General features: G+C 54.5%; 5 protein-coding genes, 2 long non-coding RNA genes and 1 pseudogene across 27 annotated transcripts; 3 read left to right on the forward strand and 5 right to left on the reverse strand.

Annotated features, from left to right (window-relative positions):
- The first annotated feature begins 1005 nt into the window (after positions 1–1005).
- Positions 1006–53633, forward strand: EPN2 (epsin 2). 9 transcript variants are annotated; one of them, XM_006048828.4, is made up of 10 exons: positions 1007–1187; positions 28076–28837; positions 30442–30609; positions 41106–41218; positions 42522–42614; positions 43279–43456; positions 47176–47349; positions 47591–47677; positions 49706–49918; positions 51137–53633. In XM_006048828.4, the coding sequence occupies exons 2-10, from the start codon at positions 28243–28245 to the stop codon at positions 51433–51435; spliced, it is 1920 nt and encodes a 639-aa protein (XP_006048890.4). In that variant the 5' UTR covers positions 1007–1187; positions 28076–28242; the 3' UTR covers positions 51436–53633. The 9 variants fall into 9 exon arrangements, with proteins under 9 accessions (XP_025136253.2, XP_006048890.4, XP_025136252.3 ...); XM_025280467.3 differs by having other exon boundaries at positions 43282–43471; XM_006048831.4 differs by having other exon boundaries at positions 43282–43456.
- A 937-nt stretch (positions 53634–54570) lies between these two features.
- B9D1 (B9 domain containing 1) lies at positions 54571–62963 on the reverse strand. Of its 9 annotated transcripts, none has more exons than XM_025280473.3 (9): positions 62806–62963; positions 61395–61463; positions 60559–60670; positions 60252–60435; positions 57763–57859; positions 57467–57530; positions 56884–56946; positions 55036–55103; positions 54571–54767 (listed from the first exon to the last, which is right to left on the reverse strand). In XM_025280473.3, exons 1-9 carry the CDS (start codon positions 62866–62868, stop codon positions 54765–54767), a joined length of 723 nt encoding a protein of 240 aa, XP_025136258.2. In that variant the 5' UTR covers positions 62869–62963; the 3' UTR covers positions 54571–54764. The 9 variants fall into 9 exon arrangements, 7 of the variants coding, with proteins under 7 accessions (XP_025136258.2, XP_025136257.3, XP_006048900.2 ...); XR_003107872.3 differs by having other exon boundaries at positions 54696–54767; positions 57763–57897; XM_025280472.3 differs by lacking the exon at positions 55036–55103.
- Positions 62964–71269: 8306 nt separating this feature from the next.
- On the reverse strand, positions 71270–74048 carry LOC112583709. The gene is made up of 2 exons (XR_003107874.3): positions 71724–74048; positions 71270–71497 (listed from the first exon to the last, which is right to left on the reverse strand). It is a non-coding gene; the product is annotated as an uncharacterized LOC112583709 (long non-coding RNA).
- Positions 74049–78403: 4355 nt separating this feature from the next.
- On the reverse strand, positions 78404–79306 carry LOC102400820. Its single transcript, XR_326694.3, has 2 exons — positions 79170–79306; positions 78404–78891 (listed from the first exon to the last, which is right to left on the reverse strand). It is a non-coding gene; the product is annotated as an uncharacterized LOC102400820 (long non-coding RNA).
- Positions 79246–84544, forward strand: MAPK7 (mitogen-activated protein kinase 7). Of its 3 annotated transcripts, XM_006048827.4 has the most exons (7): positions 79248–79385; positions 79875–80111; positions 80715–80880; positions 81739–82817; positions 82899–83479; positions 83805–83938; positions 84083–84544. In XM_006048827.4, the coding sequence occupies exons 2-7, from the start codon at positions 79880–79882 to the stop codon at positions 84234–84236; spliced, it is 2346 nt and encodes a 781-aa protein (XP_006048889.1). In that variant the 5' UTR covers positions 79248–79385; positions 79875–79879; the 3' UTR covers positions 84237–84544. The 3 variants fall into 3 exon arrangements, with proteins under 3 accessions (XP_044795097.1, XP_006048889.1, XP_006048888.1); XM_044939162.2 differs by lacking the exon at positions 79875–80111 and having other exon boundaries at positions 79246–79385; XM_006048826.4 differs by lacking the exon at positions 79248–79385 and having other exon boundaries at positions 79414–80111.
- A 95-nt stretch (positions 84545–84639) lies between these two features.
- MFAP4 (microfibril associated protein 4) lies at positions 84640–87250 on the reverse strand. Its single transcript, XM_006048825.4, has 6 exons — positions 87126–87250; positions 86836–86914; positions 86479–86633; positions 85972–86068; positions 85712–85894; positions 84640–85568 (listed from the first exon to the last, which is right to left on the reverse strand). The coding sequence occupies exons 1-6, from the start codon at positions 87129–87131 to the stop codon at positions 85321–85323; spliced, it is 768 nt and encodes a 255-aa protein (XP_006048887.1). The 5' UTR covers positions 87132–87250; the 3' UTR covers positions 84640–85320.
- Positions 87251–99287: 12037 nt separating this feature from the next.
- On the forward strand, positions 99288–109903 carry RNF112 (ring finger protein 112). 3 transcript variants are annotated; one of them, XM_044939163.2, is made up of 17 exons: positions 99289–100558; positions 100673–100823; positions 101006–101046; positions 101552–101840; positions 102042–102248; positions 102360–102488; positions 102659–102763; positions 103166–103216; positions 103463–103519; positions 103596–103670; positions 103746–103863; positions 103993–104153; positions 104227–104280; positions 104404–104478; positions 104612–107172; positions 108286–108822; positions 109651–109903. In XM_044939163.2, exons 1-15 carry the CDS (start codon positions 100164–100166, stop codon positions 105080–105082), a joined length of 2379 nt encoding a protein of 792 aa, XP_044795098.1. In that variant the 5' UTR covers positions 99289–100163; the 3' UTR covers positions 105083–107172; positions 108286–108822; positions 109651–109903. The 3 variants fall into 3 exon arrangements, with proteins under 3 accessions (XP_044795099.1, XP_044795098.1, XP_025136263.1); XM_025280478.3 differs by having other exon boundaries at positions 99292–100558; positions 103987–104153; XM_044939164.2 differs by lacking the exon at positions 104404–104478 and having other exon boundaries at positions 99288–100558; positions 103987–104153.
- Positions 109904–126670: 16767 nt separating this feature from the next.
- Positions 126671–127215, reverse strand: LOC102414178 (annotated as a pseudogene).
- Between the last annotated feature and the right edge of the window lie 9915 nt (positions 127216–137130).

Raw genomic sequence — 137130 nt, forward strand, 5'->3', positions numbered from 1 at the left:
TCATAATGTCATTAGCAGTCTAGCAAAGCATCTGCACCATCCTCAGAATAATTTTCAGGTGTGTTTTACTGAAGTAGAATGCATACATTAAAGTGACACATCTGTAGCATACATCAGTGAATTTTCACCAAGAGTAACACTCGTACCCCAGCACCCAGCGCCCCTGCACAACCACCCACCCCCACCATCCTGTTCCACCTCCCGGACTTGGTAATGTTTACAAGCGCACACTGCGAGGGAAAGCGTGTTTGAGCTTTGGCTGGGGGCTCTGGGAGTGTGTGTGTGAAGGAGGAGAGGGTGTGTGGACCTGTGGGACATGCCTGAGATATGGGGGGATTTGTGGGGTCTGAGTGAAGGTTGCCGGAGAAGGCAATGGCACCCCACTCCAGTGCTCTTGCCTGGAAAATCCCACGGACTGAGGAGCCTGATGGGCTGCAGTCCATGGGGTCGCTAAGAGTCGGACACCGACTGAGCGACTTCACTTTCACGTTTCACTTTCATGCATTGGAGAAGGCAATGGCAACCCACTCCAGTGTTCTTGCCTGGAGAATCCCAGGGACGGGGGAGCCTGGTGGGCTGCCGTCTATGGGGTTGCCCAGAGTCGGACACGACTGAAGCGACTTAGCAGTAGCAGCAGCAGCAGTGAAGGTTGCCCTGTGCGTGGGTTCAGGGTGAATTTGCCACTGTTTGTGCAGTGGTGTGGGGTCGTTGGCACGCGTGCGTAGGTTTTGGGTGTTGTTTAGAGTATTGGGGCGTGGGCTGTGGGGTGTGGTGGGAAGTCTGGGTAGTCTGCGTGGGGTCGTGGGTATCCGAGGGAGGTCGCGGGGTCAGAGAAAGTGAAGCCTGGGTTGGCTGGGACCCTGGCCCGCGGGCGCGGGGCGGGGCCAGACGGTAGGGGGCGGGGCCGTGCGGGACTTGGGCCGTGCGGAAGGGCGGGCCCTCGGGGCACGGGGCGGGGCCAGACGGCAGGGGGCGGAGCCTTTCGGGACCTGGGCCGGGCAGAGGGGAGGGGCCGGCGGGCGCGCGCACGCAGCCGGCGCGCCCCCTCCCGGCCGCCATGTTGGCTGGTGTGTGGGTGTCAAACCGAGCTGGAAGCGGCTGTGACTCTTCGGGCTCCAGTCGCTCCCGCCTCCTCAGCTCTACTGGCGGCCGCAGCCGCGCACCCGGGTCGGCCCGGAGGAGCGCAGGTGAGCCGGGGCCTCGGGGCTCGGGGGCCGGAGCGGACCGAGGGCGCGGACCCTGCCCCTCCCCAGAGCGCCCCCAGACCGCAGCTCCCCCCACCACCTCCCGGAGTATACACCCCTCAGTCCCAGCCGGGTCTCCACCTCAGGCGGGATCCCCTCTTACCCAACAGGCCCCGCCCCACGGGCTGGAGCACGGCCCCTCCCCGTCTGGGTCCTCATTCCTCTGCAGGGACCCCCCCCCCGCCCCACCGCCTTCCCCTCAGGGAGCTCTTCCTTTGGTATCCTCAGAGCCCCGGGCTTCCCGCGCCCTCCGCAGCTCCGGGAGCCCGTCCAGGCCTCGCCGTCCACCTTTCCGCTGGATCCACCCTGCCCCTCCTCCCCGGGCCGGGCGCCCCCGCCCTCGTCCAGGTGCCGGCCGCCCCCCTCTGGGCTGCCGCGGGCCCCCTCCCCTCCGCAGGGACCGGGCTCGCCCTCCCTACCCCACGGCACAGCGGGGACGGGGGCGGCGGAGCCAGGCTCCAGCTGCCTTTTGTTCCGCGTGGGATGGAGAGACCCCGCCCCGCGGTCCTGCCGGGCTGGTCGAGGTGGGTGAAGGGATGCGTGGAGCCGCCTCTTCCAGAGGACCCTTCGTCTCTCTCCCCGTGGGGCGGCTCCCGGGAGCCTAGCGCCTTGGGAGAGGCCAGCCCTTCCGAGAGGAGTCCGTGCCAACAGGTTTTTGTTTGCAACCTGGAGTTGGCCCGGTGGCTTTGCCGGGGGGAGAGGGGAGGACAGCTCGCTCTCCCCAGAAATCCCGGCAGGGGCCTGTGGAAACCCATTCCTCCGCCCCTGGGCTCCGTCTGGGGCCCTTCGCCCTTTAGCTGCCCTGGGGACGCGTCGGAGCCTGTGCTGGAAGGAGGATGGGTTTATCCACCTTGAGGGTTCAGATGGGGAAACTGAGGCCCAGGGAGAGGCACTGGGTCATGCGGTGATGCAGCGTCGGTGCCGGAACTAGAAGCTTGGGCTCGGGGGCCTCTCTGGGATATTTTAGAATTTTTTTTTAGAGAGATGTTCAGGGTTATCCCTCTTCTCTTTTTAACATTCACTAAGAACTTGAACAGAAAAAGGTGAGAAGTAGTTGTTCCTTTCCACCTCCAGGAGGAGCTTAAAATGATTGAAAAAGGTGAATTTTAATTTTTAATTGTCTTTGTCCTCTTCCAATTATGTAAGATAATGAAGATTTGGCAGAAAACTTGTGCATCTTGTAGCTCTATCTACGGATGTTAGGTGCTAACAGATCGTATGCTGAATCCTGCTCAGCAGGGATTGAATTTGCACTGATAATTAAGTTTTCATCTGTATTTAAATTAACATCCAAAGGGCCTACAGGTTGTTCCTGAGTGGTGCTCATTCCAGCAATTGTGTTTGCTGGACAGGTGATTGTGTCAGAGTCTGCGAAGATCTCATTTCTTATTTATCTGCATTAAAAAAAAAAATCTGTACTGTATTTTTACATTTTTAAAGCTTTTTTGCTTCTTTAGTTTTAATATTGCGTCAGTCATCCTTATCAGTCTTGCTAAGTTTTTCTTTTGGAAGCACTGGATGAGTTGCATGCGTGCTCAGTTGCTCACTTGTTTCCAGCCCTTTGTGACCCCATGGACCCCTTTGCTCCTCTGTCCATGGGGTTTTCCAAGCAAGAATACTGGACTGGGTTGCCATGTCCTTCTCCAGGGGATTTTCCCGACCCAGTGATTGAACCTGGGTCTCCTGCATTGGCAGGCAGATTCTTTAACACTGTGCCACCAGGGAAGCCCACTGGATGAGTTGTTGTTCAGTTGCTAAGTCGTGTCCTAAGTTTTTCGACCCCATGGACTACAGCAGGCCAGGCTGTACTCCACTGCCCTGGATGAGTTACTGGCTGTTGAAGAGTTTGGTAAAGTGCTGATTAGAGTGAGGCACGATCCAGGACTGCATCCCACCAGCCCCCTGGCCAGGAGCGTGTTTGGGTTGTGCTGTGGGGTGTACTGATCTCGGTTTACACAGGCTTCTTGCCTCCCTGTGCCTGGCGAATGGGGTGCTCTGGGGAGACCTCTCTTCCAGCAGGGTGTGTGACTCCAAGCATGTGCCTGAGGTGTGAAGAAATGTAAGACTCGCATGATGAAACCTAGCATGGTGTGTACAGTCTTGAAAACTGCCCCATCCTCTATGGAAATCCTCTCTAGAAACGCAGGTGACTCTGTGTAACTGTCTTCCATGACAAGACATGGGTTTCCTGAGTGTTTGGATTCTGATAAGAGCCCTGCAAAAGTAGTTGAGAATTGCTTGTGTCGCTGATTTATTTTATTTTTTTAATATTTATTTGGCTACACCAGGTGTTAGTTATGGCATGCGGGATCTAGTTCCCTGACCAGGGATCGAACCCAGGCTCCCTGCATTGGGAGTGTGGAGTCTTAGCAACTGGACCACTAGGGAAGTCTCTGATTTATTTCAGTGGCTTGACTTTTCCCGAACCTAAGGAGTGGGCATTTATAATAATAATAATTGTTTCAATTTTATTAGGAAGAGTAGCAGCATTCACTTCTTTGTGGCCTGAAGTGCTGAAGGATTTTCACGCATAGGGCTGCTGTTTTCACTTTCTAGGGAAGCGCCTTTTAAGTTTTCAAAGCTCTCTGGCAGCTGTTCTCCCCCTTCCCCAGAACCTTCCTGGTGAATTGGTGGGTGTGGAGGACTGTGGCTGTTGTTTCATGGCTGAGGATCTATTGACTCTGAGCCTTGGAGAAATCAAAGGGCTTGGATTTGGGAGATTGAGGTTGGGGAGGATGTGAGGAATTACCTAGTCCTACCCTGCTTTTGTCTGCTGGGCTCTCAGTTCAAGCGTTCTACTTAAACAGGTCTTCGGGATTTCCCTGGTGCTCTTGTGGTTGAGAACCCGCTTTGCAAGGCAGAGGATGTGGGTTTGATCCCTGGTGGGTGAACTAAGGTCCCACGTGCTGCAGAGCAACTAAGCCCATGAGCCACAACTGAGACCCGATGCAGCCAAATAATATATTTAAAAAAAGAACAAAGATTTTCGTTCAGTGTAGCATGAAATGTGAATAAGGAGTCCTGGGCGGTGGGCAGCAGGGAACAAGCTTATCTATCCCCACTGCAGGATCCACGGTTCTGTCTTGCTCTTGCCAGAACTGCTGCTGTTGGTCCAGTAGTCCTGTGCCAGTCAAGTGGGTGTTATCCCCCTTCTACAGATGAGGAAACTGAGGCCCAAGAGCGTAAGTCTTGTGCTCAAGGTCATGCAGCCAGTAGGTGATGGGGCTGAATTTAGACAGGTGTGTTGACTCCCCAGATGTTCTGATGCCTTAATATCATCTGAGAAACTGAGTCCTGGGGTGAAGAGACTTGTTCTAAACTCAGTTGTGAGTTGGTGGAGGACCGAATACCACGGGGTGACCTGATTATCAGGATTGCTGAGGTGGGAGAGAGTACATTTGGCTTTGCCAGATGCATTGTGAAATGTCTGTTTGTCTCCATCTGTTGAGTTTTTGAAAATTGACAAGCTTTCTGATAAGTTCCTCAATGGAATTTTCTTTGGTCTTAATTAAGTTTGTTCAAGGTGTCTAAAAATAGACGCTTGAAAAGCAAACACAGTGAAGTAAGTGTCCATGCGGCTGAGAGGGTGTGTGGAGTAGCCTCTGTCCACAGGCTTGTTTGACCGCACCTACCTTTCAGATTCTTGATGGCTTGAAATGCAAAGTTGTTCCAGCAGACTCTTGTTGAACACAATTCCCCTCTGTCTTCACATCCACATACAACACAGGGGTTGCCACCCATCGCAAGTGGAAAAACAGGCCCAGAGAGATTAAGTAACTTTTGAGGAGCTGACCCAGCCAAGAGTCAAACCCAGGCCTGTGTGGTTCCCAAAGCTGGGTGCTTCCTACTCCACCAGCCCCTGCAGAACACCCCACATGATGAGCGCTCATTTCTGTTATAGGACACACTTGTAACCTGAAAGCCACCACGTTTATTTAGAGGGCTGGGAATTGTGAGCAAGGAGATGTGTGTCTTTTTCCTGACTTTAGTGTCTGTGAAGAAATTGAGGTTTGAATGGACCGTTTGAACTGATAGAGGCTGAATTTCAGCTTCGGATTTAGAGAATGGCCTGGCTCTTTTGAGCAGATCCTCAGCACTGTGACAATACCCTGCGTGCATGGGATTCCTTCTGGTGATTCAGCCCGGCGCACCCAGGTGCTGGGGCTGCGTTGTGCCTTCCTGTGGGCCCTGATCTGGGTGGAGCGTGCCAGCCCTCTGGAGACAGAGCAGGCAGCCGTGTCCCTTACCTGGTTGAAATGGTGGTTGGAACTGTGCACAGAGGCTGTCAGGGAAGGGACCCCGTCCGCTTCCTGGCACATGGATCGTGAATGGAGCCAGGAGAATCAGGCTCGGCTTGAGTGGTGACTGCCCATTCAGGCTCAAGCATGATATGGGTTTAAAAGCATCTATAATTCATCACTTCTGAGTGCAGGCTTCATCCTTCCTGTCACTCCCCCTTCTTAAGGAAGAGTAAGCTTCACAGAACAGGGCTCCGTAGCTGAGGACACCAAATGGCACAGGCAGTTTGGCTACAGAGGCCATGCAACAGCTTTGGAATCAGGTGTGGGTACAGATCGGCCTCCTGGCTGGATGGATTTGGGCACTTTAATCACTGAGCTTTGCTTTCCTTGTCTCTGAAGAGGCCAGTAATAACCACTGCAGATAGAGGAGCGGTCTTCCTCAGCCACTCGTGCATATTAGCATCGCTCAGAGGGCGGGGCGGGTCCTGCCTCCAGAGTTTCTGACCCAGTAGATTTGGAGTGAGGCCTGAAAATGGGCTTTTTCAGCCAGTTACTAGGTGTTCTCTGATGCTGCCGGTTCTGGGGCCAGATTGGAAATGCAGGCCCACAGGACAGACAGGAAGGCCAGTGAGGAGTCTGCCCTGGCTGGCTGTGCCGGAGAGTCACCAGCAGCAGGTCCTTGCTGCCTCCCAAGTGCTCTGAGTGAGATGGTGGCATGACGCTTGGGAAGGGAATTTGGTTTCTCAAAGTGATGTTTTCATTTGTTCTTACGTGATTGTAATTTGACCTGTGGTCACAGCACGATGACTCTGTGGGTTAGTCAGGATGTTGTCCTTAAACGAAGGGAACGTAAACGTCAGTGCTGTTTGAAGAGGCAGTTTAAGTCCAGAATCCTGTTTAAAAAGCTGGTTCTTCATTCCACACGTCAAGCAAGATGTTCGCTGTCAAGGCTCTTGAGAAATGCAGCTGAGAAAGGGCAGGGGGCGTGGCATTGGACAGGAGCAAACTCCCACCGGGCTGTTGGGGGTGGCCTCTGGTGTTAATGGAAGTTGCTCCTCCCTCCAGCAGTTCAGAGTGATTTCATAGTCTTTGGTGTTTACAGTTGGGAAGGAAAATTTTTTTGTCTCCAGTAGTAATGATCAGCTTGTCCGTCAAAACCAGACACGTGGGTGTGTGTGAGCCCTGCCGATCTTTGAGTGTCTTGTTTGTGCCTGGCCCCATGCGACTCCTTCAGGAGTCCCTCCACAGGGCGCAGGGATCCTCCAAGACCCGTCACTACTTCTCCTTTCGCCTGTGCAGAAACTAAGTCTCAGAGGGGCTCAGCAGCTGACCTCAGGCCACACAGCCAGTCATTGCCCAGCTGAAGACTGCCGCCACCGTGTCAGATTGAAAACCACAGTGTCTCCGTGGCCTTGCCCTGCAGCCGTCGCAGGTGTGCCCACTGCCTCAGCGTGCCTCACAGCAGCCCGGGGGCAGGCGCTTGACAGGGGAGCAGAGCTGGGGCTCGGAGGGGTTGGGCTTGCTCACGGGCACCCACCCGCTGCTGGCAGGACCTGAGTCCTCCCCTCCCTGCCAAGAGGTGCAGAAGTCAATTCTGAGACCCAGAGCTGCCTGGGTGTGTAGAGCAGGAACCTGGGGGGAGCCTGGCTGGAGCGGTGGGAGGAAGTCTGTGTGGCTGGTAATTGGTTTTGTGTTCATAAAGCTGTGCTAAAGTAATCGCCCAAATTGCTCTTGGAGAGAAGGGGCTTTTTTTTTTTGACTCTGTGATCCTGAAACTGCACATTCGTTCTGTAAACATAGCACATGGGAGTTGAGGACTTAAAAATGGTCTGGTAATGCATACTGAAAAACTTGGTAGTTTTAAAATGTTGCATATAAATAAAAATATGATGCTTCACCTTCCTCAGTAGGCAGTTCACATATGCCTTCTAGCACACAGGTCATTTTTCTGGTCCTACCTCCCATGGGTAAGGAGGCTGGGGTGTGATCACTTTCCCAAGGTTTGAAAACTGCCTGCAGCTCCCAAGCCAAGGGGTGATAAACAGCTATGTGTCAGTACCTGCCCTGTGCTCTTGGGAGGCCCTGGAGGTTTGGACTCCAGTTGGTTGTTTTGTAAACTCTCTAAGACTCTGGGGTGAATACATCCTGAGAGCTAAAGGTTGCTAGCTAGAGTCGGTCCCCTTCTCTGTGTCTGCCTCCCCCAAGGTCGTGGCAATCAAGGAATGATGATGGGCTGAAAAGTTCACATTTTTACTTGAAAGTATGTCCTCCCTCAGTGCCTGTTTGATACCCAGAGCTGTCATGGGGGGTATACTGGGAAATGAATGATCAGAGAAATAGCTTTTAGGCCACTTTCTGAGAGGCAGTCGGTTGAGGCAGAAATATGGGTGTCAAGTCAGGGTGGTTCCATGACCATAGGGCCAATATCTGAGGGCAGCCTGCCGGAGTGCAGCACAGGGTCTCTGAGGTCAGAGCTGGGTGTTTGTGAGAAGCCATGGCTCCCGCCACCACTAAAGAAAACTGTTAGTGAGGCAGAAGCTGGTTTGTTGAGTTGTGATTTTGATTCTCGGTCAGGAAATGAAGAGTGGAGAAAAATCTGGAAGAGTCAGGGAGAGGACAGGATCACAGCTGGACCTGGCTGGACAGGGAGCCAGAAGGCAGAAGGGGGGCGGGTGCCTGGCAGGGGTGTGGCGGAGGCTATGGAAGCAGCCCTGCCGGGCAGATGCCTCCTGAGAGCAGGGAGCACTGGGTGGCCACTGGCTCCAGTGGGGCTGCGGCCTTGGGGTGCCAGTATTGGGGGCGCCCTCTGGCAGGGCCTGCAGTGTGGCTTAGTTCCTGTGGGTGAGGGCCTGGCCAGGCTGCCTTCACCGGACTGGATGGGTCCCAGTTCCAGAGCCAGCCCCAGGGTGTGTGTCAGGATGAAGAGGCCAGAGTCCTGCTCTGTGGAGGGGGCTCCTTGGGGCCTTCTTGCTGCCTAGGAAGGTGGCTGTCAATGCCCTTGGAGCCCGCAGTTTGTATTGTTGGCTGCACCTGCAGGTCACGTGGCCTGAAAGCTTTTCAGAATGCCTGTGATGGGGCTGCACCCCAGACCGTGGTGAGGGAGCCAGTCATGTTTTCAGAAGTGCTCTAGAGCACTCTGATGGTGTGTGTGGGCTGCGAAGCTGAACTGTGTGCTCAGGGAGCTCCCGGGAGTGTCGGATTGGGGTGGGGGGTGTCGTCAAGGCTGGAGCCAGTGGGAGCCGGAAGCCTTTGCAGTCACGAGGTGTGGGGTGCTGGGACCCTGAGCTCCTGTCAGCTGCTGTGGATGGTCTGGGAGGGAGAGAGGGGAGGGGGCAGGTTAGGGGAGTTGTGCCAGAGGAGGACGGTTGGGTGACCACCTGGCTGCAGAGGTTTGCCTTTCAGTCACCCGGGGAAAGCGGGCTGGGTTAGCAGAGTCAGCAAGGTGAGAGCAGGAGAAGAGACTCTAGTGCAGCAGAAGAGACTCCGGCCCAGCTGTTTGGTGACCTCCTTCAGCCTGGCTCTCAGCCACGTCAGTGCAACTGACACCGCCGGGCCAGCCTGGAAGCCAGGTTCCTTCCTGCATCCCTAACTGTGATGACCACAGCAGACACTGCTTATAAAATGTAGAACTACACTTCTGAAAAGTAATTATAGTAGCCTGGGGAATCCCAGGGACGGGGGAGCCGGTGGGCTGCCATCTATGGGGTCGCACAGAGTTGGACACGACTGAAGCGACTTAGCAGCAGCAGCAGCAGCTGTAATTTAGAACTCCTTATTTAGGTAGATGCACTTTATTGATTAAAGGTCAGAAATAAGGTTTTACCTGGTGTATTTAACACATACCACAATATCATCATTTATGGTATTTCCAGAAAAAAGTAGTTTCAGTCCAGTTTATTCAGTTTTTAATGTTTACTGAACACACATGTGTTACACACTGTAGGTTAGGAATACATACCTGATAAGATGTAAGTTCCTAGGAGGGAAAGATTAGGAGGTTGTGGTTAATATATACACACCACTATATATAAAATAGGGCTTCCCAGGTGGCACAGTGGTAAAGAATATGCCATCAATGCAGGAGATGCAAGAGATGTGGGTTTAATCCTTGGGTCCGGAAGATCCCCTGGAGAAGGAGATGGCAACCTGCTCTAGTATTCTCGCTTGGAATATTCCATGGACAGAGGAACCTGGCAGGCTACAGTACAGTCCGTGGTGTTGCAAAGAATTAGACACAACTGATCATGCACACACACACAAATATATATATATATATGCACATACATAAAATAGATAGCCAGCAAGGACCTACTGTACAGAACAGGGAACAATACTCAGTATTTTGTAGTAACCTATAAGGGAGAATAATCTTCAAAAGTATACACACACACTACTGAGTCACTGTGCTGTGTATCTGAAATTAACACTGTGTTGTGAATCAGTGTTGTAAATATTCTAGTTTAAAAACAAAGGATGTAAATTCCTGTCTTTAAGCAGCTGATGATCTGCAGAGAGCGGCTCCTGACGTGGGACAGGTAGTGTCAACTCCAAGAGAGAGACGTTAGAAAGTGTGGGCAGATGCTGAGAACGAACTTGGGTGTCAGAGAGGAGATGGTACGTAAGCAGAATCTTGAAGGAAAAGTGGGAGTTCTGGGGGGCAGAGGACCCCAAGCAGCAGGAACAGGCCACGAGGAGCCGTGGGTGAGATGTCAGGCTCCCTGAGCTGGGAGGGTGTGGAGGAGGCAGGCCGGGGCATGCGCGGAGGCCCCCATCAGCCTGGAGTCCACCCTGGTTCTCATATGGCTTTGGTGGCAGGGGGCACCCGGTGCTCCTCCTGACCTCTGATCTGAGCAGCTCTGGTCCCTCCAAGCGTGGGGAGCTGGAAACCTGTGAGAAGAGGTCCTCTGCTGTTTGAGACAGACTGAAGTGATGTCACTGCTGTGGTGTGTGGACATACCCCGGGGTGACTGGGAGCGGGTGCTGGAGGCTTCCCTGGGAACCTGGAATGCCCACACTCGTTTCTTTTGTCACAGAAGATGGGGCTGGAGGGGGCTCTCGGCTGCCCCTCCTCTCTGGGAAGCTGGTTCCTTGGGTCCGGGCCAGGCGGGGTAGTGCTTCTGCCTAGTGAGCAGGTCCCTAGGGAGAGGACTCCTGACAGCCAAGTGGCTGTGTTCTCTAGAACCCCTGGAGCCCTGTGTGACGACATTGTCGGGGCAAGGGGTCAAGCCCTTAGCTCAGGGCATGTGTGAGCAGCTGCCGTGTGCCAGACTTGGAGCTGGGCAACCCCCACGTGCACCAGGCTGAAGTGGTCCGTGGGCCCCATCCAGCCCGCCGGTACTTTTCGTTTGGGTTGTTGGTGCCTCGTTTTCAAGATTGAACTTGGTTGCTGTATTGGTTTCCTATGGCTGCTGTAACAAATTACCACCCACGCATGGCTTAAAGCAACAGGGTTCTGCAAGTCTAGTCCATGTGGCTCTTTGGGTGTAGGCAGGGCTGGCTCTTCTGGAGGCTCTGGGGAGCTCTGTCCCCTGCCTTCTCCAGTGCCTTGCCTTGAGGTCCCTCCTCTTCAGAGCCAGCAGCTATAGTCCCGTCCCTCTCCCACTGTGCCCTCTGATATGGCTTGCCTGCCCCCACTTGTACTTTAAGGTCCTTTGTGGTTACATGGAGCCCCCTGGATAATCCAGGGTCCTCTTCCCTATTTTAAGGTCATCTGATTAGAGACCTTAATCGCATCTGCTGCTGTAATTCCCCTTTGCCATCCATCCAGGATTAGGATGAGGGCATCTTTGGGAGGCCATTATTCGGTCTACCCCAGATGCCAACATGAAAATCAGGAGATCTTACATAGCAATCCAGACTTGTGGCTTCATTGACAAATCAGAACACTTGGCAGCCAGGGCCTGCCCCGTTGCCTGGCAACCCTGGGTCAGCGCCAGGGTCGGCGCCATCTCTGGGTGAGGTTGCGTGCTCCAGCTCCTCACAGCCCCCACCCCTCCCGTGGTGTCCACTCACCTCCCTTTGTGGCCTGGGCCCTACTCTGGGGACTCACGGCCTTCCACGGAGTCCTGTGGTGGCGGGTGCCTGCTCAGGATGGTGGAGCTTCCTGCCTCCGTCTTCTGTGTCCCTATGAGACCCCCCTCCCCCACCTCCAGACCTCTGTCCTCTCCATGCCTCCCTGCTGACCCAGGCTCCATGCTCCAGAGCCTCTCTGGTGCTCTTCTTGGTGGTGGTGGTTTTTTTTTTTTTTTTTTTTTTAAACCATAACTCCTCGTCTCCTGTCCCTTCTTTCCATCCTGGTACCTTCCATCTTACATCTTGCATTGGCGTCTGTGAGAAGCAAGTCTTTCTAGTGCACCGTTAGAGCAGTGCCCATTGAGTCAGGACCACACAGCAGCGTTTCATTGAACACCTGCTGTGTGCTACGTGCTCCCCTAAACTCTGGGAATGCGACAGGGGTAGGTGGAGGGAGATACCTGCCTTGCCTCCCCTGCACACCTAGTTCTGGAAGAGGGAGCAGGGACAGGTGAGCTGGCAGTTAGTTGCAGCATCAGCTCCTCCTGCCTCTTGGGAGGGAGGCTCTGGCAGCGTCCTGTTCCTGGACCCTGGCCCAGAGGTGAGCTCCGTCTGGTGTGCTGGGGCTCTGGAAGAGGCACTTGGGTGACTGATCCCTGTATTTGCAGACATTGCTGGGACTCCAGCTGATGGCTGAATTTGGGACAGGCATTTTGGAGGGCCCTTAGTTAGCAGTGTGAGAGACCAGGCCAGACACCTCTGTGCGCTGCTGCCCGGTGGCCTGGCTTGGGACTCTGGTTATTTTCGAGGAGCCCTTTGTATGGCTGCTTGTGGCCAGGTCTGCCTCCAGGTGACCCTGTGCTCTGGGGCTCAGGTGGAGGACACCTGGTTGAGCCCCTGGAATTTGACAGCTTAGAGGCATCTAGTTCTTTTATCTACACAGAATACTATCCAGCAGGTCAGAGATCTTTGGAAACTTGCTTGAAAACAGAGTAAGACTTATCATTATGGAGGGTTTCCAGCTTATAAAAATAGAATAGTTCAGCTTGACTGTTTTAATCTAGGCTCTTCTCCCTCCCCCGCCAGATTATTTCAAACCAAATCCGAGACTTGACTTTGTTGATAAGTGCTTCAATGTGTATTGCTCACAGATGTGGACTCTAAAGAAACTTATTTTTAAATAAGGACTGACCAGCGGTCCTAATTCTGAAGTTCGTACTCTCTGGGTTCAAAGCTGGGTTTTTTCAGTGGTAGCATAACAGTCATCTTTATACAAAATCTTGATGTGGGTTAAATTTTATTAGCACTTCTATTAAGGCAAAACAATGCGAGTTCAGCTGTCTTAATTATTACTATTTTTTTTTATAAAATGACATAAAATTTACCATGGACCTGAGTTTGAGCAAACTCTGGGAGATAGTGAAGGACAGGGAAGCCTGGCATGCTGCAGTCCATGGAATCACAAAGAGCTGGACACAACTGAACAACTGCTGCTGCTGCTGCTAAGTCACTTCAGTCGTGTCCGACTCTGTGCGACCCCATAGACAGCAGCCTACTAGGCTCCCCCGTCCCTGGGATTCTCCAGGCAAGAACACTGGAGTGGGTTGCCATTTCCTTCTTCAGTGCATGAAAGTGAAAAGTGAAAGTGAAGTCGCTCAGTCGTCCGACTCTCAGCGATCCCATGGACTGCAGCCTACCAGGCTCCTCCGTCCATGGGATTCTCCAGGCAAGAGTACTGGAGTGGGGTGCCATTGCCTTCTCCGAACTGAACAACAGCAGCAACCATTTTAAAGTGTAAGTACTCAGCGGCATTAATCACATTCACGGTGTTGTACAGTCTCACCTCTGTCTGGTTCCCAAGCTGGTCTCATCACACCCTGAGGAGACCTGCACCCATCAGCAGCCGCTGCTCCCCTCCCCACCCCGGCATCCATGGATTTGCCTGTGCTGGGCAGTTGACATGAATGGAACCATGTGGCCCGTGGCCTTCTGTGACTGGTTTCTTCCCGATGGCATCCTGTCTTCCAGAGTCACCCCCATGGTCGAGTGTCAGTGCTTCATGCCTTTTATGGCTGAATGATATTCCGTCATGTGGACAGACCACAATTTGTTCATCTGTTGATGGACACTTGGTTTGTTTCCACTTTGGCAGCTGTGAGTAGTTGCCGCTTTAACTTGTCAATGCTTAATTTGAAATGTGGTGATATGGTGTGTGGATCAAAAAGAAAATGTCACCTGTGAGGGAGCAGGAAGGTGCCTTACCCTTGGCTCCATTGGTTTTCACACACACGTTTAAAGATGCTCGCTGCTGAGTGGGACACACGTACTGCAGAAGCGCACTGTGCAGAGCATCCCCCTTGGGGCACCCAGGCCCACATGGCTGCTGTCTGCCTCTGGGGGCCATGAGGCCCGCCCAGCAGGCTGCTGACCAAGGACAGGCCCTGCCCTTCCCAACCTGAACAGCCACAGCCATGGGTCTGGGGGTGGATGGTGGCGAGGGGATGATCTCTCATGTTCTCTTGGAGCCATCAGTACACGGGTGGATGCCTTTCCTTGCTTTCCCCAGTGAGACGGTCAGAGTCAGTTCCCTTGTGGCTTCATGACTGCATGCTGAGTTCAGGATGGCTGGTTAGATACACGGCTGTCAGCTGGACCATGAAATGATTCGGGAGCATGGCGTAGATGTGGGCGTTGATTTCTGGTAGGAGTTTATTTCCAGTGAAGAGTCAGTGGCAGCCCAACTGCTGACTATAGGTCAGGGGCTGCCATGGGGATGCAGAGCGGCCCTTGTCCACTTCATAGGGGTCTGGTCCTGGTGTTGGGAGCACGTTTCATCTATGTCACGCTGTGTGTCCCCTTATGAGGGCATGAGGGTGGGGTTCATCTCAGGCCCCAGGACAAGGAGAAGCTTCTTCTGTGACTCTGTTCTGTTTTGTCTGTAGACAGTGTGAGTCATCTTTGCTTTGGCCACCAGGAAGCTCAGCTCAGAGCCAGTCTCTTGTCCTAACTCTAGTGTGGTCTGCACTTGGGTTCTAACCTTGCTTTCTGGCCCTGCTTTTTTTTCCTCCCCCTTCCGTTTCGCTGTTGCCTGGGTTTCTTCATTCACTCGCTATTCGCCGTGTCTCCTGGCTTCCTCTGAGCCAGTGATTCTCAAATGCTGTGCCCCCATCACCTTTGGTTCTAATTTTTCTGGGTGGGGCTTGAGCATAAGTAAGTTCCTGAAGCTTGCCGGAGATCCCAACACAGATCCCCTCACAGGCGGGGGTTGCGAGCCACTGCTCTTGGCCATTTCCCTTCTTTTTAGCAACAAGGTAGGAAACATAGGCCTCCATAGGAAGGATGGAGTTGGGGAGGACAGCCGATGCAAAGGTGGCCTGAGCTCAGAGAAGTAGCAGGTGGATCATGTAGCTCCTGCTGGCCTTCTTGCTGGTGGAACCAGCGGGAGCTCTCCTTGGCCAGCCTGCAGAGGCCTCACCTCCTGGACAGGCTGGGGATGAGCAGCTGTAGAGTTTGCTCTGAGGGCTTTGGGCCTGCCTGATGGGAGCGCGGCTGTGTGACAACGTCCCCGGGCCGTCCAGGACCCGAGCCTGTGTGTGGGGCCCAGTCAGGCTGCCATTTGCTATGGAATGCAGTTCTAGAGAAGACCAGTGGATAAGAAGGCATTCATAACCGGGTCTTTGCAACTCATCTGACCCTGCCTGTGTGTTAAAGGAGCACTCTCCCTGCTCTAATTGAGAGAAGGAATAAATTATGACTGAAAATATGTTCCTTCTTGATTTAAAAAAGTATTATTTATTGGCAGGAGAGTAAAGTAAGTAGTGTAAGAAATCATCGTGTAACCTGACTGTAAGGTGTTAGGTAGATATTAATATTTGATGAAAGAGAAACAAATGTTTTCTTTAAACAACAAAACCAAACCCTTTATTATTTCTTCCCTCTCTCTCCCTCTTCCCAGGTTTTTTTCATTAGGTTCTTTTGACTTTGAGCAAGAATCTTGGTAACTTTTTTCCCTCTTCACCATCTGATTATCCATAGTTTTTCCAAAGACTAAAGCCAGCTCTGATAAAACATACACGCTGACCGAGCGTCTTCAGGCTGGTTCTTCTCCGTGCTTCGTCTCTGGGGAATGTTGATGATGCCTGTCTTAATGGTAATGAAAGAAAATGTGGGAAGTTCATGAAAGTAGGAAGGGCCAAGCTGGAACTAGCCTTGTCACTGTCACTGCGGTTAATGTTTTGATGTATTTTCTCTTAAGTTGTTTGTTTAGTGCCCAGGGGTCTTTGTGGCCTGTATGGCCGTCACGGGCTGGCAGAGAGCTCTCCCTCGGTGGCTGAGCTGGGAAGAGCTCAGCTGCCTCCTGTGGTTTGTCCCCCGCTTCCTTGCTGTGGGTGTGGGGTCTTGTGGCTGAGAGCACTGCTAGGGGCAAGGCTGCGGAGTGAGGGGCTTATTCAGCAGTTGGATGTGGAGGGGGAGGAGGAGACCCTGACAGGGAGGCTGTAGAGGGTGCTGGGATGGGGCATGTAGGCAGGGTGGCCTGCAGGGAGGCAGACTTTGGGGCTGAACAGTGGAGTGGAAGACTGCTGGCTCTGGAGCCTCAGAGACTGTGGAGCGGGCGGCGCCCCCTGGGCAGAGTCAGCTGTGGCTTTCGGGGCTCAGGTTGCTCTTTACCATGTAGTACAGGGAGTGGCATTCTCCCAGGGCCAGGTGCCTGGGTGCTGGATCTTCGAAACCTTCCCTTCTGGGCTGGAGTGGCGTCCGGCTTGTCATCCTGGGTTTCTGAAGAAACCTCCTCCCTCACTGAGGTCAGGTTGGTTTATGATGAGGTGGTCGTGGGTGGTTTATGCCTCTCCTTTCTGGAGGCTCTAGAAGAGAAAGCAGGCCCGTTCTTCAGGAACATCTTTGCTTGGGGTTAACCAGCTCCCTCTGTTCTAGTCCAGGCTGTGGGTTCACAGGTCACTTTGGGGTGACCCACGACACGTCAGTGCTGAGTGAGTTCCCTCTGGGGCCCTTGGTGTGGATGTGCTTGTGCCTAGCCTGGGCCTCTGTGAGCAGCTGTCATGCTGGGGAGGGGTCCCCACTTCCCTGCCTGCCTGGCTGGTTATAGGCACCTCCGGGAAGGAGGTGCTGGCCTCCCCTGAGACTCCGCGTCCTGTGATGGCGGTGGGCCTGGTGTGTGTGTGGGGGTTCAGGGGTCTGCATCAGTGACTTGTGGCGTTGCTCTGCTAGCCAGTGGATGGTGAAGAAATCCATGTGGTAGACCACTAAAGGCCATTGGGAGAAAAGAAAAAGAAATTGGGTTAAAACTAGGAGGAGGGGAACAAATATTGTCTTCTTTAAAAGGAAGAAGCTTCATTGGCACACTGCTTCTGAATCAAGCTCTCAGAAATAAAAGATGTTTAAAAACCTGTGCCATGAGGCTCACAGAATGTAACCTGGAATCCATCCCCCAAGGCCTCCCACCTCGCAGGTGGTGATGTGGAAGGGGCCAAGCACAGTGCCCGATGAACTGGCGACTTCTGAGTATCCAGTCACTTGAGAGAGAAAGTCCCAGGCCAGTGGAGCTGGCCTCTGAGGGCCTGTCCGTCTCCCCGCAGCTCCACGTCTCTCTGTGTCTCACTGAGGCCAGGGGAGGGCCCGGCAGGAGGGTCCAGTTTTGTTGCTGGCCTGCAGGGCCGGCCCCAAGTGGCCCTCTCTGTGCCTGCAGTTCCTTCTTGTTAAGGCTGTATGGGTATACCGCATTTTGTTAATCTGTGAAGGGAAGCTCTTCTCACTGGCTGGCTTTTAGGAGCGATGTTGCTGTGAACTCCAGGGCCACGTGCGTGCTTGGGCACCTCATCCTTTCTCTTTGGCGGAGACACAGGCCTCCACCGCCCCCCCCCCCCACACACACACATGCTGCGGGGAACGGGCCTCTGAGGTGCTGGACGCAGAACGTCACACCTCCCTTCTGCCAGTTTTACCGGCTAGGGCCATGGCTGATCCCTGAGGAGCGGGGAACACAGTTCTGTTACAGGCCCAGGAGGCAGTGGACTGGAAGTCCTTGGTGCATAGAAATGATGACCACAGAGGGGGAGTGGGCATCCTGGGCCCAGGGGAGGGGTCACTGCAAGGTGGGGCTCCCAGGTGCAAATTACCTGCCACTGGTAGGCCCGCCTTGGAAGCTGGTTGGTGGAGAGACTATGAGTCCTCCAGGGAGCAGCTTAGAACATGTGGTGGTCTTCAAGGAAGGACCTGGGAGCCTCGCGTAAGTTATGTTCAGGTCCTGAGGCTGAGGAGCTGGCACTGCGCCTCCTCGGCGGGCACTGCCTCACTCACCCTCTCTCCTCTCCTGTGAAGTGCTTCCCTTGCAGGCTGGGGCACACAGTAAGCCATCAGTAAATTCAGCGGCCACCTCGGTGAGTTTGGCCAGCAGCAGCCGAGCCTGCGGCCAGTGAGTGAGCGGGCCGGCCTCTCCAGGTTTGGCTGTCTTCCTGTGAAGCACAGGTGTGCCGAAGGATCCGGTCCTCCCCCTGGTCATCCCTGGGCTGACCGAGGGAGCAGGAGGCTGGTGGCCAGTGAGGCAAGGAAACACTTCTTTCTCTAAAGTGGAGTGTTTACTGGGCAGATCTGCGCGTGCACTGTCATCCGCGCTGGAAACTCACTCCTATATTATTATTTTCCTCAGCAAAGTAGGACAAAGGCAATGTAAACGTTGTTTGAAGAGAAGTATTTGGCTAATGGAGATAAAGCTAAAAGGAAAATAACAACTTTAACTTCTTTTTGGTTTTTGTGTTTTGACATTCAGCAGCATACTTCTAATCTTTTAAGAATTAAAAAAATTACATGGTATGCCAGCCGCGGTTTGTTTCTGCTTGTTAACTTTAGTGTGAAATTGACTCAGTGCCGCCTTGCCAGACGAGGGCCTCTCCAGTCCTGCTTTTCTCCTGGGTGGGGGAGGTGCTCAGCGGGACTGAAGAGGGTGTGGCAGAGGCCTGCGAGCAGCCGTGGGCCCCGCAGGAGTGAAGGGTCTCCCCTCCATCCACTCAGATCCTTCATGGGGTCATCTGTAGGCTTCCAAGGCTGTTGCTGCCATTTTCCTGAGGAGGAAACAGATTAGTGAGCTGACGAAAACGTGGTGTGGGGGCAGCTCTCTCTCCACTCCAACTCATGGTAATTTTTACCCCCAGCAGCATCACAGCCCATGTTTCCACACCCCGTGAGACGTTGGGGGCCCTGGACTCGGGCATCGGGTGAGGGTGTGGGGAGCAGCCGAGGCTGGGGCAGTGTGGGAGCAGGTGGGGTTGAGTCACTCCTTCCTGCGGCAGCTGTGTGCCCGGCTCAGCGCCAGGCCCTGTGAGGCAGCCCCAGTGTGCAGACAGTCGGGGCCTCTGTCCAGAGGCCGTGGGAGGAAGCGGGGAGAGAAGGGGGAGGCCGGAAGCGCAGGTGGCCTGCAGGGCAGCCGCAGCAGGTGGGGGGTGCTCTGCAAGACTGGCTGGAGGTGGGGGGGCAGCGATGGGCTTGGTGCTGTGCCACAGAGGCCGGCCCCGTGCAGCAGGTCTGGAGGGCCGAGGGCCCCACACTGGGTGTTGGAGCTGTTTGTTGGCATAACCAGGCAGAGAAGTCACAGCCCTCCCAGCCTGAGGCTTGGCTCCTGCTGCCTCCTCTGGACTCTGCATCCCTGTTGGTTGGCATCATGCCCTGACTCCCCTCAGCTCCTCTCTCCTGCACCACAGGACGGTTCTCCTGTGTCTCCACCCCTCTCCTGGCCCTTCTTGGACGTCACTGATGGCCACTCACCCCCTCCTGACTTGCGCTCCATGCCCACTCTCCTGGGCTCCCCCAACGCCCGCCCCGGCCCTTGGCACAGCTGCCTCGGCTGTCTCTGCTCTCTGTGCTGGTCGTGCCAGCACCTCCAGCTTCATTGTCTTCATAGTTGTACGGCCTCCTTCCTTCTCCTGAAGCAGGCACACTCTCCCCACCTTGACATCCTGTGTCCCTGCCATTCCGCCGGCAGCTAGGCGCTGTGGTATGGGCGTCTGCCTGCTTCCTGCCCTCCCCCCTGCCCCCCCCCCCCCCAAGTCCGCCTGCTGTGACTCCATCAGGACTGCAGAAGCCCCGCCTCCACTGCACTGCTTCTCTGTCCCCAGACTTGCAAACCCACTCCAGTAGCTTCGGCTGCGGCAGTGTTTCTTAAAATAATGTTAAGTGGAAGCCGTTGAATGTTACTCATCTTAGAGAGTTTTTTTATCGTCAGAATGCCATGGTACCTTTGGTGGTTCCTTTGAAAGTGAAGCTGAGAGCTGCCAGGTGACCCAGCAGCCCTCTTCCTCGGTACCTGCCCAGGCGAGCTGAGCACACACATCCACATAAAAACTCATACGCAGAGTTCACAGCAGCATTGTGCATAAAGGCCAATACATGGAAACAATCCAGGTGTCTGGTTGATCAATGGGTACATAAATGTGGCCTGTCCATACGAGAGAAAATTACCACAAAAAGGAGTGAAGTACTGATAAACGCAGTATAAGCGAACCTTTAGAATACTCTGAGTGAAAGGAGCTGGACATAAAAGGCACATACTGCGTGGTTTTGCGTGAAGTGTCCAGAGTAGGTGAGTTCACAGAGACAGAAGGCAGCGTGCTAGGGGCTGGTGAGCGGAGGAGTGGGTAGTGATGGCCGATGAACAGGGTCTCCCGGGGATGCAAACGTCCACTGCAGTGACTGTCACCCAACACTGTGCCTGTATGCTAAGTCACTCAGTTGTGTCTGACTCGCTTGCAACCCCAAGGACTGTAGCCCGCCAGGCTCCTCTGTCCACGGGATTCTCCAGGCAGGAATACTGGAGGGGGTTGCCATGCCCTCCTCCAGGGGGTCTTCCCAACTCAGGGATCGAGCCCATGTCTCTTACGTGTCCTGCATTGGCAGGCAGGTTCTTTACCACTAGTGCACCTGGGAAGCCCATCCAACACTGTGAGGATCCTAAGCTGTGAGTGTGAATTGCCTACTTTAAAATGGTGAATTTCGTCTTAATAAAAACAAATAGAAAGACCTCCTCTGCCCAAATGCCATAGCATGATACCTGATTTCATGTATGTGATTACTTAATGCAGGTATTTGAATTTAGAAGTAAATTGATTTAGGGACTTCCCTGGTGGTCTAGCGGAGAAGGCGATGGCACCCCACTCCAGTACTCTTGCCTGGAAAATCTCATGGATGGAGGAGCCTGGTGGGCTGCAGTCCATGGGGTCGCGAAGAGTCGGACATGACTGAGCGACTTCACTTTCACTTTTCACTTTCACACATTGGAGAAGGAAATGGCAACTCACTCCAGTCTTCTTGCCTGGAGAATCCCAGGGACGGGGGAGCCTGGTGGGCTGCCGTCTATGGGGTTGCATAGAGTCGGTCACGACTGAAGCGACTTAGCAGCAGCAGCAGCAGCAGCTGGTGGTCTAGTGGTTAGGACTCTGTGCTTCCACTGCCATGGCCCTGGCTCAGTCCCTGGTTAGGAATGAAGATCCCACAAGCTGAGTGTGGCCAAAAACAAAGTAGATCGATTTGAAGAAAAATATTAAGCATACAATAACGCAGCTTATATTAAGAATTAAAGAGGAGGATTCCTAACACAGCGCTTGGCACGTCAGAAGTGCCCTATGAGTGTTAACCATATGACTCTTACTTGGAGGGTTTGACAGAGATCTGGAAGGGGAGTAACGAATCGGCAGATCCAGATTCCTCAGTGCATAAGGCCCCCAAACCCGCCCCCCACCTCACCACCTCTTCCCCTCATGCTCATGGCTCCCTTGTGCCCCCATCCTCCTGCAGCCCTGCCCCAGGGGCACAGGTTTCCCACCAGCTGTCCCGACCTAGGTAGGGGCGGGGGCTGCGTCCTGGGCTTCCCCATGGGCATCATTCCTTGTATGTCCAACGTGTGAAAAGTATTGGCTAAACCCTCTGTCTGTCTGCGCTGTGACAAGGAAATGATGTTACAAGAGAGAACAGCAAGAACATTTGTAAAATGCCATGCAGACGTCGCTGTGTGCCTTGCAGAGCAGCAGCTCTGCTCCCGGAACAGGGTCTAGAAGCCTCAGTGCACGAGTCTCGGGGGCTCATGCACACACCAGCACTGTTCACGATGGCAAGAAGGTGAAGTGGGCTCAGGTGTCCCCGGACAGACGAGGGGGTGGGTGTCGGTCAGCACAGGCGCTGTCACATGGCAGGGACACGCAGCAGCGCGGACGGGTCTCAGAGCCTCAGTATCGACGCCAGCAGATTGTGGTGGTTGGATGATGTCAATGGTAAGACCTTCTTCTTTCTTAAAAACCGGGGGATCATGGAGCTCAGAACCCAAGCTGTTTGCGGGGTGGGGTGGGGCAGGGGTCTGGGTGACAGGGGCGCGTCATCTGTGCCCACATGGGGCTGGTGTGTACTCTTGTGTGTGCCCAGCAGCACATACATCATAAAAATGTAAGAGGACAGAGTGGTGGCTGGAAGACCTTCTCTGGGCTGACGCTGACATTTGAGAGTCCAGTCAGCGGTGCAGAGTAAATAAAATCCTGGGAACATATCCAGCAGAGGAGGAAGGAGGGAAGTCGTATTTTTATTCTGAACCAAAAGAGGAAGTTTACCTTTCGGCTCTGAGACTGGTTTTTTTCCTGGTGGTACTTCAGACGACGGCTGTTCTTAAAGGAGTAATCAGAGCTCTCGGGTTGTTCTAGCCCGTGTGGCTGCTTCAGCAGAAGACGCAGCAGTCACCGAAGAGGTCCGGTCTCTTAAGGTGTGAGTTCTGATGGGCTGCTGTTTACGTCGTCTTGGAGTCTCTGATGTGCAGGCTTCCACCTGCCAGCTTTCCTCCTGTTGCCGTCTGTGGGGCCTGAGGCTTTCCAGGGCAACGCTTTCTGGGAAGAACCTTAAAGGCCCCTCCTTGGTGGGCCACGTTGGAAGGCGCTGGGAATGCCAGGGGCCTATCCCAGGACAGCACCACAGCGCCTGGGCCTCACGTCCGCACGTGGGCAGGGGCTGGCCCTTTAGCTCCAGCGTCTGGGCTCCTGCCTGCTTGGCTTGCAGAGCTGGAGATGGGCTGAGCAGGGGCAGGAGGGTGGTTATTTCTGTCCCGTCTCACTGCCTGTTTAGCACCTGACAGGAGGGCCCTTCAAAGCCTCTGGATTCAGGGAGGAAGGATTCACTATTCTGATGGTGGGGTTTGTCTGAAGCCAAACAGACGAGATGAAGAGGATAGGACCAGAAGCCAGAGGTCTGGGAGCAAGTCCTGGTCCTACCACGTGCTGGCATGTGGCTCAGGCCAGTTTTCTTACCCTCTCTGTGCCCAACTTCCTCACCTGCGAATTCTTACTGAGGTTCAGTGAGCAGACGCTCTGGCGTGCAGTCAGGGCTGTTAGGATTCTCCAGCGTCTGTTGAGAGAGCCTGTGCTATTTTCAGTTTCTATTCTGAGCCTGTTCTTTCGGGTGACTGCTGGCATCAGAGAGTTAGCACATTTGAGGCCTTGTTGGAAATGCCAGCCACACAGGAGAGGACTGGGCCCGGGTGTGACGGTCAGGAAGGGGCTTGGGGACAATGCCACCTGCCTGACCAGGAGGGGCCTTCTGCCCAGCGTGTTCTGCCTGGGCCCTGCTGCTTCTGTAGGCGTGTCCCCTGCCCTGGACTGTGTCCCCAGGCTGCCGTCGGGGTGCTCCTGAGAAACATCCTCAGAGACACACTCTGGGAGGACGCAGGTGTCTGAACCTGTGTTACTCAGTGCTGAGCAGCGGCTATCCCCACCTCATCACCTGGTCTGCTCCTGAGCCCAGGCTGGTGGGGTGGCAGGGCTCCGCTGCCCGTGGGACTGCCTGGGTACTGTTGGCTGACATGGCTCATCCACCCCTGCCCAGGTTCTTTGTTGTGAACTCTTACGTGGAGTGGTTTTATATGTTCACTGAGCAGGGTGGCTGCTCTGACTCCAGCGACAGCCCTGAGGGAGACTGCTGGGGGGCTGGCCCGGTGAGCCTCGTGTCTGAGGGGGAGGGGCTGGGGTGCTGTCTGCCTTGTTCAGTTTCCCTCTGTTCCCGCTCGCTCAGCCCGTGTCAGAGGAGCCTGTGCTGAGGACACGTGGTGGAGATGGGCAAGCAGCAACTGGGATGAGCAGGAAGGTGTCCCACATGGAGAGGTTCTGCCCACAGTGGGAGTTGGTGACTTGAGAGAGTGATCGTGGTCCCCAGATCTCAACTCACAGGAAAGAGCCAGTGGGGCAGTGCCGGGGGAGGCCGCGGGCAGGGGAGCAGGCCGTGCCTGGGACCGGGAGGGTGCCAGGGGGCGAGGGTGCACCCGTGCTGGCCCCCGGAGGAGCTCACCTTCCGGGTGTGCCGTCTTCTGGGCTCTGGTGCCCCCCGCACCGCCTGGGGTGGGCTGCAAGGACCTCAGCCACACTCCCCAAAGTCCATGGGAGACCTTTGTGCCAGGCTGGTCTGCATTTACACTGCCCGGAGGTGCCTGTCCTCACCTGCGGGCTTCCTCTGGGCAGCATCTTGAGCTCCTGAGAGAGCAGCTACGGATGGCTGCTGTGCCTGAACCCAGGCCTGTGTGGTCCACAGCTCCCCCTCCCCCGGCTTCCCCTCTCCTGCTGGCTCCTCAGGACGTGGCCACAGCCCAGCACTCAGCGCCACCACAGTGACCAGCCAGGTCTAAATTAAGCATGAATCCCTGGGAATTCTGCCTTTTCCCATGTAGCTCTGTTCTTTTCCCAAAATGCCTCAAGCTGGAAACTTCTGCTGATCAAACCCATTGCGGGCCTGCCCTGTGTGCAGGTGGGTGGGTGTGAAGCCATCGAATGTCCCCTACTGTGTCCCAGTCTCTGGGTGGCGTGGCCACTGGCCATCGGGGGTCTCTCTCTGGTGGTAGAGTCACTCAGCGTGTTGGAATGGAGACTCTGGCCCAGGGGTCACAAGCTCCTTTCTTGGAGGGGGGCTGAGTTCCAGGGGCTCACTCCACAGACCCGGGAAGCCCCACAGGCCAAGAGAAACATCCACCACTAGGCTTGTCGCCAGAACTCTAGCCTCATGGTGACTGACCTGGAGCTGGCCTGAGGTGGGGGCTCCTGTGACACCCTGGGGCTGGCAGGAGTTGAGCCCTTGTCAGAAAGGGGCCTTGGGACAGGAGGCTGGGTGTCCGGTCTGCCCTGCCATCCAGGAGCAGGAGGCTGGGCCTGGCCCAGCCCGAGCCCTGCTTTCCAGGCCCCTGGTTCTGTGTGCTGTCTGGTTTCTGGCAGGGTTGTTTAAGAATGTTGTCCCTGGTTGGCCATTAGCAAAACTACGTGGAGGAGTGGTGGAGGGGAGCAGTGAGGAATTCTCTGTCCTCTGCTCACGCATCCACTGGCCCAGGCGCCAGCGTTCGGTGCTCGCGCCTCTCCAGGAGGTGCTGCTCGTCACGCCACCGTTTCTAAGCGCCTGTGTTGTCGGGTGGCCAGACCACGTCTCCTGAGCCTGGTCCTTGTTTCACACCACCTTTCAGAGTGACTGCATTTCAACACCCGTGTAACCTGCAGCCCGGCTGCTCTTCCTAGAGACCGAACGATCCGCCGCACTGCTAAAGAAAAGAGGAAGTCCTCACGTGTGTTTTCAGTGCTTGATTTCTGCTTTTAGAAAAATCACTAACATGGTCATTGGAGGCTATCTGACATCGAATTTGAATTTTCCTGTGCTTGTTCCAAGACTGTCATGTCTTGGGAGAAGCCCCCAGGTGGCTCTTTCTTTTTAAGGGGACAGGGGTCATCCAGCGTTGGGGGGACGGTCAGTCCCCTTGCAGCCAGTTAACTGGCACTTGGGGCTCTCCCTATACTGTGGGTGCTGCCACTGTATCTGCTTTATCATTCTTGGAGTTAAGAGGCTCAGATGTTTGTTTTTGAAATTCTTCATATATATGAATGCAGGGTTTTCTTGAAGCCCGCTTTTGGGATAGAGATGTAAGATTTGATTTCTCTGCCCACTGAGGAGTCCTGGGACACGGATGCTGCATTCGGTGAGTGAGGCGGACGGCCCTCAGCTTCCCTGTGGGTGTTGCCTGCCTGGAGAAAGTCACAGGAGGCTACCAGACGCAGATCAGGAGCTGCCATCTGCGGATCCTGTTAGGTTTGGGGAGGGGAGAGATGTTTGCTGCCGTTCCCTCATAGCTGGTCTGGGTCCCTGATAATGATCCCCGATCCCTGAAAAGCCCCCCAGATGGGGGTTTGGTGGAGACCCCAACCATCATCATCTTCTTGACACCTGGCCAGTTATGTCCCTGTCACAGAAGGGATGGCCAGGACTCACGTGGGCTTTGACCAGGGCCCACCTGGGGTCTGGAGCCATGAGGGCTGCTTCCTCCCGCGTCTGGGACTCTGGATTGGGAAGGAATTTCCCCACCCAACTCTGCAGGCTCTTGAACACATTTTTATGGAATTCTTCTTGCCTCCAGGGGCATCACTCTAGCCTTGGAATTTTTTGTTTGTTTTTTTAGTGTTGCTCTATTTGCTGTTTTATTCAGTCTACTTGTAGTCTCCACTGTCAGGCGAATTCTGGTTGTATTTTCAAATATGCCAGAATTTGTCTGCCCCAGCTTGTCTTTGGCAAATGTGGACCAGCTGTTACTTTATGGTCACCATTATAGGCTGCTCTTGAGATCAAGAGTCCTGATCCCAGACTCTGGCTGGGTTGCCTGCATGTTGAGGGCCAAGGGACGCAGCTCCTCGGTGGTACTGGGCCATGGCTCATCTGTGGCTAGGGGCCCGTCCTTCAGGCTTTGTGTGTGTAGGTGGGCTGTCGCCTGGGACAGGACATGCGAGCTGCAGGTTACATGTGGCCGCGATGGCTCCTGCAACTGCGAAGTGCAGGGTGGGGGAGCCTGCCGAGCCCCAGGTGGGTGACAGACAAAGTGCTGGGCGGCCCTGGGGCTTCGGGACCTCGAGTGTGACCAGTGATGCTGGAGCATTTGCTCTGGGAGCCGGAGCTGCTCGGGAGGCCCCCTCTGCGGCCCATCCTGTCTGGTGGCCATGGATGACCAGCCTTGTCACGTCACACGTGCAGGTCCCCACAGAGCACCTGGCCCTGCTCCTCAGACACACTGTGGAAGGTTTTTAAGAGCCGACCGTGCAGTGGAATTCACTCTGCCCACCTTCAGCTGAAGTCCCATTCTGCTGAAGCCCTGCATCTGCAGATGAAGACAGAATTCTTGGCCTGTCTGAGGGTGGAGAGGCCTTGCTCACCAAGCCGATGACTAATGCCACCAGGATGACGGTTATGAGCTTCTCCTATTTGGCTGAATGTGAGGAGTGGGCATTTCCTTTGGCTTCCCCACTCCTGACACTTGCTGGTTACTTATTTCTGAGGCTGGGATGAAGCTGGTAGAGGCCGCCCACCTATTGTTCCTGTGGCAGAAGCAGCAGAGTGAGAGCCCCTGTGGGAGGAGGGAGAGAGTCCTCACCAGGGGGCCTTGGTCAGCTGACTTCATGACCCAGAAGGAAGGCTCTCCATCTGCACCAGGGGAGGGGTGATCCTTACCCGGAAGGAAGGCTTTTTGTGAGCATATAGTGAGACAGCCTGGCCCAAGGCCACCCAGCTCTTTCCCAGGCCAGAAGCCCAGTGGCAGCTGGGGGTGGGGTGGGGGTGGGGAGCTGCAGGTCCTGGGCCCCCTCCTCATTCTGTAGGAGAGGAGTCACCTGGCACCGCTTCCCTTCCAGTCCCCGCCTGCCCTGTCTCCTCCTCTGAAGAGCCCCCCTGAGGGCTAGCTCTGAAGGGAGTGCTTTCCTCGCCTCTGTCGGTGGCCCACCGCCACAGTCGAGTTGCCCTCCACTTGTATCCTCAGGTCCCCGCGCTCACCTCTGTCCCTTGTCAGATGCCTTCCTGGGGGAAGGGGCGCTGCTTTTAACTTGTGGCAGCAGCATTTATGTCGCAGTGCTGGGTGCCCACTGGCAACCAAACCAGGTGGTGTCCCCCACACTCTGGACCAGGCCTGTGGCCAGAGGCATAGCCTTCACTCCAGCTCCGCAGGTGTTCCTTCCCTGGAGAGATGTGTTTGTGGCAAAGGACTGGGTGGACCTGTTAATGTGGAGTCCTCAGTTCTCTTTTCTCTGAGATGAGGAAACTGGGCCAGAAGCAGTTTATTTGTAAGGTTGTATCAGTGCTACATAGCTTGTGCCAGATGCTGGAGGCTCTGAAAGCCCAGTGGGGCCTCAGCCCTGGTCTCGAAGGGGTTGGGAGTCTCTGTAAGAAGTCAGGAGAAGAGGGTCAGAGAGAGTCTCTGGAGCCAGTGTAGATGGCGTGAGATTCTTCTAGCGGGCGTCTGCCAGGTGTGGCAGAGCAGATCCAGCAGAAGTGGTTTGAAAATAGACCAGGAGTTACAGTGTTACTGCTTTCCTTCCAGAGGCTTAAACTTGAGTTTAAATTGTATTGGTTATTAATGTGTAGTATTGTTCTTAACTTAGTTTTGAAGGGAAGGTGGCATCCTTTTTGTCCTCGGGGGCTGGAGGACGTCCTCTCACCACCCCGGCTGGCCGACCCCTGCCTGCCATTTGCAGAGAGCCTGCTGTCTCAGGGGAACTCACACACAGTAACGTTTGTTACTTCTTTCTCTAGGTCATGGCTTCCGGCTTCTCAGACCTGAGGCTCCAATAGAGGAAATGACCGTCAGGGACCCTGCTCCAGACCTGTTACGGAGACTGAACCTCTGTGGAGCACGAACCTGCCGGAGACGGGGAAGCTTCTCTCCCTGAAAGGATCTGCACTTGTCACAGAACGTAAAGATGACGACCTCGTCCATCAGACGGCAGATGAAAAACATTGTCAACAACTACTCGGAAGCTGAGATAAAAGTGCGGGAAGCCACCTCCAATGACCCATGGGGCCCGTCCAGCTCCCTGATGACAGAGATTGCAGACCTGACCTACAACGTGGTGGCCTTCTCGGAGATCATGAGCATGGTGTGGAAGCGGCTCAACGACCACGGCAAGAACTGGCGGCACGTGTACAAGGCGCTGACGCTGCTTGACTACCTCATCAAGACGGGCTCCGAGCGCGTGGCCCAGCAGTGCCGCGAGAACATCTTTGCCATCCAGACCCTGAAGGACTTCCAGTACGTTGACCGTGACGGCAAGGACCAGGGGGTCAACGTGCGTGAGAAGGCCAAGCAGCTGGTGGCCCTGCTGAAGGACGAGGAGCGGCTTAAGGCCGAGCGGGCCCAGGCTCTCAAGACCAAGGAGCGCATGGCCCAGGTGGCCACTGGCATGGGCAGCAACCAGATCACCTTTGGCCGGGGCTCCAGCCAGCCCAACCTGTCCACCAGCTACTCGGAGCAGGAGTACGGCAAGGCTGGGGGGTCGCCGGCTTCCTACCATGGCTGTGAGTAGTAACCCCCGTGCTGGGCACCGGGCTCAGCCAGAGCTCATGGCCCCTACCTTTCTGCTGCTGGCACCTGGCAGCAGCCCCTCAGTCCGCCTGGAGTTACTGTTACAGAGGGGCTTCCGGCCTGGGGTCCCAAGACCCTCTGCTGCTCTGGGGTTTGACTCTGTGCATGTGGGCAGGGCTGGCCCTGGGGGCAAGGCAGGCGCAGAGGTTGGATTACCTGCTTCCTCCTCAGGGCAGGGCTGAAGCGAAGGGCCTGGCTGCCCACAGCAGCAGGGGATTGGCTGTCCTGGAGAATCTACTCTCTTTTATCTCATATTCAGTCTCTTTCTGAAACTGGGCTTCGGGTCTCCTGACTAGCTCAGCGTCTGTTCTGCTTGAGCGTCACTGGGTGAGGCAGTGCATGTTCGCCTCTCTTGCAGAGGGAGAGACCAGGCTTCCTTCCCGCTTCTGGGTGGGAGTCCTTGGTGATTCGGTCACACGGCTGGGTCCGTGCTTTCTGGGCTGCTCTGTTTTCTCGCTTTGCATGTTGAAGATGTTAGGTCTTTGCCTAGCGTTCAGGAGAGATGTCAGAGAGCAGAAGTGGCATTCAGGGCCTGACGGAGGCTGGCCAGGGAGCCATGTTGGCATCCTAGCTGTTCATGGACGTGGGCCCTGAAATGGTGCCCCTCTGCCTTCTCAGTGAGGTGGCAAGCAGGCAGCCCTGGTAGCCTGCAGGGTGAGGGACACAGAAATTGTGCCTCTGGCTGTGAAAACAGAAATCCAGGTACCCCTACCCTTTGCTTTTGGAATAAGTAACACTGTTAGCATAAAAAAAATTTTAAGGCAGTTGTTTGCAGTTTGACCCCCTGTTGACCTTGCTTATTGGCAGGTTTCGGTTTGTCGTCGCCCTGCCACTTGGAGCATCTGTGTTGAGCAGGTGTGCACAGTGGGGTTGGACTCCCACCTCTGGGATTCTCAGCGATTGTCAAGCTCAGAGGCCAGCATTCCTTGTCCCACTTGTAGTTCCTGTCGTTTCCCCACCTAGTTTGGATGACTCTGCTCAGGCAAATGCTGGGACCTTGGTGAAGCTGCTTAAAAGAATTGGAGCATGCAATCTGGGGCTCCAGGGGCTCCCCTACGCTAGGTTGATAGAAAAGGAAGGTTGACCTTAAGAAGTGAAGTCGTATGTGTCCCTCAGGGAGCCCCTCTCCGCCAAGAAAGGCCGCTGCAGGTAGGCTGGGCTCCGGGCTGGCCTCTTCTTTGGAAGTGGTCACGTAAGGGCCCTGGGGGCTGCTTTTCTCCTGCCTGCCTTTTGAGGTCATTGCCCCTGAGTCCCGAGGACTGAGTGTAGGAGCTGAAGCTACGTCCCATACATCGAATGAAGACTGTTCCGGGGCTGGGAGGAGGTGGTGGGGCCTCGTGTCTGGTCCCGTGGCCTCAGCCTTCGCCTCCCTGCCCAGCGGCCCTGAGTTGGCCCACCTCTGAGAGCCCGAGCTTGAGCTGCATGTTCAGAGTCTGTTTGCGGGGTCCGGCCTTGCCTGTCCCTCTAACGGCCTGTCTCTGTATGTGTGTGTGTGTGTGTGTGTGTGTGTGTGTGTGTGTGTGTCCCTGCCCCACAGCACCCGAGGCCTCGCTGTGTCCCCAGCACCGCACTGGGCCCCTGCGGGGTCAGAGCGAGGAGCCACCGCCGAGCCAGCGCCCGCCCTTCCTGCTGCGCCCGGGGCCACCCTCCTGCCCAGCCAGTGACCCGGCCCAGCCCTGCCTCTCTTGGGACCGTGCAGCCCAAGGTGGGAAACGCGGGCAGCCTGCTGGATGTGCTTCTGGTCGCCCAGTAGAGCCAGCTTTCTCCCTGCCTCCCGGGCCTCAGGGCGGCTCCCTCTGCAGCCCAGCGCTGGTCCTCCCCTCTCCCGGGAGCCCTGGCTACCCTGTGCCCCTCTTCATACCCCTCACCCAGAGGCCTCAGGGGAGCCGCTGTTTGCTTTGCATGAGGCCTGGGTAGCTATCAGGCTCTCCCAGTCCCGCACCCTGTGGGATTGGAGGTGTGCTGGCGGCAGCCCCGAACGCGGGGAGGACCAGGCCCCTGGGCTGGGCCTGTGGTTTGGTCCTTGTCCCACCAGCACACCCAGCCGGGAGCCATCCTCCATGTTGCAGTGATGTGGGCGGGTGAGCAGAGGACCAAATGGGGTGGATCTTGCTTCTCAGTTCCCCGCCATCCTTCCTGAAATCCACGGGACCCGGGACCTTGGCAAGCAGAGAGTTGGCTGCCCAGTCAGTTGTAGGTTGCAGTGTTTGGAGGTCTCTGACTCAATGGGGATGGAAGTGAGGCTTGCTTTGGTGGTGATTGCTAGCTCTCCTGTACAATCTTCAGCTGGTGCGGGCTACGCTGAAAACAGATTTCGCCGCAGCCTACGAAGAAGTGCACTCAGTCCACTGCCTTGGCACCTGGGCCCACCACAGAGAACGCCTCTCCTCTCTGCCTGGGTGGCTCTGACCGGGGCGGCTGGCGGCCGCCGTCCCCCTCACCTGGGCTTTGTGCACCTTGTGGCCACCCTGCCAGTGCTCGTGGGATCACTGTTGAGCTCCGGGCCCATTTTCCCCTCACCCTCTGTCCTGAGGGAGTACTGGCTTTGGTGCAGGGAGGCAGTCATAGTGTTTCAGAGCGACACTCCCGCTGGTCCCCAGGGCCCCTGAGCCTGCCTGTCGAGTACCCGGGGCCCCCAGCTCTCCTGGGACGCTTGCATTCAAAGCCCCCGAGCCAAGGCCCACAGGTCCCCCCTCAACTCGGTGCCTCCACACACCGCCAACAAGTTGGTCGACCCACAGCCCACACTGCCTCAGATCTGGGGTTAGAGGTAGAAATTAAGGGTAAAATGAGTGAGTGAGTTTGTTTTCCCAGAGTTTCTCAAATGCTGGATGAGGTTTGGGCAAACCAGTGATACGTGGTGTCACCGTTCTGGGTGCCTTCCTCTCTGTGTCTCAACCCTCACCGTCACAGGTGATCCTTTCTGAGCGCCCGCCTGATGCCCAGTGTGAGGTGAGGGCTTCCCCTGGGCCCTGGGGATCTGCCTTGAACACGCTGGCTTGGAATGCAGCACGGAGGGATCATCCTGACCGGCCTTGTGAGACACAGCGGAGATCTAGACTGGGCCGTCAGCTTGGCTCGTGTGGTGTGCTGTCTCCATCGGTGGTTGTATCAGGCTGGGGAACTAGCCCTCTTTTCCTTTTCTTGACACTTAGCCTTTGGAACTACATTTTGTGGGCTTTTCCAGAAATGTGGAAATGTGCCATATCTTGAGGCTTTGAGTCTAGAACATCTGATTCTTAGAGGTTAGATTTTGTTGGTAGTGAAGGCTGTTTCCAACTTTGTAGCTGCCCTTTCTCTGCTCCCTGAGCCGCTGGCTGCCCAGAGCCCAGGCACATGTCTGACAGGCTGGAGTCTCGGGGTGGGCGCGGGCATCGTGGTCTTGGTGCTGAATTTTCTCGGAGGCTGTGGCCTGTCCAGTTCAGGTTCTTCCTCCCGTCCCTCTGGCTGATGACCGGCAGCCGTGCCCTTTCAGAAAGTCAGAGTCAGCAGGCGGTGCGCCCATGGGCCTCCTCCTGCAGCCTGCTGGCAACTCAGTGACCAGCCCGTCAGGCCAGTGCCCCTGTGGCCCGCTTCTCCACGTCTAGGTGGTGAGCTCAGCATGGGTGGCACAAAAGAAACTCTGCTGGTTTTCTCATTGTAAGGTAATGCCTGTGTACTCCTGATCATGTAGAAAGTGCAAAAGGAAGACGGACATACTCCATGATCTCCTTAGACTGCTGTTGTTCCTGTGTGGGTGTGTCCTTCTGAATGCTTTCTCTAAGCATGTGCTTTTCTAGGCCTGCAGGTTTGTTTGGATCCCTGCCCTTTCTATCACGACGTCATCCCAGCTCCCAGGCCTCTGGGCACAGGCAGTGGTGGGGCCTCGTCATGGCCATCTGTCTGGGGAGAGCCAGAGAGTTCTTCCTCTGAGGAGGAAGCGAGGACCAGATCAATACCCATATCCCCCACAGCCAGCTGTATGGGCAGACCTGGATCTGGGTCTGAAGTGTGTTTTGTGGGAGCAGAAGGAATCTAATGTTTTATATTGTATACATGGTACAACAGTGTTACACATGTGTTGTTTGTAACAAAGCACACATCTCAGAAGGTTACAGCATTCATTTGCCCAGGGCTGGTGCTGGGCAGTGAGGGCTCGTGGTTCACAGATGAGGCCTGGCCCTCTGTGGGCCTCCAGTTTGGGAGAGGGTGGGCACCTTGACCGTGTGCCACATGGAGTGCCCGGAGGGGGCCGGGCAGGCGAGTCAGAGGCTGTTCTCACCCTCTTTGCAGTGGGCCGGATGCAGTGGCTCAGAGGACCCCTCAGCTGACTCAGATAACTTGCTGTGCATTTTCCACGTTGCTGCACAGTTACACTTAACTGCACAGGTTAGAGCTCGGGTGGGTGAGAGGTCCGTACAGCAGGTGGGGATGGTGCTCTCTCCCGGTTTTGCCTGTCCCCTGTGCTGTCACAGGCTCTCACACAGCGCCCTGCCTGAGGGACACGCTCTGAGAAGGGACCGCGTGGATCACAGTCTCCACCCTGTCTGAATTGTGTCCAGGTTCTCACAGTGTGGTAACAACGTGGTGAATACCTTTGGGCAGAAAGCTGCTTTTCTGAGGGGTCTTGATGTAGAATTGTCTTGTCTTCAAAGTAGAATTCCAGGAAGTGAGGTTAGTGGACAAGTGTGTTAGCATCATTCTATGTCTTGAACTTGGCAGATGTTTTCCCAGCAGACCCAGCCCAGGTGCAGCGCCCCCAGCTGGGGTGCAAGAGGGGTGACCATGCTTGGTGGATAGCCCTGAGCCCAAAATGGGTACTGAGATTTTTCTGAAAGATAATTTCTAGTTTCAGTTAAGTTCAGTCGCTCAGTCGTGCCTGACTCTTTGTGACCCCATGGACTGCAGCATGCCAGGCCTCCCTGTCCATCACCAACTCCCGGAGCTTTCTCAAACTCATGTCGGTTGAGTCAGTGATGCCATCCAACCATCTCATCCTCTGTCGTCCCCTTCCCCTCCCACCTTCGATCTTTCCCAGCATCTGGGTCTTTGCAGAAGAGTCAGTTCTTTGCAACAGGTGGCCAAAGGATTGGAGTTTCAGCTTCAGCATCAGTCCTTCCAGGAATATTCAGGACTGATTTCCTCTAGGATGGGCTGGTTGGATCTCCTTGCCGTCCAAGGGACTCTCAAGAGTCTTCTCCAACACCACAGTTCAAAGGCATAAATTCTTCGGTGCTCAGCTTTCTTTATAGTCCAACTCTCAGTCCATACATGACTACTGGAAAAACCATAGCCTTGACTAGATGGACATTTGTTGGCAAAGTAATGTCTCTGCTTTTGAATATGCTGTCTAGGTTGGTCATAACTTTTCTTCCAAGGAGCAAGCATCTTTTAATTTCATGGCTGCAGTCACCATCTGCGGTGATTTTGGAGCCCCCAAAAATAAGGTCTGTCATTGTTTCCACTGTTTCTCCATCTGTTTGCCATGAAGTGATGGGACTGGATGCCATAATCTTAGTTTTCTGAATGTTGAGTTTTAAGCCAACTTTTTCATTCTCCTCTTTCACTTTCATCAAGAGGCTCTTTAGTTCTGCTTTGCTTTCTGCCATAAGAGTGGTGTCATCTGCATATCTGAGGTTATTGATATTTCTCCGGGCAATCTTGATTCTAGCTTGTGCTTCATCCAGTCCAGCATTTCTCATGATGTACTCTGCATATAAGTTAAATAAACAGGGTGACAATATATACCCTTGATGTACTCCTTTCCCGATTTGGAACCAGTCTGTTGTTCCATGTCCAGTTCTAACCGTTGCTTCTTAACCTACATACGGATTTCTCAGGAGGCAGGTCAGGTGGTCTGGTATTCCCATCTTTTGAAGAATTTTCCACAGTTGCTGTGATCCACACAGTCAAAGGCTTTGGCATAGTCAATAAAGCAGAAGTAGATGTGTTTCTGGAACTCTCTTGCTTTTTTGATGATCCAACAGATGTGGGCAATTTGATGTCTGGCTCCTCTGCCTTTTCTAAATCCAGCTTGAATGTCTGGAAGCACTGTTTGCATATTGTTGAAGCCTGTCTTGGAGAATTTTGAGCATTACTTTGCTAGTTTAGTAGATGAAAATTTCCATCAGGATATTCATTTTAAAAGTGAGTTTCCTGTTTGTAAGTGTTGCTCTATAAGAAAGTGCTATAGGCATGCAATCTCAGTTTACGACTGAATTAAGAAAGAGAGCCTTCTGTCTCTGTTAAAGTTCTGGTGACCACAGCACCCCCCCAACCCCAGTTCCTCCCGAGTGCCTGCCTGGGGAGCTGTGGGTGTGGCCCTAGCCCTGGTGCTCCCCCACCCCCTCCAGAGTGTGACTTCCCAAAGCACCAGGAACCATGGAACCCCTGGGAAAGAGCAAGGAGAAAAAATGGCTTCCCATTCTGGACATGCTCCTAGCTCCCACCTTGCAAGTTGATGGCCTTGTAACGGACAGGATTTACTCTGCAGCCCAAGGAGAGCAGCACAGATAGGACGGGCTCTGAGTCCTGCCAGCCAGCCCTAGGGCAGCCTTTGTCTCTGCCCGGCCGCCCATCCCCACAATCGTCCGTGCTGCCTCCTTTCTTCTGGGCTTCGGCTTTCATGCACCTCAGGGTGGTTGGGACCAGTGTGTGAGGTGTGCCCTTGGGAGTCACAGCTTCTGCTCACTGGAAACTAGACTAGAAAATGAACACACAGGTGCATGGAAAGAGGCAGATTGCGGAGATGGCCCAGCTGCAGGCAGGTCTGGAGCGCAGGTGAGGCCTCCGGTCTGCGGGCTCTAGGTGCCCGGTGCAGGGGTGTCTGCACTGAGCCAGGTTTGAGAAGAACCCCTGCCCGTGGAGCACCCCAGTGGGGAGGACGTGCCAGGGGGGTGGCTCCAGAGCCGACCCTGGAGGGGAAGCCGAGGTGCTGTTGCCCGCCCGAGAGCCAGAAGGAGCTGGGGGATTCTAGGGCCTGTGCGGGGGTGACAGAGCAGGGGCCAGGGGTGGGTGGTGAGCAGTAGAGAGTCGAGGGGCAGCTCCTCCCCGTGGCGAGAGTGTGCGGGAGGTGGGGCCCCGATGTGTGTGCTGGGAGGGCCCGGGGCCTGGGGCTGCAGCAGCACTGACAGGGTCTCGTCCCCTGTGGAGGCCGGAAGCCCTGGATCAGGGCGTGCGCAGGCCTGTGCCTCTGGGGCCCGCACGCGCAGGGAGCGTCCTGCCTTATGCTCCCCCTGCTTCTGCTGCTGGAGGCCTCCTTGATGTCCCCGGGCCATGGCTGCTGCCCTCCCCTCATGTCTTCGCCCCCATCTCTTCCCTACCTGTAAGGACACAGGTCACGTTGGATGTGGGGCCCACCTACTTCATTATGACCTCAGCTAAACCATTCACTAAGGACTCTGCCACAGCCATTTCCAAATCTGCCTGTGTTCTGAGGCGCTGGGGGTCAGGACCTCACACCTTTGGGCCCGCTCTGCCTTGGCCCCTCGGCAGGGCAAGGCTCTTGACCCTGGTGAAGCCCCACCTGCTCTCTGCTTGGCAACCTTGCTGCCTGCCCCCAGGCCATGCTCCAGTGTCCCCACCCCCTCCCCTGTGTGCGTGCGTCTTGTCCCTCCTTACTGGACACAGGCCCTGGGAGAGCATGGGCTGCCCTCTGGCCTGGAGAAGCGCCAGGCATGGTGTGTGCAAATGTTAGGACCGAGGGCTCCGAGCAGCTCAGGGCATGGGGACAGCATGGCATTGGCTCTTGAGTTCTGCTGGCTCTGAGTGGCCTTGTGACCTCCCTGGGCCCCGGTTCCCTCCTCTGTGGGAAGCAGTGATGGTGAAGAGCAAGGCCTTAGGTCGGCCTTTGTCCCTTGTGGCTGTGGGACCCTGGCGAGCCACCTCATCTCTGGGCCTCAGCCCCGGCTTTGGGGGTGGGTTGGAAGGCAGGGCCCCATCTGGGCTGAGGGCTGGGCAAGACGCCAGGTGTGGTACCACTGTCACACGCCAGGCACTGGGCCAGGTGCCCCCCGTAGGAACTCGTCTGGTCCTCACAGCAGCCCAAGCCGCAGGAACCCTGTTTCCCATCCTGTGGGTGAGGAAGCCAAAGTGAGGGGTTGAGCAGCGGCAAGCCCAGGTCTGGGCTCAGGCTTCCAGACGCACCCTCCACCAGGGCTGCCTCTTTGAGGCTGAGACCGTCAGCCTGGGTGGGGATGCGGTGAGGTGGAGCCCACACATGGCAGGAATTGAGGGGGCCTGTGGGCGAGAGTCAGGAAAGCACGCCAATGAGCAGGGCGTGCGAGTATGTCTTCTGGGTGGAATCATGAGAAAATGTCAACAGCTGTTTCCTCTGGGAAGAGGGGTAGAGGCAGGAAGAGTGGGGCGGCCCTCACTTCCTCTTATGCTGAAGTATTTAACACAGGCTCTGGCATCTCCCCTCCCCCATAGCCTGACAGTGGATGGAGTGGACAGCAGCCATTGGGCCGCCTCGTCCCTGCCCGCGTGCCCATCTGCCCACTGTTCTGACTGTGACGTGCAGCCAACTGTTTGTACGGAGACTGCCCGGGATCTTGTCCCTTCAGTCTGACTGTGCTCATGACCCTCCTGTGCTGGGATGCTGGGCTGGCTGTCCTGCAAAGCGGCCCTTGGTCTGGGTTTGTCTGCCTCAGTCCTTTTCCTGTGCTTCTGTGAGCTGGAATCAGATGTAGAGTCTGCGATGGGATCTGGACAGGGTTTTGCCAGGACTGTGGAGTGGTGGGCAAAGGGCAGAGCATGGTCATGGTCCAGCCCCCCTTGTCCTGAAGGTCCCCCGGCTGTGGTGGTACTTCCGTCTCCTCACATCTTGCACCTTTTTGGCTTTTCCACAACATTGTTGTTCAGTTGCTCTGTCGTGTCTGACTCTGCAACCCCATGGACTGCAGCACAGCAGCCTTCCCGGGCCTCCACCATTTCCCAGAGTTTGCTCAAACTCAAGTCCGTTGAGTCAGTGGACATGTTATTTCCACAACATATTTATGTATTTTCTCTCTTTCAATGTTACCTGGGGTAATCTGAGCTTATTTTCTCATAATTCATCTCACTTGACTAAAAACAGTCTTTCCTGCTGTCGCCTGTGAGCTGGGAGAGGGCAGGCCTGGAAGGTCTCCCAGGGGACAGGGTCAGAAGCCTCTGCTCTCCGTGGGAGTGTCCTTGGTGGCCGAGGTCATTGCTGACTCAGGAAACAGCCTGTGGAGCACAGGAAGATGTCGGCATGCTGAGGAAGGCCCAGTAAGCACTTCATTGCAGTTCAGTGATGAGGAAGGAACTTAGCTGAACGGGGACCTGGTCACCAGGGGCAGAAAGTGGCCCTGGGCTCAGCGCCAGCTCCACAGCCCCTCCCTCGGTGGCCATCAGAAAAGGGAGGGGGAGGCCACGGCCTCCAGAACCACAGTCCTCAGCCCACGTGGGCCTTGGGCCACCACGGTGTCCATCTGGTTTCTGCCCCGTAAGACGGGGTGTCTTGTGACTGTGGGTGGAGTGGAGAGCAGTGACCTGGGCAGGGCCAACCCCCAGGGTGGGGGCAGCTTGTTTCAGGCCTTCCCGCCCCTCCCGCCCCTCCCATCGCTCACCTCACAGACTTGGAAGCAGAAGCCTGGAGGGGTGGCATCCGGGTGCAGCTCCCTGCTGCAGTGGGTAGGGACAGGCCAGGTGCCTGGTGTCCCTGTCTGCTGGCAGGCATGGGGTAGTGGCAGTGCTCAGACCCAGGTGGGGTCTCCTTGGAGCCGCATGGCCAGGCCCTTGCCTTCTTGCCAGCCCATGTGCCTGGCTTTCCGTGAAGTCCCTGTGCAGAGTCGCCTGTGGGAGGGGGCCTGCAGTCTGCGCCCTTCAACCAGCGGCTGTGACTGCAGACGCTGCTGAAGAGCGCTCTAGGAAAACTGCAGAACGTTGCCAATGAGAAGAGGCAGTTTCCTGTTTTTCTGTTACCTTGAGTGCTTTACTTTATTTTTTCGCAATTCCCCAACCGTGCACACCTGAAGTGCCTTGTAGGGGGCATTCGGGGCCTGGAGCAGGCGAGCAGGGTCAAGGAGGGTGGCCCTGCAGGAGGTACCAGGTTGGGGGGTGGGTTTCTGGTTCTCCTCCTAGCCTGAAGTTTGAGAAAATGTGATCCTGTGTGGGCTCCCTGTCCAGCCTCCCCCTGTGCTTCCTCAGCCAGGGTGGTGGACCAGGCAGGACAAAAGGGAGCCTGCCACAGGGGTGCCAGCTTTGCGCTCCTCCCCACGGGTCAGGCTCAACTGCAGGGGAAGGGCAGGGGCATGCTCGTGCTCCCAGGGTGATGAGCCTGTGTGAACAGGGCCTGCCTTCCCGGGAGAGCATGGCTGGGGCAGAAAGCAGCAGAGACCCGAGGGGACTTGCTTCTCCTACTGCCCCGTGAGTGTTGGACCCTCAGAGTGGGGCCCGGCCGAGCTCTGGTGGCCGGAGGGCCCTTTCAGGCTCTGTGCTCACTGTCCTGTTCTCTGGCACAAGAGGCCCTTTGTGGGGCCGAGATGCTGTCACTAAGGCAGGAGCATCTCCACCGGACGCCGCCCTCGCAGCTGAGACCCGTGTGCACTCAGCTGACGCTCCGGGCTGGTGGCTGTGAATTCTGCCATCTGCGCGACCTAGAGCCGTGCATCCGCTTATAAAAACCACAGCATTTAGGGGAATACCCTTTGTCTGATTTCCACATTGATGTGGTGAGCTATTTCCGTGTGTGCCGGCCACACATTATTCCAGCAGCGTCAGCTGAGGGGACACAGACGTGCACATTTGCATTTGAAGCTGGGCCGGCCGCGCAGCTGTGCAGAGAGGCACCAAGGACAGGGCGCCTCACTTCTCCGGCCAGCCCTGCAGAGCCCCGGCCCATTCATCCTGTCCCGGGCAAGTCAGGCTCTGTGGCTGCACAGCCAAGTTCAGCTTTCCCTGCCAACATGGGGCCCTCTGTTCAGAGCCCTTTGCGGGTATAGGGTGGAGCCTGGGGGCCTGGTTTCCCCTTTGGGAGTAAGTGGAGGATGGTAGATATCCAGGGTTTGTTATAAACTGAGAGTTTCGTGAGGCAGCCTCAGAGAATGTTCATCAGGAGCCGGCGGGGAGCGGGCGACCCACGGGGCCGTGACCTGGATGAGATAGCCACTCTGGTCCTGGGAGAGCCTCCTCCTGCCCCCACAACTGACCCCAGCCGTCCCGCTTCCCTTGTTCTCGCCAGTCTGGGTGGTGGCTTTGCTTCTAGAGCACAGGGACGCCAGAATCTGCCATCTGTGATGGGCAGAGGTGAATTTTGGGGACCAGACATGCTTTTGTTTGGGGATGTTGTTAAGAAATAGAATTGTTAAGATAGATTTGAGGACATTTTGTTACCATCCAGCTTTATTTCTAAAGGAATGCTTTGGAAAATTGGGGTGATGGACTGGGATTGGACTTGATTTTATTTAGAAAAGCATCTTTGTGCTTTTTCCTAACTGCAGTGTTTTTTACTCTTTGACCTCTTCATTAGCTTAGAGTACACATGAGGCAGTTGGCCTTTTTTTTTTTTTTTAAACCATTTCTCTTGGTTGACTGTGAATCATAGTGAACACACTGTGCTCCAGGCCTGGTTGCTCCAGATGCAGTCTCCTTGCTGTGTTTACGTGTCTTTCCCCTTTACAGGCTGCCCCAAACTGCCCCACAGCCTTGCCTGTTGCACTGCTCAGGGACCCCAGTTCAGTCTTGCCTCTCCCACCTTACTCACTGCAGCCAGAGCACAGCCATCTAGAAACTTCAGTATCCGAGCTCTTCCCCACCAGTTAATTTCTCCCAAAGAAGCAGATCCTGAGAGGCAGGCTTAAGTGGGAGATTTAGGCTGAAGCAGCGTTTGGAGTCAGGAGGTCTTGAGAGGACCTGTGAGTCCACACAGGCTTTGGGCTTCTTTGAATGATGACCCAGCTTTTCCAGAACTGTGCCCCCCCAATCTTGTAAAAACTCAGCTCCCCTTCTTGATGCCGTGCAGCTCTGCCATGGGGGCGGGTCTGATCCTTGAGAGGTCGGAGCTGGCCGTGCCTGTGCCCCAGGATATTTTTCCTGGTGGGTGCTGGGTGGCTGATGTGCTTATGATGTTCCTCAGCTGTGACCTTGGGATGGTCGCAGACACCCCTTCTCCCCGCCCAGGGGGACCCGTGGGTGTGAGGCGGGAGCGGGTGGCTGACCTGGGAACATGGGTCCTTCACAGTGACTTTGCCTCCCCTACAGCCACTTCCCCACGGGTGTCCTCGGAGCTGGAGCAGGCGAGGCCGCAGACGAGCGGGGAGGAGGAGCTGCAGCTGCAGCTGGCGCTGGCCATGAGCAGAGAGGTGGCTGAGCAGGTGGGTGCTGGCAGGGACACGCCCCCTGCGGGGAGGGCCCAGGCACAGCCACACGCAGGAAAGGCTTTTCAGGACATTGGTCCTGGGGACGCACCTGTCAGAGGTGCTTTGCAAGATGCTCCCTCTGTATTCTGCACACCCTGTGTGCAGAATACGATCCACAAGGTGGCTGGAGAGCATCTGGACCTGGAAAAGGACAAGACAGAGGCTGGAGGGAGGGCCCAGGAGAGAGGAGAGTGCTAACGTCCAGAGAGGGGCATGTGTTTGGTCTCCCTGTTATGAGCACGTGTCACGTGAAGATGGCGAAGGAGGGGAAGGAGTGGCCCAGAGGACCTTCAGAGGGGTTGGCCCTCTGCTGCTGCTTTCAGCCCTGACTTGCTGTCCTGTGGTTAAAAAGGGCAAAGCAGTGTGGCATGGCTGTGTCACCCTCTTGCTTAGAAGTGCCGTGAGGGACAGGCAGGGGGTCACATGGAGGCAGCCGTCGGTCCCAGAGTGGCTGGTCCCCCTGTGACTGGAGTATCCTGTAAGGTCCACAGTAGCGGACTGCCCCCAGGGCGGCACCTCGGTCCACACGACCTCCCTATGGGTCCCGCCTCACCTCTGGCGGCCCAAGGGAGGTACAGAGAGCTCACAGGGAAAACGGGGCAGATGGACATGCCCATCCAGTGTGGTTCCTTATCCCATCTTAGAGTAAATAAGACACAATGAGTGTATTCACTTACATTTAATCATTATATTATCCATTTGTAAAAGCTCGAGTGGCCCAGTCTTATATATGGTGACTGTGCTTTGAATAAATATAAAATACAATGGACCATTTCTGTTAGAATTCAAAAATAGGAACACACTTGTTTTCTGGAAGCACGGTGGGGGTCAGGGTGGAACGGCCTGTGACGTGTCCCCCTTCCAGTTCCTTTTTGGATTGTTTGTGTTTGTTTTTTTTTTCCCCTCCCGGTTATTTGTGTTTTATGAAGAGACATATTGCCTCCATAATTAGAAAGAAATTTTAAAGTCATTTTCACTTTGAGAAAGAGCATTTTAGAAGTATTCCTCTTCTCCTCTCTGTCTGTGGTGTCTGTGCCCTGGGCTCCCTGGTGGGACTGGAAGTAGGTGGGAGTCACACAGGCGGGAGGGGACCCCGGGCGCATAGAGGGGATGGGAGATACTCGCTGTCCACCTTGTCCTCAGACCCTCTTCTGAAGTGACTGGCGATCCAGCTTTAGTTTCCGGCTGTGGCGGGAAGGCCTAGTTGGGTGGCGATGTTGTGGCCATAACCAGCTTCGAGGTCCATTGTGCTCCACAGGAAGAGCGCCTTAGGCGGGGCGATGACCTCAGGCTGCAGATGGCCCTGGAGGAGAGCCGCCGAGACACGGTTAAAGTTCCAAAAAAGAAAGAGGTGAGTGCTTCACGGGGCTGGGGGGTCACTGTGTGAGACCCTTCCAAGCCCGCCCCCGTGGTGTGACAGCAGGAGCGAGGAGAGGGCGAAGTGCACACTTCTGCCTGGGTGGTGGGCCCCCATGACCCCTCCCCGGCCCCCCACCCCCCAGCCACATGGCTCCAGCCACTGCTTCCTAAGCTGCGCATCACGTGCTCTGAGATCTAAAGGTGACTACTCTGCCCCCGACAACCATCCTGTAGGAAGGCAGAGTCCCCCCAGGGCCAGGGGCTCCATTGGGGCCCCTACCCTGTTACAGTGCTGTGGGCCCTGATGGCAGCCAGGATGGCCATGAGAGTGGGAGGGTGAGCCAGCCCCCGGGAGAGAGGGCCTTGGGTGATGCTGGCCACTGCAGGGCCAGGTATGTCAGCGGACAGCACCTGGAAGGAGGCAAAGCCTGCGTTTTCCCAGGAAACCCTGAGGACCGGTTGACAGAGGGCACGTGGCATGTAGGGTGGAGCCGGGTCTTCACTGGGAAGTGGTGATGTGGGGCAGTGGGAGTCCTGTGGTCCTCTGGGCCCCCGAAGGTCTTCTCTCTGGGAGAACCCTGGGCAGGTGCAGGTGATGGGTGAACATGTGCTGCCAGGCACCAGAGCTCACTTGTCCCCTACCCTGCTCATCTCAGCAGCACGGCTCCCACCCGCAGCAGACCACGCTGTTGGACCTGATGGACGCCCTGCCCAGCGCAGGCCCTGCTGCCCAGAAGGCGGAGCCCTGGGGCCCGTCCACCTCCGCCAGCCAGACCAACCCCTGGGGTGCTCCGGCAGCCCCGGCCAGCACTGCGGACCCCTGGCCGTCGTTCGGTAAAGACCCCTCTGGTACATCTCCCCTGCGTACTTGCTGGATGAGGGAGGGGCTACGGGCACTCTGCTCACCTGGCAGCAGTGGGCTTGGGTCCAGGTGATGGGGTGGGTGTCCAGGCCTCCACACCCGCTGTAACGCCCTCCTGAGGGCGGTGGTTCAGAGCTCCATTTCGTCCTGTTGTGAGGAACTTTGCTTGGGCACATTTCTCTTCTGCTTCCCACGTGCACTGGAAACGGCTTGTCCCTCCCCTGGAACACACATCAACCCTCAGCCTCAGGATCGCACCCGGGTTAAGAAACTGTATTATATGGCATGAAATGTCTGAGTCGAGTTGCTGTGATTAGCTAGAAATTATGACATGCTTAAATGACCGTATTAAAGTAATTCTTCTTACTTGCTATTTAAAGCAATAGCAAATCTGTTTAATAGGCTAAATGAACATTTTAGAGTTCTGTTTAATGCCAGCGTAAAGTGAACTTGTGACAGGTGATTCAGACATGAGTGTGGCACCATCGGTTTCATCTGGGGAGTAACCTTGGGCACATGGGCTTCCTGATCCCTGGGCAGGGCTTGGCTACAGGCTCTGGGACGGTTTCGCAGCCAGCCCGCCACTCTGGGAGCCCCCCCAGGTATACTCAATCCTGCTGCCATGGCTGATCTATGGACATCCTGTCTTGCAACTTTGGATGTATCTTTTGTGCCCATGTCTCTTGGGGCCTTTGTCTCTGCAAACCAGAACCCCATCTTTTGTATTCAGCTCAGTTCCCTAGCAGTTTGCTGAAGTGTACCAAATGCCAGGTTCCGTTCTCCCATGTGGGGCCCAGACAGGCGCAGGGAATGGCCCTGCCCTGGGGTCACACAGCACGTGGCCCTGGTGCTTCTCACTTGGTATGTTTTCAGAGTTCATCCACATGGTAGCACACATTCCTACCTCAGCCCTTTTTAATGGCTGAATAATACTCCATTTTATAGATTAAATCATATTTTGTATAACTATTGAGCAGTAAGAGATGATTGAAACCTAGAAAAATTTTTTTTTTAACAAAGAATGGTTATCTCTGGCTGTGCTGGGTCTTCGTTGCTGTGCACAGGCTCTCAAGTTGGAGCTCGTGGGCTCTGGAGCGCAGGCTCAGTAGTTGTGGTGCTCCGGGCTTAGCTGCTCCATGGCATGTAGGATCTTCCCGGAGCAGGGATCAAACCCAGGTACCTTGCATTCACAGGCGGATTCTTAATCACTGGACCACCAAGAAAGTCCATAACCTTAAATTTTCAAATCAAACCTTAAATGTTGACAGTGAATTTAAAAGATTAAGAGCATGTTTGGAGCTCATCAGAATACAGCTGGGTTGGCCTCATGTGGTTTGTGGCCTCATGTGGTTTGTGGCCTGCCGCTTTGTTCCCTGCTGCTCCTTGCCTGACCCAGGGCCAGCTCCTTGGTTCTCATGCACTTTACTCTGGGCTGTGTGAGGAGGTGGCATGGGGACTGCAGGGCAGGACTGCACCCCGAGTACGTCAAGGAGACAGTCTGATGGGCAGGACACCAGTCATATATGGCCCAGTGCAGACAGGTGGCTCTACGCTTGGGCCAGCTTCATCCAGCAGTGGAGCCAGCGTCCTCGAGAGAGATCCTGCCAAGACTCAGCAGAGAGTGAGAAGACTTTACCAACTCTGTGTTGGCAAACCTGAGGACTTGGATAAAGTGGATAAAGTCACACTCAGCCACACTGGTGGAAGGACACCTGTGAACAGGATAGTCCTAGAGTCACTAAAGGACCTGAGTCAGCCATGCACCTCCCCCTCACCCCCTGATCACCCCACAAGCTTTGCTGGGAGGTCTGACACCCCGCAGGAAACACCTCCCCTTCACACAAACTCCTGTGGACTAGCACAACCTTAATACCAGAACCAGACAGAAGACGCCCAGTGTGAGAACAGACATGTCAGGCCAGGCTCACTTAGGAATATAGATGCAAAAACCCTCAGCAAAGAAGCAATTGCAAAATCAAAATGAGAAAAGCATAAAAATGGTATAGTGCATTATGAAAAGCCTTGTTTGCCAGGACCAAGTCAGGAAATGCACGGTTGTTGTGTAGTTGCTAAGTTATGTGTGACTCTTTGCGACCCCCATGGACTGTAGCCCGCCAGGCTTCTCTGTTTATGGAATTTTCCAGCCAGAATACTGGAATGGGTTGCCATTTCTTTCTCCAGGGAATCTTCCCAACCCAGGGATTGAACTTGCATCTCCTGCAGTGGCAGGCAGATTCCTTACTACTGAGCCACCTGGGAATCCCCAGAAAATGTATTAATGTACCATATTAATAAACCCAAAGAGAAAAATCATGCAGTCATCTTTGTAAAGGCAGAAACAGGTTGACAAAATTTACCAGCTGTTTATTGCAAAAGTCTTAGCAAACTTGAAATAATGCAGAGCTTCTGTAACCTGATCAGCTTCTGAAAGGAGAAAGCCTGTCATGGTAAATGGTGCCATTTAATGGTAAATGTTTAAGAGCAAGACATGGATGCAGCGTGCACCCCTGCCGTGTGTTGGGACGGGTGGTCCTGGCCAGTGCAGCAAGATAGAAAGAAAAGGAACTCGAAGAGCTCCGCCGCCATCCTTTATGAGAGATGGGAGAGAGTACGTAGCTTCCAGGGAGGGGGTTATTGGAATTGAGAGTTATTATTAGAATTACTGTGAGAATAAATAGGATGAATTTGAGTGATTAGAATTGAGTTTAGTAAGATTGCTGGATATGAAAATTACTATGTGAACTTCAGTTGTTTCTCTGCATAACAAAAAGGTAATTAGAAAATGAAGTTTTAGAAACATACCAGTCCCTAGGACTAACTTTTACAAAAGTTGTATAAATCCCTTATGGAAATAAAAACTATAGTAAAAAGTATTACTGAGGCCGCGTGTGGGGATGGAGCTCCTGCATGTCCCGGAAAGCACAAATCAGAGGAAAATCCCGGGGGTCCTGCCCCATCCCTGTTGAGAACTTCTCCATTCTTCAAGTGACTCCTTAAGGAGGGTGAAGGGAAAGTCCGCAAGTGAGAAGATGTTTGTAACTCATGAAGAGAATCAGCAGCCAGATGTGGAAAGAACCCCACCGATGAGCATGATAGGGAAAAGCAACCCCTCAGGAGGCGAACAGAGTCAGCACCTCATGGGGGGCAAGGGGAGTTGTGAGGGGCTCCTGGGGAGCGGCGGCCACACAAGCACACCCGCCTCGCCTTCTCTGTCTCAGAGCGGAACATCGCACAGCAGGAAAGCAGCACAGCTGAGCCTCCCAAATAAAACACGTGAACACAGCCTTGTGGCGTGTCTGCTGGGCACCTGATTCAGGGGCCCCGCACCGCTCGCCTAGGGGAGGTGCTGGCCACTGGGACGGGGCACAGGGGCATGGTGTGGGCACCTGTAATGCTCCGAGGAGGGAGAGCCAGCACATGGGTGCTCTTGGAGTCAGCCCCCTCCCCAAGGACAGTTTCAGGGCATAGAAGTCTGTCTGTCCTTCAGGGAAGGGCCTGTCCAGACCCGCCGAGTGGCTGTGGTGGTGCCCAGGTGTGTGCCCTGTGCTCTCTGAAGCACACGGGTCTGCCAGCAGGCTCTGCGGCCCTCTCCCCCCGGGTGCTCCTACCACCCAGGCTGGCCCTCCCCCTCTCACTCCGGCTGCCCAGCCATTTCACTGGGCATCTTCGAGCCAACCCTACCTCTCCACAGGTGCCAAGCCAGCCGCCTCCGTCGACCCGTGGGGGGCACCCACAGGAGCCGGCACACACTCTGCTCCCAAGGGCTCGGACCCCTGGGCTGCCCCACAGCAGCCAGCCCCCAGCGCTGGGAAAGCCGCTGACCCCTGGGCTGCAGCCTCGGCTGCCAAGCCTGTGTCTTCCTCTGGTGAGACCCCCTTCCTGGCTCCTCTGCTTCAGTCTGAGCACCCCACTCTGCATGGGGAGTCCCTCTCCTGGTCCCCGCCCTGCCCACCTGGTAACCCAAGCCTGTGCTTCACCTCCCTTTCCTCAGCTGGCTCTCCGGTTCTCCCCACAAGGGGCAGAGATGCCTGCCCACCCCGGCCCAGGTGGGCAGTGGAAGGCAGGGAGTGGAGGCCCCCTGCAGTCACCACCACTCTTTCCCCCAGGGTCCTTCGATCTCTTCAGTAATCTGAATGGTACAATTAAAGATGACTTCTCTGAATTTGACAACCTCCGAACTTCAAAAACAGCAGGTACATGAGGTGGTGGTGGTTTCCGCACGGTCCTATGCCCTTGGCCAACCCCGTCTCTGCAGGGATGACAGTCGTGAGCCCAGTGACTCCACACGCTTCCCTCTTGTCTGACTCAGAGCTGGAGTGACTCGGGGCAGCAGTGGATGCCCTTGAGCTTTCTGTCCTGTCGCTGGGCCGCCTCAGCCTCATGCCCTGGGGCTGCCTGCAGAGGCTACTGCCCTGGCTTCCAGCCCCGCATGGCTCCTGCCCCACCTCCATCTGCGTCTTTCCTCCCAGCTCCCCAGAGGTGCCCCCTTTTCTAGACCACTCAGGTCTCTGTATAGGCAGGCATCTTTGACACAGACACACACACACACAGGTATATGCACGCACAGAGACACATGCTCACACACACAAACATATACACATGCATATACATGCGTACATGTGCGCACACACAGACATGCACACACACACAGACATGTACACACACACACAAGTGCGTGTGCAGATGTACACACAGATATATGCACACGCAGACATATATCCACATACATACAAACATGCACACACATACATACACACTTGTGCGCATGCACACTCAGAGATATATGCACACACAAACACACACAAGCAGCTCCTGAACTGCCCACCAGCCGCTGTGCAGGAGGCCTGATACCTCCTCGTGTGCCCCTAGGCTGGGAGGGGTCAGGGTGGCGGGCCGAGGAAGGGGCCGGATGCCCTCTTTACACACGGCACAGGGCTGGGGACAGAGCATCCCCAGAGCCACCCCTCTTGCCAGAGCAACTTTTCTCCTTGCTCTCTCCTCTCGGCTCCCCCTCCCCATTTCCCACTGCCTCCTGTGCCTCCCCCAGCAGCCAGGCTGGGCTGGTTGAAGGTACGGGCAGCCTGGCACCCTGCACCACCCCCAGGCCTTGCACATCGAGGGGCCGGAAGCGCCTTAGAACTGCTGCTTCCTGGGCTCTTTGTCTTGCCACATGAAGAAAGCAGCAAGCTTCCATGTGTCCTCCACAGCCAAAGCACAACCTAATTGTCCATACCTGCTCCCTGCGCCTAGTGAGAAGTCTGAACACGCTTCCCTGGGCCTGCGAAGTGTTTACCCCGACTCCAGAGGAGTTCCACTGTATGAATAGAAAGTTTGGAAACGCTTACGGAAGAAAATGAGAATCATTTCCAATTCTTCCATGTGCTCGTGGCCACCGAGCTTCATTCCAGTACTTTTCCTGAGCTATTACGTACGGCCTTTGTCGTTGGAACTCACAGTGGCGTGAGAGAGTCCAATCCTGCCCCCGTGACTTTTTGGAAAAACAGATTGAAAACATTTTCTCTGAGCATTACAAATCCTTTAGAAATAGCTCTGTAGAATCTCAGCGATGTTACTGAATTTTTCACTTAGGGGAGGACGTTTCAGGCTGACTTCCAGGTTGTGTGTCTCTGTGTGGTATTTCTCGAGACCAGGCTCTTGGACGTGAAGCTGCAGGAACAAGGAGCAAAGGCACCACCATTTCTAGGAACCCACATCCACATTACCTTTTCACATCTTGGCAGAACATCCATGTCCTGCTGGCCTATCTCAGCACACCCTCTATTGGCTGAATTTTTAAAAATCATTTGCTTTCTTATTGTTGAGAGATTCATGTCCTTTGTAAAAACTTAAAAAAATGAAAACATCCAAGAGGTGTAATTTACTCACGCGTAGCCACCAACCCACAATGCTGTTGTCGTGTGTGGAGATGGTGCCGTGCTGTTGGTCCCTGCTTCTCTTGGTTGGTCTCTCTCTCCTCACACCTTCTGTCCCTGGATTCGGGTCTGATGGTGCGAGCCCTGCCCTGTGGCTGCTGGCAGCTCCAGTTTGGGGCTGTTGGGAAAGCTCTGCCATGAACGTCCTATCCTCTGGAGCAGCCGTGCACGTCCCCAGCGAGGCAGCATCTGAGGACATCTGGGTTCTGGATACTGCAGGGTGGGATGCACCTGTCCTGGGCCCCCGCCCTCCAAGCTCACTGGTCCATGTGTGTCCTTATCTTGCAGCCAAGGCAGCCTCTCCGCCGACCCAGAACAGTGGAACCTCCAGCCCTGATCCCTTTGAGTCTCAGCCCCTGACTGTCGCCTCGAGCAAGCCCAGTAGTGCCCGGAAAACCCCAGAGTCCTTCCTGGGCCCCAACGCGGCCCTGGTCAACCTGGACTCACTGGTGACCAGGCCAGCCCCGCCAGCACAGGCCCTCAACCCCTTCCTGGCACCAGGTATGTGGCTTCCTGGGTTCCCCCAGCCGTCCACCCTTTTTGAGAGTGGCCCTGGGGCAGGCCTGTGGGCGCTGACCTCCCCTCCAGCCCTGGATGGACTTTTCCCACAGGCCGTAGGCAGGTGGGGAGCACGCCCTGGAGCACCCGCATCCTGGGCCAGCACTGGTGCCTCTCGGGGCCCTTGTGAGGGCTGGAAAACAGCCCCTCCTCTCAGTTGAGACCACAGAGCAGAAGCTGCCCCTGGCTTGGTGCCCCCAGCCAGGGAGATCCTCTAGCAAGCACGAGTTTGGGACAGTGCTGGGGGCCAGGGGAGCCAGGGTTGGCTGCCCCCACTTTGGGTGAGTGTACCTGGGTCCTCTGCTGAGCCGTGCTCCAGGGACCCTCACTTTGCCCCTGCCCTGGGTTCTGCCTCTACTGCGGCCGGAACTCTGCCCTCTGTCCCAAGCCCATCCTCCCTGCTGGTGGGCTCTCCACCCGCAGGGGCTCCACAAGGCTGCAGGACAGGCCCCAGCCCTTGAGTCGGTGGCCAGGGCCCCATGTCCCGCCCCAGTCCCGAGTCCCAGTGTGCTCACACCCTCAGCTGCGTGAGCCGCTCACCATCCCTGCCACGTGCTCTGTCCCACCAGCCTGGCTGTCTTGCTTCTCCCCGGGTGGGAGGGTCAGATCTACCCTTCAGCCCCAGTCCAGGCAACCCTCTTCCTTAAGGAAGCCCCCGCCCTTCCCTGAGTTTTCCTTGGGCTCTACAAGGACAGGAACGGGTCACATTCCGGGCATCTGGCCTGAGGACTTGGCAGGGCTGAGCTCTCAGAGCCTCGAGCAAAAGTGCAGAACCCCCAGCCATGAGCTCCTGAAGGGATAGGGGTCTGCGTCTCTCCTTGACTGTGGGACTTCTCAGAGATTTCAGGTTAGGGTCCCCAGGTACAGCATGTGGGGACTGCTTTCAGGCTGCGCTGCTCGTCCCGCCTCCCCCGTGGCTCCCCTCTCTCCCCGCACCTGTGGCTGCTGCTGACGGTGCCCAGGGTGCCAGCCTGGAGTAGGCGCTGGGCCCTGTCAGCCTGGCCCATCACTTGGCTCCTCACAGCCTGAGTTTCCTCCTCTGGACATCACGCCCAGAGGCGGGGCTGCCTGGGTGGCCTCCCTGGCATTGTAGTCCAGCCCCGGGGCCCAGGGACGCTGCTGCTCTGCCCACAGCCACTGCCTCTCCCACTCTCTCCCCAGGTGCCGCCACGGCCTCGGCCCCTGTCAACCCCTTCCAGGTGAACCAGCCGCAGCCGCTGACGCTGAACCAGCTGCGGGGGAGCCCAGTGCTAGGGGGCAGTGCGTCCTTTGGTCCTAGCCCAGGCGTGGAGCCTGTGGCTGTGGCCTCCATGACCTCCGCGGCCTCCCACCCAGGCCTGGGGGCCAGCAGCTCCTCCCTGCCTCCTCTGGGCCCTGCTGCGATGAACATGGTGGGCAGCCTGGGTGTACCCCCGTCGGCAACTCAGGCCACCGGCACAACCAACCCATTCCTCCTCTAGTGCCCGGCCAGGACCCGTGCAGAGCATCCGTGCCGAGGACGCCGAGCAGGGACTGTCACTTGTGGAAGGGGTCGGAGAGCAGGGGGATGGGTGTCAGGGCGTCCTGTCCAGCTTCCTAAGCAGAGGGTGTCTCTGTGGTCCCGGGCCTCAGTCTGAGGGGTAAGCAGTGGTAGCAGACAGAGGCATCACACAGCATGCGGGTTCCTGGGCCCGTGTCCTGTGGGGGCCCCCTGACCCAGCCTGGCCACCCCGTTGCCTCCGTGGGGATCTGCCAGCTCTCGGGGGCTTGGCCGAGGCGGCGGCCATGTGAAGTGCCAGTCCAGCCTCAGCCCAGGGTCTCTGGGACACTCTCGCCCGGGACCTGGCCCCCACCCCTAGCCCCAGCGACACCCCGGGCAGCCCCAGGCATGGACCGGATGGAGTGCCGGCACCCTCAGACACTGACTTTTTGGGGACGCAGTTGTGCGTGTTTTACTTTTCTTTGACTCGTGCGTGAGTTCAAAGTGAACGCCACCACCGTGGAACAACTCTTGAATTAAATCCACTAGAGAAGCTTTAAACTAACCCGAGCGTAGCCCTGCCACGTGCTCCATGCTTGTATGCGTTTGCACAGATTTTGTTTAGTACAGTTTCATATTTGAGTTTGCAGAATTATCAAATAGTCTTTTTTTGGCTAATATTTTTATAACGTGGTTCTTATTTAACTGTCTAGTTTTGATAGAATTTACCAGGTCTGGCTAAATTAAGATATTGGCAGTGTCATGTTAGTGGTTTAAATTCTCTTATTTATGGTTTTAACTCTGTAAGAAAATTTAAATACGAAGAGACAAAATGCCTTATGGAAAAACTAAAGCAAATTCTTTATAGGAAAAATATGGGAATTTGATTACACATAAAAGATATTAAAAAAGAAAAACCTACAATAGTAACAAAAAATTGTAGCCTCTAGTTGCCTTTTCCTTTAACTCCCTTTTTTGGTAAATTACCAAACTGACTTTCAGCCTTTTTGGCTAGATCTAAGAGAGAGGCTATTTTTCTTACTGATGTACCAACATAAAAGTTAAAGACAAAATCTAACATATGAATGTGACTCACCAGGTTTTATCAGCTAACTTCTGTGACTGAAGGCATGCACAGTTAACAGAACTTGCGTTTACAGTGGAAACATGGGATGGAACCCTGTCTCTGTGACCTCCCCCTTAGCTCCACCCTCAGGGCAGAGGTGGGGACAGTGCTGGCGGCTTGTTGGGGCAGTGGGGCTCTACTGTGGCTCCTGAGACAGCCCTAGGCTGACGGTCTGCGGCCCAAGCCTGGCTCCCACACACTCACCTGCCCTCCAGACACATGTTGTGATGTAGAAATAACCATCTCTTTCTTTGGAGAGGATCAAAAATCACTCTTACACAGAAAAGATATTAACAAACATGCACTAATCTTACCTCCCTCTCCCCTGCTTCCTTTGCCCCACCCACCACAATTTAAAAAAGTATTAAGTCACAAAGAAGAGACTCACTCCTCCCCAGAGCAGGGACATTGGCCCCGAGTCCCATGTCTGGACAGCTAGCCTGGTGGGCAAGTGAGTCTCCATTTCCACAGTGGACGTCTCGCCTCCGGCACCAAGGGCAGTTAACACCAGGTCCCTCTGCTTGCAGTGCTGGGCACGGGAGGCTGACAGAGCAACCTGGAGAGCTCACTCTGCTCCTCCTTTCGGAGGCCACCTCCAGCCCAGAGACCTGGGCTGGACTGTGGGCTCCTGAGTCATCAGGAAGACCGGACCGGCTCTCCTCTCCCAGCGGCCCAGGGGAGAGCGGGCTTAGGGCAAGATATTCCCCCAGGGAGGGATGGGCTGACGCCTGCACAGGTGGTAGGACCACACTACTGGGTGCTGGGGCCACTCCTCATCAGTTAAGAGCCCTTCCTGACGTGACATGGGCCTCCAAGGCCCAAGCAGCCTCAGCTCCCGCCCCCGATCAGACCCGTCCCCAGGCACCTCTTCCCATTGCCCGTTGCACTGATCATGAAGCCACTGGCACTGCCAGAGTGTGGGATGTGTGCCATCAAGCGCCCTCCTGCCCAGGTGCCATGGTGGGGGTGTCACCCAGCCATTCTCAGTCCAGGGGCAGGTGGCTGGTTTTGAACTCGTATTGATTATTGATACTTATTTACTGTATAAATATAATTTATCATTTGTATCATGATGCGGTTTCTGGCTGTGTCCTTCCCCTGCCTCCACCCTCATCAATCCTGAAACACTGTGAGGGGCCGGCTCAGGAGCCAGTTCCCACCTGGACCCAGCTTGGCCACTGAGCTGGTCCCAATGCCTGTGTGAGCCTGAGCATCAGGGAAGGAGTGGACTGGGGAGCTGGGGAGCTCCTGTACAGTCAAGGTCATGACGAGGGGCTGAGAGAGAGGCCATGTCAGGGAGGGACCGTCCAGGTGGATGGGGATGTGTCAAGGGTGGCTGGAGTCTGGTGGCCATAGGCTGGTCTGACGGCCAGGGGTGTTCTGGAAGCTGGGATGGGGCCACAGGGGATGCGCCTGCGGAGCAGAGGCCAGAGCAGGAGAGGACTCCTCATGCAGACAAGGCCAGCGTCCTGCTGCCTGTTCCAGGGAGCACAATGAGTTGGGGCAGGGAGAGTGGCCCTGAGTAGCATAAACTTCTGGTTTCCGGAGGAACTGGGGGAACATGAGCCGGCAGCTCCCTTCAAATCCTGCCAAGGAGAGAACACTGGGCGAGCCCTGTGACCTGCTCGGAGGGCTCCCCTGAAGCTGCCAGCGGGCGGTCAGGTGGCCTGGCGTTGGCTGAGGGCAAGTGGGTTCTCCCCCTGCAATACCACCCACCTAGGGAGGCTCTCAGCCCGTCCCCTGTCCAAGGGTGGCAGGCATCCATGGAACTGGAGCCACGGAGCATGGTCAGTTTGACACGTGCCAGGCACCGAGCAGGCAGGTTTTAGGGCCGAACGTGTCGAGGTGTGAGGGGCACACAGCTGTGAGCCGTTGAGATCAGTGTTGAGTCCAAGCGCGCGTGCTGGTGGCTGTTCTGTGCAGCGGCCATGGGCAGTGCCCTCTGAGGTGAGGCCCGGGCCCTGCTCCCAGGGGATGTGCTGTGAAAGTCGGCGCAGCCCTAGCCCAGGCTCTGTGAAAAGGTTACACTTTATTATACGATTGTTGGGCAGAGGGCTGTTGCCTTCACCGGGGGAGGCCCTGGGGTGGGCTGGGCCCCGAGACGCCCTGCGTGTCCGGAGGCCCGGTGTCATAGCCCAGCTTCCTCATGTCCTTGGTCACCACGTTGAAGAGGAGAGTGACGAAGCCCTGGGAGCGGACACGGGTCACTGGGGACAGAAGGACAGAGTCAGCCGAGCTGGGTCAGAGACAGATCCAAGCTGCTTTGGGAATCAACAGCCTCCGTGTTCCCTCCTGGAAAGTGGGGGCAACACTGCCCAGCCCACATTCCTCCCTGGGAGAAGGGGCTGCCCCAGGGATGGGGCGATGGAACTGGCAACCCTTCTGAGCTGGGCCCTGCTCCACCCATCTGACTCCTGGGGGCCCACCTGGTCCCTTCCAGGCCCACCCTGCCCAGGGTGAGGGGTGAACCTTTACCTTCCCGGCCTTCCCCCTGAGCCACCACTTTGGGGTCTGTGTACTCGGGCCGCCGTCCCATGAACCAGCTGGGAAGACAGGGGAGCGGGTGAGCAAGGAGCTTGGGGGTCCTGCAGACATGGCATGGGCTCTCCCTTCAGCCCTTTCCCGGGGAAGAGCCTCCCCACACCACCCTCCTCCTCAGCTGGACGCCGTCCACGGGTACGGTCATTGTGGGCAAAAGCAGAGGGAGGGCTAGGGCTGGGAGGGTGCACGGCCTGAACCCAGAGGGCCCCACCCCGGAGTCCAGCAGCCATCCTTGGGGGTGGGCAGAGGGACAAGATCGGGGCTCTCTGCTGTCCTCCTAGTAGAGCGGGACCCTAGACTAGTCACTTCCCGACTCTGGGCCCTAGTGTTCTCAAGTGTCCCGGGGATGTGATCACGGGCCCAACCTGACGGGGCTCTGGCCAAGATGTCTGTGCCCCCTGCCTGGGCAGTGTCCTGCCACCTCGCTCCCAATGGCAGGGAGGTGGTACTGGCCTGGGTCCTTTACACCCCCACAGGCACCAAGGGATGTGGCCGTGGCAGCTCGGGAGGAGCCTCACTGTTTGCGCCTCAGTTTCCCCGTCGGAGGAGCAGGGCTCCACCTGTACCTGCCTCCCAGGCTGCGCTGAGGACCAAGCTGGGGAAGCAGCCCCCCGGGGCTGGCATGTGCCAAGCAGATGCTGCTGTAGGAGCACCAGCGGCTCCTTGGGGCAGGGACATGCCTGAGTCGCCCATGTGGTGGCATCTTGAGGAAACCCTTGAGCATCAGGTTGGAGGGGCTGAGTGATGGCCCCAGGGATACCAGGTCCTGTTGAGAGAACTTAACGTCTTTGGTTTTAAGCCACCACATCTGTGGTAACTGGTCAGTGGCCACAGGAAGCAGTCGCAGGGGAGTGGGTAGGCAGCAGGCTGAGGAAGGGTGCTTGGGAGCAGAGCACCCAGAGAGGGGCTGCGTGGAGGGGCTGCTTGGCCAGCTTCTCAGTGGCCTCCAAGGGCCCTGGCCTGTGGAGGTCTGTCGATTCAGCTGCTGCCCTGGGTTCCATCATCCAAGCTCATACAGTCCAGCCGGGGCAAGAGCGCCCCCTGCCCACCTCCCCCCCGACCCCCCCAGCAAGAAGAGCAGGAGACACCCCTGCTACCACCTGGTCAGCAATGAGGTCTTCCCTAGCCAGAAGCCCCTTCCTCAGGGAGATGGAACACGGGGGCCCAAAGTTCTCCCCCAAGCAGTGTGGACATGGCCAGGATGTGTGGACCCACAAGGCCCTTGACACCCCGCAGCTGCCCCGTGGGTGGTGATGTCACCTCCAGCCGACGCTGGCCCCATCACAGTGGCTTCCGGAGGAGCTCCCAGGGGCAGCAAGCACCCAGCCATGCTCCCCAGGCCTCAGAGCTCAGGAAGCTTCCTCAAGCCAGCAAGGCTCCAGCCACGTTCCCCTCATCCTGCCCGTCCACCCAGCAGCTGAGCTGACTGTTCTCCATCCCTACCCCCGACAGCCAGCCAGGCCCAGCCACCTTCCAGCTCCTGTTCAGATAAGGGAAGGGGCCAGAGGCCTCGGCTGGTCTCGCCCAGACCCGGTGTCCAGCCCCCGCTGGCTGTGCTGCCAAGTCCACCACCTACTCCCTGTGCCTACGACCTTCTCTGGGCTCTGCCACGATGGCCCCACCCTTGGCTCTAAGCCCTGCTCAGATGTCACCTCCTGGCAGAGGCCCCTCATGCAGAGGTGTCCAGCATGACAAGGAGGGGTGGGGGAATGTGACAGCCCTCCTTCCGACCACCGAGGCCAGGATGGGCGCCCTGGGGATGGGGGATAGGCGTCTACTCACCTGGTAAACTTTTGCAGTTTAGATGTAGATTCTGGGACAAACATGGGGATGGTCTTTTTGTGCCTGAAACAAATGTTTTCACAGCTGTGCTGAATCAAGGGAAAGTGCTGGAACTTTCTGAGCCTCCAGTGAGGGACAAGCTGGAGTGCCCAGAGGTCAAAGCTGAGGCCGCCTCCAGGGCCAAGTTCCCAAGAGCCCTGCCTGTTTTCAAGGGCCAGAGGATGTGAGGGTTACAGACACCAACCCCAGCTCAACTGCGCCCTCACAGGGTCTTGCCTTTCCCCAAATGTCCCCCTGTGCTGCCCAGATACCTTTCCTCCAGGAAGCCCATGGCAGCCCCCAGGGTCCCACCCGCTGTGATCAGCCAGCGGGTCCTGTCCCAACACCTCTCGGCTGCCTGCTGTGCCTCCTCCCTCCGCCCCCTCTGACCTAGTCCTATTCCTTAGGTCCCGCCTGGTCCCCCTGTGCCCAGACATCCCGTCTGCACTGTGTCTACATCTGTCACGGGGCTTGATGAGACAGAGCCGCAACTCTCCACCCTGCCCACTAATGGGGGCTGCCGAGGGCAGGGCCCTGAGCTCACATGTGTCTGACACGTCGTCCTCAGGCCAGCAGAACCGCGCACAAAGGCGGCAGCCATGCGGGCTCTCGGGAAGGAAAGAAGGAATGAATGTCTCAACTCCAACCCCTGGGGCCTCTCGAAGCCCAGGACACCGCCCACCCCTGCCTCCTCCTAGATGGGGCTGCGCCCCCACCCCTGCAAGGCCCCATCTACTCCCCACCTCCAGGGGGGTTCCTCTGGATAGGAGCCTGGCAGAGGGTGCCCACCTCCCAAAGCTGCGTGGCCAGCAGCCCAGGGAGCATGGAGGGAGGACCTACCGGCCAGGTGAGAGGGGCACGTGCACCGCCCCGTATCCTCGGACCACATCGTTTCCAAACACGTCCGGCCCGTACACGCTGAGCACGATCTGCGGCCCTTCGAACGACAAGGCAGGGGTCAGCCCATGGGGAATCCTGGGAAGAGCAGGGCAGAGAGCAGGGCCATGGTCCTTGAAGCCCCCAGGTGTGGGGCTGACAGAGAACGGGGTGAATGTGGGGACCTCCCACCCCACACCAGGGGCTTCTGCCACTCAGGATTCAGGAGGCGGGAAGAGGGGGGCAGAGCCTGGCGGCTGTCCAGTACTGGCCGATGCCCCGCCTGGGATGCTGTCTGATTCCAATGTCCACAGACCCAGGAAGTCGGCAGGCATCCAGGTGTGATCGGGTGGGGTCCGGTCCTGGGACCTCCTTTTTTGAGGGGGTGTCAGACTCAGGCCAGCAGGGTGGGTCCTGAGAGGGGTGGTGTCCAGTCCAGTCCAGGAGGACAGAGGGGAAGCAGAGGCCTGCACGCCCTTCCTCTGGAATCCTAACTGGAATCCTAACAGTTCCCAGTGTTCCCGGTGGGCAGTCCTGCCCCCTGGAGGCCCAGAAGAGAACTCCCTCCACTCTGGGCCCCTCGGGTGGAGGCAGGAGGTGGCGCGTGGCCAACCCACATGAAGTGCTCCTGGGGCGGGGAGGGCCGTTCAGAGATTGTCACTGCTTTTCCTAAGGTTTCACCACCAAAGCAAGTGTTCCTAGCCTGGTCCTTTGGTTCTGCCTGTGTTCTGAACTTTGTACCATGGGAATAGAACAGTGCATAGATTTCTTTCAGCTTCTTAGACTCAGTGTTCACGGGATGCAACCAAACCATGTCACCTACAGGGTCTGCTCAACTTGGTCCCATCTAGCATGTTTGTGGGGTGCACAGTCAAGCAGGGGCTCAGCACATGTCCCCCCAGCTGCTTCCCAGGGGCGCAGCACCCACTCCAGCCTTGTTCCCTGAGCCAGCGCTTGACACCCTTCATGACAACTTGGCATCCTCAAGCTTCCTGATTGGGCTGTTCTGGTGCCTGCATTGTGGCCACTCACTTTTTTCTTATATGATTGTATTTAATTTTGACTGTGCTGGGTCTTCATCACTGTGTTAGCTTTTCTCTAGTTGTGGTGAGCAAGGGCTATTCTTTGTTGTGATGTGCGGGTCTTCACTGCGGTGGCTTCTCTTATTGTGGAGCACAGGCTTTAGAAGTTGTGGTTTTGGGCTCAGTAGTTGTGGTGCAGCATGTGGGATCTTCCCGGACTAGGGATCGAACCTGTGTCTCCTGCACTGGCAGGTGGAGTCTCTACTACTGAGCCACCAGGGAAGCCCCTCACTTTAGCTTTAATTTGCATTTTCCTTAATTGTAACTGTTCTTCCTAAAATAAACCTGAGGCCTTGTCCTGTTTATTGGTCACTCAGACCACTCTCAAGTCCCCTTTCCCCTCCTGCGCTGCCCCTTGTCATGAACCAGCTGTCTGCACAGGTTCAGTTCTGCCTGGGGCTCCGTATGGATCTGTCTGTCCCGGTGCCCTCCTCACTGTGCTGTATAATTACAGCTTAGTATCTGGCCGGCAAAAGTCTCGACGGGCATCTCCATCATCTCTGCCAGAATCGGCAAATGCTCCCGGGGGGAGCGGGGGCGGGGCCTCTCTGGAGCGCTGCTTTGCTCCTGGAGCTCAGCAGCTAAATAAAGTTCCATGCTCTGCTGCCTGTCTGATGCCTTCATGTAGTTGTTTTCTGGTTTTGCTTTTAAGTACTCTATTCACCTGTCCTCGGCAGCAGGAGACTGGTACGTTACCTAATGCTGTCTTCCAGGGAGCCAATTAGAGTTTCTTATTCATGGACAGCAGGACGGCCGTCCTGCCCAGGAGGGTCACTGGGCAGCCTCTGCTCTAGACCTGCAACCCCAGACCCTCCACACCCGCTAAGCCTGGGCGCCGGCTGCACGCAGCGTGAAGGCCTGGACTGTGAAATCAGATCCGTGCTCAGCTACTCAAGGTGAAGCTGAAGGCAAATGATGCCACTGTTTTGAGTCTTGGTTTCCTAAACAGGAGAAGAGGTGGAGAGAAGCCTGCCTTCAAGATGGTATCTCACAGCTCAGCCAAGTCCACGTTTGGAGAGCACACACAGCTCTGTGGAGCGAGCCAGGCTTTGCACGCAGCTAGCACTCATGAGTGACTTCACTTTCACTTTTCACTTTCATGCATTAGAGAAGGAAATGGCAACCCACTCCAGTGTTCTTGTCTGGAGAATCCCAGGGACGGGGGAGCCTAGTGGGCTGCCGCCATCTATGGGGTCGCACAGAGTCGGACACAACTGAAGCGACTTAGCAGCAGCAGCACTCATTAAGTGAGAGTGATCACAGACGACCAGATACAGTGGACAACAAACCCTGCAGACACTAGCAAGGAGAACTTTGGGAGGTCAGAGGTAGGACGAGGGCTGGGTGCCCATGGCAGAGAGAAGGGCCTACCCCTGGCTCAGGGCAGGGTCTTGGAGGAGGAGCGGGGGGCTCAGGACTGGCGGGAGCACAGCGGTGATGGATGGGGGAGAGCCGTTGAGGGGCCAGACTGCTGAGCCCCAGACACCAGGCTCTGCCCTTTGCAGGCAGTCGCTGCTCAAGGTTTCAGGCTGGGCTTCACCGACTTCCTCAGAACCTTGGAAAGGTCAAGTGCACACAAATAAGTGGGAAGGAGGGGAAAACAGCCAGGTGTCTGAGAGCACCTGACAAGGCTGGTAGAGGGCCCCAGGGATGAGCAGGACGAGGCCTGCAGACTCACAGCCGTAGGGGTTGGTGCTCTTAAAGGTGACGTCGATGGGGAAGTTCCACACCAGCACCCGCCTCGCATCTTGGCTCTTGGAGGTGATCTGTGAGATGCCTTCCTCCAGCCCCTGCGAGGACAATGACAGTGACGGCCAGTATCCCAGCTCCAGGCTGCCATGTCCTCCCACCCCACCCCCGAGGTGACAGCTGAGAGCTGTTTTCATCACCATCTTCTGCCGAACAGAGGGACCTAAGACGTGACAGAGCGGCTCCCAGGTCTTTGAGGGTTTCTATCCATTAGGGCCTGAAACCTTGAGGCCCCTCCCCTCTCCTGGTGCCCAAGCTCCACCTGCACCTCCTGCAGAGGAGGGGACGGTCCAGCAGGCTGTTGCCCTCTCCCTTGTCGTTCTGCCTGGCTAGTTTATTCTACAGCCTTCTACTTGGCCCATCCTCCTGCTTCCTTCAGCTCTACGCTCAGTTACTGTCTTAAGGAGGCCTTTTCTGGCCTCTCATCCCTCCCCTTCCTGCCTTCACTTTCCCCTCAGCACCGCTACTAGCCAACAGCCTGGAGCGTTTACTGCCCCGAGTCTGTCTCCCTCTCAGGCAAGTGGCCCCAGCAAAGCTGAGCTGGTCTGGCTTTGTTCGCTGCAGGGCAGGGCCCAGGAGCGACCATAGCCTTAGGGGTGGATCAGGGATCTCTGCATTCTCTGCCCCGGCCTCACTGGGAACAAACTCACATGTGTGCCACCGGTGAACTCTTAACTGGTTCTAAACCGGGAGGGGAAAGGGTGCAATGGAGCCTTCAGAAACCCCTCCAGTCACAAAAGCTGTGAGTCTGGGGGTCCAGCTTACCGCTGTGGGGGCCCAGTCCTGGCCATACACGAAACAGTACTTGCAGTAGAGGTCGTCGTACTCAGGAAACTGTGGAAATAAGCACACACAGCTTCTGCTCACAGGGACTCATGCTGTGACCACCTGTTAGCCAGGAAGGTACAGCCACCAGCAACTCTGAACATGAGGCACCTGGCGGGCAGGGCTGAGAGAGCAGGGTGCGTGGATATGGAGTTCATTGGAGGGTCTGGTCTCAAGATGTGGGATAGTCCAGGGCCCCTGCTGCCCCCAGGCTTTTGCTCAGGCTCTGACATCTGTATGACATGCCCTTCTCATTCCTTCACCTGGAGGAGTACTGGTCACCCTTCAAAACTGACACTTCGGGGAGCCTGCCATGACTTCCAGGTTGTTGGAGCCACATCCCAGCTTCCACAGCCCCTGGTGCTCCATCACAGCACTGACCATGTTTATTTCTCTCAACTCCATTAGACTGTGAACAAGGGACAGGTATGTGGGCCTTCTGTGTCCCTAGCACCTGGCACAGGGTGGGCACAGGAGGGTCTAAGGAATGGTGCCGAAGTGAAAGGTCTAGAAGTCAGGAGCTCCCAGGATACAGGGCTTGGTGGGAGCTGAGGGCCTGCAGAGCGGCCCAAGCAGAGAGGGGGAAGAGTGGGGATGAGGGGCTGCTGAGAACACAGGCACATGTGACCCAGCCCAGCTGAGGCCCCTGCTGGGATAAAGCAGAAGAGGGGAAGCTGGGCTTAGGCACCAGGCCAAGGAGGAGGTGGACAGGGTGGGAGCGTGGGGCAGCGACCCTGATGAAACAGGAAGGCGGGAGATGCCCACTAAGAGACCCCACGGGGCTTTACCTAGACCACCTTGGTTAGTACTCACAATATAATCATAAGATTTTAAAAACAGCCTGGAAAGGCAAGTCCAGCAAAGCTTTGACATCAGACCAGGTTTGAAATTCGTTTTGCCACTTCCTTTGGGCAACTTCCCATCTGTAAAATGGGGGTGCAAGTTATACCTACTTCAAAGGGTGGTTGTGAGCACTGGCTGAGCGGGGCTGGGCATGAAGACTGGCATATATCCTGTCTTACAGTAGTAACAAACGGTTCTTAGGACATGCAGGGGACTGGAAAGCACTGTCCCCTTCCGTCGGACAGACACACCCTCCGGGTCAGGACAGCTGCCACCATCGCTGTGTCAGACCAACCCGCGCCAGAGGAGCTGAGGGTCGCTGGGTGGATGGAGGCCCCTGCCCGAATCTTCACGCGGGCTCGGCCAACTGTGGCCTCGGCCTGCTCAACCCTCCAGGCCTGTTTCCCCACCGCACTTCGTGGAGGAGGGTCCGCGCGATCTCTCGCCAAGCCTGTCACGCTGGCTCCCTCCCCCGAGGTTCGACCCTGGACAACTCACGGCCGCTCACCTGGGCGCTCTCCACCTGCCCGTTGACCATGAGCAGGAACACGCTGGGGCCCGCGGCCGCCATAGCCGGGCCGCGCGGTTACTAGGAGGCGCCGGGTTGCCCTGGAGACGACGGCGTGGCGCAAGGGACAAGTTTCAGGGAAGCGGGAGCTTCGGGAAAGCGCGCACAAGGCGGCGGCGCGCAGGCGCAGTCGGAGCGGCGCGTTGCGGTGGGAGGAGGGGCTCAGCCGTCCGGTCAGTCTGAGGGGCGGTCGGCGCGAGGAACCTCACGCGAGTGTAGCTGGTGGTGTAGGACCCAGGCCATCGCCCGGGAATGTGTGTCCGTTCTGACCACCGCGCTGCCAGCTGGAGTGTGTGACTGGAGCCCGAGGCCGCCGAGGGGCGGGGTCCGGCCGCGCTTCCGAGAGTCCCCGTGGGGCCAGCAGCTCCCTGCCTCGGGTCGACAGATTCTCCCTCGTGCCTTTGAGACCCTCGCCTCCCAAAAGTTTGTTAGACAAACCGAGAAGGGACCTGTAAGGTCCTTAAGCCCAAGACGGCAGGTCTCCGCGTGACGCGGGAAAACGGGCCTCTGAGGGGCCGCCCCAGCACCTTGCCGGTGGGGAGGGCCGAGCCCGCGGGGCTCTGCCGCCCGCCTGCTCTCAGCGCTCACCACTGTTCGCTTTTGCACATTGATTACTGTGACAGCTCCAGCCAGTGCCGCCTCTCCCCCCAGCCCTACGCCACGAACACCAGGGCTGTGCCAGCCCCGTGTCCCGGTTGCCTGAGCACTGGTGGCAGCTTGTGGAGTGGATGGATAATTGAAGACGTCTGCTGCTGCTAAGTCGCTTCAGTCGTGTCCGACTCTGCGACCCCATAGACGGCAGCCCACTAGGCTCCCCCGTCCCTGGGAATCTCCAGGCAAGAACACTGGAGTGGGTTGCCATTTCCTTCTCCAATGCATGAAAGTGAAAAGTGAAAGTGAAGTTGCTCAGTCGTGTCCAACTCTTAGCGACCCCATGGACTGCTGCCTACCAGGCTCCTCCGTCCACTGAATTTTCCAGGCAAGAGTACTGGAGTGTGAATACGTCTCCATTGCGCAATATCAAAGCTATGGTTTTTCCAGTAGTCATGCATGGAGGATGTGAGAGTTGGACCATAAAGAAGGCTGAGTGCTAAAGAATTGATGCTGTCGAACTGTGGTCTTGGAGAAGACTCTTGAGAGTCCCTTGGACAACAAAGAGATCCAACTAGTCCATCCTAAAGGAAATTAGTCCTGAATATTCATTGGAAGGAATGATGCTGAAACTGAAACTCTGATACTTTGACCACCTGATGTGAAGAACTGACTCATTGGAAAAGACCCTGATGCTGAGAAAGACTGAAGGCGGGGGAAGAAGGGGACGACACAGGATGAGATGGTTAGATGGCATCACTGACTCAATGGACATGAGTGTGGTGGACAGGAATTGGTGGTGATGCACAGGGAGGCCTGGCCTGCTGCAGTCCATGGGGTCACAAAGAGCTGGACACGACTGAGCGACTGAACAACAGGCGTTGTGCAAAAGAGGAAGCAGATTCAGATGCAAGGTGACTGGGACTCAGTCAGAGCTTTAGGTACAGAGCTGAGTGAGGACTCCATCAGCTTGGGACCCTTGCTGCTGCTTCCCTTCCTGGGCTTGGGCCAGCGCCAAGGGCGTTTCTTGACCAAGGTATCAAAGGTGGCGTTAGAAACCTTATCTGGGATCCAGAGAATGAAGGGATGGACAGGTGTGTAGACATCAGGGAGGCCGTGCCCTCAGTAGGGTGCCCAGGTCATCACACCCTACAGCAGCCAGCTGCTGGCTCGGTAGCAGACCAGGGGTTGTCCCAGGAGACATCTGTGTGGGAAAGGGAAGGAGAGGTCACAGCCAGCCCGGGTCCACTGACCGTCCCCCCACCCCCACCCCCCGCCAGGTAAGCAAAGATACTTGACAGCGGACGGGACAGCCAGTGTTCACACCTCTGATAAGAGAGGCTGAGGCTGGGGAGCCTGATGGGTGGGCCGGGGGCTCGGGTGAGAGTCTGCCTCCCCAAGGCCTTGGCCATGTCCCCCACACACACCCCCCCATCCCTTTCCAGTTAAGATGCTTCTCCACAGATGATACCACTCTCGTCTAACACTTTCCAGTGGCTTTTGAGGCTCGGTGTTACACAAATCAGTTTTCAACAAAATGCTTGCTGTTATCAAATAATCATGGGCTCCCTAGAGTTGCAAACCTGGCTGTGTCCAAGGCTGCCCCACATTTGCAGAGAACCTGGACAGGGAGGCTCCTGGGGGCGGGGAAGAATCTCTGGGGTGTCCATTAGGGGTGCAGATCAGTAGTCCCCTGGAAGGTAGGAGATGACCAGGCCTAGTGGCTTTAGGAGGAACTGCGGGGCTGGTGGGGCCCGACTGGAGTCCTCACCGTGAGATGGGGTGGGCTGGTATGGGGTCTGGTGCATCAGGAGCCCTTGGGCAGGCGGGTCTTCAGGTCAGGACAGTCAGAGGGAGGAGGAGGGGGTCTTTGCAGGTGCTGGTGTGCAGTGGCCTAGGCAGGATGCTGTGCAGTTTTCGGGGCAGGATGTAGGGGTCTGCACAGGGAGGGGAGCCAACCCTCAGCAGGTTGGCACCAACCTGGCCTCAAAACTTTCCACCCTTCCTGGACTTCCAGTCCTCCCTGTCCTCTCTCTGGACCCTTAGCCCCTCTCAGTGTAGCTTCTTCCTCCGTTGTACTCTCACGGTCCCCTCAGGGCCAGGCCCACTGAGACTGGGGACACACTGTGGCCCAAGGGAGGGGGCTGGGAGAGTGCCCAGTGTTGCCCTGAGGGCTGGCTGGGGCTGGAAGCTGGCCCCGGCATAGCGGGCACCAATGCCTGATGCCCGTATCTGCGTGCCAGCCAGCAGCAGTCAGAGCTGGGCTGTTCTCAGGGTCAGAGATTGAGGACTTCTGCTCTGTGGCACCCCAGCTCCGCCCTGGCCGATTGCCCAGCCCAGCCCAGCATCTCCCCCGACGCTTCCACCCTGGACTTCTGTTCCTGTCCCTCCTGAAGTCAGGCTCAAACCCCTGGGCCCAACACAGCCACGACATGAACAAAGGTTTGGGCCCAGTGGCTGGAGGGACAGGCTGCGTAGCACTGAGAAATGGTGGGTTTGCCAGCCAGGCCAGGGCCAGGCCACCAGACCCAAAGGTCCTGGACCCTCCTGGGGACAGGAGCAGTTCCTCCACACTGGACTGGCTCTCACAACTTTCCAGTGCCAGTCCGTCTCGGCTCTGGGTCACGCTGAAGGGGGACTGAGGCCAGCTGTGGAGAGTGGAAGTGAAGCATCTGGGAACCCACTTCAGGCCCCCCATCCCCGAGCCCCTCTCCACCACCTTCCCTGGCCCTGGCAACCTCCTGCCAAAGCAGTCGGCACCTGTGAGCACCCACTCTTGGGAGATGAGGGCCCCCTCTCTGTGGTACCAGAAGGATGCTGGCCTGCCAAGGCCACTTGGCTAGGCCCTTCCTGTTGTGGGCATCTGCTGGTCTGGGCCCTGCCCCAAGGATGAGACATCTCAGCTGAGTTCTGGGTCCCGGGGTCTCAGCGTCTGCTCTCTGTCTCTAGTTGATGTTTATCCCCTCTCTGCGTCCCCTGATCCCTTGATCACAGTCTGCCCCGGCAGATTCCCTGCATCTCCTGCCCAGAAGCTCATTATACTTGTGTGTACAGCTCTGCTTGCATTTCTTTCCAGACAAGGAGCACACTCCTAACTAATGCGCTGGGCTCCTGGCCGCCTGGGCCTATTAGCTTGGTTCACACTCGGGCAGGCATCCTGCCCAGTGCCTGGCACGTCTCTATCTTGTACAGCTTTCCTGTTATTTGAACCCATGTCTGGGCTACGAGTCAGGAGAACCTGGACTCTTGGCCTTTGAGGGGTTGGTTCCTCCCCGCAGCAGCCCCCTTCCTGCCTGCAGCTCCTCACTAAACAGCAGCAGCAGCAGCCTCATCTGTAAATCAGACTGTCTCTGCTGGGTCTGGCCTTCCCTCACCCCCACACCGCCCCCATCAGCCCAGGACATTTAACCTCTCCAGCAACCCCTCCCTACCACCATCCTAAGACCCACGTCCTGGACAAAGGGGAACTGGCCTGGGGAAGAGGAAGCGCCAGGCAGGGCCTGCCCCAGGGTGCACGGCCTCAGGCAAGCGTCCCACTCACAGACCTTGGCCCCTGCTGGGGCGGGGGGCTGGGGATCCCTAGACCTGCCATCTCAGGTGAGAGGCAGAGGCCAGCAGTGACATCAGCACCCACAGACCTCCTCCTCTCCCCTCCCTAGGCCCCACAAACTCTGCAGCACCCACGACACTTGACTCCATGAGAACACTGCTGCTCCTTTTTTACATGGAGGGGCCTTCCCAGGATCTCGGGGAGCCTTGCAGCAATTTGAATCAGGGTCTCTGGGCCCCCAGGTCCCCAAGGTCATTCCTGTGACAACCCTCATAGACCTTCCTTCCCAGCCCAACTCTCAGCTCTCTGGCAGAGTGTGTGTCAGCTCCCTGTGGGATGGGCCACAGGCCAGGCCTGCAGCTGTGTGTCACCAGGGACAAAGCCCAGGTCCCCTGGCCTGTTGGGTCCCTCAGCACCCCCTGCTGCTGCCCATCTCCCCCTCCTCTCAACCTCGCGGTACTGGGTGCCTGCACACACATACCACCTTCTTTAAAATTACACATACTTGGTTTTCATTGAGGTAGAAATCACATAACCTCAAACCAACCCCTTTTAAAGGCTTAATTCAGTGCATTGCAGGTCTCTGTACATGCTGTTCCTTCTACCCTTTCCATCTGACCTTCCTTTTGAGCGTCAAGCTCTAGACAACTGTCCTGTCCTCCAGACAAGCCTTCATTGGGCAGGGGCCTTTTCCACCATAGAGGGGTTATGGTCTGATCAGGCTCCTGGACCACATTCAACTGCCCAAGCACCCACTTGTTGAGTGAACTCATGAGTAAGTGAACAAGTGGGCAGAGAAGAGGGACCTCCAGGAGGGACCTTAGAACGCTGAAGGCCAGGGCCGAACCCTTAGGTTCTATCCAGAGGGCGGTTCAGAGTCAGGGGACTCAGGGACCCCAGCCTCCAGCAGCACAGCTGAATCAGTAGGTCTGTGTCGGGGCACAGCCCAAGTCAGATGTCTCGTCTTCAGCCTGTCCCCAGCTTGCAGTGTGGTCCTGGCAGGTCATTGCCCCTCTCCAGCCCTCAGTGTCTCACTAGGAAAATGAGGGCCTGGCCTGGACTGTCCTTTTCCTGCCGAGTCACTTGAAGAACCGGGGGGTCCTTGGCCTCTCCAGATCAGCCCCAGGAGGGGCATGCTTCCTTCATCCTCAAGTTCAAGGGGGAAATGCCAGGGCCGCTGCTTCCAGGGCTTAACCAGCAGGGGGAGCTGGGTTCCAATCTGAGCTCTGCTGCTCCCTGGCTGTATGACCTTGGGTTTATGCCTCAACTTCTCATGAGTCTCAGTTTCCAGGAAATCGGGGGTGGTAAGATCCTGACCTCGCGGGGCTCAGCAGAGGGAATCAATGGTCCCCATAGTGAAGGCAGTGATGCAGTTGGTATCCACCTTGCTTGGAGACAGCAAGTTGAATTGCTGGCTAAACTCTGGAAAACACTGCAGGTCTTTAAAAACCATTCATTTTCAATCCATGGGACATAAACTCAACATCAGCCAAAGCCAGGCAGAGAAGTGAAGCTTGCCAGGAGTTCACATGTTGGGTGCATGGCATGGCGGTTAGGCTGCATGTGTGGAAAACCCAAGTAGGGTTTAAATACATAAAGCTCACTTGTGTCAAAATTAAGACAGCCCAGAGCTGACGCCAGCTCAGCCATGCCACCAGGGACCTGGTTCTCCTGACCTGCTTAACATGTGGCTTTTGTCCTCATGACAAGACTGCCAGTTCAGCTCCAGGTACAGGGCCATGTTCTACGCAGAGCAGGGGGAGAGGCTGGGCATCCCCAGCAGGGCTTGGCATAGGACAGGGCATCCTGCACAGCCCGGTAGCTAGAACTGGGGTTCGGGGCCTCTTCTACCTGCAAGAGAACCTGGGAGCTTGAGCTCAGGTGAGATAGGAGGGAAGTCATAGTTAGAATGAGCGTCGAGTGACGGATTCTCCTCTCCACAGAGAACCACATGCTGCTGCTGTCTGTCTCAACAAGCACGTCTCCGTGTCTAGCTTTTGTTTTCCTGCTGTGCTGAAAGATGCAGCTGCCAGAAACATGAGTTCAGGTGTGGAAATAATTCAGGGGATAATGAGGCATGCTCGGTCCCAGGTGGTTGTTGACGAAGGTGTGGCGTTTAAAATGTTGAATAACTCACATGACACAGACCCCAACCAACCTGATCAGAGGTCTAGTTGATCAAAACATGCCAAGTCTGTCCTCACGGGTGCCTGCCGATGGCCAGAAGCCACGCCTACCAGCAGAAACCAGTCCTGGTAGTAGACATTGGGGTTCACAGCTGGGAAATCTGTTTCCTTGAACTCTCCTAATTTTGTCACATTGGGTGAATTTTTAGATGATGTTAGGTAGGGCAGAGAAAGCTTATTTGGCATTGTTATCTAATCCCTCATCTGGGTCTTGAGGTGGCAGAGGCGTGGCCTGACTGGCTCATGGGAGGGGGTGTCATGTGCCAGCCACTCTGCATGGCCCTGGACAGATGGTTCCTTCCTTCGGGACATCACTCCTTCCAGGTGCCCAGAAGAGAGACAGGAGGTTGAGTGGAGAGGGATGGGGCCCAGGGGACAGTGGGAGAGGCTCCCTAGGAAGAGACAGCTGAGAGCTGGGAGAATTTAGAATGACATTAAAAAATATGTATTTATTTGGCTGCATGGGGTCTTAGTTGTGGGCACCTGGGGTCTTCGATCTTCGTGGTGGCATGCAGGCTCTTTAGTTGTGGCATGTGGGATCTAGTTCCCCGACCAGGGATGGAACCTAAGCCCCCTGCATTGGGAGCTTGGTGTCTTAGCCACTGGACCACCAGGGAGGTCCTGGCATCATTTTGAAATGTATTGATGTCCTCAAGGATGGGAAAGGGACAACAGAAAGATGAGTTTTTTTTTTTAAGAAGTATGCCAGACAAGACAGAGCCAGGTAAGCATCTCCACATGGTGGTCAAGAAGACTTGCTCTAAGTGGAGATTGCTTCATTAAGGTCACTTCCTCAGTTTTCTACTTGATGAAAATAATGAAAAGTCAAGTTTTCTACTAGATTTTTTTTTTTTAAAAAAAGCTGTTACTGAATGATTTATGCTTTTACATCATGTGTAGCTGATTGTGAGGACTTTCGACAGTTCTAGAATGTTTCTATGGAGGAGGCACTGGCGACCCACACCAGTACTCTTGCCTGGAAAAATCCCGTGGACAGAGGAGCCTGGTAGGCTGCAGTCCATGGGGTCGCTAAGAGTCGGACACGACTGAGCAACTTCCCCTTCACTTTTCACTTTCATGCATTGGAGAAGGAAATGGCAACCCACTCCAGTGTTCTTGCCTGGAGAATCCCAGGGATGGGGGAGCCTGGTGAGCTGCAGTCTATGGGGTTGCACAGAGTCGGACATGACTGAAGTGACTTAGCAGCAGCAGCAGCAGGACGTTTCTAATAACTACAAGATGTCTTTCCTTCTGAGAAATAGTGAGGGGATGGGAGCTCCTAAATTTTAGCAGCTATAAGTTGCAAAGTGCTTTCCCATCCATTCAGCCATGTGGTGCCCACAGTAGGTCAGGAGGTGGAAGTTATTAGTTAATCCTCCCTCACAGGGGACAAATCCAGGAGCCTCAGAGATGGAGAGAGCCTCACCAAGGCTGCACAGCAGAGTGGGAGTGGAGTGGGGCTGAAGTTTGTGTGTCCAACTGGCTCCTGTGGGGGTGGGGTGTATTGAGTGGCTCCAACCAATGCACAAAATAAACATCAAGGTCACGGGAGCCAAGCTTACTGAGCTGAGAGTTATCATTCACTCAACAGGTGTTTATTGAGCTCCTACTGTGTGCCAGGCACTGGGCTAGGTGCTTGGAGTTAAGTGGAAAACAAGACAGGCATGGCCCTTGCCCTCACGGAGTGACTTTCTAGTGGGGAGGCAAACATGTAAACTTATTTGATAATCCAGGACTGTGGAAGCTGCTCTGAGGAAAAAAGCAGAGAAGAGGGCTGGAGAGTGAGGGGAGGGTTACTGTGGATGATGCACAATGTCCTGAAAGCAGGGAAGAGGCAAGTCCTGTGCAGGTGTGGGGCAGGAGCTCCCATGCCACAGCGAGAACACAGTCGGTGCGAAGGCCCTGGGGAGGAATGTGCTCGAGGATCAGAGAAGCTGACGGGCACCGGCTCGCACAGCCTGCGCTGACTCACAGGTAACCGTGTGCAGCTCGGCCTTCAGTGATGTGCTGGTGGCTTGAGATCAGCCACAGAAACTGGCAAGTGCTAAAATTAGGACTTTCCATTCTTTACATTTTATTGACTTTATTTTTTCAGAGAGTACTTCCCCAGCATGCCATGGGGGTTGGAGGTGGGTTGACAGTGCACACGACGCAGGTCACCAAGGCCTCCAAGTACTGGGGGGAGCCCAGGAGAGATGTGAAGCCACTGGGTTTTCACCAGGCGTCTCTGGTCCCCACATGGGGCCGAGACCTGGGGCCAGGGTAGCTGGGAGGCCATGTAGAGGCGCATGTGGTCCCTGCAGGGCTGCCAGGTTCAGCAAAGGAAAACACAGGACGCAGGTGGGACCTCCAAATTCAAGCACAGTGGGGCCTCCTGTGTTTTGTCTACAGCCCCACCCACAGGTGCCAGAGGAGGGGCAGGGCCACACTGCTGCTGAGCAGCTCACCCAGGCTGGTCCCTTCCTCCTGGGAGCATTCCCACCACCCACTGCCCAAAAACCCACACCCCAACCACCCCAGGCTGCACATACCCATTAGTGGTTTCCTCAGGGCTTTTCCAGCAGATCTGAGAGAGGAAATCAGGCAGATGCATGAAGGGGATGACTTCACAGGAGCCACAGCTGGGCTGCCACCACACCCTGCACTTGGCCTCCAGGCAGCCAGTCCCATCACAAAGGCCACTTCCTCCATCTGTCCTCCATTCTCCACCAGCAGGGCCTCACGGGCCTGGGGCGGACTTGATCCCACAAGATGGGGACACCCATATTGTGTTTGTTGAAGCCTCATCTGTGTTTGCTGAAAGGTCACTCTGGCTGCTGGGCAGGGAGGAAGTCACAGCAGGGAGAGGAGGCTAAGAGGACAGTGACTCAGTGATGACAGTAAGGGTCCTGGCGAGAAGTGACAGCATCTGGGACCAGGCAGCGAGCAGTCGTCCTGATCACCACCCCCTGGCTGATTCTCACACAGGCCAGGCACACCCTGCCTCTGAGCTCTGTCTGTTGTTCCATCTGCCCAGAATGCTGTTCCTGCTGCTCCGTCCACATGGGGCTCCTTCCCGCTCCTCCCTTCAAGTCCTTGCTCCAAGGTCACCATCTTGGCTGGCTTTTCTTGATCACTCCATGGAAAATCACCACCTCCTCCCCCATCAGCCCTTCCTGGGTCCATGCCTGGGGCCTGTCACCCAAGACACTGTAGTTCAGTGACTTTGTTGTCCTCTTCCAGGCTAAATCTGAGTTCTTCAAGTGCAGAGATTTGTACAGGTCGTGTTCACGGTCAACCCCTTCCCCTGCCCACCCTCCCCCACCCTGGGAGACTGCCCTTCCCGGAGCATGTGCTTGGCGATGTAGTGAGTGACTGGGACTCTGGCTTTGGGGCAGGTGTGGAAGTGGTCGGTCAGCATGCGGGTGAGATGGGGGCCCGGCCAGAGCACTGGTGAATGTGGCAGTGGTCACAGGCCCGGGAGCCTTGTGGGGCATCCCCTGTAGACGTCTACAGAGCACTGGGCGCTGGACAGAAGCTCGGGGGAGGGGGGAGAGACGGACTGCAGTAGGGTTAACAGTCAACTTGTGTGCACAGTGGTGCCCCTGAATTCTGTGCATCCTGGGTGGGCATGTGTCCATGTTCTGGGAACCTAAATGGACTACAAGGGCATGTGAGTGCCGTGCTGTGACTGTACTAGTGTGTGTGTGTCACAGTGTGACTGTGTGTGGCCTGGAGGGCTTGGCAGTCCTGAAGGAAGTCAAGGGGCAGTCCAAGCTGCTGGCCAGCACCTCCCTCACACCCACCCCTGCTGCACTGCTTGTCACCTGTGGTATGGGCTCTGGGCCAAGGGGACTCTTGGTCCCTGCCACCTTTGGGAAGGAGTGGTGACGTCCCAGGGCTGAGAGAGAGGAGGCTGGTCTGTCCTGGGGAGGCTGTGGACCTTGACTGAGGAACTCAGCCCTCCAGTCTCCAGGGTCTCTGAGAAGGTCCTGTCTTGGTTTTGGGGACTAGGTTATCACACACCTGTCCTCTAGACCAGAAGATGTGGCTCTGGCCCTTCTACCTGTTCATTGTCTGTTCTCCATTTCTAACAAATCCTGATTGTGTGGGCAGCCATGTGCCTGACTAAGCATTTGATTTCTCAGACCCCTGCAGGGGGCTGGCCATGTGACAAAGTTCTGTCTAACAAGATAAATGCATGTCTGCTGGGGGAAGGGAAATGGGGAGGGGCTTCAGGCTGACAAGTGGGCCCCAGAGCAGCTTCCATAGCCTCTGCAGATCCGGGTGTGGGCTGCGCTGGCCGGCTGCTCACTGGGTGACTCAGGGCTGTTGGCCTTAGTCAGTGGGGAGAGTGGAGCCAGGCACAGGGAGTCCTGGAGGCAGAGGCGGCACCCCCACCCACCCACACTGTGTGCTCTTAGGTTATCACACCCCTCCCCTACTGAGCCCCCTTCTCAGCCGTGAACAGGGACAGTGATGAAGAAGGCGAAGGTAGACATAGTGGAGGGCACAAACAAAACCTTATGCGTGCCAGGACCCAGGCAAAGGAGCAGTGACCCCCACAGGAGACTGAGCCAGACCTTCCTGTGAGTGTGTGTAGGTCTCCTGCAGAGGCAGGGGTCAGCAGTGGCCTGCTGTAGGGACAGGAGCAGCAGCAGTCCTGGGAGGTGTGGTATGTGGTGTCAGCCCTTTTGGAGGTCACCCTAAGGCCTGACACAGAGACTATAGCCCTTCCATAGAGAACAGACTCCAGGACTGGCCCCTTCTCCTTTTGCCCTCAGTCTTTTCCAGTATCTAGAGCTTCCCTGGTGGCTCTGAGGTTAAAGCGTATGCCTGCAATGTGGGAGACCTGTGTTCAATCCCTGGGTCGGGAAGATCCCCTGGAGAAGGAAATGGCAACCCACTCCAGTATTCTTGCCTGGAGAATCCCATGGACAGAGGAGCCTGGTGGGCTACAGTCCATGGAGTCGCAAAGAGTCAGACACGACTGAGCAACTTCACTTTCACTTTTCCAGTATCAGGGTCTTTTCCAATAAGCTGGCTCTTTGCATCAGGTGGCCAAAGCATTGGAGTTCAGCTTCAGCATCAGTCCTTCCGATGAATAATCAGGGTTGATTTCCTTAAGGATTCACTGGTTTAATCTCCTTGATGTCCAGGGGACCCTCAAGAGTCTTCTCCAGCACCACAGTTCCAAAGCATCAGTTCTTCAGCGCTCAGCCTTCTTTATGGTCCAACTCTCGCATCCATACACGACTACTGGAAAAACCATAGCTTTGACTATACATACGGACCTTTGTTGGCAAAGTGATGACTCTCCTTTTCAATATACTGTCTAGGTTTGTCATAGCTTTTCTTCCAAGGAGCAAGCATCTTTTAATTTTGTGGCTGCAGTCACCATCCACAGTGATTTTGGAGCCCAAGAAAATAAAATTTGTCACTGTTTCCAATTTCCCCCCATCTATTTGCCATGAAGTGATAGGACTGGATGCCATGATCTTAGTTTTTTGAATGTTGAGTTTTAAGTCAGCTTTTTCACTCTCCTCTTTCACCCTCATCAAGAGACTCTTTAGTTCCTCTTTGCTTTCTGCCATTAGAGTGTTATCATCTGCATATCTGAGGTTGTTGATATTTCTCCTGGCAATCTTGATTCCAGCTTGTGATTCATTCAGCCTGGCATTTTGCATGATGTACTCTGCATATAAGTTAAATAAGCAGGGTGACAATATACAGCTTTGATGTACTCCTTTCCTAATTTTGAACTCCAGTATTCTTGCCTGGAGAATCCCATGGACAGAGGAGCCTTGCGAGCTATAGTCCATGCAGTTGCAAGAGTCTGACATGACTTAGCAACTAAACAACAACTAAGGACAGAAATTTGACATTACCTATTAAAATCACAAGTGCAATACTCTTTAACTTGGCACACATCCACTTCTGGGTATTTTAAACTTGCAATGCACAAAATGATGTGTTCAAGATAATTTAGTACAACATCATTTGCAAGAGCAAAAATCTTAAAGTAGTAGTGTACACCTAAAGGGTCTTGGTTAAATAGGTTATATTTGAAAAGACGTACTATGCAGCTGTAAAAAAGAGTGAAGTGAGACTTCCTGCTGGTCCATTGGTTAGAACTCCAAGCTTTCACTGCTGAGGGCATAGGCTCAATCCCTGGTCAGGGAACTAAGATCCTGCAAACTGCATGGTGGTGCCACAAAAAATAATGATAAAAGTTAAAAATTTAAATAAATTTTAAACAAATATATAAATAAAAATAAAAGTTTTTATATAAAGGTTTTTAAAATAAAGTCTATATAAAGTTTTAAATAAAAATAAAAGTGGGTTCAATGCCAATGAGGGCTTCTGTGGTGGCTCAGTGGTAAAGGATCTGCCTGCTAGTGGGAAGATTCCACATACTACGGAGCAACTAAGCCCCTACACCACAACTATTGAGCCTGTGCTCTGGAGCCTAGGAACTGCAACTTCTGAGCCCACATGCCCTAGAGCCCATGCTCTGCAACAAGAGAAGCCACTGCAATGAGAAGCCGGCACACCACACCAGAGAGTAGCCTCAAATTGCTGCAACTAGAGAAAAAGCTCTCGAGGCAACAAAGACCCAACACAGCCAAAAGCAAACAAACAAAACAGAAAGGAACTGAATAGACAAAGAGAAGAATGGCTCATCAGCCTGTGAAAAGATGTTCAACGTCATTAGTCATGAAAGAAAGTGAAAGTGAAATTGCTCAGTCATGTTCAATTCTTTGCCACCCTGTGGACTGTAGCCCACCAGGCTCCTCCGTCCATGGGATTCTCCAGGCAAGAATACTGGAGTGGGTTGCCATTTCCTTCTCCAGGGGATCTTCCCAACCCAGGGATCAAACCCAGGTCTCCTGCATTGCAGGCAGACGCTTTAACCTCTGAGCCACCAGGGAAGCCCTCGTTAGTCATGAGTGTAATGCAAATCAAAACCACAATGACATACTACTTCATATCCACCAGGATGACTACAATTTTAAAAAGAAAAATAAGAAAATAATAAGTGTTGGTGAGGATGTGGAGAAATTGGAACCCTCAAATACACTGAGGAGATAGTGAACTGGTGTGACCACTAAAGGAAACAGTTTGGCAGTTCCTCAAAATGTTTAAAAACTTTACCCTATGACCCAGCAATCACACCCTTAGATCTGTACCCAAGAGCTCGGAAAGCCTAGGTCCACACAAACCTTGTCCATGAATGTCCAGAGCACAATTATTCATACCAGCCAAAAAGTGGAAGGAACCCAAATGTCCATCAGCTGATGATGGGATAAACAAATGTGGTCTATCTATACAGTGTAACATATTCAGCTTTAAAAATAAAAATGAAGTTCTGATACAAGGATGAACCTGGAAAACATCAGGCTAAGTGAAAAAAGTCAGATACAAAAGGTCTCAAGGTCACGGAGTGTATGATTGCATTGATCTGAAACATCCAGAATAGGAGACAGGAAGTAGATTAGTGGTTGCCATGGGCTCACAGGAAGTAGATTAGTGGTTGCCAGGGGCTGGTGAGGGGAAATCAGGAGTGACTAATGGCTTTCTTTTGAGATGATGAAAATGTTCTAAAATTGGGTGGTGTGATGGTTGCACAACTCTGTGAACCTACTAAATTCATGTACTGAATTGTATAGTATAAGTTCTACAGTATGTGAATTATACCTCCAAAAAAAGCTGTTCTAAGAAGAATGAGAGATCCCTCTGGTTTTTGATATTTAATGATTTAAGGAAAAGTGTAAATGATTTGCTATATTTTGTCAAGGGGACAAACAATGTATAGTTGTAGGGGACAAAGAATGTATAGTTGTATTTGTGTGTTTCGGATTTTTATTGTTTCTTTTTTACTTCCAATGAAAGTGAAAGTGGCTTAGTCGTGTCCCCAGGCCAGAATACTGGAGTGGGTAGCCTTTCCCTTCTCCAGGGGATCTTCCCAACCTAAGGATCAAACCCAGGTCTCCCACATTGCAGGAGGATTTTTTACCAGCTGAGCCACAAGAGAAGCCCAATAGGAAACTAAAATCAGCCACCTGGCGTGAGACCAGGAATTTTCACTTGAACCTTTTTATTATGATTTGAATTTTGAGCCACATGAAAAAACTTTTTCTTGAAGTAGTTGTGTCATATGAAGTAAGCTCATAAGACAAGGCTGAAGAATGTTAGATAACTGACAACTTTCTCAGGACAGAGTCAGGGTCTAGTAGGGGGAGAAGTAAAACAGCTCATGATGGATTCAAAAGTAAATGAAGGGACTTGTCTGGTGGTTCAGTGGTTAAGAATCTGTCATGCAATGCAGGGAACGGTGGGTTCAATGCCTGGTTGGGGAACTAAGTAGGATCCCACATGCCCCAGACCAACTAAGCCTGCGTGCTGCAGCTACTGCTTTTGCATGCTCTGGAGCCCATGTGCCACAACTAAGACCACTCAGTGCAGCCAAACAAGTAAAATATTTTTTTTAAAGTAAATGAGAAACAGGGAGGTTTCGCCAGAGAAGGTTGAATCGTCTATAACTTGTATACCAATCCTAGCTCAAATATTTCTAAAGAAGTATTTAAAGCATTCAAAACGTATGGGTCTTTTCTGCTATCTTATGCTTTATTCCTTTAGCAGACCAGATTGTCACAGAACTGGCTATCGGGTTCCCTGAGAAGACATGTTTCTGGTCCTGCAGTTTTATGTCCTCCCTTTTCACTGATGGACACTGCAGAACTTAACGCACACATATGTCAGAGTTAAGGTAGGTTGTCTACAGTGTCACTTAAGAAAAGGCCATCATGGAAATGTTTTCGGAACTCAGTGCAGAAAATGTTCACTTCCCATGAATATGGTTTATTAATGGTCAAGGCAAATCATGTAACAGATAATTTGGCTTTTTGCTATGCTTTCAGGAAAACCAGAACCAAAGGTATAGTTAACTCAGGAGGTCCAAGTGATCTTTCCATGTCTTAATACTAGGGATTTATTTGTCCTAGAGCTGACCTTATGCTCCCAGACATTTTCTCTGATGTTGTATTTTTAAAATGCAGTCTCCACTTTTCCATCTTAATGTATGGGCCCCAGTGAACCTCCTAGAATTCACGGCAACCCCCGACCCCCAAAGTATGGAAGAGTTAACAGAAAGAAGTTGTAACCACTAGAAAAGAGAAAGGGCTTCTGAAGGGCTGGTAATATTCTGGATTTTTGTTTGTTTGTTTTCCTCCACCTGATTTCGATACACTGATATGTTCAGTTTGTGAACTTATTCATACACTTAGGCTATGTGGAACTTCCTGTAAGTATGTTTTAGTAAAAAATAAACCACCACAACAGTGGGGTATGTAAACAAAATTCCTCTCCGGTCTAAGGGATGGACCCTCCCTAGGGCCCTCAGGCCTAACTCCTGGGCTCCCCGCCCCCTGACTCTTTCTCGTCAGTCACTGGAGGGCACCCGACCTCCCGCGAGCCCCCTCGGGACCCAGAGGGTCAGCGTTCGGCACGCACTCGCTGCGAGGTCGAACGCGGGCCCTGAAGACTGGCAGGGCACTAGCTCCGGCGGAGCTCTGCCTCCTCCAGGCGCAGCTGACCCTGTGGCCCTGCCCGCTGCCCTGCAACCACAGCGCGGGAGTCGCTGGACGCAGCCGCCTCACGGAAGGTTCACGGCCGAGGCTGGCGAAGCACTGGCCGAAGTCCGGGGTGCCGGAAGCTGAGCTGAGAGGACCAGATACCGGAAGTCAGGGCGGCTACGAGCCGACGCTCTAGAACCCGGAGGACCGGGATCTCTGTGGTTGGATGTGACGGATCACCGTCTACCAGGGATCACGCATTCCCAAGCGACAGGCTCCCGAGGCCCATCGGGAAAATGGGGGACGCAATCCCCGGGCTGATAGAGTCTGATAAGGGAAGAGGGGCCTAAAGGAGGGGGACTGAGTGATGGTAACTACCGGTAACCTCAGCCCTCCAAGATTCGGAAGCCACCAGCAACTGACCTGAGAGAACCTGGAAGATCGGAGCGGATGCGCGCGCACGCACGCAGGAGGCGGTGCCTCGCAGTCTCGCGGCACCGGGGGCTGCTGGCGCGCCTGCGTCCGAAGACTGAGCCAGGCGGCCGCGCCCCGGCTAAGCGCGGAGCGCGGGTTGGGTGGTTCCCTCCTGGAGACTGGACCCCGGCGCGGGCGCGGGTGAAGGCGTGGCTTCCTCGGAAGGTAGGCGCGGATTGGAGGAGCAAGTGGAAGGGGTGGGCACTTCAGCAAAAGCCGTTCAGGGATTGGTCAGAGACTGAGGGGCGTGGTCTTGAGGGGGCGGGGCTGGAGACCTGCGGCGTTGAGCGTTCCGCTGAGGTGGTGGCGGCTGCCAGACCCATTGAGGGAGCGGGTATTCGGGTCCCACCCCCCCGACTCCGACCTCGGGACTAGACGCCTGGGCGGCGTCGAGGGCCCGTGCGGCGTCGGGGTGAGGCACCATCCACCTAGTGAGGACCAAGAAGAGCGGGCGCCCCGCCCCTCGCTTTCTTCCTGAACCGCGCCTCGCGGAGCCTCCCCCACTGCCGACCCCGCGTCCCGCGCGGGGTTGAGCTGGGGGCTCCCGAGCGTGCGGGACGCGGGCTGCGCGCGCTGCTCGGCCTGCCAGTCTGGAGCCTCCGAGGGGCCCCTGAGTCCGGGGCCGGGCCCCTCCTCGCCCGCGTGTCCACGCAGACGCCATGGCCGAGCCCCTGAAGGAGGACGACGGTGAGGACGGCTCCGGGGAGCCCCCCGGGCCGGTGAAGGCGGAACCCACTGGCACCGCCGCCTCGGTGGCTGCCAAGAACCTGGCCCTGCTGAAGGCGCGGTCCTTCGACGTGACCTTCGACGTGGGGGACGAGTACGAGATCATCGAGACCATTGGCAACGGGGCCTACGGGGTGGTGTCCTCCGCGCGCCGCCGCCTCACCGGTGAGCGACCCTTCCGGCCGCTCTCATGTGTGGGAACCAGGTCCCGAGGGGTGGGACCCGCCGTCCCAGCAGCCAGCAGAGAAGCTGGGATGTGAAATCTGAGTCAAGTCAGCAAGCAGGGGTTGGGCGCTGTCTGGGGGCCGGCCTCTGTGTTGGGTTCGGGTCTCTAGAAACTGGTGGCTCTGCCAGCACAGCAGTCGGCTTCCTCCTTAGAAAGGTGACAGTCCGGGTGAGATCAGAATGGAGGTTCCCCGGAGTGTGTTGTGGAGCAGACAGCGGGCATCGGGTTGGTGGTGGGATGAAGAGGCCTGAGACGCGTAGAGTGTAGGGGGGTACCGCTAATTAGCTGTGCAGTGTGCCCAACAAATTACTGTGCCCAGATCTCCATGTCTGTGACTTTGAGCTGTGTACCTGCCAGAGGTGAAGGACAGAGGTGAAGGGGAGATGTGGTCATGTACCTACTGTGCTTAGCACAGGATCTGGCACATAGTAGGTCCTCTGTGGTAGTGGTTGTCACATGCATAGCATATTGAAAGAGGCCATGTGCTACTCAGCAGCTCACCAGCTATCCCAGGTGGCATCTACTTTTCCCCTGTTCCCTAGGCCAGCAGGTGGCCATTAAGAAGATCCCTAATGCTTTTGACGTGGTGACCAATGCCAAGCGGACCCTCAGAGAGCTGAAGATCCTCAAGCATTTCAAGCACGACAACATCATTGCCATAAAGGACATCCTGAGGCCCACTGTACCCTATGGCGAGTTCAAATCTGTGTAAGGAGTGGGGATAGGGAGGGAGGCAGAGTTGGTACCTTTTCTGAAGGCTGGAGCCATTCTGCTGAAGTTCTGGAAGGGCAGCTGAACCTAATGTAGGGTAGGCTGGGGAAATTCCCACGACTCCAGGACCAGTGCTCCCTAAGGGTTTGCCAGGGACACCTATGATTTCCTCAAAGAAAGTGTAGAAGTGACAGTTTTATAGAATCTCAGTATGTGTGCATGCTAAGTCACTTCAGTCATGTCTTGACTCTTTGCGACCCTGTGGACTGTAGCTTGCCAGGCTCCTCTGTCCATGGGGATTCTCCAGGCAAGGATGTTCAAGTGGGTTCCCATGCCCTCCTCCAGGAGATCTTTCCCGACTCAGAGATCGAACCCACATCTCCTGCATTGGCAGGTGGGTTCTTTACTGCTGGTGCCACCTGGGAAGCCCAGAATCTCAGTATATAGCATGGCGACTGTAGGATATTCATCCTATGTCTGTTCTTTCCTATTCCAGTAGCAGACGTCACTAGTCAGTCACAGAACACTGTCCTACAGATTGCAGAAGCCTTTAAATTTTCATCATAGCCTTTCAAGCAGCCACTACCACACAACGAAGAGGGCCCCCAAACTAAACCCCGGGGGCCAGACTGGTCTAGTCCAGCCTCATCTCTTCTCTGATGAGAAAAGCTAGGCCTGGAGAGAAAAGTGATTTCACTTGAGTCCATGGAAAAGTTGTAGAGAATCTTGATACCATGCGGGCAGCCCCTGCAGAGTCCAAGAGTAAGACCTTGACCTGTCTGGAGCTGGGAGGGCGTGGTGACAGTGGGGTTGGAGTTTGGGCAAGACAGCCTGCGTTTCTCCCCTGCCTCTCAGCTACGTGGTCCTGGACCTGATGGAGAGCGACCTGCACCAGATCATCCACTCCTCACAGCCGCTGACACTGGAGCATGTGCGCTACTTCCTGTACCAGCTGCTGCGGGGCCTCAAGTACATGCACTCGGCTCAGGTCATCCACCGCGACCTCAAGCCCTCCAACCTGCTGGTGAACGAGAACTGCGAGCTCAAGATTGGGGACTTTGGCATGGCCCGTGGCCTGTGCACCTCGCCCGCTGAGCACCAGTACTTCATGACCGAGTATGTGGCCACGCGCTGGTACCGTGCCCCTGAGCTCATGCTCTCGCTGCACGAGTACACGCAGGCCATCGACCTGTGGTCCGTGGGCTGCATCTTTGGGGAGATGCTGGCCCGGCGCCAACTCTTCCCAGGCAAAAACTATGTGCACCAGCTGCAGCTGATCATGACGGTGCTGGGTACCCCGTCGCCGGCCGTGATTCAGGCTGTGGGAGCTGAGAGGGTGCGGGCCTATATCCAGAGCCTGCCACCACGCCAGCCTGTGCCCTGGGAGACGGTGTACCCGGGCGCCGACCGCCAGGCGCTCTCCCTACTGGGGCGCATGCTACGTTTCGAGCCCAGCGCCCGTGTCTCTGCAGCTGCTGCCCTCCGCCACCCCTTCCTGGCCAAGTACCATGACCCCGACGACGAGCCTGACTGTGCCCCGCCCTTTGACTTTGCCTTTGACCGTGAAGCCCTCACACGGGAGCGCATTAAGGAGGCCATTGTGGCGGAGATCGAGGACTTCCATGCACGGCGCGAGGGCATCCGCCAGCAGATCCGCTTCCAGCCTTCCTTGCAGCCTGTGGCCAGTGAGCCCGGCTGCCCCGACGTGGAAATGCCCAGCCCCTGGGCTCCGAGTGGGGACTGCGCCATGGAGTCCCCTCCGCCAGCCCCACTGCAGTGCCCCGGCCCTGCGCCCGACACCATCGATCTGACCCTGCAGCCGCCCCCACCAGCCAGTGAACCAGCCCCTCCAAAGAAGGAGGGGGCCATCTCAGACAACACCAAGGCTGCCCTCAAGGCTGCCTTGCTCAAGTCCTTGCGGAGCCGGCTCCGAGGTGCCTGGCTGGGGAATGGGGGGCAGAGGGGACCCCCTGCCTGGATAGACTCTTACCTTCACGTTCCCATCCTCCCCACAGATGGCCCCAGTGCCCCCCTGGAAGCTCCTGAGCCTCGGAAGCCGGTGACTGCTCAGGAGCGCCAGCGGGAGCGGGAGGAGAAACGCCGACGGCGGCAGGAGCGGGCCAAGGAGCGAGAGAAGAGGCGGCAGGAGCGGGAGCGCAAGGAGCGGGGCACGGGGGTCTCGGGGGGCCCCTCCGCTGACCCCCTGGCTGGGCTGGTGCTCAGCGACAACGACCGCAGCCTGCTGGAGCGTTGGACTCGCATGGCCCAGCCCCCTGCCCCCGCCCCCACCACAGCCCGGCCCCCCAGCCCTCCCGCTGGCCCTGCCACTCAGCCCACTGGGCCCCTGCCACAGCCGGCCTGCCCACCCCCTGCACCTGCAGCTGGCCCTGCTGCTCCCCAGACCACCGCCGCCTCTGGCCTTCTGGCCCCCCAGCCGCTGGTGCCGCCCCCTGGGCTGCCCGGCCCCAGTGCCCTGAGTGTTCTCCCTTACTTCCCCTCTGGCCCACCCCCTCCAGACCCCGGGGGGGCCCCACAGCCCTCCACATCGGAGTCACCTGATGTCACCCTGGTGACCCAGCAGCTGTCCAAGTCACAGGTGAGAGAGAGGCCTGGTCGTGGGGATGCCTGGGTCTGACACGGGGGAGGTGGGCTCTGAGGTTGTTGAGGCCAGGAGGGGGCGTGTGTGTCCTGGTGCCAGGAGAGCTGAGCTCCCTTCACCTGCCCCTCGCTCGCAGAAAGAGCCTAATGCTGACGAGCAGATTGTTGGAGACCCCAGCCCACGCTCAGGGCTTGTTGAGGCTGGTGCTATCACCGATGTCCAGGCCCGGGCATAGGTGGGGCGGTGTCATGGCCGGGTGCCCTGCCAACCTCAGTCGGCTCTTGGTGGTGCCTGTGTTGTGAGCTGCCGCCGTCCCCTGCAGGTGGAGGACCCTTTGCCCCCCGTGTTCTCGGGCACCCCCAAGGGCAGTGGAGCTGGCTATGGTGTTGGCTTTGACCTGGAGGAATTCCTAAACCAGTCTTTTGACATGGGTGTGGCTGATGGGCCACAAGACGGGTAAGAGCTGGGTCTGACCTTTTGAGTTGGGCTGTGGGTCCAGTGGGGCTCTGGGTCCGGTGGGTCTCTGGGTCTGGTAGGGCTGTCAGTTGGGGCTCCCCTGCAGGAGGAGCCTCTCACCCCCTCTCTCTGCCACACCCACAGCCAGGCAGACTCAGCCTCGCTCTCAGCCTCCCTGCTCGCTGACTGGCTCGAGGGCCACGGCATGAACCCTGCTGACATCGAGTCCCTGCAGCGTGAGATCCAGATGGATTCCCCCATGCTGCTGGCCGACCTGCCCGACCTCCAAGAGCCCTGAGGCCCGCAGTCCATGCCTTGCTGCCAGGGGCAGACCCAGCTCCGAGATCTGCAGGACCGTCCCCAAGGGCCGGAGCCCTGCGCCCTGTCGGGGAATCAGCTCAGATCATTCTGCAGCTTCATCTCAGACCCACCCTGTGGCCTTAAGCAGCCACCTGAGCCAGCACAAGCCACACCAAGAGGGGAAGCCCCTCCCCCGAGCGATTCTTTTCAGTATCGTAATTTTATTATTATTATTATTACATTATTATAATGACACAGTTTTTTTGCCCTCAGAAGGTTGCTTGTGAAATACAAGGTCTCCTCTACCGCCTGTCTTCAGGGTGTGTTTTCGGAGTCGAGGACAGTGTGCTGTCATGGGGGCAGGCAAAGGTATCTGCGTGCACAACAGTGAGGCCGGTTCATTCAGGTCCTGAGGTTTATTGAGACCTCCACTCCCACCTGCTCCCAGCCCCACAGAGACGGTCCTCTGACCCTCGCACAGTCACACTCACCCCTGGGGCGGATAGGGGGACCTCACATGTGTGCCCGCCTTGGCTGTGGCATTTTAGGGTGGCCTGTGGGAGCTGTGGTGAAATACAGTTTGGGTGTTGCGCTTCAGATGCCTGGGTCAGGCAGGCAGGGGGCCGCTGAGCGTGAGTGCAATGGGGCCGGGCCGTGGTGCTCACCCCTGGGGAACACGGGGGTGGGAGGAAGGTGAAGGGCCAGCCAGTGGGACTGCTGGGGTGTGGCAGCAGTGGCCACACGCAGGTGGCCTGGCAGATGCCAGGAGAGGTCTACAGGCTCGGCCGGCAGAGGCCGCGGTCAGGAAGCTGGCTAAAGTGGGACACAGCCCCATGTCCTTCGGGACAGGGTCCGAGTCCGGGCTGGACCGTGGTGCCTTTTGGAGGTTTGGGACGCTGCGGCAGCATAGCCTCGGGTGGCAGGGAGCAGGGGCCTGGCCGAGAGGTGGATGCCAGGGATGTGATGGGGACGTCCGGCTGGAGCCATGGGGGCCTGGCCGAGGCGGTGCTGAGAGCAGCAGAGCTGCCAGTGGGCCGGGTGGGATGGGGGCAGGGGCGGCGGGCCGCGAGGGGGCCAGCCCCTCAGGCCCGGCGGATCTTCATTTCCGTGCGCTTGAGCGAGTAGTAGAAGCCCTTCCACTGGGCCCAGTTGATGCCATTGGCGTAGGAGAGGTGGGAGCCGCCCAGGTAGAAGCCGTTGAGATTGGCGAAGTGGCAGCTGCGGAACCAGAAGGCACCCGAGGAGAGCGCTGCGCAGTTCTGCACGAAGAGGTCCTGGTCTCGGTCAAAGGTGGAGAACTTCTGGCCGCTGTGGTAGGTCAGCGAGTCGCCTGGCAGAGGGGAGGGGCACGGGGCAGCTGAGGCAGGTGGCCCTGGGAGGGCCCCCCGAGCCAGACGCGGGGTGGCTGGGGTGGTGGTGCTTGGGCCCAGTGCCCTTCCCCATCCCCAGCCCCACACAGCTGGCGGAGTGTACCTGCCCCGCCATCCTCAAAGCCCGACACATAGAGGGTGTAGCCATCCTCCTCCGCGCTGACAGCGTTGGGTGAGATAGAGAAGTCAGCGTACTTGGCAAAGGCCGTGTTGTTCTCAAAGTCCTCCAGGTCCACCCGCAGCTCGTACTTCTGCTTCAGTGTCAGCAGGTGCATGTTCTGCAGCCCTGAGAAGAGGGGTGCAGTTGGCTGGTCAGTGGGGACCTGGCTCCAGGGGCCCCCAGCCCACCGGGCCCCGCCTTACCCAGCCAGTACTCCCCGTCAGCCCGGCCAAAGCCCAGCTTGTAGTCGTTCCAGCCCCGGAAGAAGCTCACCGAGCCGTTGAATCTCTTCTGGAAAACCTGGAGCAGAGGGCGTGGGCCTGGATGCCTGAGAGGCCGGGGGCAGTGCCCTCACCCAGGCACAGACCCTGTGAGGCTGAGGTGGTTTGTGAAAGGACCAAGTGGGGGCCAAGAGGAGGTGCGTGCTGGCTCCGGGGGCAAGAGCAGGTGGAGGGAGCTGGCGGGCTGGAGTTCAGGCACCTGGGGTGGAGTCTGGCACTGGCTGTGTGACTTGGGCAAGTTACTGCACCTCTCTGGGCTCCAGACTGTCATTTGTAAGGGGCACCTTACTCCCAGGGTTATGGTGCAATGCAGCCCCTAACCTACCTTTGGTGCCTAGGGTTTGGGGGTGGCGGCGCTCCACACACTGCTGTGAGCATCGTCCCAGGCTCACAGCCACGTGATGTGTCCCCCGTCCCCCCTCCACTCACCGTCCACTTCCCGCCCTCCGTGGTCATGTCGCAGAAGACGGGCACAGGCACGCTGGGGCCTGAGGGGTAGATGAGGTACACGCCGTCCGCCTGGTAGCCCTGGGCGTAGATGTCGTCACAGTCCAGGGGCAGCTGGAGGCACGACTTCTCCAGAGCTGGGGCAGGTGAGGAGAAGGGGCCTGAGGCGACGGACACCTCTGCACCCCATGCTTGCCTCCCTCCCTAGGCCAGGGGTGCCTACTGGCCAGCCCACCTGCCCCATCTTAACAGCCAGCCCCACTCCCAGCTGTGAGGGCCCGGGACAGCCCCTCGCTCAGCCTGTCACCCAGCCTGTGGGCCAGGACCGAGGCAGCTTACCATCTCCCCGGATCCCCAGGAGCTGGGGAGCGCAGGGGCCAGCGGAGAGCAGTAGCAGCAGCGGCAGGACCAGGAGGGCCTGGCGACAGGAGAGCAGGGTCAGCGCCCAGCCCTGGAGCCCCCGTCTCCCTGCACTTGCCCCTCACAGGAGCCAGCCCCACCAAGAACCCCTGGTCTCCCCTGCTGCCCCCACCTCCTCTGGGACAGGCTTGCGACAGCCCCCGTCTGTCTGTGAGGGCCCTCTGTGTGCGGTGGGCTCAGCCCACACGGCCCCCTTCCCGGCTCCGTACCTCCATGCTGAGAGCTGGGCTCCGAGCTGGGCTCCAGCGGCTGGGTGTCTGCTGTCCCAGACTGTCCGCCCAGAGTTATGTGCTGGGCCTCCAGCCAGCCGCCCGGCCCCGCCCCGCGGCTGCAGCGCCCCTTCCCCTCCCCCACTCCACTCATGCTGTTGGGGGCCCGGGGTGGGCCTGGGCCAAGGGACCACCTGGATCTCATTAGGCCTGTCTGGGCAAAGCGCAGAGGACGTCCACGCCCTGCAGACACCCCCGGACCCCTCCACCGGCACCCCCAGCCCCTGCCTTGCTTCCTGACGGCCCCCTTGCTCACGTCAGTTTATTTTCTCCCTCTCCTTCCCTGGCCTGGGTTTCATTAGCCATTGTCTTTGTCCAGGGGAAGGCTGGGGTGAGGGTGTGGGGGTATGTCTAGGTTCTGGGGAGGGGAGGCCCATTCCGGGGAGCAGAGGTGGGGTGGGGGGTAGCTCCAGAGCTCCCGATGTGGGGGCTGCGCCGGGGCCCGGGCTGGGGCCGGGCGTCTCCTGGCAGGGCTGGGACATTGCTGAGCTGTGAGCACAGGCCGCAGGCGTCCAAGTGCTGTCTGCCAGCCCAAGCCAGGGCCCCTCTCCAGCCCCCTGCAGCAGGCCCCCTCCCTCCCCCTCTCACACAGGCCTCCTCTGTTTTTCTTTCGCTTGCCCCAACCCCGTCTTCCAAATGCCTTCACTGGGACCGTCCCACCTCAAGCTCTCCTGGCTCCTCTCAGTCGGTTGCCTCAGCCCTGAAGCCCACCTCCTCCCGTCCTGCCCCCTGAGCCTCCAGCTCCGTCTCTGCCTCGGGCTCCCTCCCTCAGGGCTCCGGCCTCTGCTCAGGCTTCCAGGACAGTCTTCCTTGGGGGCCACCCTGCCACCTTCCCCACCCCCCCACCCCACTCCAGGCCTCCCTGTGGCCTCAGGCCTGAGGCTGGGCTTCTCATCTTGGACTTGAGAGGAGAGTTAAGTGTGACCCTGGTCCACCTGGAGGGCCTCAACCATGGTTGCTTGTGACCCCCAAAGTGCAGCCCAGCCACACCAGGCTTGTCCCGAGGAGGCCCCAGCTGAGTCTGCTCTGTTCCCCAAGGGGCCACCTGCCCGCTCCTTATTTGGCCTTGAGCGTTGGTGGGCTGGTGTCGCCGCCCACTCGTGGGTCAGACATCTGAGCACCTGCCGTGTGTTGGCTGCCCACGGAGTGGCAAATGCAGGCACCAGACAGTTTATCACACACGTCACGCGTGTTGAGGAAGAGTGTTGGTTGAGCGGATGAGATGTGCAAAGGCTCAAAGTAAGAGCAGCGCCGGCCCCGGCCCCTTCTCCCTCCTGAGTCCTGGCCCCTCGAGTTTGTGAAAGCTGATGACAGTTTTCTCTTCATAGCTGTGTGTGTCCTGGGGGACGTGGAGCCAGTCTGCCTGCACTTAAGTCCAAGTTGTGCCACCTGTTAGCTGCTTAACTTTGGACAGGTTCCCTAGCCTCTCTGGGCCTTGGTTAGCCCCTCTAGAACGAAGGTGGTAATAGTCTGTCCTTCAGAGGCCTGTGGTTGGGTAACAGATACCAGGTGCCTGGCGCAGGGCCCACAGTTGGTAACTATGTAGTGAATACTCACCCTCATCATCATAAACGTAATAATTGTGTAATAATTTTTCTGCTGTGAACAGATTGCCTGAAATGGGACTTTTATCCTCATCTGTGGAAGAGACGGTGGTCTTCCTCTCAAAAGCCGTTCTTCCCTTAGTCTTGAGTCCTGGTTCTTCGCTGGCCCAGTGGTCCAGCCTCCCTTACTGAGGCCACATGTCTGAAATCTGGCCAAGAAGATGCACATGGATGTGGTGCAAAGGCAGCCGCTCTTCCCTCTTCTCTGAGCCCTCTGACCTGTCCGCGGGGCACAGTGGCTGGATGGGAAGGAGGAGGCCCCTCCCATAGGTGGTAGGGGGTGATAGGGGAGGAGCTGGGTCCCTTGGACTTCGTGGCATGGTCGAGAGCCAGCCCTGACTGCCCTTCCCCAGGCCTCTTTCAGGCCGCAGAGAAAGGAACTTATATCTAGTTTAAGCCTCTTTGGGCTCTTTCCTGTTACACACAGCTGAATCTAATCCTAAGACATCTATCCTTTCAGCTAATTTTAGCACAGGCAGGCTACAGCAAGGAAAATAATGGACAATCAGTCTTCAAAACTAATAAAATGTAAAATTAAAAAAAAATACTAATAAACATGTCCTAATTCTAGCATCAAAGACTTCTGCTGAGTACAGCTAATAAGCCTAGGCCCCACCCCCTGCCCCCGAAGAAACCCAGAACATGCACACCAAAAACAGAAGAGGAAAGACAGGTAATTAAGGACTGAGGTGGTCCCTATTGTGTTTTGCCTGTTAATTTTTTCTTAAAACCTTCACGTGGGTCAGCAAAGCAGGCCCTCTGCTTGTTGGGTGTGGTGGGGTTTAGATGCACTCTTCAGGGACAGAAATCTGGCCCCATGCACTCCCTCTGAAGGTGGTGTCTGATGGAAACCCTTGGATGTCCTGAAGAGACACATTAGTGGGCGTGTTGATTGGCCACCCAGCATGGACATGTCTTCCTGGGTTTGGGGGGGCCCCTGCCTGGAATGGTTGGTTGGTTTTGCAGATCTAATCTGCTGCCCTGGGACCCACTGTGGGAGGTGTTGATTTAAACCAGGGTGGGGGAATCCATTCTTGGAGTGCCAGTCACCCCCAGCAGGCCTGCTCCTGGGTCACTGGCTGGGCAGCAGTAACTTTGCAGGTGCTAAGTCACGACAGCTCTGCCTGGGCTGCCAGCCCTGAGCTTGGGTCTCAGTCCCCTGCTGCTTGCTTTATTCTGGTTATGAGTCTGAGGAAGTCCCCTTGCTGTGAGTGAGGGGCTTCTCTGACCAGCATTGCCAGGAGGCGGGAGAACTCGGGGTGACAGGATGGGGGCAGTGGGCCCACTGGACAGGCCTATCTGCTGCAGCCCCCACCCCGCCTGCTGCGGCCCCCACCCCACAGGCCTTGCACAGGTCACCTGCTCACTGTACTCCACCTGTCTGTCCTGCTCTGGCCCCGTGGGCCCAGATGCTGGCAGAATGTGCCCCTTAACAGGCACCAGCAGGGCGTGGGGGAAGAGGTGCTCCCAGGCCCAGCCTGCCAGGACCTCAGTTTGGCAATGGCTGTGTCCCCTCTCCACCCCAAGACAGCTCCCATATAATCACCCCAACTGGCCCTGACGACCTGCCTCCTCCCTTTATCCCTGCAGCCCAGGGTGGTCCCAGGTGCTTTCCTTAAGGCCCACAGCCTGGTGACAGTCCCTTCGTGAAATTCTCTACAAAGCAGAGCAGCTAAGTCTGCCTTTGTTCCCTGCCAGATCCTGGATGATACAGGTCTGATGCTGATTTTGTCCTGAAAGCCTGGCAGCCTGCAGAGCATCCGGGACCACAGCTGAAGATGAGGTCCCTCGTCTCCCGCAGGGGGCCACTGCTCCTTCTGCTTGAGCTGGAGAAGACTGGGTGTGTGTCCCCCAGCCCTGGCTGAGTGAGGGGCTGCCTGCTGTAAGGAAGGAGGGTCTGGCTGAGCCGCTGACCCCAGGCCCCTCCCCAGAGGCTGCACCTGCACTGGGAGGGAGGCTGATGGGGAAGGGGTGGGGCCCTGGGGCCCCACAGGCACTGTGGAGTGTCACATCAGATCACATCAGGCCCACTGTGGGGTCAGGGCTTCAGCAGGTGACATTTGAGGACACAGGCCAGCCCATCACCCCTGTGCCAGCGGCAGAGGACAGACACACAGCCTCAGCAGTCCTGGAGCCAGAGCGGAGAGCGTGATGACAGGTGGGATGGGGGAACCCTGGGGGAGGGTTTTTAAACACAGTGTGCAGGAGGGGGTCACCGGGTGTGTGATGAGCTTGTGCGCCGCTCTCTGATTGGCTGGCAGTGAGGGGACAGCCTGGTGTTTGCAGAATGTCAGTCATCCACCTCTGGGTCCCACCAGGCTGGGATCCGCGTGCCGGTGGGCCGTGTGCAGTACACTCCTCCCACCTGGTAGGGGTCCAGTCTCTGCAGCACTCAGAGGCCGTGGTTCAGACTGCATGATCCAGTCCAGTTCCCTGAGGAGGAACTGAAGATCCTGGGCTTTGTTCTATGGCTAAACTATTATTATTTTGTCTTACTTGTCTTCTTCCCATTGTTTGTGCATTTACTTACTTCTCTGATGAAACTTATTCTTTGGAATTCAAGGAAGACCTAGGAGGCTAAAGTTATCCTATAAACAAGAGGCAGGCGGAGGCCATGGTTGGGGGCAGTGTTTTCCAGGAAGACCCCATCGGGTCCTGCTCAATTGTGGGGTTATAATTTACACATCATAAAATCCATCAACTGTAAGTGTGCAGTTCAATAATTGTTCCTTTAAAAAAAGACTTTATTTTTTTTAGAGCCCTTTTTGGTTCACTGAGAGGAAGGTACAGAGATTTCCCACACCCCCGCCCTGACACAAGCACAGCTCCGCAACAACAGCCCCACCAGACCCACGCCCTCAGCTCAGCATCACTCGGAGCCCACAGCTAACATGAGGGGTCATGCCTGGCACTGTGCGGCCTGCATCACATCCCGACACACACACACACCATCAAAGTACCGTATAGAAGAGTCTTCCTGCCCTGAGGGTCTTCTCTGTTCCACTTAGTCGTCCTGAGGCACCCTCCCCACCCCGCCCACCCCCACAGCCAGAGAGCCAACTTGAGGTGCTGATGCTGGGGGTGAGCAGCTGTCTGCCCAGGTGCTGGCCCCTGCTGCAGAGAAGAAGCCTGGGTTTGGGGGCCCAGCGCCCTGAGGAGGTTGCAGGTGCTGGGGGGATGCGTGCAGCACGGGGAGCCCGGCAGGCTGGAACAAGGGTGGTGTGGCTTTGTGGGCTGCAAAGCGCCCTGCACTTCATGTCCTTCCTGGAGATGATTTAGTAAGAGCCCCAGAGTGAAGAGTGTGGCCAAGGGTCATTCCACCTGACCAGGAAGACCAAGCGGCACAGAATTCTGTTCCGGCAAGTGTTCTTCTCACCACCATCAGCTCTGAACAAGCACAAATATGCACATGTGTCCACGGCACACACATCCCCTCATCCTTGCATCCCTCAGTGTTTATGGGGTGCCTGTGCCACACCAGTCACCACAGGGCACTCACGATGTGAGCAGTTTAGGGGATGCAGACGGACACCCACGTTCTCAGCATCCATCTCTGGAGCCTGGCACACTGCCATGCTGAGGTGACCAGGATACACCCAGGAGCAGACCCAGTGGATGGCCTGCCCACATCAGTGATTGAAGGCAGGGAGTCTCATAGAGTTCAAGTTTGGGGCAGGAAGCCTCAGTGAGCAGTGAGAAGGTTCTGAGGGACTGAGACTGGGTGAGCAGCTTTTTCTATAAATGGCCAGATGTGAAATAGCTCAGGCATCAGGAGCCCTATGGTCTCAGGCTTGAATCTTCAGCTCTGCCACCTTGGCCGTCCCTGGACATGCACGAGATGGCTGGGCTCCAGTGAGCCTTATTGACAGATGATGGGGAAGGGGCCGATTGTCTGGACCCCTGGAATAAAGACTGCAGGGGCAGGGAGGGAGCAGTGCAGACATTCCAGTAAAGAGAGGTCTGAGCAATGGAGTGACATGTGCAAAGGCCCTGGGGTAGGAGGCGCCTTTGCATTTGAGGGCTGGGGCGCCAGCTGACTGGCCAGGCAGAAAGGACAAGCGAGGACACAGGAGAGGCTCAGAGGAGGCGGGGCAGGGTCCTTCGGGGCCTCTCAGACACAGGACGGACTTTGGCTTGTGCAATTGTAAACAGTGGGAAGGGAGGGCCGTGGAGAATGCCAAGGCCCGTGCCTAATTGTCTCCCCGTGGTTACTCCAAGTCTCCTTCCTGCCCGAGGCAGAACTAAGAGCCTGTTCTTGTTCTTTTTCCTGCAAAGAGAGCTGGTCCTGAGTCAAAAGACAGACTCACTAGGGGAAGAAAAGTCCCTGGCCAAACATGCCCAGACCTGGTGGAAGCAAGCAAGGCTGGGGGTGGGGAACAGCTGTGTCCCCTGGTCCTGCTGGTGCCCCAGGGACTGGGTCTCCCTGATACAGCAGTGGCCTTGCCGGTGAGTGTCCCGTGAACTCTGGGGTCTGCCCTGGCTGCACCAGGGTGATCTTGGCTCTTATGGAGAGCAGGCATGCCCTTGGGAGGCTGGGGCCCCCACAGGTGGCCTCCGATCCTTGTGAACTGATGGGGGGCATGTCCCAGCAGTTCTAATGAAGCTGAAGCCAAGTCCAAGGTGGAAGAGTGCGATGTTAATGGTTTTCCTTTTATCGAGGTCAGCGATGGTGCAGGCAGGGGTGCAGCTCGTACTGGGTGAACCACTGTGTCACTACCTGCAGGTCAAGAGACAGAAGGTTTCCAGCCCAGAAGGTCACGTCTATGTCTCCCACTCCCCAGCCCGAGGGAGACACCATTGTCACTGCTCTCGACTTGCAGTGGCTTTGTCTGTTCCTGAACCTCCTATAAATGGAATAATTCTATACATATTCTTAAGCATCCGGTGTTCTGCTCAATACAAAAGTATTTTTAAAATAGTTCCATGTAGTGCTTCTCAGAGTGTCATCTGGGGTCCCCTGTGGGCGTCTGGGGCCGTTCCAGGGATCTGAGCGATGGGAAGCATTTTCACAGTAGTGTGTTATTTGCACTCTGTGCCCTGCTTTTCCAGGGAGTGGGATGGAGTTTGCAGAGCCTGTGACTGCAGCTTCTCAAGACTGAACACAGAGGCTGGACGGCTGCAGGAGTGCAGTGGGGCCCAGGGGCCTATCTGGGCCATGCTTGCTTCGGGTGAGATGCAGGCAAGGAGGCCCTGAGCTTGGGGGGAGTGAGTGAGGGGCTGGAGGAGGGGAGGGCTGGGGAGCTGCCGGGGGGGGGGGGGGGACTTTAGATGGGCAGGCCTCATGGGGAGGGAGTGTCAGGCTATCCTACAGGCAACAGAAAGCCTGTGTCCCATTTTAAGCAGGAAGGGACACCTTTCTTCTAGATTGTTATTTTATTTTTAACTAGACTTTTGGTCTTGAGGTCATGGTAGGTTTCCATGCAGTTGTGTAAATTGATAGAGTGCCCAGGCATCTTTTTCTCCCCCTCCCCACCTTTTTTTTTGTCTGTGCCTGGTCTTAGTTGCAGATGCAGAGTCTTGCCTCATCCTTGCAGTGTTGGGATCTTTTCTCACGGTGACCTGTGAACTCTTGGTTGCGGAATGCAGGACCTTGTTTTTAGTTGAGGCACATGGAATCTTTAGTTGCGGCATGTGGGATCTGGTTCCCTGACCAGGGATGGAACCCAGCCCCCTGCACTGGGAGTGCAGAGTCTCAGCCACTGGACCACAGGGGAGATTCTGAGCCCTGGTACCTTGTCCGGTTTCCCCAGTGGGCATATGTCGTTCCGTTTCCCCGGTGGGCACATGTCGTACGTTTGTCCCTCAGCATCACAACCCAGATGATACCATGGATGCAGTCAGCGTGCAGGACGTTTCCAGGACTGCAGGGTCTGCCCTCTGGCCCGTTGATGGCCACTTGGTGCTGAATCCTGAACAGTGGGACACGTCATCACACGATGCCTTGAGACACTGGATCCTGTTGACTCCTGTCTCGTGGCTTTCTCTGACACCCCTCTGGCAAGGGACAGGGTGCAGCCTCAGGATGCTGAGGCAGGTGGGCGTCCAGGCTCCTTACTCTGCCACCCTAACCAGTGCCCCAGGAGGGGCTGTGACCACCATACAGGCTCAGGATTCTGACTCCCCAGGTGGCCTCCACAGTGCTTTGGGGTCAGGAGAGCAGGTGTCCCCGGCTGGGAGAAAAGTCCAGGCTCCCTCCGTGGCCTCCTCTGACACGGCCAGGTGAGGGGGCATCTTGTCCTCCCTGGCGCTGTCTGGGGTGGCTAGGCTGGGGCTGTATCTCTTCGTGGTATTTGGCTGGAGTGTTTACTGTCTAAAAGTTTCCCATGTTGCAAGGCTGTCCCTCTCCTGATTTCTCAGTTAGAGTGGGGGTGCAAGGAGTTTATTGGGACTTTTTTGGTCTGCCTGTTAGCCTTTCTGGGCTGCCCCTTGTCCAGCATCAGGTCCAGGACAGTGAGGCAGAAGGAGAATCCAGGGCACCCGCCTCCATGTGGCTCCTCAGGTCCCGAGGCCCCAGCGCCTCGGCCCTCCCCTTCTCTCCCCTTTAGAGTCTTGTCTCCTTTAGAGTCAGTCTTGTCCCGAACACTCTGCCTGGTGTTGAGTGGAAATGGCAACCCACTCTGGTGTTTCGTCGTACTTCACACAGGAATGGGACAAGGCACACCTGCTCCATCTCCCTGTGAGTGGGAGTTGCTCAACAAGACTGTGATGCAGTGTGACTTACATGGAGCGCCGTGGGCCCATCTCCATGGACATGAGTCCCTGGCTACCTGATGAAGTGGCCCAGCAGGATCCCTTATTCCTGAAGGATTCATTTTGATTTACATTCGGGCTGGCAGGGCATAGGGCTTCCCAGGTGGGCTAGTGGTAAAGAACCTGCCTGCCAACGAAAGAGACATAAGAGATGTGGATTTGATTCCTGGTCAGGAAGATCCCTGGAGAGGGAAATGGCAACCCACTCTGGTGTCCTTGCCTGGAGAATCCCATGGGCAGAGGAGCCTGGTGGACTACAGTCCATGGGGTTGCAAAAAGTCAGACACACACTAAAGTGAGTTAGCACATATGCATAATACTGGTGGAGCGGGTGGGGCAGGAGCTGTCAGCCTGTAGTCTGTTCCTGGTGGCCGCTGTGGATGGGCAGGGCTGGCCTGGGCCCTGGGGATGGCTCCCCAGCCTTCTCAGGCCTGTCAGCTGACCGCCTCCCCGCCTCTGGCCCCAGAACGTCCTCTGGGACCAGCTGCTCCGATCGGGGTGGGGCTCCTGCTCTTCCTGCCGCCAGATTCATCATCAGAAAGCAGAAGCAGATTCCAGCATTTGGACACCATCCTCCCTGACCTCTGGGGTCAGCTGGTCACTTCCTGTTACCTAACCTCACTCTACACTAGATTTCATTAACAAACAGGCTGTGTGGTGGATTGCTGAGCACCTGGCTGTTATGGCCGCTCTGCTCTCCCCAGGTCTAGGCTACAGGGTGGGGAGGGGTTGAGAGAGGAAGGAGTGTGTGTGTACATGTGTGTGTCTATGTATGTGTGTATGTGTGTGTGAGGGAGTGAGGTTAGCAGAAGGCAGGTGTGGCTGTGAGCATCTGCAGAGCCTCAGTTTCCTCATCTGTAAAGTGGAGCAATGATTCCACCTTTGGAGGAAATCTGGGAGAACTGAGTTTCTATCGTTGAAAGGACGCAGCCTACTACTTTCAGTTCAGTTCAGTTCAGTCGCTCAGTCGTGTCCGACTCAGCGACTCCATGGACTGCAGCCTACCAGGCTCCTCTATCCATGGGATTTTCCAGGCAAGAGTACAGGAGTGGGGTGCCACTGCCTTCTCTGCCAGGCTTCTCTGTCCATCACCAATTCCTGGAGCTTGCTCAAACTCATGTCCATTGAATCGGTGATGCCATCCATGGGATGGCAGCCTACCTTAGGAGCAAGTAAATGCCTGTGACCATCTCATCAGAGTAACAAACTAGCTGAAACAGGGCTCTATCTGTGGGGCATGGTCTTCACGCCCTCAGGTCCTGCCTCTGTAGGAACCTCTCAGATTCTTATTTGACAAGAGGAGGGGTCAGGCCCCCTGGACGGGGAGGGGGCTGAGAGACCAGGCAGGGGGCAAACAGTGGGGAGACGCTGGCACAGTGAGGTGAGGTGAGCCCAGCTGGCATTTATTGAGCACCAGCTGCATGCCAGGCTCTCGCAATAACCCAGCAGGGGGGAGATCATTATCTTTAGCTTTACTGTCAGGAAGCTGAGCTGCAGGGAGGGGAGTGACCAGGCTGGCAAGCTGGGCAGGGTTGGCATTTGAACCAAGGCCTGGGTGCTGCCAGGGCCTTCCAGCTGGTCCGGTCCATCTGGGGGTGGCCTTGGCCACCAGATGACCAGTGGAGGTCCAGATGCAGAGGCTGAGCCTGCAGGGGGCCCGGCTCCAGTCTGGCTGGCTGGCTGTCCAGCTGTGAGCTGCTGCCTTTCACCTCGGAGGGGTCTGGGGGGCCAGGCCCGGCTGAGTGGAGACTGTGGCAGGGTGTCTGCTCCTCAGGGCCAGCTGGCCGCATCCTCAGCATCCTGGCCGACTGCCTGGATGCTCCAGACCTGGTGGGCGGCTAGGAGTCCAAATGGGGGATTTCAGGGGAGGGGCCTGGAGCTGGGCATGGGCTCGGGTTCGGGGAAATGGGTGTGTGATGGCGCAGGTTCCTTGGTTGCTGGTGGCCCCCCGCTAGCCAGTGTAAACCTCAGGGGGCCTTTGAGCATCACCACTGTCACCTCCTGTCCCCACAGTAGTCAGTCAGTGCCCTGGCCTGGACGTCCTGCCCATGAAGGTCCCCTTCCTGTCCGTCGTGCTGGGACTGTGGCTTCTCTACCCCTTCCTGACCCATAGGTGGGCCACCCCAAGTCTCTGTGAGGAGGTCACGTGACTCTGAATCTCTGCTTCCTTGCCCGCAAAGTGGGGCTGTGAGTGTTAAGAAGTGGCTCCGGTGTCCGTGGCCCCTTGCCCTCTCCCACCCCACCAGATTGGCTGCTGAGCCCCACTTCTGACTGACCACACCACTGCCCAGAAGTTTCCAGGTGCTCCACAAAATCTCCACTCTTGTCCTCATGCCCTTTGTTTCAGGGGACAGAGCCCAGTGTGCTCAGCCTGACCGCCAGGGCCTTTCCGGTGGGCTGCCCAGCTGCTGACACACAGCAGGGACCATCTGTGTCTGTTGTCCAAAAGAAGTAAGAACAGATGGGATTCTAATTGGAAATGGACTCAGCCCAAAACAGACCCCTGGGTGCCTAGCATCAACAACAGCTCTGCCCACGCCACCCTGCGGCTGAAGCGTCTAGTTTTAAATCATCAACTATTTATTTATCTATGACTGGACACTTAGGATGCTTTAATCTCCCCTTTTAATTAGGAAAAAAAGTTTGTTTTTGGTGACATGGTAGACCATTAACCTCAAAACTCCAGAGCAAGTCAGACATGCCTGGAACTGCCCTTCATTGTTTGTGGCTGAAGTTGGCAAAGATCAGCGTGTGAGTTGACCTCTATGCAGGTGAAGATCCCCACCAGGTGGGCGGTGGTGTCAGGGCAGGAGCCCCTGGCACAGCACTGCCTGCTCTAGCAAAACTTGGTGGCACTCTGGACACAGTCCCTAGGGGACAGGTCTCAGGCCTGGTTTAGCTGCCAGGTCTCCTGTAGTCTCTCTGCGTGGGTTCAGGGACACAGATCTCGTCACATGCCTCCTGCTTCAACTCCTTTAGGTTCCCACCGTCACGTCATTAAAGTCTAAAAGCTGCCCCATGTCCTCCCCAGGTCTGTGCTCTGCGGACCGCACTCTCCAGCACTGCCCCAGTCTGGCCTTGACACAGGCTGCTCCCTGTGACTGCAATGCCCACCCCACCCAGCGCCTTTCACAGAGAGGGGTTAACGTCCACCCATCCCACGGGACTGAGCCTCGGCAGCTGCAGGTCTGGCTGCGGGGCTTCCCCAGTCCCACAGTCTCCTAGGTTTCGGTGTCTGTGCTCAGGGTGGAGGCCTGTCCTGGGTTTGAACACAGCCTTTGAGCTCCCCCGGGTAAGGACCCCATCTGTCTCTTGTAGCCCTGGCAGCAGACTCCATGATTGGTACAGAAGAGGCACTTCCTAAAGATTTGAGAACAAAGAGGGGAAAGGACAGACGGGGAAGCTCTCTGAGGGTGTCTGAGCCAGCCTGGATCTGGGCTGGGGGGTGGTTGCTGGGGCTCTCTGTCTGTGTAAACCCTCCAGCATGGGTTGTGGGGAGGCGGCGACAGGCCAGCACAGACCTGGGGTTAGGGGGCCAAGGCCACCCTCTGGACCCGCACTGCATGGCCATCCTGCTCGCCCAGCCTTGGGTTCCCTGTTTAAACACCAGGCCCTCTGTGCTGTGGGGACCAGGGGAGGCAGCTCTTGGTGACACGGTGTGACCCTAAATTGCTAAGCAGGTGTGGGATGATTGTTCTGCTCTGTCGTCCTATGGCAGGGCGGGGGTCGCCTTGATGGGAGGGGACTGGTAGCCCTGGGGGGTGGGGGTGGGTACTCAGCACATCCTGCTGTCCCTCTGGGCTTGGGAGGGTCCCAGCCACGAAGGTAGCTGAGTCTGGGCTCACCCACTGGACAGTACCCAGAGGCCGCTGGCTAGACAGTGGCCTCCTGGGCCAGAGAGGGCCCTGGGGACAGGACTGAGGGCTAGGCTGCAGAGGGTCCTGCACGCCCTGCTCCTGGCCTCTCCTCCACCTCTCACTCCCTGTGAGAAATGTCCTCCCACCCCCACCCCTTTGCTGGCCCAGACTCCCCAGGAATGCAGATCCGAGTGCCCTGCCTTTGCTTGGTGCCCCTAAAGACTTGGATTCAATCCCTGGGTTGAGAAGATCCCTTAGAGGAGGGCACAACAACCCACTCCAGTATTCTTGCCTGGAGAATCCCATGGACAGAGGAGCCTGGTGGGCTACAGTCCAGAGGGTCACAAACAGACACGACTGAGTGACTAACACACAGAGGAGCCTGGCGGCCCGCTACAGCCACAGGGAGCACTGGGTGGAGGTCGGAGGTGGAGGAGGGAGGGCTGCTCAGGGAGGTTCAGGCCCTCAGGTGCAGCCCAGGAACTTTGGATTCCAATCTAATGGAGCTGTGGCAGGTATTTCAGCAGCCAGGGGTCAGCTGTGCTCAGGGGTCTGGGCTGGCTGTGTACTGCAGGGTGAGTGGGAGGGGCCCAGTCAATAGGCAGCTAGAGGGTCCAGGGATAACTCAGTGGGAGAGGAAGACACCACGGGACAAAGAGCCAATGTCAGAGCAGCCCAGGGGGCTGAGGAAGGCATAGCTGGGACGACCCTAGGGGAGGGATGACCCTGGGGGAGGCACTACCGCGGGGGAGGGTCTTGTAGGCCAAATGTTGTGGGTAGCATCATGGGCCCCAGCAGATGCCCAGCACCACGACCATCCACGGGAGGAAGGAGACCATCTGGGGCTCTGGGTCAGCGCCCGCCACGTGCTTTCCAGGTTCCCACACTTCTGTCTTCTGTACCCCCTGCCTGCGGCCTTGGAAGAAACCCACTGGGCCAGCAGGGGCAGTGCCAGCCTAGTTCTGTGTCTGCCACGCACCCATATGGTTTCGCTCTCCCTCCACCCTCCCCCGCCCTGTCCTTATCTTTCCCTCGTCTCCATGGCGACTCACCACCTCGCTCGCCTGCATCCCAGCCTCTGCCAGGGATTCTGGGCTCAGCTCGTCTCATCCCTCCCTCCTCCGGAGCCCTGGTTCCCGCAGTCCTGTCTCCTCCCCCTGGGGTGAGTCCAGAGGCAGCCTCCTCTTTCCCGACTGTCACATCCATTTCCCAGCCCTGCCCAGTCGTCTCCTCCGGGGAGACCACCCTCCCCCTCACCAGCCTCCACCTGCCACAGCCCCACCAGCGCTTCCAGAAGAAGAGCCATCCTCAGCACCGGCAAGGTCTCTCGGGCCTGTTCTCTGCTCTGGGACTCTTGCCCCCGCCAGCCTCCCATGCCGAGGTCCGCCTTGTCAGTCATTTCCTTTTGTCACCGGCTTGGCAAACAGGCAAGGTCTTGGTCCTGAGATTTGGGGAGGAAGTGTGTGGGGGGTTGCTGGGAAGGGGCCCCCTTGGGGAGATGGGTCTCCAGAGAGGGGATGGGGGCACCTAAAACCCAGGATGAAGATAGAACTCTGGATTCTCTTCTAAATAACATTTTTTGGGTTTTCTCTCCCCAATTTTCTCCAAGGAGAGAAAACGGAGCTTCATGGGGAACAGCAGCAACAGTTGGTAAGTGGAGGGCCTGGCAGCGGGTGGGGGCCATGTGGGTGGGCTGGCTGGGAGCACGGAGGCCTGTCCCAGGGGAGGCAACACGAGGCTGGCCCTGGTGGGCTGTGGAGGGAAGGACGGGAAATCAGGTGGGTGCCTCAGGAAGTCGGTGCCAGCTCAGCGCTGGAATCTTCTGAGAGCCATCTGCCCCGCTGCGGGAGCCCCCTTATGTCCACAGGCCCAGCGTGTTGAAGCCACTGCAGGGAGGGGGTAGGGGTAGGTGACCCCTGGAGGGACCCCTCCCCTCGAAGCAGGAGGCCGTGGGGGTGGATTTCCTTGGCATCTGTGCCAGACGCCGGCACCATCTTGTCTGCCCGCCCCTGCCTCCCTTCCTGGAGGGTTAGAAACAGGCCAGACCCGGGCGGGAACTTACCCGCGACGGCTCCATCCAGGGTTCCTCGTTTCGGGGGCCCCTCTCACCACTGTCTGGGGTCCCCGCACCCCTCCCCCCCACCGCCGCCCCCAGGTCCCATACGCCGTTCCCCAAGCTGGAGCTGGGGCTGGGGTCCCGGCCCACGGCGCCCCGCGAGCCGCCCGCCTGCTCCATCTGCCTGGAGAGGCCGCGTGAGCCCATCTCGCTGGACTGTGGCCACGACTTCTGCCCGCGGTGCTTCAGCACCCACCGCGTGCCTGGCTGCGGGCCGCCCTGCTGCCCCGAGTGCCGCAAGACCTGCAAGCGGAGGAAGGGCCTGCGGGGCCTGGGGGAGAGGATGAGGCTCCTGCCGCAGAGGCCGCTGCCCGCCGCCGCGCTGCAGGTGCCGGCCTGGACCTGGAAGGAGGGGGCGGGGCGGAGGAGGGGGCGGGGCCATGGAGGTGAGCATGCCGGCCTGGGCCGGGGCGACGGAGGGGGCGGGGCGACGGAGGGGCGTGGCTATGGGGCGGGGCGACGGAGGCAGCGGAGCTCGGGGTAGACACGCTCCAGCCTGGTGCTCAGGGAACCTCGTCTCTGCGCCCAGGATACCTGCGCTGTGCGGGCTGAGCCGCTGCTGCTTGTGCGGATCAACGCCTCGGGGGGCCTCATCCTGCGAATGGGCGCCATCAACCGCTGCCTGAAGCACCCGCTGGCCAGGGACACCCCCGTCTGCCTCCTCGCCGTCCTGGGGGGGCCACACTCAGGGAAGACCTTCCTCCTCAACCACCTGCTCCAGGGCCTGCCTGGCCTGGTGAGCGCGGGGCCGGGTGGGGACTGGGGGACAGGACCAGGGTCCCAGCCGGGCTTGGCGAAGGGAGCAGGGCCGGATGGTCCAAAGCTGATCTGCTTCTCTGTTCCTTAGGCGTCCGGCGAGGGCAGCTGGCCGAGGGGCGCGGGCTCCGGGCAGGGATTCCGGTGGGGAGCCAACGGCCTCTCTAGGGGCATCTGGATGTGGAGCCACCCCTTCCTGCTGGGGAAGGAGGGGAGGAAGGTGAGGGGTGAAGGGACGGAGGAGTCAAGGCCGATTCGGGCAGTGCGGGGACTGGGGAGCAGAGGTGATGGGCAGGAAAGCTTTGGGGGCCAGGATGAGAATGCGGGGTGGGAAGGGGCAGGGTCGGGGAGGCGCCTGGCAGGCTGACCCACAGCTGGCACTCCACGCAGGTGGCCGTGTTCCTGGTGGACACGGGGGACGTCATGAGCCCGGAGCTGAGCAGGGAAACAAGGACCCGGCTGTGCGCCCTCACCTCCATGCTGAGCTCCTACCAGGTGAGGCCCTGCTAGCTCCTCAAGGCCCTCTCCACCTTCCCAGGGCCATCTTAGCCCAGCCTGGTCCCACCAAGGAAGGTCACCTTGGCCCCAGAGCAGGTTCTGGAGGCACCCCTGCGAGGGGGTGACCTTAGGGAAGGTGGGAATACGGTTTGTCCTAAAGTTCGGTTGAAGGTTCCTGGGGCAGCTGAAGGTCTGTGGACCATTCTTGGGCCTGCCCTCCACCCCACCAAGGTCAGGCCAGTCCTGCCCCACTGCAGGGTGCAAAGGGTTCCCCTCCCTGGCTGATCCCTCCCACATCCTGAGCCCCACAGTCCACCTGAGGATCCTTCCTTGCCCGGGTCCTCCCAGCGTCTCCTTGTCATCACAGCCCCTCCCGCACCTTGTTCTCCTTGGTTGCAGATCCTCACGGCCTCTCAGGAGCTGAAGGACACAGACCTGGAGCACCTGGAGGTGAGGGGATGGCTGGCCTGGGGCTGCTCTCTGTCCCTGTGTTGACTGTGAGGCAGGGGACTGGGCAGCTGGAATCGAGTGCTGCCGGGCTCTGCCCCAGGGTTTCGTGACCTGGAGCAGGGCTGTGGGCTGGGGGCTGAGGAGAGGCCAGAGGGTCCTGGGCTGGGAGTTGGGAGGGTGTCCTCCAGGGGCTGGGAGGCGCATCTTTGGAGTGGTCCAGTCGTGACCTCTGTGCCCCGTCCCCAGACGTTTGTCCACGTGGCTGAGGTGATGGGCAGACACTATGGCATGGTGCCAATCCAGGTGAGAGCCCGTCTCTGGACTTGGAACCCAGACCCTGATGCCCCAGCTGTTGCTGTCAGCACCCCTTCTCTTCCAGCACCTGGACCTCTTAGTTCGTGACTCCTCCCACCCCAGCAAGGCTTGGCAGGGTCACGTGGGCGATGTCATCCAGGTGAGGGAGGGGACGGAGGGCCGGGAAGATGGGGCAGGCATGGGGAGCTAGCTCAGAGTGCTCCCCCTCCTTTAGAAATCGTCCGGCAAGTACCCCAAGGTCCAGGGGCTGCTCCAAGGGAGGAGAGCCCGCTGCTACCTCCTGCCGGCTCCTGGACGGCGGTGGGCAAGCCGAGGCCATGGAAGCTCAGGCGGTGAGTGTCCCTGGAGCAGGGACTCCCTGACCTGCCTTCTTCCGGGCTCCCGGCCTGATACCCTCTCTCCTCCTAAAGCCGGTCCTGCTCCGGGCTCCTCTGCATGAGGGATCTCTTCCTCAGACACAGATGACGATGCCGGCCGCCTGCGCGCCTACGTGGCTGACGTGCTGAGTGCAGCCCCCCAGCATGCCAAGAGCCGCTGCCCAGGCTACTGGAGCGAGGGGCGCCCCGCAGCCCGGGGGGATCGACGCCTGCTCACGGGGCAGCAGCTGGCTCAGGAGGTCAAGGTGTGAAAGCCCCCTGGAGCCCCGGGCACCTGGTGCCCCTGCACCCCCTGACTCCCCACTGCTGTCTCTACAGAACCTCTCGGGCTGGATGGGCAGGACAGGGCCCAGCTGTGCCTCCCCGGACGAGGTACGGGGCCGAGGGGAGGACGTGGGAGTGGGGGAGGTGGGCCGGACTCCTCTGGGTGAAACCGGGCAACCAGCAGGGGACAGGGGCAAAGGAGGGAGGCAGCTGGGTTTTCCCCCTGGACAGATGGCCGCCCAGCTGCATGACCTGCGGACGGTGGAAGCTGCCAAGAAGGAGTTTGAGGAGTACGTGCGGCAGCAGGTGAGCCTGGCCTGCTGGGAGCCTGGGCGTCCTGCAGGAGAGGAGCCAGGCATTGTGTAGGAGGAGCCCAGGCGAGGGTCTGGTGGGAGGCACTTGGCTCCGGGTCAGGCCCCTTCTTCCTCCTCCATCACAGGACGCAGCCACCAAGCGCATATTCTCTGCGCTCCGGGTACTGCCGGACACCATGCGGAACCTCCTGTCAGCCCAGAAGGACACGCTGCTGGCCCGGCACGGGGCAACCTTGCTGTGCACTGGGAGGGAGCAGACTTTAGAGGCCCTGGAGGCCGAGCTGCAGGCCGAGGCCAAGGCCTTCATGGACTCCTACACCGTGCGCTTCTGTGGCCACCTGGCTGCCGTTGGCGGTGCAGTGGGCGCGGGGCTCATGGGCCTGGCAGGGGGCGTGGTGGGCGCAGGCATGGCCGCAGCGGCGCTGGCCGCAGAGGCCGGGATGGTGGCTGCGGGAGCCGCGGTGGGGGCCACGGGGGCGGCCGTGGTCGGGGGAGGTGTGGGTGCCGGGCTGGCGGCCACGGTGGGCTGCATGGAGAAGGAGGAAGACGAGAGGGTGCAGGAGGGGGACCGGGAGCCCCTGCTGCAGGAGGAGTGACCCCCCGCCTGGATGCTCCAGGGCTGGATGCTGGGGGGAGGGGAGGATGTGGGAGAGGGCTGGGGGTGCTGATCCGAGGGCCCCCGTGTACCACACTATCCTGGGTGAACGGCCCATCTGGGTGGTGACAGAATCGCAGTCACCAAGAAAGCGAGAGGGCCTAGGGCCTGAACAAAGCCTTGGGCTGTTTCTGTCCCAGACAGTCCCAGACCTGCCTCTCTTCCTAGATGAACAGGCCCAGGGTCTCCCACCAAGAGCATGACCCACCCTCTCCACACTGGCTTCTTTCCTGGGACTGCAGCAGGGCTGGGCGGGCGCCATTCTGAAGCCTCCCCTTCAGAGACGGAAGCAGCCCCAGGATGAGGGCTCCTGGTGATCAGGATCAGGAGCCCCGAAGAGGGGCTGAGAATGGGACGGGTGCCCCCACCCCAGGTGGCACACAGTGGCCTAACCCCAGAGCGGAGACTCCTCCCAAAGTTACCCCAGCAGGACAGGGGCTGCCCCTCCTCTGGCAGCCCCCGGGAGCCTGCACGCTCCCTGAGAGCAGGGCCCCTTACATGTCCCTCGTGGTCATGTCCTTTGTCCAGCCCGGTCAGTGCCCACATTCTCTATGGAATGCCATCCCAGCAACGGGTCAGAGCCAAAGAAAAACTCCAGTAGTTGCTGAATTACACAAACAGCCCTCATCGCAGATTCTAGAAAAGTCCTGGGGGGACAGGTCCATGGACCACACCGCCCCCTGACCCTGGGGGAGACCCCTCGGGCCCGTTGGCAGGAAACCTGAATGCAGCCCCACGACAAGCCCGAGGAGGACGGGAGAGCCCCACAAGGAGGCTTCTAGGGTATTAAACCGCGAAGGATTAATGGGTGCATCCTACAAAAAATAAAACGTGTGTGCTTGAGTGTCAGCGTCCCGGTAAATCATTGAAGCAGCTCCAGAGCTCAGCCTCCACGGGGCTTTGGGGACTGGGCAGTGAGCCCAGGCGCTCCATGATGGGGACCTGCAGACAGGAAGAGGGGCCAAAATCCAGAGACCTGGGGGCCAAGGGCTTGTCTGCCCACTAGGACTGGGTCCTGCTCCCATCGTCTCTCCCACCTTGCTGGCCCTGGGGAAGGTTGTCACTTGGTTTCCATCCAAGGGTGGAGGTGGACGGGGAGTGACTGCTGGAGCCGGAGGCAGGAGGAGCCAGGACCTCTCTGCAGGCCAGCGAGCATCTGCTGTCCTGGCTCTGCTCAGCCTTCACTCAGCAGGACAGCAACTGAGTCTGCGTTGGAACCCTGTCCTTTGCAGATGCAAACCCAGAGAGGGGACATCTCAGCTGACGCTGCCCTGGTGGCTGATGGCAGGAGAGCCTCCAAACGCCTAACCCCTAGCTGGTGTCCCCCTGCCGAACTGGGAGATTCCTTTAGGGTCAGCTGTGCTGAAATTGAGGTGTCGGGACCAGCTCTCGGAAGCAGTGTCTGGAGACAGACAGAAGGGCATGGTTTGGGACCCAGCTCCACAGCAGAAGTCAGAGAAATCCCAATGCCCGGCCTGGGACGGGTGGAGATAGAGGGCTGGGGTGACTCTGGAACTTCTGGGGTTGGGGCCAGAGGTGAAGGCAGGGCTCAGACCGTGTGTGTTTGTCGAGGACAGTTTCTGGAAGCATCTCCCTGGGTTGTTCCCTTGTCATCCAGTGGACACACAGGCTACAGAGCCTCGCAGGCTTTGGGGCTGGCAGGCTCAGGATGTGGGGGAGTCTCCAAGGAGTCAGGAAGGGAGGGAGCGGTCTAGCTGGAAGCCCCCTCCCCTGGGGCTGCAAGGAACTGCAGCGCACTGGTCCCTGCTCTCTGGACAGAAGGGAGACTGCCCGGCGGGCCAGGCGAGCGCCCTGCAGAGGCCATATGGATCACATTGAGCCACATTTGCCTTGTGTCTTACAGCTCTTAAAGCATCTCCCCAGAGCCTGGGACCCACCTGGGGCATTGAGGACATCGAGGGCCCGCTTTTATCAGAAGTTCAGAGAAATGACGCGTCTCCATTGAGAAAACTAGTCAGAGATGAGCTGGGCCTCGAAGACACGATCTCTGATACCAAATTCGTTGCTCAGGTAAGCCCACATCACTCCCTCCCCCAACCCAGATCCTGCGATCAGGCCTCTGGGCTCCAAGCCCGGTGCTTCCAACACTGGTTCTGTAGTTCACAAGAGCCCAGGGACTGTGTCGAGACCTCGCAGCCTGGTTGGTTCTAACCTTTCTCTCTGGTGAAGGTAACTGATTTCCACATTCCTCGGGTGACAAGCATCAGGGTAGAGATCTGGCTGGGGACTTAGCCTGTGGTGCCTGCTTCTGGAGCCTCCTGGTGCTGAAGCTGGCCACAGAGGGAGGGAAGCTGTGTCCTTGAGCCCCCTCCTCCCACCCTCGAGCCCCCAGGTCATACTCTGAAACTCTTGTGCCCAGTGTGTGGTATCAGCGGGTGAGGCTTTTGGGAGGGATTAGGTCTTGAGGGTGCAGCCCTCGTGTATGGGGTTAGTGTCCTTGTCAGAGATGAACAGACCTGGCACAGCCCCCAGCCCCTTCCACGTGTGAGGGCCCAGCCGACTATGCTCCAGGAAGTGGGCCCTCCCCAGCTGCAACAGCATGTCCGCTGGCCCCAGGATCTTGGACTTTCAACTTCTCAAGCATGAGGAATAAACGCTGCCCCTTCTGTGGATTTTATTACAGCAGTCCCTTTATGTTGACATTGAAAAGAGGTGGCCTTTCTGGGAAGAAAAATCTCCGAGTTTTAATTCTGGTAAAAAGCTTATTTTGGGCTTCCCAGGTGGCTGAGTGGTAAAGAATCCACCTGCCAACGAAGGAGACACAAGAGGCACAGGTTCAATCCTTGGGTGGGGAAGATCCCCGGAGGAGGAAATGGCTACCCACTCCAGTCTTCTTGCCTGGAGAATCCCATGGACAGAGGAGCCTGGTGGGCTACAGTCCGTGGGGTCACAAAGAGTCGGACACGACTGAAGTAACTGAGCATGCAGGCAAAAAGCTTATTTAGCTTTTAAAAACATTTGCATACCTATCAACAGGACAGAGGAAGAATTTACAAATATGAATTTTCTCTAGGAAAAGTCTTAAGGGAGGGGGCGAAAAGAGTTCTTCCCTTTGATTACCAGGGAAAATTCAGTCTTACGTTTATTCACCCTCCAGATTTTCCTTTTGTTGTTATTTTATAGTAATGAGACAGGCTGGGACCCCGGACTGTTTACCAGAGCGCTTGCACCTGGACAAACACGAGGGCACACGAGGGGGCAATCATGAACAATGAGCTGCGGAAGGCCACAAACCAACCCCCAGGGCTGAGGTGCGGAAGCTAAAACGGGGCGCTGAGGCTAAAACGGGGCGCTGAGGCAGATCTCTGCGCACTGCCCCACCCAGGGGGCGGGCAGACTGCCCAAGCTGCCCCCGGCCCCACCCGACCTGGTTAAGGGCCCAGCCCACCCCTAAGAGCCGCAAAGCCGCCTGGTGCTTGTTCCCACTGCGCAAGTGGCAGGAGCTCCAATAAGCCTCACCTGAATTTCTCATCTGGCCTCATCGATTTCTGTTGATCAAAAAGTCCAAGGACTCGGATCAGTGCTATACTTGGCGACCACCCTGGTGGGCTGTCCGTGGGGCCTTTGCCTCTTCCCTGGAAGAGGATGCAGGCACCTCCGGGACCATCGAACAAGCTTCCCTGAGCGGCCGGGACCCCTTGCTTCAGCTTCTCCCGTTCGGTAAATCTGCTTCCTCACCCCAGGGCCTCAGCACCTGTGCTCAGGCACAGCTTCTCTCCCCTTTGTCCCAGCCCTCTCCTGACCTCTCTCGTCTCCTTCTCCTGTCCTCTTCTTCCAAGGGGGTGGAGGACGGGCAGCTACAGCTTCTCTCAGGCGTGACAGCTGCTCCCTCTGGCCAGCAGCGGTCACCTGACGAGGGACAGAGAGGCAGGAGACATGTAACTGGCTGGTGTCCAGGCTCCATCATCCCAGGGGGCAATGGACAGGGTTTCAGCCCTTTCTGGAAAGGAAGGGACTGGTGCTTGAATAGACACCCACGGCCTGGGTCGAAATGGCAACCTCTCTCTCTCTGTCTTTTCTGTCCCTCCTCCCCTCCCTTGGTTCTCACACCCACACTGCCGTCCCTCTCACTCTGGACACTCCCTGTGGGTCACGTGTTGATGACCCCCCAGTGCTTTTCTGTCCCCAGCTCCTGCTGGTAGGAGGGGCATGTAAGAGAGGAGCAGGGCTGCACAGAGTCCTCCAGGGACAACGCGCGGTGGCCTCATCTCTCTGTTCCTGTCTGTAATAGTGTCTGTTGCTGCTACATGTTAAGGCTTGATCAGTGAGTTTAAAGGGGTCTGTGTTTCATGTGGTTTTGTCTGTCCAGCCTCTCGTGTGCGTCTCTGCTGGGCTCAAATCCAGCACGTGAGGCTTGAAATGCGAGCACAGCCCATGTGGCCTGAGACTCCCACCTTGGGTGACTTAGTCGGACTTCAGAGAATTAACCTGAGAGTCCAAGGGGCTTCCCTGGTGGTCCAGTGATCAAGAATTTGCCTGCCAATGCAGGGGATGCCGGTTCAATCCTTGGTCCGGGAAGACCCACATACCATGGGGCAACTAAGCCTGCACCAACGACTGAGCCCGTGTGCAGCGACTGCAGAGGCCGAGTGCCTAGCGCCTGCGCCGCACAAGAGAAGCCGCCGCAACGAGAAGCCTGTGCACCACGGTGAAGAGCAGCCCCTACACACAAAACTGGAGACAGCTCACCAGCAACAAGGGCCCAGCACAGCCAAAAATAAATAAGTACATAAATATATTTTTTAAAGGAGCAGAATCTATTTAAAAAAAGAAATTAAAAATAAAGAGTTCAAACACCTGGTTCAGTAACAGCAACACTACAATTTCTAATGATCTCCATTGCTATTTCTACCTTTCTTGTTTTTTGCAGCCATTGAAATTTTCAGCCACTCTGTAAATACAAAGCCAAGTAATTATCAGAATCCCAATGGGATGAATTAGAGAAGTCAGTACAATACATGATTTGAGGAGAAATCTTTAATGCATACCAGTGTTAAACACTTAAATTCTTGAATATGTGAGGGAGGAAAAAGCATCTTTTCTTTTGCTGTATATTTGTTAAAAACAAGATGACATTCTCAAAATGGAGTCACTGATGCTGAGCTCCACATCACCAAACTTAATTACTGCTTCAGACTCTCCCCGAAATAGGATCTTAAACCAGGGAATCAGGAATTGCCTGGTTGATACCAGTGAGGTCACACTGGCCTGGTGGACCCCTTCTTCCCCAACAGGGAAATTACCTCTCAACTACCACCTCACTTTTCAGCCCAGCGTGACTTCCTGTTCCTGCCCCTTCTGCCTGTGAAAGTCTTGCCCTCTGTACAGTTCCTCAGAGCTCCTGCCAGAGGCAATGCCATCTAATTCATAAGTCATTGAACAAAGCCAGTACGATCTTTAAAATGTATGCAGTTGAATTTTGTTTCTTAACATACTTGTCTGCATTCTCAGCTGGGAGCCATGCAACAAAAGCCAGATGAACAAGAGAAAAGCACACAGATTTATTTAATGTAAGTTGTCTGGGATGCAGGAGCCTCAGTAAGGAAACAGAAGCCTGAAGAGGTGGTTACACCTGTGTGTTTTTAGAGAAACATGCTAGAACCAGAAAGAGTATGACAAGCTCCGTGGATTAGCGGCGGTGGGAGGGGGAGGGGGCTCCACAATACCTGTCCATACCCTTTCCTCCCCTCCTCACTCATCGAGGAAACAAGGGGCTCCTTTCCTCCAGCTGTGGGAGGGGTCCCCTCTCACACGACAGCGTTATGAGGGTCAGAAACTGCTTCCTGAACCTGCCATTTCTCAAATCCCTTCATCTTAAAATATTTAGTGTGCCAAGGCGCCAAATTCTGGGGCAGCGTGTCCTGAATCCCGCTGATAAGCAGCGTGCAAAATCCCCCTTCTGCTGCACGTTAGTTTTACAAACCAAATTCACTGTTGCTCACACTTTCACACGATCAACTATTTGAGTATCATTCTGTTGCTCACAGTCCCACCCAATCTTTTTTTGCTCGAACCACATGGCCTGTGGAACTTCCCAGACCAGGGGTGGAACCCAAGTTCCCTGCAGTGCAAGGGCAGAGTCTTAACTCCTGGACCACTCAGTCCTAACCTGAGGAACAGTGTAACTCCAGGGCCTGATAGTTGGAACATGCTAACATTTTCTCTTGTAAGAACCAACACGTTTGTCCCAAGATCCCCTCATTACACGAGAAGCCTCACACTTCTGTGATAACTTTGGCCTTCAGTAAGTGTTCTGTCATCCTAAATAATGTTTCCCAGACACAAAGGAAAAGACACCCATGGCCGTCACCCAGTACTGAAGCGTCTCCTGAGGTGCTCTTGGGAGGTTCAGGCTCAGCCTCCACGGCTCTGAGTCTCAGGACTGACCCCCTGGGGGCCATTTCCCACACCAGTCGCTGTGTGATTACAGCCAGTCTGAGCTGTCTGTGCTGGTGATGGTCTGAGCTGATGATGGTCTCAGAGCCACAGTGAGGCCACAAGCTGTGTTATCGCTGAGTGACCTCTGAGTCCTTGTGGGGAGTTTTTGTCCCAGCAGTATTCTGAATTTCCCCCATTTCCATTCCAGTTGTGTTTGTTTTGGTAATTGTCTCAAAGTACTAAGTTTACTAATCAAAGTATTAACATCAAAAAACATCAGCTAGGACTTAACTGGTGGCGCAGTAGATGAGAATCCACCTGCAAACACAGGGGACACGGGTTCAATCCTCGGTCGGGACGATCCCCTGGAGGAGGGCACGGCAATCTACTCCAGTATTCTTGCCTGGAGAATCTCATGAACAGAGGAACCTGGCGGGCTACAGTCCACGGGGTTGCAAGAGTTAGACATGACCTAGTGGCTAAACAACATCAAGATGCATTTTAGTTACTGTCACTTCAACATCGTTGCAGATTACTCGTGAAGAGGGTCCAGCTTTACTTTGTGGCTATGTGAGTTGCTGGACACCTGTGCCCAGACCATGTCTGTTTGGGAACCCCGAGGAGACCATGCCTGGGGGGACACAGCAGTGTGATGGCACCTTTGTGGCCAATGAATTGTGAGTCTTCGAGCTGCTGAGGTGCCACAGCTGTGAACAGGACACGGGGGCTGCCTGTGATGACAGACAACTCTACTCGGAAAATTTTCTCCCTGGAGTTCCAAACAACATCAGTGATTCTAGAAAACTTGTGTCCAGTCCTCTGGGAATGTCCCTCACCTTGGAAGCATGGATCCACCTGGGTTCTTCTCTCACGTGGAAGTCACATCAGCACACATGAGGGGTCCTCCCGGGTGACAGTGCCCATGTGGCTGGTCCCTCCAGCTCCTGCAACTCAAGGCCTCAGGGTGTCCAGGGAAAGCAGGCCTTTTGGGTATGAGTGGACCAGCCTGGGAGTCCTGTGCCCACGGGACATGGCCTCAGATCCAAGGTCACAGGCCCACTTGATACCAGTGTGTTATGTTTAGAGGGTGCAGCTGTGCTGCTGGGACGGTGGGACAAAGCTTCTAGAGTCGGGCTCATCCACTCCACTGTCTGGTGGGCCAAGAGGTTGGGGCAAACACAGCATGATTCACCAATGACAGTGGACATAAGGCCAGCTGGACATCCCACTGACCACGACAGGAGACCTCACCCCTTCCAAGGCCTCAGTCTATGGGCGCAACTGGTCCCGGAAGCATCCTGGGCTTTCCTGGCAGCAGCCAGACAGACAACTCATCTCCGGCATGTGGTGGACATGGTGTCCTCTGGGGAGAGCGTGGTGCCTGCGGACTCCCTCTTGGGCGGTAGACTCACGTGGTCCTACGATGAGACAGCAAAGCAAGCGGGTGTGCTGAGGCACAGCAGTTGTTTTGTTGGCTGGTGGCCAGAGTTTGGTCGAGTTCATTTCATCCTTTCTCGACCCATTTGTCTGTTTCCTTTTGTGAATCGTTATTTTTTCAAACGAACAGCAGTCATCTGTCAAATTGCAAGGGAGAGCATCCACCGTTCGGCAGGGGCTTGAGCAGCAAAACGGCCCCCACCTACCTGGAACCCGTCCTCGGCCCCATGGACCCTGCCTGCCTGAGGGTGCTCGAGCCGTGAAGCCCCAAACAACACAGAGCCTGATTTCCTGTGAGACATTGTAGTTCCCACCATAGGCATGAATGCCCTATTTTCCCGAATTTGCCCTGTTGCATAACAAGCCCCAAACAGATGTTCACAAATACCACAGATACTTACTGCCTGTAGATTTGCTGTGAGTCCTGAGCTGGGAGCAATGGTCCAGGGGCTGCTGAGGGTTATCTCGGCTCTGGCCGCTTTCCTTCCAGGCAGAGCCTGGCCTCCTGAGGCTCCCTGGCACCCAGCACCTCTTGGAAGCTGATTTCAGCCAGTTCATCCCACACCTGGTCCAGCAGAGGAGGGCCAGGACAGCGACATCGGCTTCCTCAGTGGCTGTCGTGTCACCTGCCTGGCTGTGGCCCAGGGTCCGGTGAGAGAGCTCAGGGCTGGCTGGTGATGCTCCTCCACAGCTTGTGGACGGGCGCCTGCAGCGCTGGGTGTCATGCACCTGAAAGGGGGCTGTCAGGGCATGTGCGATGTGCAAAGTCCAGTGACCCAAAGTGGACTCGGGCCCTTTAGGCGCACGTGTCTGCTGCCACCACAGCATGAGGCTAGATCCAGCAGTGCCGGGAAGTGGGCCGTGGGCCTGGAGTCTGTTAAACTCCGCTTCCTGTTCTGTGAAGTTCTGTGGATTAGCTGCAGACTGGTCAGGATTGTCGAGTCGTTCTTCTAGATGCACATTGGGACATTTTTCTCTGCAGCTGGGGAATCGTCCCTGAGAAGCCACTTTGACATTAAAGCTACTCCAGGTGTGTGTTATTCAGTGGTTGCTCAGAATAGCTTTTTTTATTCTTTTACTTTAAACTGTGTCTTTATATTGAGAGTGGATTTCTTACGGGCAACATGTTTTGAGTTTTGCTTTTTTTTTTTTTTACCCATTCTGATAGTATCTGTTTTTTGTTTGTAGCATTTAGGCCATTTACTTTTAAAGTAGTTGTTGATGGAATATACCTTCGTGTGGTCTTCTTCATGGTTCCTGTGCTTAGAGTTCCGTGAGCTTCTTGGATCTGTTGGTTTCAATCAAATTTGAAATTTAGGATATTGCTGTTCATATAGTTTGTCCTGCTCCCTCTCATTCTAGGATTCCAATGACACATATGCTGCATTAGTTGATGTTGTCCTGATGTTCTTTTTTTCCTCTCTCTTCACGCTTTCCCTGTCTTTTCTTCTCTGATCTTTTCTCTGTAATGCCTTCTCTGCTGATAGTCCCAGCTAGTCTTTCTTTTTTTAAAAAAATTCTCCCATTTGTCTCCTGGTCCTTTGCATTCTCCAGCACACAGGGCATCTTTATGATGCTGTTTGTACGTCTTTGTCTTAGAAGTCCATCATCTCTGTCACACATCTGCAATTTTCTCCTGACTATGGGTAATATTGCTGATAATCCCTGGTGGCTCAGTGGTAAAGAATCCACCTGCCAGTGTAGGAGACATGGATTTGATCCCTGGGTCAGGAAGATCCCCTGAAGAAGGAAATGGCAACTCACTCCAATATTCTCTCCTGAAGAATTCCATGGACAGAGGAGCTTGGTGGGCCACAGTCCATGGGGTCGCAAAGAGTCGAATGAGACTAAATAGCAACAACAATGGGTAATATCTTCCTGCTTTTTTTCATGCTTTTTGATTAAAAAAATAAATATTTAAAAAATATATAGGAGCTTCCCTGGGGTCCAGTGGCTAAGACTTTGCCTTCCACTGCAGGGGATGAGGGTTTGATCCCTAGTCAAGGAAGTTTCACATGCCATGAGGTGTGGCCAAAAAAAGAAAAATCCAACTTGCAAGCTTTAAAAAAATATATATGTATAACATAAGTTTACCGTTTTTATCATCTTAAAGTGCACCATTTGGTGGCCTTAAGTTATATTCATCAGCCATCACCACCATCCACCTCCAGACTATTTTCATCTTGCGCAATTGAAACTCTATACCCATTAAACACTGACTCTCCCTCCCCGCTCTTCCCAGCCCCTGGAAACCACCTTTCTACTTTGTCTCTAGAAGTCTGATGATTCTAGAAACCTCCCGTGGGTGAAATTACACAGTATTTGTCCTTCTGTGACTGGCTTATGTCATGGGGTGTAATGTCTTCAAGGTTCATCCGTGTTGTAGCACGTTTCTGAATTCCCTTCCTTTTCCAGTCATGCCTATTGACTTTTAGTTGGATGCTTGACGTTGTGGCTTTTATGTCTTTGGGTCCCAGATGTCATTTAATTCCTTTAAAGAGTCTGACATTTTCTGGGAACAAATAACTCGAAAGGATCAAACTGATCCCTGGTAGCTTTACTGTGTTCCGGAACAAAACACAATGGTCTTTCAAGGAAGACAGTACTTGGCCTTGTGTATTACAAGGTTTTTCCATGCTGGAACTTTCCCCATCCTGAGAGAGTGCCAGTTGTTTAGTCTGCAAGTTCCACATCGGATTTCTGGGTGAAAAACCTCAGAGGCGCTAAGCAAACGATCAGTTTGAAATACCATATTGGTATCAGTGAAATCTAAAAACACAAGTCCAGTGGGCTCATTCCTATTGTAATAAATGCAGATTATACTCCCAGTATAATCCAGGCTTCACTGGAATGTTATGTGGGTATTCTAACTTATCCTGTGTATTCTGAGTAATTGTTAGAGGTTTCCAGATATTTAACCACCCCTCCAGTCACTCATACATCCTAAAAAGAACATCCAGCAGCTTCTAAGACAAAATTAACACCAGCTATTTAAAAAGAAACTTCCAGAAGGAATCTGATTCCCTTTCCACGCATACTCCACAGAATACAATTCCCACAAAGGGAATAAAACAACTAGAAAAAGTGGTGCAGGCGCGTCTCTAACCTTTAAGAAGTCATAAATGATGTCACATGTTCTGAATGCCTAATAAACTGATCTAAAGGCTTACACTAAAACAGGCACAGACGATGGGACAGACTTTGACTTGCCGTTAGCCTGCTGTACAAAAATCAGTACTTCTTGTGAGGCCTACATAAGTACAGCAGGGCAGACAGAACAGTGAGTGACGAGGCTGGAAGGGAACGGGTCTGTCTGTCTAAAGCAGACCCTGTGAAATTCTGGGCCCTGTGGGCTTTGAGACCTGCAGGAAGCATTAAGAGTCATTTTCTTTGTGTTAATTGTCTATTTTGTTGTTGGTTTGTATGTCTTTCCAGAGATTTTGTTTGCTTATTTTGTTTTCAAGAGATGAATTTTTTCATTGGAGTATAATTGTTTTACAATGCTCTGTTCGTGTCTGCTGTACAACAAAGTGAATCAGCCATATGTATACATAATAATCCCCTGAAATATAGTTGATTTATAGTATTGTGTTAGTTTCAGGTTTACAGCAAAGTGATTCCATTATATATACACATATATTTTTTTCAGATTATTTTCAATTATAGGTTATTACAAGTGATTGAATAGAGTTCCCTGTGCTATATAGTAAATCCTTGCTGCTTATCGATTGTATGTATAGTAGTTTGTATCTGTTAATCTCATACTCCTAATTTATCCCTCCCCCCACCTTTGGTAATCAGAAGTTTGTTCTGCTTGTCTGAGTCAGTTTCTGTTTGGTATATAGACTCATTTGTATTATTCTTTATATTCTACATATAAGTGATATCATATGATAGTGTTTGACTTCACTAAGTATAATATTCTGTAGGTCCATCCATGTTGCTGCAAGTGGAAATATTTCATTCTTTTTTATGACTCATACCATCTGCTAATGGACACTTGGGTTGTTTCCATGTCTTGGCTATTGTAAACAATGCTGCTAGGAACATTGGGGTGCATGGATCTTTTCAAAATAGTTTTCATCTCCTCCACAGGTGTATTCAGGGACGGGATTGCTGGGTCATATGGTAGCTCTAATTTTAGATTTTCAGGCACCTCCACACTGTTCTCCATAGTGTCTGCACCAGTTTACATTCCTACCAGCAGTGTAGGAGGGCTCCTTTCTCTCCACCATTTATTATTTGTAGACTTTTTAATGATGGCTGTTCTGTTGTGAAGTGGTACCTCATTGTAGTTTTGATGTGCATTTCTCTAATATTTAGTGATGCTGAGCATCTTTCATGTGCCTATTGGTCATCTGTGTGTCTTCTCTGGAGAAATGTCTGTTTAAGTCTTCTGCCTGTTGGGTTGTTTTTTCTGATACTGAGATGTATGAGTTGTCTATATATTTTGGAGATTAAGCCCCTGTCGATAGCATCATTCACACATGTTTTCTCCCATTCAGCAGGTTGTCTTTTTGTTTTGTCGATGGTTTCCTTTGCTGTGCACACATGTCTTGTCCAAGGTTTAAATGCTACCACATAGCCACTGTCACATCAGATGGTTCAACCATGCAGCCTACAGCAGAGGAAAAAAAGTTAACCCTGAGCCCGCTAGAGAGTGTGTAACACACATGCTTTTGATCTTAATCAACAGAGTGTTGACAAGGGTAAAAATCTGGGCATCATGAATTAATGTACTGTGGCCTGATGTCATCTGTCTTTGACCAAAAGCGGAACTGAGAGAGAAGAAAGCAGTTCCTGACATCTGGAGCTGATCTGACACTTGCAGCTAGATCTTAGCATGGTCACGAGCTGTCTGAGGCTCACCGCCAGGCCGTTTTGTTCTGTCGGACATAAAATCCTCGCAGACGAGCAGCCTCAGGGGTTACTGAGGTTACTCAGAGACCAGGATAAAATGAAACAGGATAAGCCCACTTAACAGCTTTGTCTAAGAACAGACACAAAGGTCACCCACAAAGTTCCCAGTCTTAGCGTGGTCTCTGCTTCTGGGAGCATTCCATTCCAGAGCAGACCCAGCTTCCTCAGATGCTGCTCCAAACTGCCTACCAGCACCCAAGTCCTGCCCCAAGCTCTGCTCCACAGAGCCTCAACGATGTCACCTACAGAGGAGTCCCTGACCAGAAAGGATTAAACACCACGTGTCACAGAGACCTCCCTGTGCTGAGCCCATCCCAGGAGCAGCATGGCACACACCCGACAGACACAGGATTCTCAGACATACCTCTGTATAGAGTCACTCATGTTTGTGCCACTGGAAAACACAAGCTTCAACTTCTTTTTTTGTTTAAATTAATTTATCTATTTTTCGCTGTGCTGGGTCTTCCTTGCTGCGCTCGTTCTCTAGTTGCAGTCAGCAGGGGCTCCTCTTCATTGCAGTACGCAGGCTTCTCATTGTGGCTGCTGCTCTCATTGGGGCTACCCAGCTCTAGAGCACAGGCTCAGTAGTTGTGGCCCATGGGCTTAGTTGCCCTGTGGCATGTGGGATCTTCCCAGACCAAGAATCTAACCCGTGTCCCCTGCGTTGACAGGTGAATTCCTAACCACTGGACCACCAGGGAAGTCCCTAGTTATATTTCTAGATGATAACAATGAGCAACCCAAAAAGGAAATTAAGAGAACAATTGCACATAAAATAGCATCCACATGAAAGAGATGGGGTCAATCTAGAAAGTGTAATACTCATATTGTAAAAAGTATAAACATTGTTGAAAGAATTTAAGTTTAGTTGTTCAGTAGCGTCCGATTCTTTGTAACCCCACGGACTGCAGCATGCCAGGCTTCCCTGTCCATAACCAACTACCAGAGCTTGCTCAGACTCATGTCCATTGAGTTGGTGATGCCATCTATCCATCTCATCCTCTGTCGTCCCCTTCTCCTTCTGCCTTCAATCTTTCCCAGCATCAGGGTCTTTTCAAATGAGTCAGTTCTTTGCATCAGGTGGCCAAAGGATTGAAGTTTCAGCTTCATCATCAGTCCTTCCAATGAATATTCATGACTGATTTCCTTTAGGATTGGCTGATTTGGTCTCCTTGCAGTCCAAAAGACTCTTAAGAGTCTTCTCCAACACCGCAGTTCAAAAGCATCAATTCTTCGGTACTCAGCTTTCTTTATAGTCCAACTCTCATATCCATACATGACTAATGGAAAAACCATAGCCTTGACTAGATGGACCTTTGCCAGCAAAGTAATGTCTGCTTTTTAATATGCTGTCTAGGTTGGTCATAACTTCTCTTCCAAGGAGCAAGCATCTTTTAATTTCATGGCTGCAGTCACCATCTGCAGGGATTTTGGAGCCTCCCCAAATAAAGTCTGTCACTGTTTCCATTGGTCCCCCATCTATTTGCCATGAAGTGATGAGACCAGATGCCATGTTCTTAGTTTTCTGAGTGTTGAGTTTTAAGCCTACTTTTTGACTCTCCTCTTTCACTTTCATCAAGAGGCTCTTTAGTTTTTCTTCGCTTTCTGCCATAAGGGTGGTGTCATCTGCATATCTAAGGTTATTGATATTTCTCCTGGCAATCTTGATTCCAGCTTGTGCTTCTTCCAGCCCAGTGTTTCACATGATGTACTTTGCATATAAGTTAAATAAGCAGGGTGACAATATACAGTCTTGACGTATTTCTTTCCCAATTTGGAACCAGTTTGTTGTTCTATATTCAGTTCTAACTGTTGCTTCTCGACCTGCATACAGGTTTCTCAGAGGCCAGTAAGGTAGTCTGATATTCTCATCTCTAAGAATTTCCCAGTTTGTTGTGATCCACACAGTCAGAGTCTTTGGTGTAGTCAATAAAGCAGAAGTAGATGTTTTTTGGGAATTCTTGCTTTTTTGATGATCCAACGGATGTTGGCAATTTGATCTCTGGTTTCTCCACCTTTTCTAAATCCAGCTTGAACATCTGGAAGTTCATGGTTCACATACTGTTGAAGCCTGGCTTGGAGAATTTTAAGCATTGCTTTGCTAGCATGTGAGATGAGTGCAGTTGTGAGGTAGTTTGAACATTCTTTGGCATTGCCTTTCTTTGGGATTGGAATGAAAACTGACCTTTTCCAGTCCTGTGGCCACTGCTGAGTTTTCCAAATTTGCTGGCATATTGAGTACAGCACTTTCACAGCATCATCTTTTAGGATTGAAATAGCTCAACTGGAATTCCATCACCTCCACTAGCTTTGTTCATAGTGATGCTTCCTAAGGCCCACTTGATTTTGCATTCCAGGATATCTGACTCTAGGTGAGTGATCACACCATCGTGGTTATCTGGGTCTTTAAGATCTTTTTTGTATAGTTCTTCTGTGTATTCTTGCCACCTCTTCTTAATATCTTCTGCTTCTGTTAGGTCCATACCATTTCTGTCCTTTATTATGCCCATCTTTGCTGAAATGTCCCCTTGGTATCTCTAATTTTCTTGAAGAGATCTCTAGTCTTTCCCATTCTATTGTTTTCCTATATTTATTTGCATTGATCACTGAGGAAGACTTTCTTATCTCTCCTTGCTATTCTTCAGAGCTCTGCATTCAAATGGGTGTATCTTTCCTTTTCTCCTTTGCCTTTAGCTTTTCTTCTTTTCTCAGCTATTTGTAAGGCCTCCTCTGACAGCCATTTTGCCTTTTTGCATTTTTTTTTTCTTCAGGATGGTCTTGATCTTGCCTCCTGTACAATGTCACAAATCTCCATCCATAGTTCTTCAGGCACTCTGTCTATCAGATCTAATCCCTTGAATCTATTTCCCACTTCCACTGTATGATCATAAGGGATTTGATTTAGATCATACCTGAATCGTCTAGTGGTTTTCCCTGCTTCCTTCAATTTAAGTCTAAATTTTGCAATAAGGAATTCATGATCTGAGCCATAGTCAGTTCCTGGTCTTGTTTTTGCTGACTGTATAGAGCTTCTCCATCTTTGGCTGCAAAGAATATAATCAATCTGATTTCAGTATTGACTATCTGGTGATATCCATGTGTAGAGTCTTCTCTTGTGTTGTTGGAAGGGGGTGTTTGATATGATCAGTGTGCTCTCTTGGCAAAACTCTATTAGCCTTTGCCCTGCTCCATTTTGTACTTAGGCCAAATTTACCTGTTACTCCAGGTATCTCTTGACTTCCTACTTTTGCATTCCAGGCCCCTATAATGAAAAGGACATCTTTTTTGGGTGTTAGTTCTAGAAGGTCTCTACAAGACCTTCATACATACCTTCTACAAGGTCTTCATACAACTGTTCAACTTCAGCTTCTTCAGCATTACTGGTTGGGGCATAGACTTGGATTACTGTGATATTGAATGGTTTGCCTTGGAAATGAACAGAGATCATTCTATTGTTTTTGAGACTGTATCCAAGTATTGCATTTTGGACTCTTTTGTTGACTATGAGGGCTACTCCATTTCTTCTAAGGGATTCTTGCCCACACTAGTGGATATAAAGGTCATCTGAGTTAAATTCACCCATTCCAGTCCATTTTAGTTCACTGATTCCTAAAATGTCAATGTTCACTCTTGCCATCTCCTGTTTGACCACTTCCAATTTGCCTTGATTCATGGACCTAACATTCCAGGTTCCTATGCAATATTGTTCTTTATAGCATCAGACTTTACTTCCATCACCAGTCACATCCACAACTGGGAATTTAAAGACCTAAATTTTGGACTGCAAGGAGGTCCAACCAGTCTATTCTGAAGGAGATCAGCCCTGGGATTTCTTTGGAAGGAATGATGCTGAAGCTGAAACTCCAGTACTTTGGCCACCTCATGCGAAGAGTTGACTCATTGGAAAAAACTCTGATGCTGGGAGGGATTGGGGGCAGGAGGAGAAGGGGACAACAGAGGATGAGATGGCTGGATGGCATCACTGACTCGATGGACATGTGTCTGAGTGAACTCCGGGAGTTGGTGATGGACAGGGAGGCCTGGCGTGCTGCGATTCATGGGGTCACAAAGAGTCAGACACGACTGAGCGACTGAACTGAACTGAACTGAACTGAAAGACCTAAATAAATGAAAAAACATCCCGTGTCCATGGATTGGAATGCTTAATATTGGTAAGATGTGTTATTCCCTGGGGACTTACTGATTCAAGACCAACTCTCTCAAAACTCCATCAGCATTTTTGTGCAAAAATGGAAAATCTGACCCTAAAATTTGTACAGATCACTGTTTTCCAGGATTACAGGGCTCAGATTGTCCCTACTGCCAGCCTGTGGGCAACTGACACAGACACCCGGGGAGTGGGGGCTCTTGTGTAGGGTTATGAAAGCAAGGGGTATGCAGTATAAGACACTCCCCCCGCCAAAAAAGAAAGGAGGACATGTACAAGAAGAGCCAGGTGATAGATATGCAATGTGAGGGACAATGTGGATCTGCTTGCCGGCGAATCTGGTGAAAATTATAAAAGCACAGTTGTTAAAGCCTCTAAATGGGGTTGCAAAGAGTTGGAAAACACTGACACAACTCAGCACGCATTGGAGACGTTCAAGCCCGAGGGTGTTCTCAGGGGTGGAGGATGTGGTGAAAGGCAGTTGGAGGGAGGTTGGTGGGATCACTGGACACACAACCTAACTGCAGCCTGGTTGGTTTGCCCCAAAATCAGGAAGGGAGAGAGCTGGGAGGAGACCACTTGAGGTGAGAACACATCTCAAACCCCTGACCCCTACAGATATCTCTTCAAATGAGTGGGAACTTGATGGGTTCGGGTTGTGGGGCAAGTTACACCCCCAGGGGACTGCTGCAGACAATGGAGGAAACAGCATGTAATTAGTGAGGTTTAACAGCTGGATGTACTCAGGGAAAGAGACAGAGAAAGCCCTGCCAAAACCAGTGTCATTCCAAGGTGAGCACCACACATCCAAGGCTGTGCCCTCAAGGACCTTCCATGCTCAACACTGCAAGGATGCGAACAGACTCTACTGAAATGATCCAACCAGTCACTAAACAAATAAAAAAGAAGTGATAACAAACCCCAGGGAGAGGACCAGTACCGGAGTTGCTATCATGTATTATCCAGAACGTTCAGGGTCCAAGAAGAATTATGAAACATGCAAAGAAGCTGGAAAGTATGACCCATTCACCAGGACAGAAGTTGGGGGTCAGGGGGAAGCAGGCATAGAAACTGACAGTGAGTGAGACCAGATGTTGGTTTTCACAGACAAAGCCTTCAGATTAGCCATTATAAATACATTCAGTAAGTCAAGGGAGACATGATGATGGTGCCACATTCAACAGAGGATAAAAACAAAGAGACTGAAGTTGTTTTCAAAAACGAATCAAATGGATATTCTGGAACTGAAAGGACAATAGCTGAAATAAAAGAAAAAATTAACTAGGGAAGCTTGGCAGTGTATTTGAACTGGCAGAAGAAAGAATTTGTGAACTTGAGGATAGGTCCATAGCGATTTTACAGTCTGGTCCCTTCTGGTTTGTAATGTTTCTGCTAATCATCTAATGGGAGCTCCCTTGAATAGGACAGGCTGCTTTTCTCTTGCTGCTTACAGGATTCTCTTTTTCTTTTGACAGTTTGATTAAAATGTGTCTCAGTGTAGGCCCTTATCCTAGTTGGAGTCCTTTGAGCTTCTTAAATTTGGATGCTCCTTCTGTTCCTCAGAATTTGGCCATTATATCTTCCACTGTTTTCTGTCCCTTTCTCTCTGTGTCTCCTCATTCTGGAACTCTCATAATGTCTATACTGTCAACTTCAAAGTGTTCTATAAGTTCCTATGGCTTTCTTCACTTTTCCTCATTCTTCTTTTTGTTCCTCCAACACAGTGGTTTTGAATGATTTGTCTTTGAGTTTCCTGATTCTTTCTTTTGCTTGACCCAGTTGGCCAGTGAACCCCTCTAGTGAATTTTTAAATTCAGTTATTATATTTGCAATTCAGAATTTGTTCAGTTCTTTTTTTGTAATAGTTTCTTTTTTGATACTCATGTTGTTCATCACTTTCCTGATTTTGTTTAGTTGTCTATCCATGTTCTCCTGTAGATCATTAAACTTCTTTAACACAATTATTTTGACTTATTTGACAAGTAATTCAGAGATCTCCCTTTTTTTGGTTTGGTTTCTGGACATTGATTTTGTTCCTTTGATTGGGGCATCTTTCCTGGTTTGTTCATGTGCCTTGTGATTGTTTGCTGAATTTTTTTTTAAGTATCAAATTTATTTCAATATCTAGTTTCATTTTTTAATTAAAGCTATTGGACAATTTTTTGCAATTTAAAAGTCATTAATAGAGGTGAGAAAAACATTAATAAGCTATTAGTTATTGACAACAAATAAAATTATCAACCATGTATTTTAAAAAGCCATGTTAAAGAGTAAAAAGTTCCAATTATATTATTTAACTGAAGGAAATATCCTTTACCTCTTTATTTCTAGTTATAACATTCTCATTTTGACATAATTTACCCCTTTTTCACCCAATGAATACAATGCAAACAAAATTTTTCCAAATGTTAAGACTTTCTTTACCATTTACAACATATGACATAACTGTAACTCTCTAAAAGTTCCTTAAAAGAAAGTTGAAATTTTAATTTTCACCATGAACCTGTCTGATCAAAAATTAAAGACATCACTACCACATGATTTAAAACAAAGAATGGAATTAAAAACAAAAGTGGTATCTATATAATCAGCAAATTATCTGATAAGACATTTTAACTACTTCACATTTCTACTTGGCACAAGTGAGAATAAACTGGTTCTAAGGTATACTATCAGAGATCAAATTGCCAGCATCTGCTGGATCATCGAAAAAGCAAGAGAGTTCCAGAAAAACATCTATTTCTGCTTTATTGACTATGCCAAAGCCTTTGACTGTGTGGATCACAATAAACTGTGGAAAATTATGAAAGAGATGGGAATACCAGACCACCTGACCTGCCTCTTGAGAAACCTATATGCAGGTCAGGAGGCAATAGTTAGAACTGGACATGGAACAACAGACTGGTTCCAAATAGGAAAAGGAGTACGTCAAGGCTGTATACTGTCACCCTGCTTATTTAACTTATATGCAGAGTACATCATGAGAAACACTGGGCTGGAAGAAGCACAAACTGGAATCAAGATTGCCGGGAGAAATATCAATAACCTCAGATATACAGATGACACCACCCTTATGGCAGAAAGCAAAGAAGAACTAAAAAGCCTCTTGATGAAAGTGAAAGAGGAGAGTGAAAAAGTTAGCTTAAAGCTCAACATTCAGAAAACGAAGATCATGGCATCTGGTCCCATCACTTCATGAGAAATAGATGGGGAAACAGTGGAAACAGTGTCAGACTTTATCTTTTTGGGCTCCAAAATCACTGCAGATGGTGACTGCAGCCATGAAATTAAAAGATGCTTACTCCTTGGAAGAAAAGTTATGACCAATCTAGATAGCATATTGAAAAGCAGAGACATTACTTTGCCAACAAAGGTCTGTCTAGTCAAGGCTATGGTTTTTCCAGTGGTCATGTATGGATGCGAGAGTTGGACTGTGAAGAAAGCTGAGCGCCGAAGAATGATGCTTTTGAACTGTGGTGTTGGAGAAGACTCTTGAGAGTCCCTTGGACTGCAAGGAGATCCAACCAGTCCATTCTGAAGGAGATCAGTCCTGGGTGTTCTTTGGAAGGAATGATACTAAAGCTGAAACTCCAGTACTTTGGCCACCTCATGCAAAGAGTTGACTCATTGGAAAAGACTCTGATGCTGGGAAGGATTGGGGGCAGGAGGAGAAGGGGACGACAGAGGATGAGATGGCTGGATGGCATTACCAACTCGATGGATGTGAGTTTGAGTGAACTCCGGGAGTTGGTCATGGACAGGGAGGCCTGGTGTGCTGCGATTCACAGGGTTGCAAAGAGTCGGACACGACTGAGCGAATGAACTGAACTGAACTGAAGGTATACTATGAGGTTTGGCATTTCCACTCTTAAGCTTTAAATCATAGTGTTACTCTACTCAAGTCATCTCTAAGAAAATGGCAGTGCTCATAAGTACAAAAATTATTATATCCAGTAGGTGGTATTCTACATAGTCAAGATAACAGGAAAATTCTTTATAAAATTAGATTTTTTAAAATGCAGAATATTTGGTAATTTCCAGTATCTCAAAAGCTAAAATAAGAAAAATACAGAAAATAGAGAAGTACTCATTGAATAATATTATTTTGCTTTGAGGAAACCAGAAACTATTCTATTCCAAGAAATAAGTAATAATGATAAGAGATGTAATTAATACACCATATATCTTTTAAGCCAAAGCACGTGTTTCTGCTCAGAACAACTTTGATTTCTACATTCTTAATCTCCTTTGTCCAGAACAGGACCCCATTTTAAGCCATTATTTGAATAGAGTTCATAAACTAAAGCCACTTTTCTTCACAGGATGTTTTCATTTTAGTATTCATACATAAGCTGCAAAAAGGCAAATGAAAGTTCTAAGAATTTGTAGCATAATAAATGCCAATTTACAGTAACTGTCAACAGATTTCTATTCCAAACCCGAAAAGTTGCTACAGTACAGGTGAGAACTACATGATTCTTCCATAGACTCAGACTTCGATTAGTAATACTGTCATAAGATCTGAAAGGAAACCTTAATGGGTCCTTTCAAGGATGCATAATTTTCCAAACAGTTTTTCTCTGGATGCACAGCCTGTTCATTCTTTCAATCATTTTTTAGTCATTTAGCTTTTGCGATATTTTCTTGATGTTTTTGATTCTTCTTTTGCTCCTTTTCCCTGGCCTCAATCATCTTGGCCAATTTCCAAGACAGCACAGCACTTGCTCAGAAAAGATGGAGTTAGAGCCAAAATAACTAAGGAAGCCCTATGGGTCCTTTGCAGCCCATTCCACAGCATACTCAGCCCAAGCCTTTAAGTCAAACATCTTCGTGGAGGCCTTATGCTTGAGCAGTGATCTCTGATTTTGTCCAGGGATTATCAACCAGTCACAATTTCAGATGACCTTTGGTTGGCTGTCTTCTTCTTTAACTCTACCAATACACTTCTGAGAGAAGGCTTAAATTCTGTATACTCCTGTGCACCTCAATTTCGGACACCAAGTGCAAGCACCCTCCATACTTTAAGGAATAAACATTCTTCTTCTTCCTTCAGAAAAGGATCCACCAGGCTTGCTCTCCCGACCAGACCCACATGGCACCTGAAGCTAAGGACAGCTCAACAGCCACCCGCGCTTTCACTTCCTTATGTTTTCCCCTAGCTCACCCTTCCTCCCCAGCAGGCCCAGCAGGGTGCGAACAGCCTGCGGTCAGGGAATCAGGGGTCGCCCCCACCACACCCTGGGCCACCGGCGCCGTGGTCACCTCCACTGAGCACTGCCACCCGCCTCCCCTACATCTCACAGGGGACAGTGGGTTCGGACCCCCACTCCCGACCTATTTGCTGAATTTTATGCTTTGAGAAAAGTCACCCCTCTCAGGCTTTCTACAAGGGAATGCACTCACCAATTAGCCCAGCTAGAGACTCTGGTGTCTCTGAAACCTTTTGTGGGCCTGCCTGCAGCTTCTCCCACAGGACTTCCCAATTAGGTTTGCCGGGTTCTTCTCCTGGAGCACGTAAGCCTTTGCTCCCTCCAGCGTGTGTCTGTGGGACTGCATGTTCCCTGGCTCTCTGTTCTCTGCAACCCCTAGGCATCTGAAGTATGTCAGCTGTCCATTAGCTCCCCAGAGCCTGGGAGATAGATACCAGTCCTCAGAATGCCGGCTAGATTTATGCTCTGCTCTTCTGTCTCCCTCCTGGTGCTATTGAGTCAGGCGTCTTCTCCTGATCGCACCAAGCTGCCCTGGCCTCTGTGTGCCGCACCATGGGCCCCCTGGTGCTGATGCTGCTGAACACTGCCCTCACTCCTTCTAGCTTTAGGCAACCTCCAGACCTCCAAACTGCATTGGTTCTGTTAGCCCTGGAGTCAGGAGAGACAGACACCAGTCCCTCGAGTAGCCCTCTGAAAGCCTGTAGTATTGGTCCACGTCTTATGTTCTCTTCCCCACCCCCCTGGGACGAGCCGTGCCAGCCAGGGGGTGGGCAGTCACAGAAGAAATGAAAGGGTCTTCTTACACTTCTCCATGGAGCTGTTGTTGACTCTGCATTTGCCTGGGGGACTACAACTTCTTGGAAATGGCCCCCCCACTCCAGTGTTCTAGCCTGGAGAGTCCCGTGGATGAAGGAGCTTAGTGGGCTACAGTCCAAAGAGTCATAAAGAGTCAGACACAGCAACTAAGCACAGCACTGCAACTTGTTAGCTGGTTTCTGAAGTTCTCCTAAAGGTATTTTGGTGTTTCTAGGGTTAATTTGGTGTCTCTGTTGGGGATGAGGGCTGAGCCTTCCTATTCTGCCATCTTGCTGGCATCACCCTGAGTCTTCTGTTCATCACCATGAGATCACATGAGGTGTCAAGACATATAGAGCATGTCAGTCACTTAGTTGTGGCTGGCTTTTTGCGACCCCATGGACAGTAGTCCACCAAGCTCCTCTGTCTGTGGAATTCTCCAGGCAAGAATACTGGAGTGGGTAACAATTCCCTTCTCCAGGGGATCTTCCTGGCCCAGGGATTGAATCCGCATCTCTTGCATTGAAGGCGGACTTTTTACCATCTGAGCCACCAGGGAAGCCCAGGATGTATAGAGCCCAGTTGCCTAAAAGGTGCTTAACACAGACTTTGAATGAAAGGCTGAATGAATGACACAGACCAGACAAAGACCCCATCTCCTTTAACTAGTAAGGAAACTAAAGATCAGAAATGCGCAAAGTCCAAGGCCAGCTGCAAGCAAGAGATGGGTCTGCAGTGGGTTGAATAGTGTCACCCAAAAAGGCATGCCCACCATAAATTTCAGTTGTGACCTTATTTGGAAATTATTATAGAGTCTTTGCAGATATAATCCAGTTAAGGGTCTCAAGATCGTCCTGGATTTAAAGTAGGTCACAGTTCCATTGACTGAAGTCCTCCTAAGAGGAAGGAGGGGGAAAGCAGAGACAGGGACACAGAATTGAAGATGTCTCATGAAGACATCTTCATGAGAGGTGGCTACAAGCCAAGGACTGCCAGCAACCCCAGCAGCCAGGAAAGAGGCATGAAACATATGCTCCCCCAGAGCCTCCTAGAGAACTAACCCTGCTGCCACCTTGGCTTCAGACCACTGGCCTCCAGACTGGGAGAGAATAAACTTATGGAGTTTTAAGCTCCCAGTTTGCGGTTCTTCATTCCAGCAGCCCTAGGGATCTAATATAGGCTCTAACTTCCCACTCAAAGAGTTGTAACTTCTATTCCCGATTCCACCACAGATCTTGAGAAGGGAGTCAGGTCTGTTAAAAAAAAAAAGAACTACAGGTCCCAAAATGGAGTCATCTGCAAACGAATACTTACTATCTAACCGCAGTGTCTCCCAAGAATGTGATCCTTTAACCAGTCAACTGGAATTAGTGAGGTATCTGCATGATAGAACCCCCCTCTCCCCCCCAAAAGAAGGTGACCCTGCCTAAAGCAATCCACTCTGTTAGTAACTACCTTTTTTTCCTAGTCCCCTTTTGCCTGTAAAAGCCTTCATTCTGTACAGCTCCTCGAATCTCCTCATGTGCTGGATGAAATAAATGCTGCCTGATTCAAGAATCTCTGAATAGAGACTTTTCTGGTGGTTCCTTAAGACTGTGCTTCCACTGCAGGGGTCACAGGTTCAATTCCTGGTCAGGGAACTAAGATCCCACCTGCCTCGCAGTGTGACCAACAAATAAATAATAAAAAAAGAATTTGAGTAAATTATGAAAAAACTGACAGCACAGGTATGTTCAGAGTACTTTATTGGTTCCTATGCTAACCTCACAGTAGCCCTGAGTGAGGCTCCCGCTGTTGGTCCTCTTTATACCTAGAGGTGAGAGTGAGGGAGTTTAAGACACACCCTAGACCCATGCGAGGGCCAGTGACGGGTGGGGACTCCACCCAGGCAGCCCAGCTCCAAAGCCATTCGATTACACTCTCAGAATGTGGGCAGTAGCCCGTCCTCCAGCACAGTGACTTCAGATGGACTGTGGAGGGAAGGAGCAGCAGGTCAGTCCCGGGGCGTCAGGAAACCTTGCTGTGACTAGCATCTCTCCCAGCTCACTACTCAGACCCCCTTCGTGGACTTCCCGTTGGGAACACAGAGAAGGTTAGGGTCCTCAGGGACAACATTTGCAATTCTCACCCAGTCTGAATTACTCGGCGGGTACGGTGTTCACTCTCCTCTGGGAGCTGTGAGGAGCAGACTCACAGAATCCACACTCGCAGCCAATTAGACCTGATCTGGACGCACAGCGCCTCATTTTCTGCGCCCTCAGATTCCCCTCCCAGCTTTCCTCCTAAGCCAGCTCATCTGCGTCGTCGGGCAACTGGCCTTGATACGGTCTACGATGAAGTGAACAATAAACTGGGGACGTCGCCGCACAGGACACACGCTGACTCCTGGGGATGGAGCCGGGAGGGAGCAGGGAAGGTTGGCGGACTTACGGGGTGGGCACGTGTGTGCATGACGTCACCGCGCCCCATCCAGGCGTTCGCGGAGCCGCCGCGGGATTGGCTCCCGGCAGGTGCGGCGGGCGCTAGAGGCCGAGCTCATCGCCCGCGTGCGCCCTCCTTGCGGTCGAGGGTCTTGCGCCCGGGGATTGAGGCCCGGTCTCGCCTGCCTCCCACCGCCTGCCAGGCCTGGGCGTGGCATGTGAGTCCTGCGCGCCCACCTGCGCCTCCGCACCTTCTGCCGCCTCCCTCCCGGGGAGCGGGACGGGGGCGCGGTCCAGAGGAGAGTTGCCCTCGGCTAGGCTGGGCCGGGCGGCGTAGGCACAAAGAGGACACTGATGGCCCGCGGGACGGCTCTACAGCCTGGGGACAAATTGAGCCTGGAGCGCACTGAGCCTCTGGAAACACTCATAAAGAGATTGAGTTAAGAGTGTAGGAACTGGGTGGTCCAGTGATTAAAAATCCACTTTCCAGTGCAGGGGGTGCGTGTTCCATCCCTAACCCTAACCCCTACCCCTACCCCGGGGAACTAGATACCCCATACTGTGGGGCAGCTAACCCTGTGGGCTGCAACTCCTGGGCATGTGCCCCATAGTGGGGAGAAGCCGGAGTGCCACTACTGAGACCGGATGCCGCCAAAAATAAATATTTTAAAATGTGGAGTTTAGAACTCTCAGCTCCCAAAGGTGTGGAGAGTGCAGTTCTTTCTCGAGGAACCCTGGGATTGGGTTACTGGTGTTTTTTTCTGGAGTAGGTTGAGGCCCTCAGTCCTGGGCTGGAATTTTTGGAAGCATTTTGGGAGCCTACAGTTACTCCTGTTTTATTCTTAGAAACACTTCCCTTCAGATAGAGAAGCTATAAATAGACTGAACAACAGATTAAACATTCAAAAATATCTCTGTAAAAATGGCAGAGTCCTTATACTGTGACAATATAAATGGAAGCCCAAAGCAGAAAAATCTTTCTGGGAAAGTTAAAAAGTAGCACAAGGCTCTTCCAGGGGAGTTATTTCACATGAAAAAGAATGGAGGAAAATGCAGAAAGACTATTGTTAACCTGTATCCTTCAGTCCTGCAGTACTTGTAACTGCCCAGCAGTGAGATGGAAGAAAGAGCCTGTAGACAGTGACAGAGGCATCAGTGTTTTTTGGATGGGCACCTTAACAGGTCAGAGGCAAAGGTCCTGGAGCAACACCCCACTGAGTACAGGGGAGGGCAAGCAGGACATGGCAGCAATCTTCACTGGAGGGGGCTGCTCTCAGTTGTAGGGAGTGTGATGTTAGAAGCCCCCTTGGTCAACAGGGGGGCTCCCACACAGCTCTGTGTTAGCAACAGTCATGAAGGCTGATGTCTCCTGATGATGACCAAACATAATGGAGCCATTCTGGTCCTTGGGCTGGAACATATTTTAGCTGGGGGTCAGGCTGATCACTGGAGAAGGCAGTGGCAACCCACTCCAGTATTCTTGCCTGGAGAATCCCATGGACAGCAGAACCTGGCAAGCTACAGTTCATGGGGTTGCAAAGAGTCGGACACGACTGAGAGACTTACACACACAGGCTGATCATGCTGGCGATTCCTGATTAAACTTGCAGATTAAGACGGGGATGCAGGGACTTCCCTGGTAGTCCGGTTGTTAAGAATGCAGGGGACTCGGGTGCGATCTATGGTCAGGGACCTAAGAGCCCACATGCCACGAAGCAACTAAGCCCATGGGCCACAGCTAGAGTCCCTGTGTGAAATGAAGAGCCTGTATGCTGCAGCTAAATAAATAAATATTGAAAAAAAATAGATGGGAAGCAATCTTTTGCATAGCATAAGGGTGAGGCAGGGCCAGTGGGGCATGGGATGTACCAAGAGCAAGAGAGCAGCCATTTATGGGGACCGACAGTCCATACAACCATAGGAAAAGGCAGAGTTTCATGAAGAATTCAGGAGCGTACTGGTTGTGAAGACAAAATGAGGTAACATATAAAATACCTACTGGGACCTCCCTGGTGCTCCAGGGGTTAACATTTCGCCCTTGAAATGCAGGGGAGAGGGTTGAATCTCTGGTCCCAGAACTAAGATCCCACATTGCCACAGGGCAGCTAAGCCCATGCTCCACAACGAGAGAAGCCTACCAGCCACAATAAAGACCCAATGCAGCCAAAGAGTAAAATGTGTACCACGGTGCCAGGGACTTGGTAGGTCCTCATAAAAGTGATAAAATTGCAAAGATCTGAGTTTCCAGATGACTCAGAGTAGGTTTATGAATAATTTTGTGATGATGATTCCGTGATTTACATATCCGTCAGATGATACAAGGTCACACTGGCTATCCTGGGGACCCAAATAGGGTGATTTGGTTGGACTCCATTAATGCCTAATCAGAGAAGAACAATACATTTTTGAGAGGGAGAGAAATAACACAAGAATGTAACGTGGAATAGGGGCTGTGCGGTAGCCATCTTCCAGCTTACATGACTCTGAATAAGTACTGACAGCAGGCTTGCTTACTGCTTGTGCTTGGAGAGAGCCCAGCATTAGGTTAAATCACATCTTGCCCCACAGCCCTGGGCAGTCCCGACAGCCCCACAGTCATGAGCTCTGACAAGTCCGTGGAAGCCTAGTAGACACACTAAGAATCAGGAAACAGGGATGTCCCGGTGGTCCTGTAGGTTGACTCTGAGCTCCCAATACAGGGGGGTGGGATGAACAGATTCGATCTCTGGTCAGGAAACTAGATATCCCCCTGCTGCAATTAAAAAAAATTTTTTTTAGAAACATTGTGCTCTTTGGAGCTCATTTTCAAAGCATCACTTGGCTTACAATCCTTTTACTCCGGTTATATCACTGTTTAGATTGAGGCATGTTGCAACACATGGACTGTATGTAGCCTGCCAGGCTCCTCTGTCCATGGGATTTCCCAGGCAAGAATACTGGGAGTGGGTTGCCATTTCCTCCTCCAGGGAATCTTCCAGACCCAGGGATGGAGCCTGCATCTCCCGTGTTTCCTGCATTGGTAGGCAGGTTCTTTACCACTAAGCCATCTGGGAAGCTCTTAGAATTGAGGACTCCATGGCAAAGAAAAGTTGGGTGACTTGTCTGGTGTCACACAGATAGTAGGTAGCAAAGACAGGACTGGTACGCTTGCCACCCCCTTGGTAGAGGGAATCTTCCACAGTAATGTTCTTTGTCTAAGTTTAAACCCAGATTTAAATCCTGATGAATAGGGACAGGCTCTTCCTTTTATCGTTCTTTCATGTTGGAAGACAGGTGTTTTAGTTCCCAGAGGATGGCACTGTCTCCATTTGACTGCTGATGGAATTTCAGGGCCCTGTCTGTCATCAAGGCCTCTCTGTGTGTGCAGCACCCAGTTGCCATCAGCTGCATCTGCTGAGTGACAGCCAGGAGGGTCTTTGATTTAGTAAAATGCCAAGGCTCTCTCTAGGCTGGGGACTTCCCTGGTAATCCAGTGGCTAAGACTCTGCCCTCCCAATGCAGGGGGCCCTGTGTTTGATCCCTGGTTGGGGAACTAGATCCCACATTCCACAACTAAGACAGATGCAGCCAAATAAACAAACAAATAAATATATTTTTTTAAAAGGAAAAGAAGGGCTTCCCTGGTGGCTCAGTGGCAAAGAATCCACCTGCCAACACAGGTTCAATCCCCGGTCTGGGATCCATAACTACTGAGCCCACGTACCCTACAGCCTGTGCTCCACGACAAGAGAAATCCCCACAATGAGAAGCCCATGCATCACAGCTAGAGAGCAGCCCCCACTTGCTTCAACTAGAGAAAAGTCCAGGCAGCAATAAAGACCCAGCACAGACAAAAATACATAAATTAATTACTTAAAAAATTTTTTTAAGTAGTAGTAGAAGATTGACAATCCCAAGCGCCACAACTAAGACCAAATAAATTAAGAAAAAAAAAAAGATCTCCAGACTGAAGAACATCTCCAGAAACAAGTACAGTCAGCACTGTCACATGGGGCAAAGTTGAGAAAGTCACACTTACTGTCACATGGAGTAACTGGACAAGACCCTGGTCCTCACTAGCTGCACCCACAACTGATGACCCATAGACAGAACTTTGTGCTTTCAGCTCTCCGTCTCCAAGGTAAAGGACATCCACATTGCCCCAGTCTCCCCTGACCACAAACAAGCATGGCAACCTTCTCATTAGATCAGGGAAGACGTTTGAGCCCTGACATATCAGCCAGACTTACTTGGGTTTATACAGAACCACATCCTCAGCAAAACCAAAACCTAAGAGGGTCACAGAAGCTTTAAACGGAAAGGACAGGCAGGGAGGTGCAGATTGGTTTCACCTATAATCCTCTTGAATTTTCCTGTGCTGAGGGAGGGCTTTTTTTTCCTAACCAAGGTTTTCGAGGCACAGAGCAAAGAAGGAAAACCTGGCATAATACAAAGTCGTCATGAAAATAGAAATGCCTGAAATTCAAGACTCCCTGTCAACACAAATAATAACCAAGTATAACAGGAATGACAAGAGTTTTATTTGAGTCAAACAGGACTGTAGCCTGGGAGACAGCCTCGGAGGAGCTGCTTCGGAGAAGCATGGTTTTCAGCTCAGTTTTATATCTTGTCAGAACAAAGGACATCAAACAAGTCTGGGGTACATTCCTTCAAGGTTTCAAAAAACAGATGAGCCAATATACAGCGAGTCAGAATGGCCTTGGTGCCTGGGAAGGGAGCCTTACCACGGAAGGAGAAACCAACACGCGTCCCAGGCGGGGAGTCTTTTAATATTTACATATTTTTAACATGGACATTCTTTGCTTCTGGTCTGTGAACCCGTTAATGATCAAAGCAGATGTACAATGTACATTTGATAGGCCATAAACAGGCTGTTCTGGTTAGCATCAAATTCAAGTTAACTCCTGTATAAACCAGAATGACTTTCTCATACCTCAGTATGTGAAAACTTCTTCCTCCCCAAATCTGCATTTTTAAAATTTTAATTTTTATTTTTTACCTCTGTACCATGGCCAGAGGCATCCCTCTCCCATCATGGGATGTAATGGCTTTTCTTCTCAATTAATCAGGAGGCCACAGTTTGGAGAAGTCCTGTCCTTGGCCTGGGCCTCCAGATTACCCAACATTAGTTTCTAATATTTCTAATGAAAAAATTTTTTAAGGTTTTTTTTTTTGACCATTGTAAAAGCCTTTCTTGAATTTGTTACAACATTGCTTCTGTTGTTTTATGTTTTGGTTTTTTTGGCTGTAAGGCACCTGGGATCTTAGCTCCTGGACCAGGGATCGAACCTGCACCACTGTTAGGGGAATTAAGATTGAAGTCTTGTTCAGGCTTCAGAGACAAAGAAAGCAGAGCAGGCTTCTGACTTGTCCCTAATCTGCCTGGACGCTGCCCTCGCTACGTGCCTGCCTGCTCTTGCACTGACTTTTACCAGCTAGCTGGGTGGCATCAAAAATAAGATAGGGAGTGAGTCTTGGAATTCTCCTGAGCCCTGGAGATCCAACCAGTCTCCCGGGCCTGGAGTATATCACTGCTCATAAGATAAAACAGACAGCATTAACATGAAACCAGAGCTGAAGTTTGCTCACAGATTGATGGCTATATCAATTTGTGGCCTGAGATTTTAAGCGGGAATCTCAGAACTGAAGTTTTGAAGCCTCATCCACAAAGTGGGCTCACTGCCTGGGACATTTTCCCAGTTCAGACTCCGGACTTGCTGTGACATGGGATTTCCCAGTGCTGTTTAAGTCTGGATGTTGGTTAAAACCCAGTCTGATGATGTATCCTCTGCTGTTTCTATTTCTCTTTTAATGTTAATATATTGAAGGTAAGCTAGATAATTCTCTAATAAATACTGGTATTGTTCATTTGTTTGCAACAAGTGATTAATTTTGTTAATAAACCCTTTGAACCTGAGATGAAAGTTAAAACTTTTGGCAGAACAACATGCTGCATTAGAAGGCAAAGTTTAACCACTGGGTTGCCAGGGAAGTCCTTGCAACAAACAATTAAATGTCCCATTCCTGCATTCTTCCTCCATAACAGTTACCCCTGGAGTCTCAATACAACGTCTCTTTATTCACGGAGCTCCTAAACACAAGCACTTGCCAAGGCCAGCCACTGTGCTCAGTCCCTTGGAAATTAGACTGAGCTGTGGATCTTGGGTTTCACTGTCACCAACACAGCTCTGATGAGAACAATCTGGATGGTACATCTTTGCATCCATCCTTAACTGGTTCTTTAGTACCTATTCTCTAGAAGAGCAGATGTTTGGACAGAAGCATTTTTAAAACATATGCCACGTTACAATCCAAACAGCTAGTTCATGTTCTTTTCCAGTCCTAAGTGAGAATATCTATTTCCCCACACACCTTTGTCACTGATGGCAGTTATCCCTTTTTTTGTATTTTATTGGACATTGTTTTGTCATTTTGAAAATTTCTATATTTTTCAGGAGTTTTTTTTTTTTATTGCTATTCTCTCTCTCTCTCTTTTTTTTTTCTCCGCATAATAGAGTTTAGTTCTAAAATAAGGAAGCAGTTCTTTTTGATTTCTGGGCATCAGCAGAATTTTGGTGAACAGCAGGGCTGGAAGTAGGGTGAGGCAAGTGAGGCACTCTCCGCAGGGTGAGGGCTTATC

The sequence above is a fragment of the Bubalus bubalis genome, chromosome 3 (assembly GCF_019923935.1).
Source record: "Bubalus bubalis isolate 160015118507 breed Murrah chromosome 3, NDDB_SH_1, whole genome shotgun sequence".
Lineage (NCBI taxonomy): Eukaryota > Metazoa > Chordata > Mammalia > Artiodactyla > Bovidae > Bubalus > Bubalus bubalis.

Coding starts and splice junctions, on each gene's coding strand:
- EPN2 (XM_025280463.3), top strand. CDS start 28,243: ATGACGACCTCGTCCATCAGACGGCAGATGAAAAACATTGTCAACAAC. Junction 30,610..41,105: donor TTGGGACCGTGCAGCCCAAG/GTGGGAAACGCG, acceptor CCTCCCCTACAG/CCACTTCCCCACGGGTGTCC. Junction 43,472..47,175: donor GTTCGGTAAAGACCCCTCTG/GTACATCTCCCC, acceptor ACCTCTCCACAG/GTGCCAAGCCAGCCGCCTCC.
- B9D1 (XM_006048835.4), bottom strand. CDS start 62,868: ATGGCGGCCGCGGGCCCCAGCGTGTTCCTGCTCATGGTCAACGGGCAG. Junction 61,464..62,805: donor GGCAGGTGGAGAGCGCCCAG/GTGAGCGGCCGT, acceptor TTATTTCCACAG/TTTCCTGAGTACGACGACCT. Junction 60,436..60,558: donor GAGCACCAACCCCTACGGCT/GTGAGTCTGCAG, acceptor GACCTTTCCAAG/GTTCTGAGGAAGTCGGTGAA.
- MAPK7 (XM_006048827.4), top strand. CDS start 79,880: ATGGCCGAGCCCCTGAAGGAGGACGACGGTGAGGACGGCTCCGGGGAG. Junction 80,112..80,714: donor CGCGCGCCGCCGCCTCACCG/GTGAGCGACCCT, acceptor CCTGTTCCCTAG/GCCAGCAGGTGGCCATTAAG. Junction 83,480..83,804: donor AGCAGCTGTCCAAGTCACAG/GTGAGAGAGAGG, acceptor CGTCCCCTGCAG/GTGGAGGACCCTTTGCCCCC.
- MFAP4 (XM_006048825.4), bottom strand. Junction 86,634..86,835: donor CCTGGGGATCCGGGGAGATG/GTAAGCTGCCTC, acceptor CACCTGCCCCAG/CTCTGGAGAAGTCGTGCCTC. Junction 86,069..86,478: donor CGGAGGGCGGGAAGTGGACG/GTGAGTGGAGGG, acceptor CCTCTGCTCCAG/GTTTTCCAGAAGAGATTCAA.
- RNF112 (XM_025280478.3), top strand. CDS start 100,164: ATGTTGTGGGTAGCATCATGGGCCCCAGCAGATGCCCAGCACCACGAC. Junction 101,047..101,551: donor GGGAACAGCAGCAACAGTTG/GTAAGTGGAGGG, acceptor CGCCGCCCCCAG/GTCCCATACGCCGTTCCCCA. Junction 102,764..103,165: donor CCATGCTGAGCTCCTACCAG/GTGAGGCCCTGC, acceptor CCTTGGTTGCAG/ATCCTCACGGCCTCTCAGGA.